The 135,518-nt window shown below is 44.5% G+C and overlaps 2 protein-coding genes across 2 annotated transcripts; both read left to right on the forward strand.

Annotated features, from left to right (window-relative positions):
* Positions 1 to 33,323: 33,323 nt before the first annotated feature.
* Positions 33,324 to 101,791, forward strand: ITPRID1 (ITPR interacting domain containing 1). Its single transcript, XM_083706440.1, has 15 exons — positions 33,324 to 33,701; positions 49,351 to 49,525; positions 50,211 to 50,259; positions 52,749 to 52,795; positions 55,090 to 55,132; positions 57,590 to 57,676; positions 61,962 to 62,164; positions 64,569 to 65,131; positions 68,068 to 68,122; positions 88,186 to 88,268; positions 91,219 to 92,607; positions 97,169 to 97,296; positions 97,938 to 98,049; positions 100,331 to 100,684; positions 100,976 to 101,791. The coding sequence occupies exons 2-15, from the start codon at positions 49,372 to 49,374 to the stop codon at positions 101,030 to 101,032; spliced, it is 3,324 nt and encodes a 1,107-aa protein (XP_083562566.1). The 5' UTR covers positions 33,324 to 33,701; positions 49,351 to 49,371; the 3' UTR covers positions 101,033 to 101,791.
* Positions 101,792 to 116,075: 14,284 nt separating this feature from the next.
* On the forward strand, positions 116,076 to 135,511 carry PPP1R17 (protein phosphatase 1 regulatory subunit 17). The gene is made up of 5 exons (XM_083706435.1): positions 116,076 to 116,574; positions 126,034 to 126,140; positions 126,930 to 127,082; positions 129,542 to 129,694; positions 135,042 to 135,511. Exons 2-5 carry the CDS (start codon positions 126,059 to 126,061, stop codon positions 135,119 to 135,121), a joined length of 468 nt encoding a protein of 155 aa, XP_083562561.1. The 5' UTR covers positions 116,076 to 116,574; positions 126,034 to 126,058; the 3' UTR covers positions 135,122 to 135,511.
* The last annotated feature ends 7 nt before the right edge of the window (positions 135,512 to 135,518 follow it).

Raw genomic sequence — 135,518 nt, forward strand, 5'->3', positions numbered from 1 at the left:
TTAATAGTAGTACACAGCACCCCATTCCCCACTTTTCCTTGATCCCTCCATACTTTAAAGTCAGCATGTACAAATATGAGGCCACACTGAAAGAGAGAACATGATAGCAAAGAATTTTAATTCTAAAATATGAAGTTGCACTAACTGGGATTTAAGGTGACTTTGGATGTTATACATCAAAGATGGCCATTTCCCTGAATTCTTCCCCCTCGATGCATACTGTTTAGGCACTCGTTCCGGTCTTGCGATGTTCTCACCCCCCCCTCTACATCATTGTCTGCTTCTTTATTTATTGCAATTTTTTTATCTCATCCTTCCTGTAAGGAGCTCAGGGTGTCCTACAAGTCCCCCCCCCCACACTTTATTCTCACAAAATCCTTATGATAGGCGGAATGACAGTGACTGGCCTAAAGACCACTCCATGAGCTTCCTGTCTGGGTGGTGGAATTTGATGTGTTGCCTCCTTGGGCCAACACGACACCACACTGATTCTTAGTGTAAAGGTAAAGGTAAAGGGACCCCTGACCATTAAGTCCAGTCACGAACGACTCTGGGGTTGCAGCGCTCATCTCGCTTTATTGGCCGAGGGAGCCGGCGTACAGCTTCCGGGTCATGTGGCCAGCATGACTAAGCCGCTTCTGGCGAACCACAGCAGTGCACGGAAACGCCGTTTACCTTCCTACTTGTGCTTTGACGTGCTTTCGAACTGCTAGGTTGGCAGGAGCAGGGACCGAGCAACAGGAGCTCACCCTGTCGCGGGGATTCAAACCGCCGACTTTCTGATCTGCAAGTCCTAGGCTCTGTGGTTTAGACCACAGCACCACCCACATCCCTTGACTCTTAGTGTAGGTGGTAGCAAACAATGGGATGGGGGTGGCACTTGCCTGACCTCTTGACAGGTGAGTCACTGCTGCTTACCAGACAAAAGAGGGGGAAGGACAACGTTGTGGGGAAGTTGGCAGTATGCAAACACATTTTGTACCATGCCAACCTTCCTGCCATCTGCTACTGAATATAGGGGAATGATGTGATTCGCCTAACAAAATATTACGGGGAGAGAGGGAGAATTTGACATGGGGGCTACCGTGTTTTCTAGGTCCCTCCTCTGTTTTCAGCTATTTAAATGAAGGAACTTTTGCTACCATCTTTGACATGTCACTTGTTGAGTTAAAAATAAGCCGATCGGTGTTCCAATTCACCTCGACGAGCCTTGCATTTGCTCTGCTGTGCTTCTGTAAAAGTATCGGTGTTCGTTATCTTGAAGACTGGAGCAAGGGGGGATTTGATCCTGCAGTTGTCCAAGCGAAGTGTAATCTCAGTTTCAGAGGCACAAGTTATATTTGTCTGAATGTGGTTCTGTTACTACCAAGGTATTGACACAGTGCATCTGCCCCCGTCTGTCTCCATCTGTTAACATAGTTTGATCAGTACACAAAGTGAGTGCAGACAAGCATTCTTATTCCATCTGTTAGCTGTGCAATTTGTACACACATTTTACCTGGGGGGTGGGGGGGAATCCTATTCTTTTGTTCCTTGCTAATAGTGTGATGGGGGGAAAAAACACCAGTGCCGTAATTTCCACTTCTTCTGGAGTACATTTTTGTCGTATGTCGACCCTAGTCCATCTTACTCTATTGAGAGGGCTTTTATAAGAAGGCATATCTCATTCTTGCTAACGTTTGAACTCATAGCAATAAGGGAGTGGACTGACAGGCCAGAGTTTCAGTTACCAATAATGAGCTTGTGTTAGCTGAAGCATGCAAGAGAGGTTGCTGGTCTTAGAATATGCACATACTGTAGGCATATTGTGACATCATGTGGTGAAACAGACCCACATACATTATTGCTGATTTATGAAGGTGCTTTTCATTGATAGGTACTGTTACTCCGTAAGAGATTAACATATCGTACGTGATTATGTCCACTTCCTCCATTTTAGTATTGATAATACGGTCTAGCATTTTAAGAATGTAAATGAAGGACCTATTTAGGCTGCAATCCTAAAGTAGGAAACACATAGCATTGAAATCAATTCATCAGATTTCCCCCTCTGCTACTGGAGCAATTTCTGTGGCTCTGACCTCAGTAGGGCTGAAAAGGGTGTGTGTTTGGTGCAGATGGGGAGAAGGAATGGATCGAGAGGGCCCATAACCCACGCAGTCCCCCCAAAACCACTCCCCAAACCAGTAGCTAAGCTACAGCAGTCCTGTGGCAAACAATACATCGAGCATTGTATTTTCTGCCAAGGAATCATGGACAGATTCTCTGTAGGAAATGATGTTCTTTCTTGGCGTCATTTCTGGCCCCCTGGATAGATCCCTGGAATCTTCCCGTCTTTGCTGAAGTTTCAGCTGGCTCCTGCTTCATCCCTCTTCACCAAAGTAGGGTTTTGCCTCCTTCAGTGCTGAGGGAGAAGAATGGGCGAACAGCTGGTGGAGAGCTTGCAATTGTCCTTTTTGTTGACGAATGTTTGGAGAACCACCTTGAGGCTTTCTAGTCATTTGGCTTTGGTGTTCAGCTGAGTGGGGCAAGGGCAGAGCTGCTCATCTGGTTCAGACCAACCACGTTATTGTGAGTCAAGCCCAAATTTCACCAAGGCAATGAGCCGGTCCTAGTACAATTGTGCCATGCCATCACAAATCGGGTCCTCCCTTAAAGAGGGCACGTGTTATGGTGAGACCTGGCAACCAAACCCTGTGTTGTGGGTGGGAATGATTGGATAGCCGCAACACCCAATTGGTAGGTCCCTTGATGCAGGGTTTAATCAGGCCAATGGGATGCAGGCTAAATGGATCAAGGGACCTATTTATGCCCATGCACATGACCCAGAGCTTCTTCTTTCGGCTTGTGCATTGGAACACCTGCCCACCTCTCCCTACTTTTAGGGCTGTGCACTTGAACTTGCTATGCCGTCATGTGTGTCGTTGGGACAGGGGCACGGCAGAAATTTTCCCCACTTGGCTGATTGGCTGTTGCCATTTGGGTTTTGCCTGTTGCATAGCAAATCGCCACAACTTGTAAGGTTGCGGATAGGCTCTGGTTCAGGTGATAGGGATGGGAGAATGCTCTTGCCATCCCTATGTGAAGGGTATTCCGTTAAAGGAATCCAGGGACTCAATGGTTTGGTCAACCCCTGTGAGGGGGTTGTGCCCATGCCTGAGTCCAGGGGGACATGTGGGTGGTGGACATAGCCTGTTCCCAGCTTTCCATCTTTCCAGGTGTTCACCCTAGGCTGACCTATGCTGGTGCCCTGGGTCAGCGCTACCTGCAACGGTGCAGGGAGCTAGTCGAACCAGAGCCTATGCAACCAGTCACTTTCTATAATCAATAAAGTTGTGGCCTAAATTCTGCCAAAAACCATACCAAAATTTGAGTCTTGTCTGAATTTATTTAAGGAGGAGGTTTAAAGGTCTGAACATGTGAACACTCATTGAGAGAGGGCCTCTGTGTGGGGCCTCTGTTATTATCAGGAATACTGAAATGGTACTGTTCCAGTCACAAGAATCTCTGGGACCAGCAGGTCCCCCGCCCAACATTGAGTATTCAGCAGGGATGTGAGGCAATCGAAATCAGGGATGGGGAAACTTTTTCACCCTGGGGGCTGCAATGCCGTCTGTAATTCACCTTCCAAGTGAAACATACCAGAGGAGCAGTGAGCCTATCCTCCACCCAGACAATTGAGGCATTAACAGAGTTCAAGAATATGTAACAGCCTGGCAAAAACAGGGTGAGAAGCAGGACCAGGGAGGGGTGAGGGGGTGTGATCTGGGAAGTTTGTTTGTTTGTTTGTTTGTTTTGTTTACACTATTTTTAGCCAGCTAAATGAAGTAATAATAATAATAATAATAATAATAATAATAATAATAATAATAATAATAATAATAATAATATTTATATTTTACATGGTTTTATTTTGTTATAAAATGTTCCGTGACTATTTGTGGTGTAGGATGGTATGGAAATCTCTCAAGGCAAACAAGTAGAGTATTGTTTTAGATTGGGGAGTGACCCCCATCAACTCTAGAATTATTTTTTAAAATATATATATATGAGTAGGATTTTGATTAATTGGGATATGGATGAAAGTATAAGCTGCAGAACTGTGCCAGAAAAGGAATCCGTGGGCTGGCTTATGCAAACCAGCCAGGTTGGCCTAGTGAAGAGCAAATTTGTTAAACATGACAAAAGGAGTTGATGGACCACCTGAGAGGAATCCTTTGACCTAGAGAGACAGATGTTGCCATGGTAACTGGCTGTGAGGTGACAGGAAAAGAGAGTTTTTAGCAGGGTGTTCTGGGAAGAAGAAGGAAGAAGAAAGACTGGGGTTCATCTTGGGCAGGTTGGCTGAAGGCTGGCTGCACTGCTTCTTGAAATGCCCATGCTGCAAGATCCTGGCTCAATCTCTCTCCATGTTTATAAAGTTTGAGTGAGGTACATATGAAACCATCATCTGAGCGAGTGCATGTGCAGGAAAGATATCGGAAACCCATCCAATTTTTGTACTGTTTAAGTTTTAAACTGCCCTTTTCTGATAAATTCTTTTTTATTGAGACCAAAAGTCTATGAACTAGAGTGGTCTAGAGTGGTCTAGAGACTAGGACCAAGGAGATCTGGATTCAAGTCCCCAGTAAGTTATCAAGCTCATTGAGGCTATAATTTGTACAGTCAAACCTGGGTGTGAGTCCTATTGAATTCTCTGGGACTTACGTCAGAGTAGATGTGCTTAGGATTGCACTGTGACTTGGGCTGGTCACCATTTTTTGGCCTAGCCTACCTCACATGTGAGGGTAGGGAGAATCTTGTGGAGGAAAAGTGGCGCTGAAAGTGATGACATTCAATAGTTCTGAATCATTTTGGTATATATAGACCATGCTTTAGCTTTGCTATATCCTAAAGCTCACATATTTAAACCAGCTTCTAGTCTAAAAAAATGTGGGTATCGTGACTCAGTGCCTGGTTCGAAATCGTCTGCAAAGGCGTATTGAAATACTGGTTTTGTAATGAAGCCTTAGGTATGAGGAATAAGACTCTGACACATTAAAGAGCTGCCTGGTGAATTATTTTGCTGCTTTGCAAGTTGCCATTACGCTGTAAACAAAAATAAAACTGCACTCGTAGAAGCTGTCATCATCAACAAATTCAACAACGAGGACAACAAAAACAACAGCAAAAAAATTGAATTGGAAGGGGAAAAATACTGCATGTTTTAGGCTAAATATAATAAGTGTTGTAACAGTATCACAATAATTTCAAAGTATGAGAAAACCAAATATTTCATAATGAATGCAGCATATAGCTTTTAAACAGGGCTAACATATGGGCCACTAATGTGAATGTGAATGCAAATGAGGTACTTTTGATTGCCTTGAAATAAAGTCAGCAAAATCGGAGCTTCAAAAAGCAAATTGTGCAGCTTTAACCACCTGAGTGCCACAAACGGAATCATGCTCTTGCAGCATTTCCCCGTGAAATGAAGGCAATAAACAATAACCAAGGCCATTTATTTCAGGAAACCTGTTCTAGATTATAGGAAGCCTGCCTTTGTCCTCCCTTTCGAAATGACCTTTCCAAACCATTCTTGTAAGCTGTGCCGGAGTTACATTGCTGGGTCGTAGGGCAAAAATGTGGCAATAGCAAGTTGCATCTGCCTGCCCATTCAGCCATCATTTTAAGGAGGCCATGAAGGGCACAGGGTGTTGGAGTATGAATTTCATACTCTACATTGGTATTCCGTTCACTGTTAGCTCCTCTAACTGGAGAACAATTTGGCAGATTTAGGGCCCAGTCCTCTTTTTTACTGGTACATAATGGCCTTCCATGAACACTGACTTGGGCTATACATTTAACAAATGCTAGCATATAAAGTTCACTGACATGGAATCGGATATGATGAATGGCAGGGATTTGTTAATTCTGTGGAGTGGTTATAGCACACATGGGGATAGTTGTGCCAAGGGTTTTGCTGGATGGATGGCAGTTAATGGATTGAGGTTGAATCCTGACAAGACAGAAGTACTGTTTCTGGCGGACAGAGGGCTGGTGGGTGTGGAGGACTCCCTGGTCCTGAATGGAGTAACTGTGCCCCTGAAAGACCAGGTGCGCAGACTGGGGGTCATTTTGGACTCACAGCTATCCATGGAAGCACAGGTGTATTCTGTGTCCAGGGCAGCTGTCTACCAGCTCCATCTGCTACGCCAGCCAAGACCCTGCCTGCCTGCGCCCTGTGTCACCAGAGTGGTACATGCTCTAGTTATCTCCTGCTTGGCCTACTGCAATGCGCTCTACATGAGGCTACCTTTGAAGGTGACTTGGAAACTACGACTAATCCAGAATGCAGCAGCTAGACTGGTGACTGGGACTGGCCGCTGGGACCATTTAACACCAGTCCTAAAGGATCTACATTGGCTCCCAGTATGTTGTAGCTCTGAGCACAATTCAAAGTGTTGGTGCTGACCTTTAAAGCCCTAAACAGCTTTGGCCCTGTATACATGAAGAAGTGTCTCCACCCCCATCATTCAGGTCCTTCTAGCAGTTCTCTCACTGCGAAAAGTGAAGTTACAGTACAGGGAACCATGCTAACGACGTTCTTGGTAAGTCACACCTTCTCTGTGGAATGCCATCCCATCAGATGTCAAGGGAATAAACAACTACCTGACTTTTAGAAGACATCTGTATAGGGAAGTTTTTAATGTTTGATGTCTTAGTGTGTTTTTGATATTCTGTTGGGAGCTGCCCAGAGTGGCTGGGGCAACCCAGTCAGAGATGCTGCATATAAATAAAAAAAATTACATTTTTAAAATTTATTATTTATTTTATTTATTAAATCTCTATACCACCCACCATCCAAGGATCACAGGGAGGTTTACAATATAAAAACACAAAAACACGTAACATAGTGCAGACTGTCATGTGGTCCATGAAGACCAGAGAATCCTGAAGTTTTATTGCTCTGTCTTTTGCGTGGACAAGCGGAGTCCCCAGATCCCAAGCGGCCCCCCCGTCATGTGGAATGTGCTATGGGATTAAATTGGCCACAACTTGATTAAATTTCAAATGTGGGTAGACCTTGGCTCAGGCATTGGGCATTCTCCCTCCCCAGTCCCCAGCCGGGGACCTAGGGAGCATCAGGGTTATCCAGTGTGTGCGGGGGGGGGGGGATGGGCCGGCTCTGGAGAACATATGTTTAAGCAGAGATAGCCGCCCCCGTTATGCCGCCACTGCAGGCGAGAGCAATGACGACCTTTCGGTATACAGTCAAAGCCTCCCTTCAGAAATCCCTTTAACGGGGAACCCTGGTATCGCCGCCGCAAAGAGGAAGATGGACAAAAGGATTCCGCCCAAGGCCTGATACCGCCAAAGTTGTGATGTTTTGCTACAGGAAAGGCGAAACCTGCCAATGCAGGGAAATTCCTTTCCGGCCCTTTAACAGCGACCTTAACGTAGCAGCGCCTGCATACCTGTGAAGAAAAGTTAACATGCAAAACCTGTGAAGAAAAGTTAACCTGCAAAACCTGTGAAGAAAAGTTAACCTGCAAAATAAGGCATTAACTGAGGGCAGGTAGGGTGGGAGAAGTTCTGGAGCCAAGTGAGGATTCCCAGGTAAGATCCTCCCTCTATTGTGTGGGCAGGTAATCCCTCCCCTACCTGGCCTGATCTCCTTGGCAGCGCTTCCCCCAGGTGGGATTGGACAACTGACTGAGGTAGGCCGAGACCTCCAGGATCCTACCTGAGGGAAGGCAAAGCCAAGCCTATGCTGATGGAGCCACTCCAGATCCAGGGGCTGTGCGCGTCCACACAAAGGCTGCCCCCCATTTTATGCAGGGAGCGGTCATTGGGGTTCACCCATTAACAGTCCTCATTCAATCATTAAGCATGTTCTGACAGACAAAGTGTGAGAACCGTAAAGAAGAATGACTTGAATATGGTCTGAAATGAAATATATCAAAGGGTCAGACCTGTATTATCAACATTTGTGGACAATAATATGGTGCGAGCCTTGCAGAATTGCCAAGCTGATGTGGATCAGTAGGTTGTGCAGACACATTCCATTGGCTCAGCTTTGAAAGCAAAACAACATGAAATATTTTGCACTGGAGCCACAGCCCACCCTGGAGAAATGCAGTATGTCATAAACAGGAGAAGAAAGCCCTTCTTCATCACTTTGTTGACTGCATGCAGCTACCTTTTGTTCAGTGAAAAGGCTCCAGCTTTAATTACCTTGCTGATATTTATACTATGTCAGTTGTCTGGTCCAGTAGATCCATATTTATTCCTGGCGTCAGATACTAAAATATGCTTGATTAGTCTTGTGGCTTAAAAGTGGTGGCGATCTTCCACCTTTTCACTCAACTTGAAACATGGGACCCTCTTTGTTTTATATGTCCATGTTGATAAATATGTACTATGTTGTTGTTGTTTAGTCGTTTAGTCGTGTCCGACTCTTCGTGACCCCATGGACCAGAGCACTCCAGGCACTCCTGTCTTCCACTGCCTCCCGCAGTTTGGTCAAACTCATGCTGGTAGCTTCAAGAACACTGTCCAACCATCTCGTCCTCTGTCGTCCCCTTCTCCTTGTGCCCTCCATCTTTCCCAACATCAGGGTCTTTTCCAGGGAGTCTTCTCTTCTCATAAGGTGGCCAAAGTATTGGAGTCTCAGCTTCAGGATCTGTCCTTCCAGTGAGCACTCAGAATAGAAAGATTTGGTCATCTTGCAGTCCATGGGACTCTCAAAAGTCTCCTCCAGCAACATGCACTATAGATGGTTTCTTTGGAGAAAAGAACCCTTGTGTTTAACTACCTTCATTGCATGGTGACTGCTGGGTGAAAAGGGCTATTACGGGTGTGCTGTGGCACCCTGGGGTGCCTTGAATGACTGTCAGGGCTGCCACGGGCAACACTGGCCTCTGTCACTCCTTTCCTCCCTCCCTCCTCTTGCATCTCTGCCTCCCAAAGGCTTGCACAGCTGTTTGTTGCAATAGCCCTTGCTACAAGCCTCCCAGGCAAACGGTGCCTCTGAGGCTGGCCAAGGCTTGCTTCCCAGGCCCCTGTGGGGCAGTGTGAGGAGGAACCTCTCTTTGGGGCAGCTCAGAGACCAGGGGCGGCGTCAGCAGCTGCCCAAAGGACTCCCGAGGAGAGGGGAGAGCTAGGGAAAATGGTATCAGGCTGAATGTCACTCTGCTTAAAGTGAAAGAGTGTGTATGTGTGTGTGTGTTTGTTTGCGTGCGGTGGAGAAGAAATGAGTCGTTTAACAGAACGTGCCATATTATATACGTTAAAGAAGATTTGCATACTTGAACTAACTTTGCCCAACTGAAAGCACCGAAGTGATGGCTGACAATTCTCAAACTCCCCATGGCTCATCCTTCCCTAATTTAAATGTCACACACCATGTCAAGTATAACTGGCTGTTTTTGTTGGTGAATACATTGCAATTAATTTACTCAGGTTCCCCCTGGTATGGCTGTTACAATTGGAAATCTGTCCAGGTGGAGAAAATTATGCACTCATAAGGAAGACCTAACCCGCTCTCCCACGAGAAAGAAGAGAGAATTATTGGCACATAATAACTTGATTTGTTGTGGCGGAAAGTCACCCTCGCCAATTCCACATCCTTTTATTTATTTATTTTGGCCTCTCAGAGCAAAGCCGGTTTGAATCATTTTTTTAAAATATTTTGCACCATCTAGTTCAGGCACACCCACTAAAATCAATCAGCTTCAATCCTATAAAAATTTTCCAAGTTTAAACCTCATTAAACTCACTAGGACTTAACCGCTCTGCAAACATACACAGGATTAGGTTGTTATAGTGTGATCCTATGCATATTTGACTATATATATATATCCATTTGTGCTCAGTGGGGCTTACACTCCAGTAGCAATGGTTTTAGGATTGCAGCCGAATAAAGCATTTAACTTAGTGACCAGAATTTCGTTGAGATGTCATGTGTTTATGACGATAAAAAATTAAGAAGTGAGATTCTTGGGGAGTAAGATTTTAACTGAAAAGGCAGACCTGCTAAATTCATTCCAGAAATGAACTAGGTTTTGAATTGCCAGTTAACTGGCAATTGCTTGGGAAAGTGAGAATTAGGTAGGCTCATCTCTAAACGTGAGCTGAAGTTCTCCCACATCCTTACTATAGACTGCCTTCAAATTAAACTGGTTTTGCTTGTTAATTGACTCTACAAACCTTCAGAACATATGGAGCATCTCCACCCCCATCATTTAACCCGGACATTGAGGTCCAGCTCTGAGGGCCTTCTGGTGGTTCCCTTACAGAGGGCCTTCTTGATCGTGGCCCCTGCCCTGTGGAACACCCTGTCAAGGAGATAAATAACTATACAACCTTGAACTATACACCTGAAGGCAGCCCTGAAGGCAGCTTTTAATGTTTGATGTTTCGTTGTATTCTTTTATTTCTGTTGGAAGCTGCCCAGTCAGATAGGCAAGGGACAATAAATTGATGATGATGATGATGATGATGATGATGAAGTCCTCTGCTGAATCAAACTGATTAAAGCCGTTCTCATCCAGCATTTTATTCTCAATGACAAGCCAGATGCCTATGTGAAGTCCACAAGTTGCATGTAAGTGTAAAAACACTCTCCCACTCAGGTGTGCCAGCTTGATCCCACGGCCATGGGTGCCCAGGGCTGTGGGTGCCATGCAGCATGCATGGCCTGGCACCTAAATTTTTTGCCCGGCCCCTTCATGGGGAATTTTGTGGGTGCTTGGGCACCCAGCGCTCCTGGGAGTTGGCATCTATGCTCCCACTCATGTTGAGCAACTAGTATTCAGAGGCATACAGCTGAGACTGGAGGTTATGTAAAAGGTAAAGGCAAAGGTACCCCTGCCCATACGGGCCAGTCGTGTCCGACTCTGGGGTTGCGCGCCCATCTCGCTTAAGAGGCTGGGGGCCAGCGCTGTCCGCAGACACTTCCGGGTCACGTGGCCAGCGTGACAAGCTGCATCTGGCGAGCCAGCGCAGCACACGGAAACGCCGTTTACCTTCCCGCTAGTAAGCGGTCCCTATTTATCTACTTGCACCCAGGGGTGCTTTTGAACTGCTAGGTTGGCAGGCGCTGGGACTGAGCAACGGGAGCGCACCCCGCCACGGGGATTCGAACCGCCGACCTGACAATTGGCAAGTCCTAGGCGCTGAGGTTTTACCCACAGCGCCACCCGCGTCCCGTGGAGGTTATGTAGCCATCATTAATAATAATAATAATAATAATAATAATAATAATAATAATAATAATAAATATATTTATACCCCACCCTTCCCGGTTCAAAACCAGGCTCAGGGCAGCTAACAACAAATTCAAAACACTTTTGAACACTTAATTATAAAAGCAGCATAAAATACAGTATAAAAACATGAATAACAATAAAATTCAAAAATCAATTAGATAACCCCCAGGGCTAGCTGGCTGAATTGGTCCTACTTGGGCCAGTGAGGAGGTCAGGGGAGAATTAGCTGTGAGGTCTCAGAGTGGGTGATCTTCATAAAAGGGGAGGGGGAGGGAAGAGAAGGGAAATAAATGATCAGGCTGAATTCAAATTAAAGGCCAGGCAGAATAGCTCTGTCTTACAGGCCCGGCAGAAGGAGGTTAAATCCTGCAGGGCTCTAGTCTCGTGGGACAGAGCATTCCACCAGGTCGGAGCCATCACTGAAAAGGCCCTGGCCCTGGTGGAGGATAGTCTGACTTCCTTAGGGCCCGGGACCTCTAGACTATGGTTATTCATGGACCTTAAGGTCCTCTGTGGGGCATACCAGGAGAGGCGGTCCCGTAGATACGAGGGCCCTAAGCCACAAAGGGTAAAGGTAAAGGGACCCCTGACAGTTAAGTCCAGTCGTGAATGACTCTAGGGTTGCGGCACTCATTTTGCTTTACAGGTCGAGGGAGCCGGCGTTTGTCTGCTCTACAGACCGTTTTTCCAGGTCATGTGGCCAACATGACTAAGCCGCTTCTGGCGCAACGGAACACTGACACCAGAGCAGCGCATGGAAACGTCGTTTACCTTCCTGCTGGAGTGGTACCTATTAATCTACTTGCACTGGGACTGAGCAATAGGAGCTCACCCCGTCGTGGGGATTCGAACCTCTGACCTTTTGATCAGCAAGCCCAAGGCTCAGTGGTTTAGAGCACAGTGCCACCATCATGAATAGCAGCCATTGATAACTTAATCATCCATGAATTTCTCAAATCAGCCTCGCTTTCTTTTAGTTCGGGAGCAAGAAGGAAAGTAACAACCTTGCCCATTGCTGTTCTGGGAACAGAAAGGAAGAAAAGTCCGAACAGTTTTGGGTGGTGTTTTCTGTGTTGTTTTTTTGTTTTGCTTTTTTTTTTACAACTCATATAAGCCACATCTCATTTTGTCACATCATAAAGGTAAAAGGTAAAGGGGCCTCTGACCATTAGGTCCAGTCATGACCGACTCTGGGGTTGCGGCGCTCATCTGGCTTTATTGGCCGAGGGAGACAGCATACAGCTTCCGGGTCATGTTGCCAGCAGGACTAAGCCGCTTCTGGCGAACCAGAGCAGCGCACGGAAACACCGTTTACCTTCCTGCTGGGAAAGCACTTTGAGGTGCTTTCGAATTGCTAGGTTGGCAGGAGCAGAGACCAAGCAACAGGAACTCACCCCATCGCGGGAATTCGAACCACCGACCTTCCGATCGTCAAGCCCTAGGCTCTGTGGTTTAACCCACAGCGCCACCCGCGTCCTTTGTCACATCATACAGTTATTTAATGCAATATACAATATGTTTATACGCAAACCTTTAGGTATGCATTATAACAAGACCAGATTTGGTAATCCTTACACTCTATCTGTGGAAAGTTTGCACACACTGTTTTTCTGTGTTACATTTAATGAGGAACACTGGCATTTGTTTTTATAGTTTATTCACATGTCACTGCTCCCGTCAACTCCTTGTGACAGGATCACCCTGTAGAATTAAATTTTCAGCATTAGGGGAATTTGGGTAGCTTTTTATAGTTGGATAATAATTTATCGGCTCCACTCCCATAGTCCTTTCCTGCCTGGCTGCTCAGAAAACACAGCCTACCAGAGAGTGGTGAACAGAAATATTTTTCAAGAGCAGATGGGATGTACCTTCAAAAACCAGGATTGTCCCAGTGAAACTGGGACATCTGGCAACCCTAAAAAAAATCAAACTAGATGAAATAAAAATTATGGGGTAGAGGAGCAGAAAAATATGTCTTTGCATTGATTAGTAGGCAATGTAATTAATCTTCTTCAACTCCCTTTTCAGCCCTTAGTGTAAAAATGAGGAGAAATTGGGATCTTGTTACCTTGCCAAGCATTAATTTGTGAACCATAATTTCAAAGTAGTACATTTTAATGAACTTAGAAGGAAGGATTCACTATTTTTTTCTTCCAAATACAATACAAACTAATTTAACGATACGGCCTGAGGGACTTTAAGATAATCAGAAGTTTGTCTATAGGAAGAATATTCAAATCCAGAAAAGTAAATGTTGGGATAACTGAGGCTTTCCATGCTCTTTAGTTTGAGGTACCAAAGGCAGCCAAGACTGACCCTCCTAACAGACAAGTTGAGGTAACCCAACTCAAGTAACAGATATTTATTTACTGATAAAGTGTAGTAAATGGTCAGTGATTTGGTTTATTATTTTTACCACCATGAGGAGGCACCATTTGGATATTCTGCCTCAGACATCAAAACATCTTGGCCTCTCCCTGCCTTGAGCAGCTGTGTAGAAAGGAAAAAGCAGAAACACACATTTTCTGTTGCGATTCTTTAGGTCATTGGGGTAGTTCTTACGACTAAGTTCTGACTGCTGTGCCGCCATTAAGGCTGCAGGGTTATGCACACTTTTGTTGTTGTTTAGTCGTTTAGTCATGTCCGACTCTTCGTGACCCCATGGACCAGAGCATGCCAGGCACTCCTGTCTTCCCCTGCCTCCCGCAGTTTGGTCAAACTCATGCTGGTAGCTTCGAGAACACTGTCCAACCATCTCGTCCTCTGTCATCCCCTTCTCCTTGTGCCCTCCATCTTTCCCAACATCAGGGTCTTTTCCAGGGAGTCTTCTCTTCTCATGAGGTGGCCAAAGTATTGGAGCCTCAGCTTCAGGATCTGTCCTTCCAGTGAGCACTCAGGGCTGATTTCCTTCAGAATGGAGAGGTTTGATCTTCTTGCTGTCCATGGGACTCTCAAGAGTCTCCTCCAGCACCATAATTCAAAAGCATCTTACAATGCAAACTTACCTGAGAGTAAACTCCACTGAATTCAGTGACACCAACATCAGAGTAAACCTGCTTAGGATGGTGCAGTAAAGTCAACAGCCATGAGGTAGAGTAGTCCCCTCGTACCTCCATGAAGGATCCACTGTTTTTCCAAGTTTTAACCCAATTTGATGTCCTAGGAGGATATCATGGCTGATGCTATCAAAAAATACTGTGAAGTTCAGAAGAACCAACACATCTAAGCAATGAGCGTCATATGATACTGGTGTCAATCCTTCTCTGATTATTTTTGGGTCCTTTTTAAAGTTGTAAATTCTTTTACAGGTGGCATAAGTAAAAATCCAAACTTTGTTGGAAGTGCAAGGAGATAGAGGGAACCATGATGCATGTTTGGTGGGGCTGTAGAAAAGTTAAAAATTCTGGGGATGTATCCATGAGGAGTTGAAAAAAATGTTTAAAATTTCTATAGAAAAAAACCCAGAGTCATATTTATTGGGCCTAATTGGAAAGGGTATTCCACAAGTTAAGAAAAGGTTATTTCTGTATACAACAGCTGCAGCCAGTCTTGTAGTTGCAAAGAATTGGAAAGGAAACACTATACCCACAAAAGAGGAATGGATTTGCAAATTATCTGAATTCATTGAAATGGCAAAACTAATATAAGGTATCAGACTAATCAGAAATTAAGGGCAGAATGGAAATGCTATGAAGAGAACATGACTAAACACTGGTCTAAGGACAACATGTTGGTATGTATGGATTAAGCTTGTAAAGGAAAATCAGAAAAATTTAATCGTATTAATAATATTAAGGATGAGATATATAAGATGCAATGTAAATAAGAACTTTAAGAGATGACGAGCTGTGGGAGAGGGAAGTCACAGGGGTGTATTATTTTTTGTTATTTTTATTTGTATTTTTGTATGTGAGTTTGTCAGATGTTTGTTTGTCTGTTTCTGGAGGGGGGGAGCTGTAAATTCTTGCCTTTTTCAGAAAACCCCCCAAACCAAACTGACAGAAAGGTAATGGAAACAGTTTCAACGAATTACCTTAAGAGGAATGAACAAGTTTTCAGAAATCTGATAAATATTCATTTGTGTGCATTTGAATGAACGCGAGTACAGGTGTGTCTGCATAAAGTGTAGGTGATGTCACTGAGGTGGAGCTGAGGGCAAAATCAATTCTTTGATGAGCAGCTTCACAGATTATTGTGGTGGAACGATTATTGGGAAAGGGCACGGAACAGATGGCTCACATTTAAGCAGCGCATTCATACTGAGATTGATAAATTTTAGTGTAGCACACTGACAAAGTTACTTCAGAGGGTGAAAAAATAATTCTCAGCAAAAATAATAATAATCAAATCACCCCCAGTTTGCCTGACAACACAATTACGCCATATGCACTCGCAACAAAGGAAGGAAAGTTGCTGACACTTCAGAACCTATACTGAACGTGGAATGCCTGGTGGGAACAGTTTTAAAGGTGCTGATTTATTTGTGGTTACTGCGGTTACTTATCTAACTTTAGTTCAGTATATTCAGTTTATTAATCTGTAACATGGCCTACTTATTCTGGGGTGAAAATGACCTCTGGTGGCAGAAAATAACATGTCTGTTCAGTGAATAAATTATCATCACCTCTTGCTCCAGTTTTCCCGGCAATATTTGCCTTCAAATTATGGATTTTTTTTACGGGGACCTTTTAAACCATTTTTGTTAGTGTGAACACACACACACACACACACACACAAATCTGTTCTGAGGTTCTTCAGGACCTCAGTTTCATTAGGGTTGCCATATTTCAAAAAGTTGATGAGAATGAAGTTTTGGAGCTATTTTAAAGGAATTTTGGCGATTTCTGCTCAGACACTGCTTCCAACTGCCGTTTTCCGGACATACAGCAACCCTACACAACATGCTATATGGTCATTTCATACCCACTAGCTGCCTATCAGTGTGTTAAATAGAGCTGAATAATTTCGAAAGGTGGCTATGCCATACGTAGTGCAACCAGAAACATAGTGATGCCAGGCATTTTATCGAATAGTCTTAGGAAATGCTTGTATCCAGTTAACTGAGGGCCACACCACATGGTGTCATGGCATTTAACCAAAAATGGGGAAATAGCATTTGGGAGCAGAGAAATGGCACAGGACTGGGGATTCATTCAGCCCCAGCTTAATACAGTGGTACCTCGGGTTAAGAACTTAATTCGTTCTGGAGGTCCATTCTTAACCGGAAACTGTTCTTAACCTGAGGTACCACTTTAGCTAATGGGGCCTCCCGCTGCCGCCACGCCGCCGGAACACGATTTCTGTTCTTATCCTGAAGCCGAGGTACTATTCCTGGGTTAGCGGAATCTGTAACTTGAAGCGTCTGTAGCCCGAGGTACCACAGTACCTTTTTGTGCCTGAAGAATTGAGTTTTAAATTGTGCTTTGCTTGTGCTTCAGAGATGCTGGCACATCGTGAGCCAGTGTGGTGTAACAGTTAGTGTGTTGGACTATGACCCGGAGACCTGGGTTTGAATCCCTACTCAGCCATGAAGTTCGCTGGGTGACCTTGGGCTAGTCACCATCTCCTCAAAATTGCTTTTCCTGCTCAAGAAATGCAACTGTTCTGCCATTGCATGTGTTTGCTTCTCTTGTGTAGCTTGGCCTAAACCTGTACTGTTTCAGGAGCCAGGGCAAGACAATCTTTGCAAAGGAATGCAATGAACAGCAAAGTCCCTTCAGCCAGTGGCGTAGCGTGGGGGGTGCAGGGGGGGCCAGCCGCACTGGGAGCAACATCTGGGGGTTAGGGTTAAAGGTAAAGGTAAAGGTAAAGGTAAAGGTACCCCTGCCCGTACGGGCCAGTCTTGACAGACTCTGGGGTTGTGCGCCCATCTCACTTAAGAGGCCAGGGGCCAGCGCTGTCCGGAGACACTTCCGGGTCACGTGGCCAGCGTGACAAGCTGCATCTGGCGAGCCAGTGCAGCACACGGAAACGCCGTTTACCTTCCCGCTAGTAAGCGGTCCCTATTTATCTACTTGCACCTGGGGGTGCTTTCGAACTGCTAGGTTGGCAGGCGCTGGGACCGAGCAACGGGAGCGCACCCCGCCGCGGGGATTCGAACTACCGACCTTTCGATCGGCAAGCCCTAGGCGCTGAGGCTTTAACCCACAGCGCCACCCGCGTTGTTAGGGGTTAGGGGGCGCAAATCCACGGGTTAGGGGGCGCAAATCCACGGGTTAGGGGGCGCAAATTACTTGCCTTGCCCCGGGTGCTGACAACCCACGCTACGCCACTGCCTTCAGCAAAGTGTAATGAGAGAGCCTTACCCCACCCCACCCCAAAGGAGATTACCTGGGCTGCAGGATGCTGTAAGAACACACAAGTGTCTTTATTTTCATTTGTATAACATCGGGAGGCCATAGCTTTATTTAGTGTGCCATTTTATTGTGCAGAATTGGTATTGTGAGCGGCTGCTCTGAATGTTTGGATCAGCAGTAAATGATGGTTTGTTTGGCTCATTTGCGTGCTGAGGTCCCCAAGACACCCCAAACCCAATAACTCAAACTTCACACATTATTTTTGTTTAAGGTTTTTGGCATAATTTTGGCCACAACTTTATTATCAATACAAATTGTGAGTGGTTGCTTAGGCATTGGTTAGACTATCTGTCCTCCCCGCCTTGGGGACAGCCCTGACTCCGTAGTCAGTGCGGAAGAGCAAGATCAGGGTCAACTGGAGCTGCGAAACAGACCCTCAGCTAATCCCCGCATGCTCCTTGGAACTTACACGGCCCGCACCCTGCACCAAGGGTTTGGACGAAGGGGATGGTAAGTTCCAGAATTCCTTTAACGGAATACCCGTGCAGCATTGGAGGGGCAGGCCCAGCCTATCCATACCCCTCCACCAACCAATTTTAACCAATGCCTAACCGCCAACCTTACAAGTTGTGACGATTTGCTACGCAGTAGGCAAAACCCAATTGGCACACACTAATCAGCCAAGAGGTAAATTCCTACTGGGCCCCCGCACCAAGGCGAACGACCCCATGACAGGCATAGCAAGGTCAAGCGAAGCCCAACAAGGGAGGGCGGGCGGGAGATCCGATGTCCACAGCAAAAGAGAAAGAGAAAGCTGTGGACCTTGCTTAAATAGCCACTGACCCCACCCCTAAGTTTGCAACATCAACTTTCCCCAGATAACCAGATCCTCCCATCTAAACAAGCCCTGGCTTTAACTTGCCTAGCAATCATGGGGTGCCTTGTATAGCCCCATCCGCAACCCGTGCTCTCCTTTTAGTGAGAACACGCTTTGCGTGCTGAGGTCCCCAAGACACCCCAAACCCAATAACTCAAACTTCACACATTATTTTTGTTTAAGGTTTTTGGCATAATTTTGGCCACAACTTTATTATCAATACAAATTGTGAGTGGTTGCTTAGGCATTGGTTAGACTATCTGTCCTCCCCGCCTTGGGGACAGCCCTGACTCCGTAGTCAGTGCGGAAGAGCAAGATCAGGGTCAACTGGAGCTGCGAAACAGACCCTCAGCTAATCCCCGCATGCTCCTTGGAACTTACACGGCCCGCACCCTGCACCAAGGGTTTGGACGAAGGGGATGGTAAGTTCCAGAATTCCTTTAACGGAATACCCGTGCAGCATTGGAGGGGCAGGCCCAGCCTATCCATACCCCTCCACCAACCAATTTTAACCAATGCCTAACCGCCACCCGAGCCCTTTACGCTCGCCGCCAACCACTCACAGACTAAACCACACCCTCAACTTGGACACCACTGCATCCAACCAGACATCATTCCCCAACGGGGAAAGATGCACCCCATCATCCCTGAATAATTCAGAGGCCTTGAACGAAATCAGAGGGTGAGGAATCACAAATCCGCCCAAACCAACCACCAATTTGCTTGCCGCGGAATTAATCCGCTTCCTAACTCTTTCGGTGGCCGCCGGGCAAGGGCTACCCCTCCAAATGCGGCGTTTCAGCAGCTGCGACCAAATTAGTGTGGTTGAAGGCACCAAGGCCGCCAAATCCCTCAAGTCCAGTAATATGGCAGCACGCAGCCCAAAGCAGGAAGAGGAAACCATATCATTCTCCCCCAGCTGCACCACTATCGCTGTAGGGGGGCCAGCGTGGAGGACCCGTCTGTGCATGAGAGGCAATAATTCTCTCCACTGCATCCCTCGTCTGGAAATCCAGGACACCTGCACGTGCTGCGGAAGGCCCAAGCCAGCTCCCAGACCAGATTGACGAGCTCTGACAGCGGCCCAGTGCACAATGCTGTGTCCCACTATCCAAATACGGATAGCGGCCAGACCTAGGGTTAAAACACAAAAATGTCAGTACACACACCACCATTATTTCCTCACATATACTTTGAATGCATCCGATCTCCAGCGACCCAGGTCCTTTATCCTCCTTGCAGACAAACCCCAATGGGCAGCTGTCGTTGCGGCACCAATACGGAAGGAGTGAGGAGCAAATTCCGATGCTTTGCGGCCGCAGGCCACTACCACCTTGCGCATCACCTTAGTGAACTGATGCCGGACTAAAGGGTGCCCATTTTCATGAATAAACAAAGGCCCCTCGCCTGCCGGCCGCAAGGACAAGTATCTCTTAAGATCCTTTACGGGGCAAGGACCCTTCTCTCCCGTTGCCGAGAGCCGAATGACGGCTCCCCTACCCACCTGGTCGGTCTTCGAATTCCTGATATGCACCCTCAGGTCCGACTGTGACATGCTCACGTCCTGCAACAGCAAACCCCTGGAACCTCCATCCCGTTTTTGCTCCAGGACCACCTCGCCTACCCTCAGTGCCCCAAAGAATGCCAAGGAAAAGGCTGCTGAAAATAGACGGGCCTCAAACTTGGACCAACAGATGCTCCGCAGTTTACTGCGCATCTGTATCAGCAACTCAAAAGTGATGGGACTTCCGGGAACAGTCCTCGATGGGGTGAGCCGTCCCCATCCCTCCAATGCCCGGCGCACCACAAACTTCCTACATGGGTCCTTGTCAAAAGTGGCCCTGCTAAAGAAAGAAATTGCTGCCGAGTGAAGTCGCAGGGTCCTAGCCGCCCGGCGCATCTGGAACAAATGTGCCAGATACTTAAGCACCTGGGCAGTAGAATGAGGGGTGATGACCGCCCCCGCCGATTGGCCATTAAAGGACAGAAAATCAGCCCAGGCCTTCTTATAGGACCTTAGCGTGGAAGGGGCGACTGATGCTGCTACTCCCTGTGAAACTAAGTGTTGCCAAGGTTCCAGAGATGATCCGGGAAAATCTCCGGACGGTCTCGAGCCTCTGGCGCCAATGACCTGAATCGTTCCATCTGAAAACGGGACAGAGCATCAGCAATCTCGTTAGAAATACCCGGAACGAAGCGAGCAGAAAATACAATATTAAAACGCAGACAGTGCAAAACAAACACCCGAAGCAAGGCCGAAACCCTATACGACCGGGATGACTGCTTAGCTAAAACAGTCACTACTGCCTGGTTATCGGACCAAAAACAAACCCGATGGTCCTTAAAATGCTCGACCCACAAGTGTACCGCAACAACTATGGGGAAAAACTCAAGAAATGTCAGGTCTCGAGTTATCGCTTCCCCACACCAAGCCTGGGGCCAAGGTTCAGCACACCACCTGCCGTCCCAAAACAAACCAAACCCCAGTGACCCTGCCGCGTCCGAATGCACTTGAAAATCATTGTGGAGGTTCAAAGTGTCCTGCCACAGTGATACGCCATTAAATTCTTCCAGGAATTCCAGCCACACACGGAGGTCGGCTTGCACTTGGGCGGACAAACGAACCCTATGATGCGGTGCCTGCAGCCCCGAGGTAAGTTTGGCCAGGCGAGAGCAGAACGGGCGCCCCGGCGCCACCACCCTGCAAGCAAAGTTTAAATGACCTAGCAACGACTGAAGCTGTCGCAAGGTAACCTTCCTCAATGGGAGCAGTTCTTCAATGACCTTCCTTAAAGCAACTAACTTATCTGGCGGCAAACTAGAGGTTTGGGCCACGGTATCCAACAAGATACCCAAATAGGTAAGTTGCGTAGTGGGACCCTCAGTTTTCTCTGCCGCTAATGGAACCCCCAGGTCTTCAGCCAGGGACGCAAAGGCACGCAGCAGAACCACGCAATTCCCCGTGTCCCTCGCGGAGGCCAGTAAAAAGTCATCCAAATAATGCGTAACCCCGCCCAAACCGGTTCTGTCGCGCAAGGCCCATTCCAGGAATGAGCTGAAACACTCAAAAGCCGCACAAGCTACCGAGCAGCCCATGGGCATAGCCTTATCAAAATAGAATCCCCCGTCAAACTGAAAACCCAGCAGCCAGAAATCCTCAGGATGAATTGGCAACAAACGAAAAGCCGACTCAATGTCGCACTTGGCCAATAGGGCACCAGGCCCAAACTTCCTTATCATCTTGATCGCATGATCAAGAGAGGCATACTTCACCGAACAGAGCTCCGGGGGAATTACGTCGTTAACCGACGTACCATTAGGATGAGAGAGGTTATGAATTAGGCGAAACTCCCCCGGGGCCTTCTTGGGAACTATTCCCAAGGGTGAAATGTGCAAATTAGGAAAGGGGGGGGTGGCGAAAGGACCAGCCATACGACGTAAAGCCAGCTCCTTTTCAATTTTCTTACGCGCCACACCAGGCATGTCCTTAACGGATTTCTGGTTCCTAGGATTCTGGGCTACAGGGGCCACGACCACTGGGATCCTAAATCCCAGCGAAAAACCATTACTCAAATACGACGCTGACTCTCTGTCTGGGTAAGATTCCAGTAACGCCAGTAACGGCTGTAGCCGAACCGGAGTATAGGCCAAAGAAAAGATATCACTTTCCTGCTCCGGGAACAGGAGGCTGGGCAGGGACCTTGGGGGGCTGCTGGGAGCCCCCTCCCCTGCAAAAGGGCCGCCTGGCCGCGGAGCAAGCAGAAGCCGAGTGGCTCCCAGAGCATTTGTCACAAAGGTGTGCGAATTTACAGGCTTGACGTTGGCAAATGCCCTTATTAAAGTCCCAGCAGAACCACTTGCGCCCAACTTTTTGGGTGGCAGGCTTGAATTTTTGCAACTCAGAAGCCTTCTTCTCAATACGTGGTGCCACATAAGTGGTCCACACATCCAAGTCCTTCCTGTCCCAGCGGGCCGTCGGTATCTTGGCCGCCCTACGCCTAAAGTTCTGGTCATATGATAATGCAGCAGTCTCGCCAGCCATCGTAAAAGCTGAACGGACAATAGACAGATAAACCCAGAGGTGCAGAGACCTCTTGGGATACGCTGCAGAAATCACACCAGCAAAAACCTGGAAACTATCCATCCAACGTTCAAAAGTCCTGTCAGCCTTTGCTACAATTGTCCGTCTTTTGGGAACGGAAAGGCCCTTGTCCAGCGGCTCCTGACCATCAAGCGGAGGAGCCAAGCTGAAAATATCCACGTAGCGGCCATCCAGAATCCTAGACCGCAATTTGGAAGACAAGTGGGCACCAGGAATAATATCCCTAGCAGAATTGGTGGAGACTCTTACGTCAGGCACCAGGACCCCTTCTCGACACTCCTGTACGGCGCCATACCTGGCCCTATGAGAATTTGCCCTACGCTCCCAAACCCACTTTGGCAGCCCCGACGACTCCCCGTAGCCCCAGTAAAGCTTAAGGGGGGCCCCCTCATCACTGCTAGAGCTGATGGAGGAAGTACCTGAAGTGGAGGACGATGTGTCCCTCCGTCTCTTCTTAGAGTGCCTCCTGGAGCCCCTTTTTCGGCGACGATGCCCACCGGAAGAGGACCTTGGAGGAAGAGGAAGACTGTCTTCAATCGAAGAATCTGACGCTTCACCCTGTTGCACTGCACCTGGGGCTGACTGAACAGAGACAACTTGTGAATGAACTGGATTAGAATGCCCCAGCGCTGGGGGCCGTACAGGTGAGCCCCGTACAGCGCGGCCCCGGGTCGATGCGCTTCTTCTGGCGCCGACCCTGGCACGACCACGGCCCCTAGGCACTGCATCCTGCGATACAGGCAGCACCGGAGGTTGGACCTGCGGAGCATCAGGTAAGCCAACTCCGGCTAACAGTGGCTCCCCTTCTTCACTAGATGATGATGCAGGAGAGGAAACATCCACCGGGGGAGGCGGGAATGCTGATGACGTTGACGGGGTCGAGCAACGGTGTAGCAGGCCATCCATCTCCGCCTCTACCCTTGCCAGTGTCACCGGGTCGCCAGACAAACTTGAAACCATAGCCTGGATGCGTTTCAAGGACTGACCTGGCTGCGGAGATCGCAAGGCCTGGGATGGGCCTTTTATAGGCCGCTTCGAGGAGCGGGCTGGAACAGGCCTTCCTGCTGCCTTCTTAGGAGCCATTCCTACTACTGGTGAGAAAAGAAAAGAAAATAAAATTAAGTAGAGAAAAAAACAAAAAAAAACAAAAACAAAAAGAAAAGAAAAGAAAAAAAAAACCCAACTAAGTTCTTTAAGACGCTAGAATCTGCAAGAAAATGAAGCAGAATGAATTAAATAGTTAATTAAAACTAAGACCTAGACTATAAAATGATGCACCAGTAGACAGGAGGCAACCACTTGCTTACAGATTATGCAACAGATCGGTAACCCAGGAGCAGCTGGGAAGAGCACCAGCCACCAAATCAGAAGCTGTCCAATACGGAAACAAACCACAACCTTGTGCTCTTTACCAGCACACACACCTACACTAGCCGTCCAGGCTGCGTGCAATTGAAGAAATTAATTGCCTGCAAACATATCAACTGCCACAAGAGGTCGCAGTAGTACCAATTATACTCAGCCTAGGATAAAGCAACCACCAGGCCCTGCAATTACTAGGCCTGAACGCTAGAGGCCGCCACGTGGCCGAGAGGAATCAAAATGGCGCTCCCGCCTAATGAGGCTGCAAAATGGAGGCCTCACAGCTCTCCGCTCAAATCAATGCACCTCTGGGGACAACCAGCGGCACCCAGCCCCCCAGCAACACCAGGCCGGCCTCCCAGTGCCTGCTACAGGGCAAGGTAAGCCACCCCTAGCCAGGCAGCCAACAGAAGCCTGTGGGGAAGGGAGAAGCAAGGACAAACTGAGAAGAAATGTTCCCTTGACTGGGGATCGACCCTGCAAGAGGGCAGGGGAATTGAGGGAAGCCCTCCCCACACGGCCCCTGGGCCCAGGCCGAGCACCCCCCCCCCGACTAAATTAAAGGGAATTAAAACAAACAGGAAAATTAAATAAAGTGGGGAAGGATCTTTCAGCAACAAATTAAAGAAAGAGGAGAAAATGGAGGAAGAAAAACAAAGGGAAAAGGTATACGACCCAAACTTCTGCTGTAGTCACTCAGAGATCCGATGAGATCCGATGTCCACAGCAAAAGAGAAAGAGAAAGCTGTGGACCTTGCTTAAATAGCCACTGACCCCACCCCTAAGTTTGCAACATCAACTTTCCCCAGATAACCAGATCCTCCCATCTAAACAAGCCCTGGCTTTAACTTGCCTAGCAATCATGGGGTGCCTTGTATAGCCCCATCCGCAACCCGTGCTCTCCTTTTAGTGAGAACACGCTTTGTTAGGATCTGAGAGTGTGAAACTGAGAGTTCCTTGAGGTTATGTTGTTGTTGTTTAGTTGTTTAGTCGTGTCCGACTCTTCGTGACCCCCTGGACCAAAGCACACCAGGCACTCCTGTCTTCCACTGCCTCCCACAGTTTGGTCAGACTCATGTTTGTAGCTTCGAGAACACTGTCCAACCATCTTGTCCTCTGTCATCCCCTTCTCCTTGTGCCCTCCATCTTTCCCAACATCAGGGTCTTTTCCAGGGAGTCTTCTCTTCTCACGAGGTGGCCAAAGTATTGGAGCCTCAGCTTCACGATCTGTCCTTCCAGTGAGCTCCTTGAGGTTATAGACTCTTACAAACGCCAATCCTTATTAATCCTTTTATTCTTAACGTTAGCTACGATTCTCAACATTTAGTCATAACTGCTAAGGCTAATGTCACGGATTTGTGAAAACGTGTGTGGATCGGTGCACCATACGTGATCAATGTTTGCACTTATAAATAAGACTTAAATGAAATCACTGCAGCTTTAACTAACTTGACATTCCCCTGGAAAAACATTTGCTACAACATACCTCCAGGAATGAGTTGTTACTCGCAATGCTTTAAAAACCGCCTCTCTTTTTTTGCATAGAGTTCCAGAAATAGCTCTGATGGGAATGTGTTTGCTTCAAAAAGCCAGGTCATCATCAACAGTACTTTGGTTTATTTGCATAGTAGGTGTACAATTCTGTGTTTATGTGAGCACATGCATTTATAGACCAAATTGTTTGCATTTCTTTCAGAGGTAATCGGGAGGCAGCGTGCTTTCACAGCAGCGGGCAAGCTTGTAAAAAAATAGGAATTCTTTCTTAAAAGAAAATATCCTGAAGCTGAGTGTGCAGAGTGAAGTGGGATTTGAGCAAAAAATGCAGAGGGCATCATGGCTCAGCTTATATCAATGGGCGTCTTTCTCACTGGCTTTCCAACGACGTCAGTTTGCCAACATATTTGTCTGGCAGAGTGCCACTGCCTTTAACAGTTGCGTAACAGGATGTAACAGGCTGACCGTGTCATAGAACTACAGTATTGACAGAAGCTGTATCTGGAAAAAAAAAATTTTTTTTACACCACTATCTATATTAGGAAAATGTTTGCAGTCTGCTGTTCAGTCTATCACTCCTGCTAAAAACGAACTTGGGAAGGGAGGTCCAACCAGACTAGGAGGCAGAATGGGGAGGCAGATTCGTTTGATCAGAGAAAACTTGATGATGAAATGACCTTTGGGGTGAATTGACGGAACAGCCAGGTTAAGCCTCAGGAGTATGGGAATACATAGCTTTTGGCCTAATTTTACCTAATTTTATTGCATTTTTTAATTTTTATTTTGCAGTTTTTAGATCAGTGCTTCTTCTTCTTCATTCAATAAAGTTGTGGCTATTTTAGTGCCCTGATCTCTTCATTGCCCTCACAACTGTGCAATGTGATAGCTAGCTATTTCTGATCTGCGTCTATGCCTGAGAATTATAGATTTGGTTGGTCCACTTTCAGATGCAGACTGAAGAACCTTCTTCTCCCCTCCTAGATTTGAATCCAGGTGTCAGAGGCAGACTACATTGGTACCTCGGGCTCCATACGCTTCAGGTTACAGACTCTGCTAACCTAGAAATAGTACCTTGGGTTAAGAACTTTGCTTCAGGATGAGAACAAAAATTGTGCTCCGGCGGCGCGGCAGCAGTAGGAGGCCCCATTAGCTAAAGTGGCGCTTCAGGTTAAGTACAGTTTCAGGTCAGGAACGGACCTCTGGAATGAATTAAGTACTTAACCTGAGGTACCGCTGTAAATCACACTTGCTCCAAAACTCCTGCCTTCAGCTGCCAACAGCACCTAGCATAGCATACATAAAAACCATGTTTTGGCTCTATGAAATATATACCACAGAAACCATCTATTCTAATCCCTCTGACCTTAATGACCTTAATCTTACATTGATGGTGACGGTATCTTGGCTCTACAACATACAATATAATAAATGAGCTGGCTTAGTCAAATGTCTGTTCTTTCTCCTTCCACACAAGATCTGTTTATATTTGGAGTGAATCCCTCCTCGATCTTGCTATTATCTAAATGATCCCAGATAAAATACCTTTGAAAAACAGGTTTTGCTTCAGACATGGAGCTGGGCGTGGATTATGAAAATGTCACTGCAGGATAGGCAAATGTTTGTCTTTCACCCTTTTGCTTGCTTCATTTAGGAGCAGCAAGACAAAAAGGCTTCAAGTATTTTAAAGGCTGCAAGAGATATCACTTCGACTTGGGAAACTTTACTGGCTGAATTTCTGTCTGTATAAAAGTCTTTGGAAATGTCACCCGGGCATCACACTCCAATAGGTAAAGGTCTTTATTTTGGATTCTGTGTTTTATTCCCCACCCCACACACTATGGGTGTGATTGTGTGAGTGAAGAACACTTGTAAAAACGATTGGGTCTCGATGTGATCTTTCACTTCTTGTCCGGCTTCAGAATTACCAACATCTCAAACTTAAATTAAAATTTGATGGACGGTAAAACTGGGGGAAGCAAGTGAAAGTTTAAATGTATGGGGATGACTGTTATCTTGGGTGTTGTATTACCTCTCTAAACAGTGAAAATTAGGACATCTATTATGTTGATCCTGTATCAAACAACCTTGGCTGAAGCACAGCGGAACTTTTTATTGGGGGTCATCCAATACTATTCTGTTCATTCAGGAGAAACTCCCATTGAAAACAGTAGGATTTACTTGGTTCAGGTCAGGCTGCAGGAGTCATTCGGATGCTCTTGTAATATCCTCTTTACCGGTTGTGTAATTGTGGTTCAAGAATGAAATTTCCACATAGCAGGTGGTAACCTCTCTCAGAAGAAGTGTGTGGATCATTGTTTGAGGTAGCTGGGAATGTTATTCCTTGTTCTCCAAGCAACTGTTCGTGTGCTGTTTTCTCTGCTTCCGGCATACAGTGGTACCTCGGGTTACAGACACTTCAGGTTACAGATGCTTCAGGTTACAGACTTCGCTAACCCAGAAATAGTACCTTGGGTTAAGAACTTTGCTTCAGGGTGAGAACAGAAATTGCACAGTGGCAGTGGGAGGCCCCATTAGCTAAAGTGGTACCTCAGGTTAAGAACAGTTTCAGGTTAAGAACGAACCTCCAGAACGAATTAAGTTCTTAACCCGAGGTACCACTGTACTCTAATTGTGATCATTTGGGGTGATCTTTTAATAATGATCAGGTATAAAAAGGTAAAGGGACCCCTGACCATTAGGTCCAGTCATGGACGACTCTGGGGTTGCGGCGCTCATCTCGCTTTATTGGCCGAGGGAGCCAGCGTACAGCTTCCGGGTCATGTGGCCAGCATGACTAAGCCGCTTCTGACGAACCAGAGCAGTGCATGGAAACGCCGTTTACCTTCCCGCCGGAGCGGTACCTATTTATCTACTTGCACTTTGACGTGCTTTCGAACTGCTAGGTTGGCAGGAGCAGGGACTGAGCAATGGGAGCTCACCCCGTCACGGGGATTCGAACCGCCAACCTTATGATTGGCATCCCTGGGCTCTGTGGTTTAACCCACAGCGCCACCCGTGTCCCATATCATGGCAGAGGGTTTTCCTATGTAACATTTTAGTCTTTAATGACCCTCTGGTTTGTTTGGTACACGTGTTTTGTGTACATGCAGGACAGGTGCAGCCCTCCATATGTTGCTGAACTACAGCTTCCATCAGTCCCAGCAACCATGGCTGATGGTCAGGGATGATGGGAGTTGTAGTGCAACAACACTTGGAGAGCCACATATTCCCCATGCCTGATGTGCTTTCTTGTGCGCATGCAGTGAGGAGGCACTCTGCCTGCTCCTCTCTTTCACTTCTAAAATGACTGACAACTGGCTGTTGGGCACTTGTGAAGTGCTGCCCACTGCTCTTTGACAGGTTAAAGTCACATGACATCATTATAGTGAATGATTGGCAGGTGGAGGTCCCACCCACCTGTCAAAGTTGGGTGAGTGAAGATAAAGATCTGGCCCACTAGGTCAGATTTTACGTTTTGTTTGCTGTAAACAGCTTCAATATATGTTTTATGAAACACCAGTGGCGTAGCGTGGGTTGTCAGCACCCAGGGCAAGGCAAGTAATTTGTGCCCCTAACCCGTGGATTTGCGCCCCCTAACCCTACCCCCCAGATGTTGCGCCTAGTGCGGCCAGCCCTCCCTGCACCCCCCATGCTACGCCACTGTGAAACACAGTTTTTTTGAATGAATAAAAGGTCTCCCTGCCCCTGTACTGTCACTCTGCTCATCCCAGATTTATTTTACCACGTTTTCAGAGCCATAGTAACAAAGAAACAGCTTGTGTTCCCTTGATCGCTTTATTGTCTTTTACCTTTTTTTAAATTTAAATTTTATTTGCATTTTTAATACAGAAACAAAGAACACACGTCCCACACCCCCTTCTCTCCACCCACCAGTTATACAACTTTCATACCAATCACGACATACAACTAAATCCCAAATGACTCCCCTTCTACCTTTTTTTCTGGTTTCTTTACTTTTCTACTAATTCATGTATTTCAAATTTTCAGTCTTCATATTTCTTCCTCTATTAGCTCCTGTTCTACTGGATTTATTCAAGACCTGTGAGATTAATTACTTATTTATACTGGTTCTTAAAATATCCAATAAACATTTTCCAATCCTCATTATATCCTCTTATCCTATTCGTTATACCTGCCAATTCAGCATCCCCAAGCATTTTAATATGGTCACCCTTCCTTGGCGGGTACCATATTTGTTTCTCACCTTTGTGCCAGTGAGATTCTAGCCACAGTGGTGGCATATAATAATAATTTCTTTTGTTTTTAGGGACTTCTGTTGTTACCATTCCGAAGAGGAATGTCTCAGACATATTTGGGAAGTTTTTTTTTTAAATATCCTTTTTAATTCATTGTAAATTGCTTCCCAGAATTCCCTGATTACCTTACTGGACCACCACATGTAGAAAAAAACCCCCTCTTTTCCAACATTTGCCTTTTTCTTTTTTAAACATTTTCGCTAGTTTGGCAGGTGTTAAGTACCATCTGTGGGTCATTTTCATCATATTTTCTTTTAATGCATAACACGCCATAAAATTCATATTTACTGTCCATAAATTCTCCCATAGCTCATAATTAATATTATAACCCACATCCTGTGCCTACTTAATCATACTTGATTTCACAATTCCTCTTTTGTTTCCCGCTCTAGCAGCAGTTTGTACATTTTTGAGAATACTTTTACTTTTGTATCTAATAAATCCCTTGAAAATTGGGATTTTTGTTCTGCAAATCCAATTTTTTAATCTATGTTAGTTTGTTAATCTGATGTATCTGTAACCAATCTATTAATATATATTTTTAATTCCTCAGGATTTTTCAACTTTAGTTCCTGTCCTGTAAGATCTAGAATTTCTTTATATGTTAACAATTGTTTATCCATATTTGTTCTTTCCCTTGCAGTGGCTTCAGTCAGGGATATCCACATTGGTGTCTTCTTTTCTAATAGTTTTTTGTACTTTTCCCATACTTTGTATATATTTTTTCTGATCACATGGTTTGTAAAGGTTTTATAAATTTTTGCCTTCCCATACCATAGGCAGGCATGCCACCCAAATTGTATATCATGTCCTTCCAAATTTAACACACTGATATTTTCCAACAATATCCAATATTCTATCCACCACAGACATGATACCCCAGAGTAGATCTGGAAGTTTGGTAGAGTGAAGCCTCTTCTTTTTTAATACGTCAATCATGACTTTGTGTTTTATTCTGGGCTTCCAGAATAAATGCCAGATAAACATTGATATATTTTTCTGCCACGCTTTGTAGCATCGAGTGTTGTTAATTATTGGGTTATTTTGAAATAAGAATAACATTTTTGAAAGGACATTCATTTTAATAGCCGAAATCCTGCCCAGTAACAATAATTTCATTCTTTTCCATATTCCTCTTTATCTCTTTTCAAACCTTTACGTAATTATCTTGGCAAATATTATAGCTGTTTGTTGTTAACCAGATCCCCAGATATTTAATTTTTTTCTCTACATTCCACCCACACATAGTTTCTAGATCCTTGTTTTGCTTGGTTGTCCATATTTGTAACCATCATCTTGGTTTTTCCTTTATTTAATCTGAAATAAGCCAGTCTTCCAAATCTATCTTTTCTATCACTTCCAGTATGCTCTATCTTGGCTGTTCTAAAAGTTAATATTAAGTCATCCGTGAATGCTTTTAATTTATAGTTATGCTGTCACACTTTTATTCCTTGTATTCTATTGTTTTTCTTGATATTTATATTAATATTAAAAGTACTGGTGGAAAATAACAGCAGAGACAATGGACAGCCCTACCTCATCCCTTTGTGCATCTTAGATTTTTCTGAAATATTATTTACTGTAATATTCAATGTTTAATCTTTATAAATTGATTTTATGCCCTTTAGAAAGGTTTCACCAAATCTCAGCTTTTCCAGTAACTTTGACATAGATAGCCACGAGACGTTATCAAAGGCCTTTTTGGCATCCACAAATATTATCGCCACCTGCTTTTCATTATGAACACAAAACATTTATGACGTTCCTAACATTTTCTTTCATTTGTCTCCCAGGAAGAAAACCCACCTGGTCTTCATGTATCAAATTTCTTAGAGTCATTTTCAATCTATTTGCCAATATCAACGTAAAAAGTTTATAATCGTTATTTAATAATGATATTGGTCTATAATCTTTAGGTTCCATTAGGTCTTTATCATATTATGGTATCACAGTAATATATGCTTCTTTCTAGGACTCTGGCATCCTTCCTGTCTCTAATAGCTCTGATTTGTTTTACCATGTTTTCAGCACCAGAGCAACAAAGAAACAGCTTGTGTTCCCTTGATCACTTTATTGTCATTTTATTTTAACCCCTTTGGCTCTGCTGTTCAAGTTGAAGTCAGAGTAGTGAAATCGCAGCTAAGAAGCTAAAATCATATATGACTGACACCCTTCTTTGGAAATTAAACCCATGTCCAGACTTTAACATTTCAAAACTTTACTTGCAGAAACATAATATTTACAGCCACATGCTCATCCAAGCATGGGCTTACAGTCTCTCCTTTAACTTCCAAACAACTGTATTTTCCTCCCTTTCCAATGTTCAGCACTTTCAGCCTTCGTATCTCAATCACAGCTCCTGAGAGAGATTTCTACTTTTACCTTCTTCTCCTGCAGCTTTGCTCTCTTTCTTTCAAGACGAGAAGAGGCACTCCAACACTCTATTCAACATAGCAGTGTTCACAGTGGATTATAAAACACAGTCATCTTGCTTCACATAAAATGGAGTCTCTACTTCACTAGATGCCTCCCATGTGACCAATGTTAGCCAATCACATGAGAACTACTAGAGAACTCTCTAGAACTGAATTACCAACCAATCATATTTCAACACATAGTAATGGATACAAGCATTTACAATTTCAGTGAATTAAATTACTATACTTAAAAGTCCACACCTAATCTCACAGGAATATTTTTACACCCAGCCTCCATTTTATTTATTTGAAATGTTTATGGCCTACTCTTCATTGGAATGCATTAATTTCCCAATTCACTGCTGCATGTCATCTTCTTCAGTCCCCTGCATTTTCCTTTGCTATTCTTTACAATTGCAGGACTGGAGACTATAAGGTTGTTTACAAATTCTATGGTGCACCATGATCTCCTGTGAAATCCACCCTCACACGAATGATTGTGCAATTTTAAGACTACAATGCACTGTGATCCTGAGAGAAAATGCAGACTAGGAATATAAACCCCACACGGTGCTGTCCAAATTTTGATTGGAATCGTGTCTTTTCTGTATAAATCTATTGGGGTGAGGCCAAAAAAGATTGGAAAACAATTCCTATGAAGATTTTGCATGTGCCTACACTCAAGGCCCTCAGCTGAAATTTGGCTTCAGAAAGGATGGAGAAGGGGCCAGATGACCCCTTCTTGAATTCTCTAGCCAATTTCTGCTTTGTAAAGAGAGGAGTTGCAAATAGATAGATGATAGACAGACACACCTGTAGAGACTGTACTTGTTTTATTCTAATCAAAATTAGGAGTGCCGTTTGTAGAACACAAGGACTCAAAATTGCGAGACTGGTAAGTCCTTCTCAAGTGCCACTATTTGTGCTGGTAGTTGCCAGCTCTCAAAATGGAAGTTCCACAGCCTGTCTGCATTCAGAATACCAAGTTGTGTGTCCTCTACTGCTCGCTGTTACTTTGCAATGCAAATTGGAGGGTTTTGTATCACTCAGCACCATATCCATGGCAACCGAAAGAGAAAAAAGAAGGGGTTTTTTTGGGGGGGGGGTGGATAAGTTTGCATTACTTCCTTAGTGGAGTTTAATCCTTCCCCTTTGTGCATGGGCCAACAGGTCAAACTGTTTTAAAGGGACATCAGTGTCTCGCTTTGGAATCGAAGCAGAGAGGAGTTCCTGTTTTAGAATCGGCTTCAATTCTCTCTCCCGTTCCCTCCTCCCGCCCCACTGCCCACATCACTAATACTTAGATGACTTGTTGTTCTCCTCTTCTTTTTGCTGAGAGGGCAAGCGAAGAATCATCCATCGTAGCTGTCGTCTCAGAACGCCAGCATTTGGCAAAAAGCCCCTTTTGGCCTTTCATGGAAGGCTTTTTAATTCAATGGGGTTTGGGAAGGCAGGCCAGGAGCGCAAGTTCCTGTACCTTGGCTTTTCAATCCAGGGATCTGTGGAAAAACACAAATATAGAAGCGCCAGACTAGCAAGGACCGTCCTATTGTATCCCTGCAGAAGCGGCAGAAACCAGGACAAATTGGACTTCGCCATCATCTAAGGACCCTTGTCTATCCTGGTAAACTTTGAGATTCCCTTCTTCATATAATTAATGTCTGGATTAAGTTCAGGGAAGGTTTTGCTTGTTCTTTGATATCTTGAAGTTGTGCTTGTCGCAGAGGTTTTTTGGCAAAGGCAGTGATATCTAATGTTTGAGTTCTGACAGACTGTAGTTTCCTTACAATTTGCAGAGGAACTTGCTTCCAAGTTATATGCACAGGACTAGAAACTTAAATACTTATTTGGGAAGAAACGTTAGTTGAAATCCTGGGGCAGGGGTGGGGATAATTATTATAGTACACGATAAAATAATTTTTCCTTTGGGTTCTGAGATTTAAGAGGCCAAAGCCGAATATCCCGAGCTCACTTCCTTTTTTATACTGAATCCTAACCAGTTTTGGGGCTGCTGCGATGTTTGTTTTTCTCTAGCACACTCTTGACTTCAAGCTGCACCTGATTTTCTGGATCTATAAATATATGTAGAACTCAAGAGAAATTATATCCCGAGCTTCTGCATGTATAAGAATTAGTAGTTTTCAGACTTGGGCTGGCATCCTCACATGGGAAGAAAAGATCTATGCTGTCAAGTTAGAAGTTAATGCAATTGAAAGTTACTGCTTGGCCCTGATCCTTTAAAAATGCAGATAGAAGTCAATCTTCTTATGGTCGACAGCTGACCATAGAAACCCAGGAAGGGAGGTACGTATGTACGGTAAGTACAGTGGTACCTCAGGTTAAGTATTTAATTCGTTCCGGAAGTCCGTTCTTAACCTGAAACTGTTCTTAACCTGAAGCACCACTTTAGCTAATGGGGCCTCCTGCTGCCGCCGCACCACCAGAGCACGATTTCTGTTCTTATCCTGAAGCAAAGTTCTTAACCTGAAGCGTATGTAACCTGAAGTGTATGTAATCTGAGGTACCACTGTATACCTTTTAAAGTTGCTTCCATGAACTCAAGAATGTGCTAAGGATCGCCAATCATATCTACCTGCTAAATTTGACGAATTTAAATGCTGTCTCTCTGCCAATGTCAACCTCGTTCCCCTCTTGGTGCAGAACATACAAATGACTGATTTTTTAAAACATACTTTTGCCTCTGACTTTGCTCATCTGAGGAGTCTCTGCCACTTTATGAAGAGAGTCCCATGCTGATGGCCCTCCATAGATTGCCAGTAAAGATATTTAAGATTTATTGGTGATACTGTCCAAGTCTAGGATCAGTTAGGACACTTCTGTTGATGTGTTTGTTAACGTGACTTGCGATTGTCTTTGTTTGCTTATCCGAAGCCTTATTTAAATCAGAAGTCTGAAGTTGTTTGCCTTGGTGCACTACTTAGACCAGTGATGGCCAAACTTGGCCCTCCAGCTGTTTTGGGGCTACAACTAACCGGACCCTAGCTAACCGGACCAGTGGTCAGGGATGATGGGAACTGTAGTCCCAAAACAGCTGGAGGGCCAAGTTTGGCCATCACTGACATAGACCTGCCATGCTATACACGTGAAAGATGCATGGGAATGACAGGGCTATGTCTAGCTGATGACGACCTGCAAAGCTTTGAAGGGCCCATGACTTCGTCACCAGGGAGATTTCAATATGGTGGCTGCAATTGAGTTAACAGGGTGCATCTTCCCTTAGAGCATGCTCTGATCTGTTACTCTGGCTGCATTATGTGTGGGGAGGGGTATGTGCCTGAGGGCACATGCCCTGCTACCATGTTGAGTGGAACAAATTTAAAGGGTCTCAGTATACACATAGGCCCTTGTATACAATTGGAGCAATTGCACAGGGGCCCTGTTCACACAGAATGCCTTTGCAAGCACAAGTTTGTGCATGTGCATGTACCTCTTTGAAGGTGTACTACTCAGTGCACACGTGTCAGATCAGAGCTGGTGGGCTGTTGGAGTGGCCCTCCTTAAAGGTAAAGGGACCCCTGACCATTAGGTCCAGTCGAAGACAACTCTGGGGTTGCGGTGCTCATCTCGCTTTATTGGCCAAGGGAGCCGGCGTACAGCTTTTGGGTCATGTATGACTAAGCCGCTTCTGGCAAACAAGAGCAGTGCACGGAAATGCTGTTTACCTTCCCGCCGGAGCGACCTATTTATCTACTTGCACTTGACATGCTTTCGAACTGCTAGGTGGGCAGGAGCAGGGACCGAGCAACGGGAGCTCACCCTGTTGCGGGGATTCGAACCGCTGACCTTCTGATCAGCAAGCCCTAGGCTCTGTGGTTTAGACCACAGCGCCACCCGCGTCCGTGCGTGCAAATAGACTACATGTGGAAGGCAATCACTGAGATGAGCATTTGTTGCCTGCACTTGTGGCCAATTAAGTGGTTGGCAGCCTCTGTCCTACTTTTCTTGCTCTGCTCCTTACATCTTATTTATTTATTTATTTATTTATTTATTTATTTATTTATTTATAAACAAAGTAATAATCATAAATAAAATAAAAAATGGGCACCCCTCCCCAAGACCATTCCATTGTAACTATCCAACCTCCCCAAATTTCAACACCTCTTGCAATGGTTTGACCCCTTTCCGTTTTAACAGTACAAATTCTACAAATACATTCCATATCTCCTCCAAGTCATTAATAGCTATATCCCACAACCCTTTATACCATTCTTCCATTTTATATTCTGCTTGCCCCTTCCACTTCCTAGCTATAATAATTTGTGCAGCTGTCAATAAATTTGCGAGCAAGTCCTTTATAGCCTGCGAACCTTCCACCCTATCGTAAATTGGCTTTCGGTTAGCTTTAACCCAGTGATTTCTGTTATTTGCTTAAACACCCTCCCCCCCCCCTCAAAATGTACATATTTACACCTCCACCACATGTGAACATAAGTCCCGGTTTCCTGGCATCCCCTCCAATTTAACACCGAATATTCCTTGTTTATTTGATTTAATCTTACTGGTGTACAGCTTTTTATCATTGTAATTATATTTAACGCAGCACAAGATTCAGGTTCAGACGCTGTCAAGGAAAAAGCTCATTCCAGTCCTTTAGCAATTTTGACAAACCTTTTTATCCACTTAGCTAATATTGCATAATTCATCCAGTAGTGTTTCATATGCAGTTTGCTGTATCATAGAGTTTATTTCATATAAATTATACACAGGTTTTACTAATGCACATTTAGTTCAGTCTTTGTTCCACCAATCTCTGTAGCCTTGAGTTCAAATGACAAATAGTTTAGTGGCACCTTAAATATTACCAGATTTATTGTTGCTTAAGTGTTCATAGACTAGAACCCACTTCACAATAAATCTGTTGCTGTAACAAACTAAGCATTTACCCTGCTGGAAGTCATCTCAATCTAGAGGCAGTAATTTCTGAATTGCAGTCATATTGATATGAGTCTCTGGCTGGCTATAACTGAGATCTCACTGTGCTATCAGATATAAATGTTAAAATTTGGCTTTTTAAAAACAGATTAAATGATGACACTTGCTCGATAGTTTTCTGACTGGTAGGCTTGTTCATCTCTTGTAGCAAAACCGATAAAGAGTTTTGTGGCTCCTTAAATATTAACCGGATTTGTTAAGGCATAAGGCATGGTGCTCTGCTTGTGTTGTGACCTAAAACTCCCATCTTCCCTTGTCATTGGCCATTTCTTGCTGGGGCTGATGGGAATTTGATTTCCCCCAGTCTGGCTTGAAAAGAGAGCTTTTAACTCTTTGCAAACACCAGCCACTTCAGTGATATCCAGCAGTTATACAGCATAACATTTTTTATATATTGTCTTGAATAAGCCACAAACTCCAGCATTTGCGTGTTCAGACCCAGAAACCTCCCCCTTAAATAAATTCACACATGACTCAAATTTTTGGTTTTGGTTTTTGGCAGAATTTAGGCCACAATTTTATTGATTACAGAAAGTGACTGGTTGCATAGGCTCTGGTTCGACTAGCTCCCTGCCATGCAGGTAGCACTGACCCAGGGCACCAGCATAGGTCAGCCAAGGGTGAACACCTGGATAAGCGGAAAGTCGGGAATGGGCTAACTCCGCCACCCACATGTCCCCCTGGACTCAGGCACGGGCACAACCCCCTCTCAGGGGTTGACCAAACCATTGAGTCTCTGGGTTCCTTTAATGGAATACCCTTCACATAGGGATGGCGAGAGCGTTCTCCCATCCCTATCACCTGAACCAGAGCCTATCCGCAACCTTACAAGTTGTGACGATTTGCTATGCGGCAGGCGAAACCCAAATGGCAACAGCCAATCAGCCAAGTGGGGGAAATTCCTGCCATGCCCCTCTCCCAATGACAGATGACACACGACGGCATAGCAAGGTCAAGCGCAAAGCCCTAAAAGTAGGGAGAGTGTTCCAAATGCACGCGCCAAAAGAGGAAGCTCTGTGTCACGTGCATGGGCATAAATAAGTTCCTCAAACCATTTGGACTTTGTCCCATTGGCCGGATTGTACCCAGCTTTGAGGGACCTACCAATCAGGTGTTGTGGCTGACCAATAGAACCCACCCACAACACAGGGTGTCGGTTATCCAGATCTCACCGCAATATGTGCCCTCTTTAAGGGAGGACCCAATTTGCAAACACCAGCCACTTCAGTGATATCCAGCAGCTATACAGCATAGTATTTTTTTATATATTGTCTTGAATAAGCCACAAGCTCCAGCATATTCAGGAACATTCTTTGCTGCTTCCCTCTTTGGGGCCTCTGAAGGTCTACAATGTTCTCTTACATATTGCCAAATTATACAGAAGGTGGGAACCATTTTACCAACTGAGAGATATCTCTAAATTTGTCTGGCAGGGCAAAAAGCCCAGAATTAAGTTTAAGATATTAACTGACGCGAAAGAAAGAGGGGGCTTCGCCCTGCCAGACTTAAAACTGTACTATGAAGCCGCAGCTTTCTGCTGGCTAAAAGACTGGCTACTTCTTGAAGACACTGATGTGTTGGACTTGGAAGGTTTTAACAATGCTTTTGGCTGGCATGCATACTTATGGTATGACAAAGTTAAGATCAATAAGGCCTTTAAGAACCATATTGTCAGGAAAGCAGTATTCAATGTCTGGACAAAATACAAAGACTTATTGGAAAACAAAACTCCGAGGTGGCTGTCCCCTCTGGAAGCCAAGGCCCGAAAAAGACCCAACATGGAGGCCAAATGGCCAAAATATTGGGAAATATTAGAAAAAGACGGTGACAATTGGAAATTGCAGAGTTTGGAGAAAATGGAGGGTAAAGTGCGAGACTGGTTACATTACGCCCAGATTAAAGAAGTTTTTAAAAATGACAAAAAACTAGGGTTCCAGGTGGAGAAATCGAAGTTAGAGACAGAATTGTTAGAACCAAAGACTAAGGTACTATCAAGAATGTATAACTTGCTGTTAAAATGGAACACACAAGACGAAATGGTTAAATCTGCTATGATAAAGTGGGCACAGGATATTGGGCATAACATCATGTTTGAGGACTGGGAAAGGTTGTGGACCACTGGGCTGAACTTCACTGCATGTAATGCTTTGAAGGAAAATGTAATGAAAATGATATATAGATGGTACATGACCCCAGTTAAACTTGCCAAAATATACCATTCGTCTGATAATAAATGTTGGAAATGTAAGGAAAATGAAGGAACATTCTTTCACCTCTGGTGGACCTGCCCTAAAGTGAAGGCCTTCTGGGAAATGATATATAATGAGTTGAAAAAGGTATTTAAGTATACCTTCACTAAGAAACCAGAGGCCTTCCTCCTGGGTATTGTCGGCCAGAAGGTGTTAAAGAAGGACCGAACATTTTTTATGTACGCAACAACAGCAGCAAGGATACTCATTACCAAGAAATGGAAGACTCAAGATCTACCCACACTGGAAGAATGGCAGATGCAGCTGATAGACTATATGCAACTGGCAGAGATGACCGGCAGAATCCGTGACCTGGGAGAAGAAAGGATTGAAGAAGACTGGAAGAAATTTAAAATTTATTTACAAAAATATTGCAATTTGATTGAATGTTAAGAAGGATGCTTGGTCATAAATAACTGGCCACCACTAAACTAGATTGGAATTTGATGATAAGTGAGATTAAGGAAAAGACAAACCCTTTGGGAGAACTATTAGATTATATTTAAACGAGTGGATATAAGATTGCAAACAAGATGATAATTTGCTTGAAAAAACTTCTTAACACTGTAAGTGGGAGCAGGAGACGTGAGGAAGTCTAAACAAGTTATGAAATTTTGTTATGATATAAGCAATGTTGTTTGTTACTTATGCTTTTCTTTTACAAAAATCTTAATAAATATTTATATTAAAAAAAACATTTTACCAACTGATTTTCTAGGCTGAATGTTGCTTTTGGAGACGAATTAAAAAGGAAAACCCAAATATGATGTGTGGAGCTCAATACCACACAAAAAAGTGTACTCATCTAAAAGGACACACTAACCTGAAAAACATGCATCCCGTCAAATCTGTTGTTAGAGGTTAATATATTTGAAATCTAAAATCAACATGCACAAATTCAGCAGTGATAATTTAGATTTAGGACTTCCGGGTTAGCGCCTCTGGCAATGGCGGAGTTCCTCTGATTGGGAGGAACTTGCTCCGTGGAATTTAGGGTCTGGCCGCCATGGCGAAGGCGGAGACCCACTAAAAATTGCAGGCGGGAGAAGCCTGTGAACGTGGGATTCAGCTGGCACCTTTTGCACCTCCCCTACTCGTGTGGAGACCCGGTTTCGGGTATCCGGAGCGATGTGGGATGGGCGGCGCGGTGCTGTTGAAGGAGAGCGCTGACTTTTTCCTGTGGACAATTTGATTCAAAACAACTACCCGTGAGTAGAACAGAAAATTGGATTTTTAAACGTCTTAATTTGGCACCGAAACGGGGAGGTTTCAAACAGGAAGTCCACCTTCCCCTTTTGTAAATAGATTGAAGCAAAGAATTTGCAAGCTAAAGTCTTGGAAAGTCCTATGTAAAGGATTAAACTTCCAACGGCTAAAATCATTAAACCCCCCTTGGAGGCAGGAGAAGAGGGGGGAAATTTTGGATCGCGTAAGCCTGCAAGAGAGAGTGAAGAAAGTTAAATTACCACTGCTCTGAACCTGGAAATGGACTGCTAGTAAGACTGACATTTTTGGGAAAGTTCATTGACTGTGACAGTTAGTTAAATAAGAGAAATACATTGTTTTCATTGTCTCCTTCTGTGTTTAAAAAGGAGTAAAAGTAGCTGAAAATTGAAACTAATTTTACTGCTTGAACTGTGCTTAAAAGGATTGATACAAACAGAAATTGTTTCCCTCTAGAGGGAGGCTTTGAAATTGTTACAAGAGTTGGGCTGGTGGAATCTCCAGCTGCAAGAGAAAACCATGAGATTGACCTTGGATTGCTTGAGAATGTCGACAGAAGAAGCCTTAGTGAGGACACACTAACCTGAAAAACATGCATCCCGTCAAATCTGTTGTTAGAGGTTAATATATTTGAAATCTAAAATCAACATGCACAAATTCAGCAGTGATAATTTAGATTTAGGACTTCCGGGTTAGCGCCTCTGGCAATGGCGGAGTTCCTCTGATTGGGAGGAACTTGCTCCGTGGAATTTAGGGTCTGGCCGCCATGGCGAAGGCGGAGACCCACTAAAAATTGCAGGCGGGAGAAGCCTGTGAACGTGGGATTCAGCTGGCACCTTTTGCACCTCCCCTACTCGTGTGGAGACCCGGTTTCGGGTATCCGGAGCGATGTGGGATGGGCGGCGCGGTGCTGTTGAAGGAGAGCGCTGACTTTTTCCTGTGGACAATTTGATTCAAAACAACTACCCGTGAGTAGAACAGAAAATTGGATTTTTAAACGTCTTAATTTGGCACCGAAACGGGGAGGTTTCAAACAGGAAGTCCACCTTCCCCTTTTGTAAATAGATTGAAGCAAAGAATTTGCAAGCTAAAGTCTTGGAAAGTCCTATGTAAAGGATTAAACTTCCAACGGCTAAAATCATTAAACCCCCCTTGGAGGCAGGAGAAGAGGGGGGAAATTTTGGATCGCGTAAGCCTGCAAGAGAGAGTGAAGAAAGTTAAATTACCACTGCTCTGAACCTGGAAATGGACTGCTAGTAAGACTGACATTTTTGGGAAAGTTCATTGACTGTGACAGTTAGTTAAATAAGAGAAATACATTGTTTTCATTGTCTCCTTCTGTGTTTAAAAAGGAGTAAAAGTAGCTGAAAATTGAAACTAATTTTACTGCTTGAACTGTGCTTAAAAGGATTGATACAAACAGAAATTGTTTCCCTCTAGAGGGAGGCTTTGAAATTGTTACAAGAGTTGGGCTGGTGGAATCTCCAGCTGCAAGAGAAAACCATGAGATTGACCTTGGATTGCTTGAGAATGTCGACAGAAGAAGCCTTAGTGAGGACACACTAACCTGAAAAACATGCATCCCGTCAAATCTGTTGTTAGAGGTTAATATATTTGAAATCTAAAATCAACATGCACAAATTCAGCAGTGATAATTTAGATTTAGGACTTCCGGGTTAGCGCCTCTGGCAATGGCGGAGTTCCTCTGATTGGGAGGAACTTGCTCCGTGGAATTTAGGGTCTGGCCGCCATGGCGAAGGCGGAGACCCACTAAAAATTGCAGGCGGGAGAAGCCTGTGAACGTGGGATTCAGCTGGCACCTTTTGCACCTCCCCTACTCGTGTGGAGACCCGGTTTCGGGTATCCGGAGCGATGTGGGATGGGCGGCGCGGTGCTGTTGAAGGAGAGCGCTGACTTTTTCCTGTGGACAATTTGATTCAAAACAACTACCCGTGAGTAGAACAGAAAATTGGATTTTTAAACGTCTTAATTTGGCACCGAAACGGGGAGGTTTCAAACAGGAAGTCCACCTTCCCCTTTTGTAAATAGATTGAAGCAAAGAATTTGCAAGCTAAAGTCTTGGAAAGTCCTATGTAAAGGATTAAACTTCCAACGGCTAAAATCATTAAACCCCCCTTGGAGGCAGGAGAAGAGGGGGGAAATTTTGGATCGCGTAAGCCTGCAAGAGAGAGTGAAGAAAGTTAAATTACCACTGCTCTGAACCTGGAAATGGACTGCTAGTAAGACTGACATTTTTGGGAAAGTTCATTGACTGTGACAGTTAGTTAAATAAGAGAAATACATTGTTTTCATTGTCTCCTTCTGTGTTTAAAAAGGAGTAAAAGTAGCTGAAAATTGAAACTAATTTTACTGCTTGAACTGTGCTTAAAAGGATTGATACAAACAGAAATTGTTTCCCTCTAGAGGGAGGCTTTGAAATTGTTACAAGAGTTGGGCTGGTGGAATCTCCAGCTGCAAGAGAAAACCATGAGATTGACCTTGGATTGCTTGAGAATGTCGACAGAAGAAGCCTTAGTGATTGCACTATGCAAGATAAGTGAGTCATTGGAACAGCTCCATAAAAAGATGGACGTGATGAATATTAAAATTGATATTTTGGGACAAAAAGTGACTAATTTGGGACAAAAGGTGAACATCTACACAGAAACTATTCAGGAACCGATACAGGAATCTACTTTGACATGCCAAATGGTGGAGAAAGCGAGGGAGAAAGTTGTGGTTGTTGAACCTAAAGTAATAAAAGTGGAGAGGGAGAGAGCCCCAGCCTTACAGAGGCAACTTGATGATTACAAGTTGTTGCCCTCTATGATTGAATTCAGAGAAAGTCAGATTGGAACCCTGCTTGGACTGGAGAAGGAAAGTTGGATAGATCACCTCATGCAGGGATTTACTGACCTTTGGGATCTGGACCTGGGTCAGGAGGAAATTGGAGTTGTGGGGACCTGCAGATTTGGAGAGACTTTGAAACATGTCCTGAAATATCTTTTGGATTTTAGTTTTAACCACGGAGATGTGGATGACATGTCGAGAAGGAATAAAAACATTGTTAGGTTGGAGCTCCCTCGAGACCTACTCTTCAGCATCAAAGAAAGGAAATTAAGAACAAGATCAGCAGAAGACAAAGTAAAGTCTATGTATAAATGTGAAGAAGACTTGCAGAAGGGACCTGGAAAAGCGTTAAGAGCCTCGGACAGAAGAGCACCAGGTTGATGGACTATATGGAATTGACGGAAATGACTGGCAGAATCCGAGACCAGGGAGAAGAGACGGTGGAAGAAGATTGGAAAAAGTTTAAAGTTTATTTATAGAAATATGGTAAAATTAATGAGTGTTAGAAAAATGTTGGAATGAAATTATATGGCCTTAGTAGAAGTGTTATAAGGAGTTAAGCATAAATAAGTATTATAGTATTAATGGAAAATAAGGTTAAAATAAGTTAAGATATTTATATGACAGAAAATAGTGAAAGATGGAAAGGATTTGCTGAAACAATTAATAGAAGTGGAATACAAAAAGGGAGGTGAGAGGAAGTCAATGAAACAAGGGAATGAAAGATAAGGCATTGAAATTGTATGATGTATGTTTTTAAACTGTTTTTGTTCTGTTTTGTTTAGTTTAATGCGTTAATGTTGTGTGGTGTATTGTTTATATATTGTATTGTATTGTTTTTTCTTTCTTTTGTTTTTTCTTCCTTTTTTTCTCCTTTTCTTTTTCTTCTTGTTTGTAAGGTTTAAAAGTAATAAATATTATTTATTTATTTATTTATTTAAAAGATAATTTAGATTTAGTATAGCTTTATTTGTTCTTTCAGGTGAACAAAAGTGGACTTAAAGTTGGGTTCAGTGAGTGGCATGCAAAAACAACAACCCATGTCCAAGGTTGTTGAGAGGATGAGCTGGAAAAAATCCTTGTACACTGCTGCAAACTCCTTAAATGAAGGGAGGAATATTAATGTGGCTATTTATTATTCTTATTATTTACTTGATTTCTTAGCTGTCCTTCACCTGAAGGCCCCAGACTGGGTTACAACAATTTAATGATTGAAGCAAGAAGAAATCGGTCATATAATTTTGGTATGGGTCTTGCTACTTCCCTTGCCTTTTACCTAATAGTCTATATTTTATACAGCTGTTTACAGCTATATTACATTCTATTAAGATATACATTTTCCTCATGAAATGGCTTCACCAGACTGATTTGCAGAGCCATGACGTTCTTCAGTTTTTCACCCCGACCTGAGTTGACTTTTTCAGTCAGCTTCAGTTGGGTATACATATTTTGCAGTGGAACTGTGTTGGGGTCAATTTGACCCCTTCACAGAATTGTAGCAACTCATGCAGGTCTATCCCAAGTCATTTTAGGTTGAATCCTTAAGTATCCTCAATCTGAACCCTTCTGTAGAGCCTTCTCTCCCTGTTTATGAATGGTTTCCTCAGTGTCATGTTACTCTCTTATCAAAAGAAGACCACTGGATTTCCATTTCATGTTCACCAGCCCTGATTTAGAGTTTTGTGGATATTTAATGTACCTACAAGGGTACTTGGGTGGCGCTGTGGTCTAAACCACTGAGTCTCTTGGGCTTGCCAATCAGAAGGTCAGCAGTTCGAATCCCCACCACGGGGTGAGCTCCTGTTGCTTGGTCCCAGCTCCTGCCAACCTAGCAGTTCGAAAGCACACAGAAAGTGCAAGTAGATAAATAGGTACCGCTCCGGCGGGAAGGTAAATGGTGTTTCCATGCACTGCTCTGGTTTCGGTAAATGGTGTTTCCATGCACTGCTGGCCACATGACCCGGAAAAACTGTCCGCAGACAAACACCAGCTCCCTTGGCCTGTGAGTGAGATACGCACCTCAACCCCAGAGTCATTTGTGACTGGACTTAACTGTCAGGGGTCCTTTACCTTTTAAAAAAATGTACCTACAGTAATATATGCAAGTATCTTCTCCATTCTTTTTAGTACAGGGGACAAGGAACTTGGTGGGCACACCAGAGCAGTCATCTTCAAGCTTTTAAGACACAGAACTCAAGCATGGTTTCTTTTAATTTCCTTTATCTCTCTCTTCCCAACTCTATGCACCCACTCACAATGCATTATCCAGAAGAACTGCTTTTGTAAAGCACTGGTGTGCAATACCACATATACCCACAACCCTGGGCAATGGTGATCTGGTGTAGCCGTTTGTATGTCCTTTCTTAAGGGTCAAGTGTTAGGGTTGAGCCATTTGTCTTTTAGATTATTCCATTATCAGCCTCCAGGATATTCTGCTCGTATTAAGATGAGCCAATAATCTCCAAGATTCTTTTGCTCTATGCATAGAGCCTTTATCAAATGAAGAGCACAGCAAACTGCTCCACACTCCTGGACTGAAATTGGGGCCTCTGGCAGTGCTTTCACAATTTTACCCTCTTGGAGCAATAAGTTGCTGGTTAAGTTAAATCTTTCCCCCCCCCCTCCAATTCCCAGATTTGCTTTTCTAGCTCCAGCTGCTCATATTTATATATTTTATGATTTTGGCTCATATATGATGATACGGCCTTTATAGCTTTATGTCCCTATATCTTATGCCTGCATATGCTGGGGTTTTCTTTTATATTGTTTTCCATGAGCACTGTCTATTATTTCCACAAAGCCCTTTTCTTTTCAGCAGCATAATGTTCTCTGATGTCCGACATCTGATTGTTATTGGGGATTTTGCTCTCGTAAATTAAGGTTCATGGTCTACTATGAGAACAAGTGTATAATAGTATCTTGGCAATAGGGATTTTGCTATTAACACTGGATCAAATCTAGTATACACAAGTGTTGTCTCAGAAAAGAGAGCCAATTTATTTTTATCCAGATGCAAATGCCTCCAAAATAGACCAACCTGTGCCACAACATTAAGATTCTTATACGGTTAGTATTATATCCAGGGCACAGTTTCTGTAACATTTACATTTCTTAGTACATGTCTTAATGTTTTTAGTTGTTCTAAAAATCTTTTTTGCTACTGCTTCTGATATGCTAAGATAACTCTTGTTGACACTACGTCAGCTTTTCTATGCTGATACAGTGGTACCTCAGGTTACATTCGCTTCAGGTTACAGACTACGCTAACCCAGAAATAGTACCTCGGGTTAAGAACTTTGCTTCAGGATGAGAACAGAAATCGTGTGGCGGCGGCGCAGCAGGAGCAAGAGGCCCCATTAACTAAAGTGGTCAAGACCAGTTTCAGGTTAATAACAGACCTCCAGAACGAATTAAGTACTTAACCCAAGGTACCACTGTAATTCCTAATACTATTAATGTAGTTCTGCTGTCACAGGATTGATTCACACAATCCTTTCTATGTACAGAAAAAGAACTTGGCAGGCAACGTGTAGATCAAATTTGCTTGTAAGGCAAGTGATTACCCAGGACTCTATAAACGTTTCAGTCAACATTTTGTTGCGTCATTGCCACAGAGGTTTCCAGTTATACCAGGGGTTGTCAACCTGGTCCGTACTGCCCACTAGTGGGCGTTTCAGGGTTCTAGGAAGGCGGCAGGGGGTTCTACAGCACAGCCTGAATCCTCCTTCCATCGAGCACTGGTGGGCGGTAAGGAAATTTGACCATCAGGAAAGATGCATTAGTGGGCGGTAGGTATAAAATGGTTGACTACCCCTGAGTTACACTAAGACAGTACACTATAGTTAAAAAAACAGGCAGTCAGAAAACATTGTAAGGACCCTCTGAATTCCACTTTAGATAGCTGGTTATTCAGGTTGATGACATTGTCCCATTTAGTTTTCTGATTCTCCACTTTTCTAGAACTTTCCTTGTACTAGCTGCTTTATTCACACTGTACATTTTTTCTTAAGACGTTTGCATCTCTTGTGCATCCTGGTTGAGGCCAAAATTCCCATTCCATACCCTCCAACATTTCTCCAATGGAAATAGGGGTGTCCTATTCAATTATTATTATTACTACAACTACTACAGTGGTACCTCGGCTTAAGTACTTAATTCGTTCCGGAGGTCTGTTCTTAACCTGAAACTGTTCTTAACCTAAAGCACCACTTTAGCTAATGGGGCCTCCTGCTGCTGCCGTGCCGCCGGAACACAATTTCTGTTCTTATCCTGAAGCAAAGTTCTTAACCTGAAGCACTATTTCTGGGTTAGCGGAGTCTGTAACCTGAAGTGTATGTAACCTGAAGCGTATGTAATCTGAGGTACCACTGTATTATCCTCCGACCATCTGAGTGGGGCAATCAGTTGCCCCAGTCACTCTGGGTGGCTTCCAACATGTATAAAAACATAATTAAACATTTAAAAACTTCCCTATTCAAGGCTGCCTTCAGATGTCTTCTAAAGGTTGTATACTTATCTCCTTGGCTTGGGTGGCATAACTCCATACCTTCCAACATCTCTCTGATGAAAATAGGGACGTCCTAAGGAAAAACGGGATGTTCCAGGATCAAATCAGAAACTAGGATGACATGTAAATCTGGGACTATCCCTGGAAAATAAGGACACTTGGAGGGTCTGTCATTCTTCCTTCCTTCCCACTTTGCAATTTTTTTGAGGCTGAGGTCTTCTTCTGTAGGCAATTGTCATTTCCAATGTATCATGAGGCTGATTCAGACACAGAATTAAACCTTTGCTTAGGTTACATTAATGAGCCTTCAAGGAGCCTCTATTCTTTCCTAGTTTTCAAAAACCCATAGTTTGCCGCTTCGTTCAAATCAATAAAGTGTGGTTTGTGCTTGCTTCGCAAACCCACCTTAGAAACCAGAATTTTACGTTGGTGAGTCTCAAACTGAGAAAGGAGGGAATTGGAGGGAGTCTGTGAGCCAAAGGCGGCATGAATCTTCATTCACAAAATATCAGATCAGTCTAGTGAATTGGCGTGGTTGTCCCATGGATACTACGAGCACTTTTTCCACTCACTGAGCCAAGTGGTGTAAGAGCTTTTTATCTCAGCCAGCTTTGGGCGGCTAACATGAAGTTGATGGGATGGGGATTCCGTATTTCTCCTGATTAGCCTCAAATCAAATCAAATTTATTTATTTACGGCTATTAGCCCATAAAATTGTACAAACCTAAAAGCACAGAAACATAAAAACCAATACATCTAACAACAGAAGGGGAACACCACGATGCAAGGGTGGGTCATTGAGCAGTGACAAATAACAGCTTGGGGCCCGGAAAGATCCAAGGGACGGTTCCCAGAAAAAGGAGAACTGGAGACGAGATCCGTCATGCACTCTCATCATAACTGTCCGATTAGTTTTTGTTGTTGATGTTGTTTTTTGGTGGTTTTTGTGTGTGAGATAACCGCATTCAGGAATCTCGCCACCTGATTAGCCTCAAGGCTGCCGTTTAGTGAGAGTGGGGCAGTTGACTTCCCCGTGTTTGTGACCACAGGAGATTGCTCTTCAGGAGCGTGTTACACATCTGGCAAAGCTCACTGGTTCTATGCTCCAAGTTAATTAACAATGAAACAATTGTTTAAACAATTAAATGGACCCAACTGCTAGGGTATGTACACCAGAGGGCACAAATACCTGTGCTTCAAAAAAGAAAGAAGGAGGGAAGGAAGGAAGGAATAGAAAATGAAAAAAGAGGGGGTTTCTGTTTGTTTTTTGTTGATAACTTTTCTATAGATTATATGACACATTAAAAAAGAAAATACATCATTTTTTCAGTGTATCCTTCAGTGTATCTTAAGAGCAAGCTCTGCTTTTTTACCCACAGCTCTGATGCTCAAGCAGATCTTACTCTGCACAACTTCTTCAGCTTCATCCAGGGTTGTCAATCATTCATTCATTATACTAAACTGATATTTGTTCCATCTTGTTTTTAAAGCCGTTTCATTTTTACACTGAGATGTTCTCGGAATCCCACCACCATGGAACCAATATTGACACTGAAAAGAAGAGAGGACTGCTTTCATCAACCCAAATGTCATGGATGCAACTGGGTGAAGATTTTCCAGCTCCAAAAGCTGTGGTAGACAAGCCTCTTTCTCCACCACAACTTGGTAAGAGGTTCTATGAGGTGTTTTAAGATCTTAGTATCTAAAGGTCCCTTATCTTCCTCTCTTGGGAGCCAATTTGATATGGAATGAAAATCAGAAGCATTGTGGTGGCCATCCTATTCATATTTAGCTGGGAGTAAGTCCCACTGGACTATATGGGGCTTACTCTAAGTAGACATGTATTGACTTGTACTCCGTATCATGTTGGTGGACTCCATGACATGATTCTTTTCCATACTCATGTTTTCCTAGTTTCTGGAAGGAGTGAGACTGCAGTGTGAAGGAACCTCCTTAGGGCCTGTAGATGTTCTCATTGTGCAATGATGTTCTTGTGCATTGTCTACAGACGAAGCCTTCAGACTCATATTTCAAACGATGCATAACAGTTATACAGTAGATAGTTGTGTTGTTTCATTGGCAGGGTGGGGAAAATCAAGCAGCCACAGTAGTTGTTTGGTCACATTCTAGCCAAATAGACATGAGAAGACACAGGTTCACATCCCCAGTAACTATGAAACTTTGTGGTTGGTCCTGGGCCGGATACAATCTGTTTGCCTAACCAACCTTGCAGATGTTGTGAGAATAAAATGGAGGGGAAGAAAGAACCACATATGCTGCTCTGAGCTCTTTTGAAGAAATCTGGGGTGGGTGAGAAAATAAGTAATATTCTGCTGTGTCTAATTTTTAGTGGACCACAAAGAAAAGAACCTTTGCAACTGGATGGACTCTGGTTTCTAGTAAGTATGAGCAGTCCTGAATAGCATGATCAATTTTTTAAAAAATAATCCTTGCAATTGTATGGATAAAGTTTCAATATAAAGAGCCAACTGTACATCTAATAATGAGATGGTTGGAGTGGAGAAAAATCTCATTCACACACACACACACACACACACAGAGAGAGAGAGAGAGAGAGAGAGAGAGGTTTTTTGTTGTTTTTTTTAAAGGAAATACTTTGTCTCTCTTAAGCAATAAGCTTCATAACAAATGATCTAGTTATAAACGTATTGGTACTAGACACATGGATATGTTCTATGTAGATGAAGAAACATGGATATTTTCCAAACATAGGCATTTCATTTCCATCCACACACTTTAGTCCAAGCATCCAGATTACGTCTCCCAGTAGCTTCGTTTATGGACACAGGGGACCAAATGGGATTCTGAAACACCCCACAGACCAAAGACCATAGAATAGGACATATGTCCTTCAGCATTCCTCAACACAAGTTATCCACCAATGTGGCCAAGGCCAGTTCTGTCCCCAAGCCGCATCAGATATCAGACAGGAATGCCTCCAAAAAAGCAGTATAATCCCCCAAACACCACCTTTTCCACTACCTTACTCAAGGGTGGAACATGAAATACTGGCCAATAGTAGTCCATAATGAGAGGATCCACATTTGTTTTCTGTTTTCTTAACAAGAGTCTCACAGCAGACTCTCATTTCCATCACCCAAATTGCTTGAAATCCCCCCATTTTGCTGATTGTCAGTGGGATAACAACATGAGGAAGCATCTTGGCTCAGCCTCATGAGAGAAAGACTCTCAGAAACAGTTCACTAGGGCAGTAGTCTAGTTGTATGAATGGGTCGCTGCCCCAACAGCCTGAATCTGTCCCCAGACAACTGCCACCTGCCTGCTTTCTAACAACCAATCCAGGAGTGAGTACTACCTTTTCATCTCCTCCCCCTTAGTCTCCGCGTGACTCTTCTTGTATTCAGCAGGGAGCACCTCTCACTGATTTAAGCTCCTCCTAGTGTGAATCTCTGTGCTTTCTGTGTTTCCAGTCCCCATGGACACCAGCCAGCACTGCACTGGGGGAAAAACATGTTTTATTCATCCTGGTCAATGCATCAGAAAGAACTTTTCAAAAACTACCCTTACCAGAGTTCATAAGAACAGGAGCATCTTAGAATGTGGAAGCAGGTTAAAAGCACCCTTCAACTTTGACCTTGAATGCTGTTTTAACTCCTACCACCTTAGCAGCTAAAGAAGGGAAGGGCAGGGCATTGGTGGAAATTATGGCTGCCCTGAATCTTTCTGAGCTAAAAGGGTTTATATGCTACTCATAATAAATTAGGGATTTCTGAAAGGAGGGAGGTAGTTTCCCAAGAGCGCACACATTTCCTAAGTAACCTGTATCCCTAATAACCAGCAGCCTTTATTTTTTATGAAACTTTTATTGGCATGTTGTCTTAAGATATGGTTACCAGATGTCCCCGTTTCCCGGGGACAGTCCCTGGATTTACAAATTTGTCCCTGGACAAAATCCGTCCCCGGATTTCATTTAATGTCCCCGGATTTATATTTTAAGTGTTGTAGATTTATTAGTAGGGAAAGAACGTTGCGTGATTGGTCCAACGGCACAAAACACATCATATGGGGACTTCTGGCGAGGCAAAATGGCGGGCACCATGGCAGCAAGCCGCTCCTGAAGCCAAACAGAGGGCTGCTGACTGTCGCTGCTGCTGCCACTGCCAAAGGGGAACTGGGGACGCCTGGCATGTCAACTAGGGGAACCGCTGACACCCCCCATACCTACCTACCCCCGTGACCCAAATCGAGCCGGGAGCGAGAGCACCCAGCCAACTGCCCAGCGGTGCTCCAGAGTCAGGAAAACCCCGAAGCTGATGCAGGGAGAAGGAGGAGAGGAGGAGGAGAAGGAGAAGGAAGAGAGAGAAAGAGGAAGGAGAGAAAAGGGGAGCTACTGAGAAGGAGAGGCAGGAGAGCACCAGGAGGGCAAGGACATGTGGCTGAGCCCAGCCCTGGCCCAGCCCGCACCTACTCCATGGCAGCTAGCACTCCAAGAGAGCAGGCTGGGGCGCAGAGGAAGGCCGTGTGACAGAGGAGACCACAGAAGAGATTACTTCTTAAAATAACAATAATAATAATAATAATAACTTTTTTTCTCTTTTCAAAAAAAAAAAAGTGTCCCCGGATTCTTTGAAAAAAATCTGGTAACCTTACCTTAATAGGCAAACTTCCTAGATTAATGGTCACCCAGGAACTAGGAATATAAAAAATAATAATGTTAAACTAGCAAGCAGAATAATATAGAGAAACTCCATCAGACTGGCAAACTTCCTAAGCAGTCGCAAAGAATCTCTTCTGTTAGAAAGGATCCTTGCCACAACTGCTTTGTAAATAAGTGGATCAGAGTTCTGGATATTTTATCTTCCCTCTTGAATGGCAACAACCAGTTTCCCCACCTTTCTTTTAACAGCTTATCTGAAAGCGAAGATCTGCAAGAAAGCCAAGGCAAAGCAGGAGGTAAGGCAACGCTTGGACTTTATTTGACAATAATGTGGTACAGGAAGGGTGCCTAAAGTAGGTCATTAGAAATCCTTCGTGAAACATTGCACCATTCATTTAATCATGATTCAGAGCAAACATTTGCTTAATCAGACTAACACTGACTCTTTAGAAATACATGTAGAAAGAGCAGAGGCCAAAGCCATGGGGCAAATCTGAGCAAACAAAGACAGTGTATTACATCAATGACTTGCTAACTAGTTTTCTGTCCCATTTCTAACTGAGCTCACAATGTTTTCAAACGATTTCTTTCACATTCCATGTTCCTTTTTCTGCTGTTTTTGAGTTTTGGGTCCTGCCTTACATTGTACCACTTTTAAACTGCAAATTGATAACCGCGGAGACAATTAACTTCATGTCAGTGAAAAAGTGTTCAGTAATTCAAGTTGCTAGTCACGTTGTGTTTTTCACAGTAACGTTGTCACTATATTCATATACTGAACTGTTTTATAGAGTTATTACTTCAAATCCAATGTATCACCCGAAGTGCTTAAACAGCCAGATGTAGTCACACTCAGCTTCTGTAATTCTGTCCGAAAATCAACTTATTCAGCTTCAGGGATTCCAGCTGTAAAGCTGCATGGTCTGGAATACATTTACAATGCTCCACATGTCATCCAAGTGTGCAAGAAGTTTCAGGGCGTGTGGTCTGGAATTTGGTTTTGTAGAACCAAAATAACTCTTTCAACTAGGCTAGATCTAATCTGGAGGTTGCAAGGGCCAGTGCAGCATGGGATCTTGGTGGACTGATGGCTGGTGCGCTTCCTGAAAATATATCAGTCATCTGCGCACCTAGTAGAATGTGTTTCAATGGCCAGACTTACTTTTTATAATGCCCAACCTCTTATATAATTGGCTGACCCTACCATTAGGCAGAGTGAATCAGCCACCTTGAGCAACCTGCTTTTAGGTGCCACGAAAGGCCAGCACTTTGTTATTTAAATTATGATGCTTTCATTTTCACTGCCATTTAGGGGAAGAGGTGTCTGTGTGATTTTCTGCCTCTGGCACCAAAATAATTTAGATAGCCATGGGTGCTATTCACTTGACTTGGAGGATTGGACATCTTTTGCTCCTGTGCTTCCGGAAGCAAAATGCATTGGGCTGGCCCTATCCCAAATAATTCTGGGAACTGTAGTTTGTTAAGAGTGTTAAGAATTGTTGCTGTGCAAGGGAAAACTACAGTTCCCAGGATTCTTTGGGGGAAGCCATGTGCTTTCAATGTGCTTTGAATGTTCTTTAAATGTATGGACCTTCCCAAAAATATTGGGGGGGGGGAGTCTTCTTAGAATCATAGAATCATTGTATTGTATAGCTGGAAGAGACCCTGAGAGTCATCCTAGACCAGTGGTGGCCAAACCTGGCCCTCCAGCTGTTTTTAGATTATAACTCCCATCATCCCAAGCTAACAGGACCAGTGGTCAGGGATGATGGGCACTGTCGTCCCAAAACAGCTGGAGGGCCGAGTTTGGCCATCACTGTCCTAGACCAACCCTCTACAATGCAGGAATCTCAACTAGATCACACATGACAGATGGCCATCCAAACTCTGCTTAAAAACCTCCAAGGAAGGAGAGTCCACGACCTCCAGAGGGAGACTGTTCCACTGTCAAACAGCTTTTACTGTCTTCCTGATGTTTAGCTGCAATCTCCTTTCTTGTAACTTGACTCCATTGGTTCGAATCCTACCCTCCGGTGCAGGAGAAAACAAGCTTGCTCCATCTTCCATGTGACGGCCTTTAAGATAGTTGAAGATGACCATCATATCTCCTCTCAGTTCCTTCTTTTCCAGGTTGAACATACCCAACTCCCTCAACAGGTCCTCATCAGGCTTGGTTGCCCTCCCCTGCATATGCTCCCGCTTGTCAATATCCATCTTAAATTATGGTGCCCAGAACTGGACACAGTACTCCAGATGAGGTCTAAGAGTGGTACTATTACTTCAATTGACTTGGACACTATACATCGGCCTAGAAAAGCATTAGCTATTCTTCATATTACAATACTATTGTTACACATTTTATTTGTGGCAATACATACTACCAACACACAAATATATTTACAGCCGAAAAAGACATTTCCCATATCTCAGTTTCTTTGTTTCTATGGATGAATAACTTTTGTCTTCCCTTTATCTGCTTTGCAAAAAATATATACCTGGTCATGCAGTGAAGTTCAAATCTTGATTTTAAAAATCCTGCCTGTTGGACTTAAGGAAAAAATAAATATCAATGAATTCTATTTCTTTGCAGCTCCCTCAGGAATGGCCCAAATGACCGTGCAAAATTACATGCGGTAGGTTCATGTATGGTGTTTGGGTGCATGTTGTGCGCTATTCACTTCTGTGCTTCAAAATTCAAAATTAAGTGAAGGCAGTGCAATTAATTGTGTAGGCAAGCTTCCGATGTCTGAACTGTAAGGTGGCAGGAAGAATATTTGTTAGCTTAATGATGACATCTACATTTTCCTAGTATTACGCTAAATGTGATATGTATAATTAGCCAGAATTGTATGTGGGTGTAAATGCAAAATATTCATGCAAAATTTGGAGCAATCTTTCATGCTAACAAAAGCAAGTAACAAGGAGTGGAAGAGACGTCTGCACTCTGATGTGTAGATCTCTCCAACAGGATGTGAGTAACAACAGGGTTGAGGCGCACAGTCAGATGTTCTTACATGTAAACAACCCATTGTGCAACGGTTACATGAGGGAGCAGTCGGACGAACCTGGCTGTACACATAGACAGCTGGCAGCCCTTTCTCTAATTCTAGTAGAAAAAGACAGTCACTGAAACCGAAAACTAAACAAAACAAATGAAATACCGTGAAAATCCCTGAAATGAGAAGTAATCAATTAGAAATATTATCTTATAGAATCAAACTAAATAACAAAAATCACAAAGTTTAAGGAAAAAATTAGAACAACCTAGAATTGAACAAAGCCTTAATGGGATGCTGGATACAAACCTCGTTTCACTGAACTATTCAGTTTGCACCTGTTTATCAGCTCCATCTGGTATGCAGGCTGAGACCCTACCTGCCTGCAGACTGTCTTGCCAGAGTGGTGCATGCTCTAGTTATCTCCCGCTTGGACTACAGCAATGCGCTCTACGTGGGGCTACCTTTGAAGGTGACCTAGAAACTGCAATTAATCCAGAATGTGGCAGCTAGACTGGTGACTGGGAGCAGCTGCCAAGACTACATAACACCAGTCTAGAAAGACCTACACTGGCTCCCAGTACGTTTCTGAGCACAATTCAAAGTGTTGGTGCTGACCTTTAAAGCCCTAAATGACCTAGGCCCAGTATACCTGAAGGAGCGTCTCCGCCCCCATCATTCTGCCCAGACACTGAGGTCCAGCGCTGAGGACCTTCTGGTGGTTCCATCATTGCGAGAAGCAAAGCTACAGGGAACCAGGCAGGCAGGGGTCTTCTCGGTAGTGGCACCTGCCCTGTGGAATGCCCTCCCACCAGATGTCAAAGAGAACAACAACTACCAGACTTTTAGGAGACACCTGAAGGCAGCCCTGTTTAGGGAAGCTTTTAATGTTTAACAAACTATTGCATTTTAATATTTTGTTGGAAGCCGCCCAGAGTGGTTGGGGAAACCCAGCCAGATGGGCGGGGTATAAATAATAATAATAATAATAATAATTATTATTATTATTATTATTATTATTATTACTGTACCATTCTCTAATTCTATATAATCCGGCAGTGCTCTGCCCACTGTGCCAAGCTCCCAGCTACCTTGTCCCCTCCCCTCGGTAACTGAAGTGACATGTGCCATTGGGAAGCCGGGTCAGCAACACACATGGTCTGTGCCACCCTACTACTGCTTCCAGGGACTTCTCTGTGGCAGCCCCCAAATTGTGGAACTCCTTTACAGCGGTGCGCCTGGCCCCATCATTATTCAGCTTCTACCAAATGCTGAAGACAAACCTGTTTTCCCTTTGACAGTTAAGGTATTTTTGTGGGACCAACCTGTGCCTCTTTGTTTAACCTATACTAGTTTTGCTTGGGTTTTTTCTTCTTTTTATAATGGCGCAAACCATTTTACCTGTTTTGAATTGTATGGCTGTATGGTAAAGGGCTGTTTTAAAAGATTCTATCAACAGACAAAACTAAACAAAGCAAGGAAATGCAGGTAGCCAAGTTCTTATTAATTCTGTTATCTTTTTATGAATTACCTTTTACTTATGTTTCCAGGTGATCTAGAAAAACGGACTTCTGGGGTGGAGGGCATTTGAGGCGGGTGTTGAGGAGAGTGCAGCTCACACTTTCATAATCCATTGCAGACAGCAAATTAGTTAACAAGTCGCAGCTAGAAATCTTGACAAAATAAAGATGTGAGGGTGTTCCTTCTGGTATTGCTCATTGCATGTTACAGAGATAGAGCTTTATTAAAAGCAGTTATATCTTTCTAGAAAGTAGGTGGTTAGAGAACTTGTGCTCCCCAAAGATTTCCAAAGCTACGCCATCTGTCAAAAGCGAAGAAGCGCTGCCACCTTTATAATTAGCATTTACCGGTACCTAACACCTACATTCTAACACCTCCTGTAACATACTGTTCCTGAGAACAAATGTGTTTGCCACAGTATCATACATGCTCTTCTCCTGAAGAGCTCCAGCAAAGTAACATTTTGAACTAAAAGAAAGATGCAAATGTTTACTCCAGAAAGAAATTATAATGACATCCCAGAGGACCTTGAGTGTAAACAAATTTCATTGTTGCTTTCTCCCACTACTATAGATCCCTGCATCAGTTTTCAGAAATGCCGGTCCTTTCGCGATGGAATAGTGCTGGCTCATCGCATTCTCTTCCCAGTGCCCCCAGAAGGTCAGTGTCAACTAGATTTCAATGTTTGCGGCTTTCACGGTGCAAGGCACACGCCTCAAATTCGGCTATGCGGGGTGGGACGTTTTTTCTGGTGCTTTGTTTTTCTGCGGAAAAATTTCTGTTTCACAAGTTCATTCGTAGCAACGAACGGCTGCCAATTGCAAATAAATATTGGGCATACTTGGCAGTTTTGAAGTGTTTGGCTTTGTTTACTCAATCCGAGTAAAATAAACATGCTAAATTACATCACTCTCAAGGGCAACAGAAAATGTTCTGATGCAAACTGGAAAAAAATCTGATGCAAATTGCCCTCCTTTCCAACTCAGAATTTCCCAGAAAGACCACATTGGTGCTCAAAGAAAATATTTGTTTGTTTGTTAATTTCATATAATTTACATGCCGCTTGATTGTAAAAACAAGGTAAAAGGTAAAGGGAACCCTGAACATTAGGTCCAGTTGTGGCCAACTCTGGGGTTGTGGCGCTCATCTCGCTTTATTGGCCGAGGGAGCCGGCATACAGCTTCTGGGTCATGTGGCCAGCATGACTAAGCCACTTCTGGCGAACCAGAGCAGCGCACAGAAATGTCGTTTACCTTCCTGCCAGAGTGGTACCTATTTATCTACTTGCACTTTGACGTGCTTTTGAACTGCTAGGTTGGCAGGAGCAGGGACCGAGCAACGGGAGCTCACCCCATTGCGGGGATTCGAATCGCCGACCTTCTGATCGGCAAGCCCTAGGCTCTGTGGTTTAACCCACAGCGCCACCCAGACCCACCCAAAAACGGAAAGTGGTTGGACCTAAATAGATATGCATGTTTTGTAGATGATGCAGATGCCACCTACATGGCCCTTTCCAGATCTATGTGCATATGTGCAATTCAATTGCTTCATCTTCCAGCATCAGTGTGATCTGCCATGGTAACTGACAGTGGTCAAAGCTAGTGAGGATGTGTGCTTGAGCATTTTCCTTTTCAGTGGCTTCACAGCACATGCCAGATTCTCATGGCTCAGTTGCCCCCAAATTCCTCTGAGCTTCAGACCCTGGTTTAGTTATGATTCGCAATGTTCAGAATGTTCTCTGGTTCTCTCCAGGAACACATTTTTGAAACTTGTAATGCTCACCTTAAATAGGTAAAAAAAAGGTAATGGTAAAGGACCCCTGGACGGTTAATTCCAGTCAAAGCTGACTCTGGTGTTGCGGCACTCATCTTGCTTTCAGGCCGAGGGAGCTGGTGTTTGTCCACAGACAGCTTTCTGGGTCATGTGGCCAGCATGACTAAACAGCTTCTGGCGCAACAGAACACCATGAAGAAAACCAGAGCGCATGGAAATGTCATTTACCTTCCCACCGGAGCAGTACCTATTTATCTACTTGCACTGGTGTGCTTTTGAACTGCTAGGTTGTTCAACTGCTAGGTTGTTCAACTGCTAGGTTGGAACAGAGCAACCGGAGCTCACCCCCTTGCAGGGAATCGAACTCCTGACCTTCTGATCTGCAAGCCCAAGAGGCTCAGTGATTTAGACCAAAGTGCCACCCGAATCCCTCAACTTAAATACAAGGGGAGCAGACCACCACAGACCAGTTCTCCTGGATAGATTCCAATTTGAGCTAGAGAAAAATTAAAGTCTTCTTTCCCTGCCACCCAGCTCCAAACCCTACCCTCATCTGAGCCACTTTCCTTTCCTCCTGCTTCAGCAGAATGGAGAAGGGGGTATTTTTCTCTCCTCCACTCCTGTTGGCACTTAGCGCCCTGCTGAGGCTGCATGCAAGATGCCAGAAAGTGTCATTTCCCCAAGTGTTACAGCTGCACTGAAACTATATATCCCAGCAGTCCTGGTTCCTGCTCACAGCTGTAGTAGTATGCCGGGTGCCAGAGACGGGCATGACAGTGACAGAGACTTCCCTCCCTTTCTCTGTTCTACTGCTGTTGTTGCAGTAGATTGAGGTCCAGCGCCAAGGGCCTTCCAGCGGTTCCCTCTCTGCTAGAAGTGAGGTTACAGGGAACCAGGCAGAGGGCCTTCTCGGTAGTGGCACCTGCCCTGTGGAACACCCTCCCAGCAGATGTCAAGGCAACAAACAACTATTTTACTTTTAAAAGACAACTGAAGGCGGCCCTGTTTAGGGAAGTTTTTAATGTCTGACGCTGTATTGAGTTTAATATTTGGTTGGAAGCCGCCCAGAGTGGCTGAGGAAACCCAGCCCAGATGGGCGGGGTATAAATAATAAATTATTATTATTATTAGCCAGTAAGCAAGTTGGGAGAAGGGATGGGATTAGGCAGGAGGAAGGCAAGTAGATGGGTGAGAGGAAAGTATCTGAACTCTCACCAGGCAACGTTGAAAGAGATATCCCAATCACATAACCAGGGATGCAACAGGACCTGAGGTGGTTTGACCAATTCCAACTGAAGATGAGGTTGAGTTGACCAGCAATCCAGAAAATTGGATTGAGTTGCATGAAAGAGAAGAAGAGAAGAAGAAGAGTTTGGATTTGATATCCCGCCTTTCACTCCCTTTAAGGAGTCTCAAAAGGAGTCAAAGGGCCCTATGGATGCCTTCCCTCTTAATAGGAGAAGTCTCCCCCACTCTGAAATCATTTGGGATCTTCTCTCTATTCACTTCCATTAGGGTGTATTGTGTTGAGATTTCCATTCCACCTTAAGGAACAGATGTGTGTCACATGTCTGTTTACATTCCAGCGCAGTATGCTAGGAACTTCTGTTGTGTATAGCTTTTCCTTTGCCCATTCTCTCTGAGATGACATGAGAGAGAGACATGTTTCTTTGTCCTGATTTATGATTAATAAATCTGTAGTTGTAGTATGCTTCCACAAGTCTCACGCCTATTCTGTGTGCGCAGTTCTCTCGCTGATACCGTGCCCTGGCTTTGAAGCCCGGGTCGCTGATTTACGTCGGAGCATGGGCCTATGGAAGGAGATGGCACAGCTGGGGTTTGCCAGCTGGCCTCCCGGCCCTCTGCATGTCGGCCCATGTGTTAGTTTTCTCCGTGTGGTTAGAAGCCGAATTCTGTGGAGGGTTTGGCTCATGCACTGGCCATGAGGCAAAGTCTTCCTGGAGTTGCAGTTCCAGTGCCCTTGAATGTGACCAGTATTAAACTGAAGGAGCTGCGCATGGACCATTGTCTACATTACACCCACTGATTGACTGTGTTTCCAGTTTGATTAATTTCAGGGATGAAAACTTAATACATATTGAAACTCCAAAACATTCCTAGGAATCTTCATGGCATGAAAGAGAGTTGTACTTAAGTGAGCGTTGGATGGGTGACAAGCAAAATTATTGCCAGAAACTCTTGACATGAGTAATGGTTATTGAAAAGGACATGTGCATTGTTACCTGGCTTGAGTCATTGGGATGAGGTGAGCTATAAGCCCAAATAAATAAATAAATAAATAAATAAATAAATAAATAAATGTAAACAAATTACTCTTGTAAAGCGTAGTTTATTTATCTGGGAACAAATTAAAAGTTTACAATGTCAATTTAGATTTGTTGGGTGGTAGCTTCTCATAGGCCATTTTGTACTTGTCTAGCTCAGAGATAATGGGACGCAGGTGGCGCTGTGGTCCAAACCACAGAGCCTAGGACTTGCCGATCAGAAGGTCGGCTGTTCGAATCTCTGCAACGGGGTGAGCTCCCGTTGTTCGGTCCCTGCTGCTGCCAACGTAGCAGTTCAAAAGCACATCAAAGTGCAAGTAGATAAACAGGTACCACTCCGGTGGGAAAGTAAACGGCGTTTCTGTGCACTGCTCTGGTTTTTACAGAGGCAGCTTAGTCATGCTGGCCACATGACCCGTAAAAACTGTCTGCAGACAAACACTGGCTCCCTCGGCTTATAGAGCAAGATGAGAGTGCAACCCTAGAGTCATCCGTGACTGGACCTAATGGTCAGGGGTACCTTTACCTTTACCTAGTTCAGAGATAGCCAATGTCATTACATCCAGATTTTGTTGGGCTCCAGCTCCCATCAGGCCAAGCCAGCATGGCCAGTGGTCAGAGATGATGGTAGATGTAGTACAGCAACGTGTAAAGAGTACCACATTGATCACTGCTCATCTAGCTCTACAATACGGACATGAGCTAGGAAGAGGAAGAAGGAAGAATGATATCCAGTTAAATCGTGCTCAGAGTAGGTCCATTGAAATCAGCAGAGTTACGTGCATTGATTTGACTGAGTATGATTTATTCTGGATATATTTTAGCTTAGTGAAATGAAATAACATATCAAGCCAGCAGCATAATTTATGTGGTTGTTTTCTCTATAGTGTCACTGAATGGTTAGATTTCTCAGAAAAGGATCCAGTTGAGATTCTGCTGGATTTGGGGTTTGGTACAGATGAGCCGGATATCTGCACTAAAATCCCTTCCCGGTTCATCAGTTGTGCTTCCATAGCTAAAGGAATCAACATCCGGGTCTTCATTGAAGCTCAAAGAAAGCGAATGGATATAGAAAGCCCCAATTTATGTGGTAAGTAAATGAAAATAATAGATTTTCTTGTGTTGTGGGGAGCGAGGAAATGTTTTGGAGAGATGAGCTCATTCTCATAAGCAGAAGGTTTTGCTGAGGGGGGAAAGATCAGGAGAATAAATCTTATTATAACCATCAAGCACTTTAAGAGGTTAGTCCAGTGGACTATTCATTGAAATCAATTGAGGTATCTGCACTTAATAAATATGGCAAGGTATTTTTGGACAGCAGCCAGCTTTGAGTGTCTGAAAGGGTTTTCATTATGGCCGCCTCTGATTCAGAATTGCTTTCTATGTAAGCCCATTCAATCAAATTATAGCAGAAAATAATACTCTGCTTCGATAATGAAAGGAGAATCTGACCCACTATATCTATACTGTATAGTATACTGAATTTGTAGTAGTTCCTGTGAGGTTTCGAACACTCATTGGCTGAGCTAGGATGGTGTCAAAAAATGTTCAATCAGAGAAAGAAGCTGTTAGAATGTTTGAAATCTAGTTTCTGTAAGAGAATAAGAAGTTGTCAGTATGGCTTGCGCTAATATGAAGTTCAATTTGTCAGGCTATTTAGTTTAGGGCCAAGTTGAAATGCAAGAATACAATCTAATGCTGGAATTAAGAAGAATAGAAGATGGAGAATTCACTGCTTATCCTCCTTAAGAGGTCAATTACAATAGATTAACAAACACAACAGGTCAAAAAATGTTACTTTAGCCATGTGGAAAATTTGCTTTTCTGTTACTAGCAAATTTGTATAGTAGCTGCTGTTTAAATGGCACAACCACTCAGACAAGGACTGATCGTGTGTGCCTTGACCAAAAGCTGAAGTGGTTGGGCCATTTATATGTTATCCCTTTCTACATAGGAGCAGCTCTCAGAAGACCAACTCTTTGGTAGCTTCTAAAAAGGCTTTTTAATATGAGGTGCTTTGTTAGCTTTTAGTTTGTAGAATGTGTGTGGGAGGTAGGAATGGGGAGAAATTTGATTCAGTTCTCACTTAAAGGCAGATCTATCAAATTCATACTTTTGGAAATAAATGAGAACCAAAGCACAGCCATTCTTCAAAATTCACACTTGTTCAAATTTTGAGATACAGTTCTCCAACCAAGCAATGTTTACCAAAAAATAAATAAATCATCTGTTAGGGAAAGGCATGCATTAAAATTAATATACAAAAATGCATTGTATAAGGGAAAGTTGATTGAAAAGTGTATACAGCAGTCAAAGCTGCATACAAACATTCAGAGATATATTCACTAAATGTTGATGAATTTTCATGAGGATTATGTGTGCGTGCAAAAACCCCACAAATTGCTGCAGAAATGTGGACGACTGAATTTATTATGGGGGGAAAATGAGAAACTGAAAGAACTGAAATCAGCACATCCTTCCATCTCTGGGGCAGGTAAAAAATCCTCCCTAGGTGATAATAATATGACTTTGCCCATTTCTGATTTTCAAAGAGCCCCTTTTTCTTTTATTCTAAATACCCTAAAATTGACACACAGGTTTAATGTAAATGTGATAAGTGTTAAAGAAAACCTGAAGTGGTTCAGGGTTTTATTGCTGAGTGAAGCATGGTTAATGAAAAGTCCAAGTCTCTGATTCACCTCTGCAAATACCCAGATTAGACTCAATTAATAGTTCTCCCCGAGATATCTTTATCATGGCAAAGGTTCTCTCCTGAGGCCATTTCCCTCGTTGCAATCCATAAATGGTTGGACCATGGGAGTCCTTTTAATAACAGCATGTTTCCCTCTGTCAGGGTTGCTGATGCATGTGTTTTAAGGTTACACATGATTAGGAGTGAATGAATCTGCCAATTCTGGTTTCTTACAGTTTCATACAGTTCTTCATTTTTCCATTTTTAAGTTTAGTTCACTCCATTTCTACATCAGTCTATATTTTTAAGAAGTCTGCACAAAAAAATCATATGCATTTTATTCACAGTTTTCCTAAAACGTGCAATTTCATAAGCCATTTATCCCAATCGAATGTATTCATTAATATATAACACATCATCATTAATTTATTTATTTCGTATGCATTTTGGGACCAATTTTCCCCAAACGCACATAGTTTTTGTACACATTTTTGGGGTTGAGAACTGCATCACAAAATTCAAAGAAGGGCAAATTTCAAAGGAATTTCAGTTCTGATTCATAAAATAGAGCTGCCAAACGTTTATCCTACATATAATAGACATATAACTATGTAGAACATGTGTGACAGCCACAAAGCTCTGCGGCAGCAATCACATTGCAGTGTTAACAATACGATCTGAGTTTAGAGATTTAGCGTTGTCTGTCTTCAGCTTGTTGTATGAAGCCTGGAAGCTTTCTAGGTTTGGTCTGCAACTAAACAAACAAATGCAAAAGTTTTGTTTTATCTGTCTCAAACGCTAGGACGTTTTCGGCAATTGGAAGTCCTGGATCATGTGACTAGCGCCTTTTCTTCTTTGCTGAATGACATCAACACCCTGCATCATAAGTCGGAAGAGAGAACCGGAGAGAATTGTGCAGTGGGCTCTCCGAAGCGGAATCTTGTGGTCACACAGGCAAAGAGGAGGAGAATAGGTCAGCTCCTGAGAAAAGTGTCCAGGCAGACAACAATGCATAGCCCTCAAGTGTACCGAAATGCCGGCACATGCCAGGCCAAAGAAGACAATTCTTCTGTTGATGTGGACATGCACATGGCAATGCAGATTGGCTTGTCTGAAAATCCTGCCTTGGTCCCTCTGAAAGAAGAACCATTTCCAAGTGAGAAGGAGGCAAAGACTCCACAATCCATAGCAAGTAAACCTCGGGTGTTGCCTCACCTTCCAGTGAAACTGCCTCATCTTCCTTCCACCTCTGAGATGCTCATTAAAGACAGACCACGCAAAGAACCCAATATCCTTTTGACCCATACGCTCAGGAGAGTGTCTAGCTTGAACTGCAAGCCTTCAGATTCCTTTGAAATGGAGGAGGTAAGGCAGATTGCAGTGTGTTGTGCATAGAGAGGTGATGGAGGCACAGAGGAAAGTTGGTTTTGGTGTACATCTTATTTTAAAATAGTTCTATGCCACTTTCCAGTCAATGCTTGCCGAAAGTGGCTTATGGCAGTAAGAAAAATAAAGTCAACCATAAAATAGATCATTGTTACAAAATATATGGGTTAAACCACAGAGCCTAGGACTTGCTGATCAGAAAGTTGGCGGTTCGAACAGGTGAGCCCCGTTGCTCGGTCCCTGCTCCTGCCAACCTAGCAGTTTGAAAGCACGTCAAGTGCAAGTAGATAAATAGGTACCGCTCTGGCGGGAAGGTAAACGGCGTTTCCGTGCGCTGCTCTGGTTTGCCAGAAGTGGCTTAGTCATGCTGGCCACATGACCCAGAAGCTGTACACCAGCTCCCTTGGCCAATAAAGCGAGATGAGCTCTGCAACCCCAGAGTCGTCCACGACTGGACCTAATGGTCAGGGGTCCCTTTACCTTTAACTTTATATAAAAGAATAAAACTCATCCAATAAATTAGAAATCCATATGCCATGAAACATAACTCTAGACCCAGCCCATCCAGTGTCAATTTTATTTTACCATAATAATAATAATTTATTATTTATACCCCGCCCATCTGGCTGGGCTTCCCCAGCCACTCTGGGCGGCTTCCCCAAAAATATTGAAATACTGTAATACATTAAACATTAAAGCTTCCCTAAACAGGGCTGCCTTCAGATGTCTTCTAAAAATCTGGTAGTTGTTGTTCTCTTTGACATTTGGTGGGAGGGCGTCCCACAGGGAGGGCGCCACTACCGAGAAGGCCCTCTGCTTGGTTCCCTGTAACTTGGCTTCTCGCAGTGAGGGAACCGCCAGAAGGCCCTCGGAGCTGGACCTCAGTGTCCGGGTAGAGCGATGGGGGTGGAGACGCTCCTTCAGATATACTGGAGCAAGGCCATTTAGAGCTTTAAAGGTCAGCACCAACACTTTGAATTGTGCTCGGAAACATACTACCAGTCTTCAGTTCATCACATTTCTGTATCAATTTGTGATTTTGTCAGGAAGTCCTGAAACAATTCTCCTTTTTGTAAGTATTTTCTCCTAACATGATGAATGCTTATGCTGTTTTCACCAATATATGCACACATAGGCACATTCCTCACCCCCCAATATACCAATTTTTGTACACAATTTTTTTGTTTGTTGAAGTGTGTACATTTCAAATAATAGGTGAGTTTTGGTTCTGGGAAGGGCAGGTCAGGAAGATAGGAAACCATATTTCTCCATTCAGTAGTGGAGAGTGGTGACTGGAAGATTGGAAGTTGGTTACTAGTCTTGCCAGCTTGTTCACTAAGCAGAAGTTTAGAAATAGCATGTCATTTGGGAATTGATGTGATACTAGCAACATCCTTGTTTTTAGATGCTAACCTGTGAGCGTTATAGTATGACATAATCACTGAACGATTATTTCCTATCATTAGCTATGCATGCTAATTTTGGGTCGTTATGGGTTCGGGTGTTTATGAGAGATGTGTTTATGATATAAAGTGTGAAGAGGGCAATATTTTCAAGCAGTTTGAGAAGAAGACACCCTCCCAAAAAAACCCTCAATATACCACCCCAATATTTCATTCACTTTATTGTGCTCAATTCTAAAGGTGCTTGCAGAAATATTTAAGATTCTTCATCAGAAGGTTGGCGGTTCAAATCCCCATGAAGGGGTGAGCTCCCGTTGCTCGGTCCCTGCTCCTGCCAACCTAGCAGTTCAAAAGCACGTCAAAGTGCAAGTAGATAAATAGGTACCGCTCAGGCGGGAAGGTAAACGGCGTTTCCGTGCGCTGCTCTGGTTCGCCAAAAGCAGCTTAGTCATGCTGGCTACATGACCCAGAAGCTGTACGCCGGCTCCCTTGGCCAATAAAGCGAGATGAGCGCCACAACCCCAGAGTTGTCCGCGACTGGACCTAATGGTCAGGGGTACCTTTACCTTTACCTTGAGACTGAACCAAGAAAAGACTGAGAAAGGACATCTCTGCATCAAACTAAGTCGTCTGCCTCCCTGTCACCTGCTTGTGGGACATGAAGGTGACAGAGATGACCAGGGCATAATTTGATATGGAGATGTTTCAACAGAAAATGAGAGGGGCCCCTCAACTGTAGCAATTGCCTTCTCTGCAGTGCATTGTTCATAGTCTCCACTCTGGGTAATGTCCTGGGGCAGAATGAAAGCCATAAAGTCCTGACCATTCATATTCACAATATGAACCATGATTAATTTTTCTCAGCCCTCATTGGGCTGTTTTGGGGAAGGAGGGGGTTGCCCTTAGGGTTTTTTTTAATGCACTTGTGCTCATCCCTCCTTCTTGTTTCTCAGTGTTTTGCATTCTGGCAGCACTTACCCATGGAGGCCAATCCATTTGGGTGAATAAGGCCAGTCACCACCTGCATTCTTACTTACAACTAGTCCAGAGAGTGGCCCTGTCAGCTTCCTCCTCCTTATTCCCAGTTTCGTAAATGTAGAACTCAACAGAGAAGAGGATGGAGACAAATCTAGAATTAATTGGCTCCACATATCCTTGGCTCTGGCATCCAACAATTGCAGGTCTCCCACCTTGCCAGTCTCAATGGGCACCAGCCTACCATTGGCACTCAACACTTGATTTTTCTATTTGAGAGAAATTTCCAGTAGGCAAAAATGTGCTTTGACCTTGCAATAGTATCACGTGGAACAGATCTGTGTTATAAACTCTAACTTACAGCCCCAAACCCAAGTTCTATTTTCAAAGGCACATCAACAACAGAAGAACACTCAGCGTTGCTTTGTTCAGTGTTGTTTTAATTTGAAATCCTAATGTCAAAGTGAAGAAATATACTTTTAATAGTGAACAAAAACGAGCTGCTTTAAGGAGTGTTTTCCCCCTCTCCTGTCGCAGATCCAGAGCTTTGAGGATGAATCTTCCTGGGGAAATCCTCTTGAAAGCACTTCAGGTGGGTATTAGCAACCATAATTGCTCTATAACTTTTTGCAAATTTGCCGTATGTGAGAGGCTTGGAAATGGAAATGCCAGAGATATGGACTGAGTGGTCAACCAATAACATTCCCTCACAACCTGATGTCTTTATTCAACATATAAACCCTCTCTGTTTTGAAGGAGAGTTTCATATGGATGGATGGATGGGATTCTAGTAAGAGACAAGTTGTAAATGGGTAGGAGAGTGGGATGGAAGTAAACAAAAGAGATTGCAGGAAGTATCTTCTTTTCAGTAGACTTTGATTGTTGGCGTTCCTAAGATGCGTTTTCTGAGTAATTCTTATTTGCTAGAAGGTAGGCAGTACAGCCTGAGATTTCATGGTTGAGTTACACCAGAGATAGGTGGCTTGCTGTTTGCACCATTAGCCAGTCCGCTCTGCTACTAGCTCTGCATTGTTTTTTGTTCTATATAAGCAATGTTGTCATCATATTGGTCAACCGTTTAAATCTGCTCTTAGTTGTGTGCTGTGCAAGGTTTCAACTGCATCCAAAGTCTCACGGAAATCTATGCGTGAATTGTGGTAGAACTGGGACCTACATTAGGTACCTTGTGGAGGTGTCAAATGCAACTGCCTAGACAGCCTTCAGGTAGCATCATAAAATACCACCAGGTAATAATGTATGGACATGGGTGGCGCTGTGGTCTAAACCACAGAGCCTAAGACTTGCTGATCAGAAGGTCGGCGGTTCAAATCCCCATGACGGGGTGAGCTCCTGTTGCTCGGTCCCTGCTCCTGCCAACCTAGCAGTTCGAAAGCACGTCAAAGTGCAAGTAGATAAGTAGGTACCACTCCGGCGGGAAGGTAAATGGTGTTTCCATGCTCTGGTTTCGCCAGAAGAGGCTTAGTCATGCTGGCCACATGACTCGGAAGCTGTCTGTGGACAAACGCCGGCTCCCTTGGCCTATAGAGTGAGATGAGTGCCGCAACCCCAGAGTCATCCGCGATTGGACCTAACAGTCAGGGGTACCTTTACCTTTAATAATGTATGGATTTCATATGTGTTAGTTACAGCAATCGGGGCTGGCCTGCCTGCCTGCCCATAAGGTGAGGGGAAACTGTCACCTGGGGGGGCAGAATCTGAAAAGGTGATACCTGTACAGGAACCCTGCCCAGTCTGCTACTTCTGGTGACCGAGAAGTGGCACTGGTTTTTAGCCAAATCTCTTGAGATCTTACAGAAATCTTTGAGATCTGGGCACCATTGTTGCAGGTAGGGGGAAGGAAGGGAAACTTTGGTGGCCCAGCAGCATGGTGGTGTAGTGGCAGGTGGCTGTTTCACCTCAGGTAGTGAATAATAATAATAATAATAATAATAATAATAATAATAATAATAATTTATTATTTATACCCTACCCATCTGGCTGTTTCCCCAGCCACTCTGGGCAGCTCCCAATAGAGTGTTAAAAACAATACACCATTAAATATTAAAAACTTCCCTAAACAGGGCTGCCTTCAGATGTCTTCTAAAAGTCTGGTAGTTGTTTCTCTCTTTGACATCTGATGGGAGGGCGTTCCACAGGGTGGGCGCTACTACCGAGAAGGCTCTCTGCCTGGTTCCCTGTAACCTCACTTCTCGCAATGAGGAAACCGCCAGAAGGCCTTCAGCGCTGGATCTCAGTATCCGGGCTGAACGATGGGGGTGGAGACGCTCCTTCAGGTATACTGGACCAAGGCCGTTTAGGGGTTTAAAGGTCAGCACCAACACTTTGAATTGTGATCAGAAACGTACTGGGAGCCAATGCAGATCTCTCAGGACCGGTGTTATGTGGTCTCGGCGGCTACTCCCAGTCACCAGTCTAGCTGCCGCATTCTGGATTAATTGCAGTTTCTGAGTCACCTTCAAAGGTAGTCCCACGTAGAGTGCGTTGCAGTAGTCCAAGTGGGAGATAACTAGAGCATACACCACTCTGGTGAAATGGGACACACTGTCCCTAACAGCAGTGATCAGATAGAGAAATGCTGTGGTTCAGGGAAAGAGGTACAGCTGACATTGCTTGGCCTTCCTATATGGCCTTCCTATATTGCTTGGGCTGAAAGTTAGGGTAAGAAAATGGCCCATGGAAGTGATGATGACTCCATCACTTCCGTTTGTGTTGTGCGAATGAATATGCTATAACCAAAGATGATGTTGCGACTCACAATAAACATTGACTAGAACCCACATTTTGCGAGACATACTTCAGCATATATAATATTTGCACGGCCGCAGCGTGGTGTGCTTGTTCGTTATGACTAATTCTAGGAAGCCCCAGCGTGCAACTTCACGGGCTGGCTTATTTAAAAGGCAAGGTGAGCGTTGGATGAAACATACGTGCTGGATGGCAGAAATTCAAAAGGTGGCATTTCCCATATTAGGCAGGTGAAGTTTGAACATAGTGATTAACTGAGCTTGGGAGCAGTCGGTCAAGCAGATAAGTGAGGGAAGAATGAGAGCAGCTGAGCCTGTGCTGGAATGACCAGTTGCTCAAACTTAAACATCATGTGACCCTAACTGAATGGATAACTGCAGGACCAAACTCTTGCCATCTGGTGGTGCTGCCAGAATTCCTTGGTGTTTGTTGTGTAGCATGGCAGACCCAGCCCTGTGGAAATTCCTGCAAGCTGAGGTTCAGCAGGAATATCTGTCTTCTTTTAGACATCTCCTAAAAACTTATTCAGATGTGGCTTTGCAGTATCTTTTTTTTTGGTACTAATCAGTATTTAGGGACGCAGTTGGTGCTGTGGGTTAAACCACAGAGCCTAGGACTTGCCAATTGGAAGGTCGGTGGTTCAGATCCCCGCGGCGGGGTGGGCTCCCATTGCTCGGTCTCTGCTCCTGCCAACCTAGCAGTTCGAAAGCACATCAAAATGCAGGTAGATAAATAGGTACCGCTCCAGCGGGAAGGTAAATGGCGTTTCCGTGCGCTGCTCTGGTTCGCCAGAAGCGGCTTAGTCATGCTGGCCACATGACCCGGAAGCTGTGCGCCGGCTCCCTCGGCCAATAAAGCGAGATGAGCGTCGCAACCCCAGAGTCGGTCACGACTGGACCTAATGTTCAGGGGTCCCTTTACCTTTACTTTTTAAGGTGCTACTGGAAGGATTTTTTTTGTTGTTGTTGTTACAGATAGGTAGCCATGTTGGTCTGCCATAGTCAAAACAAAAAAAATTCCTTCCAGTAGCACCTTAAAGACCAACTAAGTTAGTTCTTGGTATGAGCTTTCGTGTGCATGCACACTTCTTCAGATACACTGAAACAGAAGTTTCCAGACCCTTCTATATAGTGAGAAGGTGGGGAGGGATATTACTCAGAAGGGTGGTGGGAATGGGTGATTGGCAGATAGCTGTGATGAGTCTGTTGACGACTCTTAACAACTGTAATAGGTCTTACAGGAAAAAGCAAGGGGTGAGAAGGTGAAAAATGGCTTTGTCATGTATAATGAGATAAGAATCCAAGGTCTTTGTTCAGACCAGGTGTCTCCATGGTTTTAAGTTTGGTGATAAGTTGCAATTCAGCAGCTTCTCTTTCCAGTCTATTTCTGAAATTCCTTTGTAGTAAAACAGCTACTTTGAGATCTTGTATAGAATGTCCTGGGAGATTGAAGTGTTCTCCTACTGGTTTCTCTGTCTTGTGATTCCTGATGTCCGCTTTATGTCCGTTTATTCTTTGGCGTAAGGTCTGGCCTGTTTGTCCAATATGGAGAGCTGAAGGACACTGTTGGCATTTGATGGCATACACAATGTTAGACGATGAGCAATTAAATAGTCCTGAGATGGTATGTGTGATGTTGTTGGGGCCAGTAATGGTGTTGTCCGGGTGTATGTGGCAGCAAAGTTGGCATCTGGGTTTATTGCAGGCTCTGGTGCCAGTGTCCGTGTTAGGTCTGGTTGTAGCATTATTGTGGGTTAGGAGTTGTTTAAGATTGGGTGGCTGTCTGGAGGCAATGAAAGGTTTTCCTCCCAGAGCTTGAGAAAGAGAACTGTCATTGTCCAGGAGAGGTTGTAGATCTCTGATGATGTGTTGTACTGTTTTAACTTGGGAGCTGTATGTGATGACTTAAACAACTCCTAACCCACAATAATACTACAACCAGACCTAACACGGACACTGGCACCAGAGCCTGCAATAAACCCAGATGCCAACTTTGCTGCCACATACACCCGGACAACACCATTACTGGCCCCAACAACATCACACATACCATCTCAGGACTATTTAATTGCTCATCGTCTAACATTGTGTATGCCATCAAATGCCAACAGTGTCCTTTTTCCTGTAAGACCTATTGCAGTCGTTAAGAGTCGTCAACAGGCTCATCACAGCTATCTGCCAATCACCCATTCCCACCACCCTTCTGAGTAATACCCCTCCCCACCTTCTCACTATATAGAAGGGTCTGGAAACTTCTGTTTCAGTGTATCTGAAGAAGTGTGCATGCACACGAAAGCTCATACCAAGAACTAACTTAGTTGGTCTTTAAGGTGCTACTGGAAGGAATTTTTTTTGTTTTGTTGTTGTTGTTTCCATCATTTAAAAAAAAAAGTCTCATTTCAAAACAGAGCTTTGAAATGAGATTTTTTTTGTCCGGAGACTTCAGATATGGGATGAGTTAATTATTCCAAACAATCAAGTACCCTCCTCCCCGCTCTAATTCATGTACTTTAAATCTGGCCATATTTATAAGAGTTTCTTAGGGGCACAGACTACGCTGTATGGTAGATCTAACTGGGCATGAAAAAGGAAGATACAGACCAAGTATTTTAGTTACGAAGACATGATGAAAATACTTTCCAATGTACCTGGGTCCCTTAGCTCTAGGACCAGGCCTCCATCCTCGTCCAGTTGCTCAAAATTTTGCACAACACACACACACACACACACACACATCTCATGCAGTGAAATACCATTTCTTGGCTGCTGTGAGCTGTTTCTCTTAGCTGTTCCCTTTGCCAGGCATCCTGATGCTCCTTTCGTCTTTCCTTCCCCTTGAGCCGAATGTAGAGACTTAATTCTGAAAGACACTCAAACCCCAAGCATCTCTAGATAACTTCCAAGGAATACCGGAGTGTTTTCGAGCAATGTGTGTGTGTGTGTGTGTGTGTGTGTGTGTGTGTGTGTGTGTGTTCTACACAAAATATTACAATTTTTATTAGGCAATTTTATCATTGTTATAAATAAGTAATTGTACTGGGGAGAAGGGATAATCCTTATTTAATTAAATTCATCTATACTCCCAGGTTGGCAGCAACCAGACATATGTGAGACTAATACCCACAGCCTGCCTTATATGCATGTGCAATTAAAAATTCACTCTACAGTAGCACTGGCAGTTTAGTGTTGCTTTTGGCATTTACAAATTCTTTTATTTTGTGACTTTTTTCCCACCATACACATATGCTGGAGCAGATGTTGCTTATTTGTTGTTTATTCAAATCTGTAAGCTCTGGCAGCAAACGCCATTGTTCTGTAATGAAGCTTTGCTCACTGTCCTGTATTAGGGAGGCCCAGCAAATGTCTGACGGGCACTTAGCTCCCAGCAGGAGGATGTACGCATTTTACCAGCAATTTATACATCCATTTGAGGATCCTGGCTGCGGGGCACAGAGCATAGGGAAGATCAGGGCAGCCTGGTCGTAGGGGCCTTGTCTTTTATTTTCACCCGAACTTACGTGGTGTGCAGATTCGCTGTTCAGCACCTGGGAACAGAGTTGTTATTGCACACCAGTGCTTTCCCCTTTTCAGCTGGCTTTTGGGGAAGACGTGAAGGTGACTAAGATAGCATGTGGCTGAAAATTCAGCAGCAGCAGCAGCAGCAACCCTTAATTGTAACAGGTATGGCATTTGTGCGTGTTGGTGTCCATCAACACCAACGCCAGTGTGGTGTAGTGGTTATTAGAAGTAGACTCGTAATCTGGTGAACCGGGTTCGCGTCTCCGCTCCTTCACATGCAGCTGCTGGGTGACTTTGGGCCAGTCACACTTCTCTGAAGTCTCTCAGCCCCACTCACCTCACAGAGTGTTTGTTGTGGGGGAGGTAGGGAAAGGAGAATGTTAGTCGCTTTGAGACTCCTTCAGGTAGTGATAAAGCGGGATATCAAATCCAAACTCTTCTTCTTTGGGCTTGTCCCCCTGCCTTTTTCCCCCTCCAAGGGGGCCCTGACCAAAGAAGGAACTGCTGATCCCCAAACCGGCTCTGCTCATGCAACAGCATCCGTTGGCTGAAAAGCCCCCTTAGCAGCCCAAGAGGCAATCAATCAGAGAAAGTAACCACCTCCATCTGGCACACGGTAGCCTGGATACTCACTTCCGCAGCCTTTTGCGATTCATCTTGTCCCAACAAGTGGTGCCAGGGACCAAACCGCACTCGAGTCTTTCCAGCAGCTGGGTACGTTTACCTCCCCAGCCTGCTGAGCTGACATATTAGCTCCCCTGACTTATTGAGTGGCAATGCTTTTAATTATCACACCTTCCCTTCCTGCTCCTCCTCCTCCTCCTTGCGATCTCTTTCACGTACAGTTTGGCACCATGGGAATATCTGCAGAAGGCAATCGGCATTTTTCTTAATTGACTGTGTTCCAATAGTGTGAATCCTGTTTATTATCCTCCCGTAAAGTACATATGGGAACGATTGCTTGATGGCGAGAAAGAGTGCCACAATCATTTTCCCTGTTTCTGATGGCGGCGGGCAAGTTGTGTTGGTTTTCACAGATGGTAGCTGCTTGCCAAAAGCTAACGATGGGAGCAAAAGGTATTATGTATGCACTTATTATTTAAAATCTCTCTTCCCCTCCCCCCAGTCACATTTCTTCAAATCACATCTCTTAAATTTCCTATGAAGTCCTATGGTTCGCATAGTTTATCTGAAAATTTCTGCACGTTGACGAATAATGGGCAGGAATAAATAGAATGATGTTTAATGCACGGCCCTTACCATTTGATAGGATCGACTGTTGATTTTTCTTTTTAAAAATCTGGTATAAGAGAGAGCACCACAACATTTCATAGTTCTCTGTCTTTCTCATTCCCAGTCGTTACGACTTGTCCACTTACACCCTTGCCTAATATTTTTGAGCTGTAACATAACCTCATAGAATTATGGGATATAACTGCATTGGCAGATGCAATTGCAATAGGCTGACGCTAAACGTCTGAGAGGTTGAGTATCCCAGGTCACCATCAAACATCTGGAAATAGCAGAGGGGTGCCAATTTGCAGTGATTTCCTCATAAGCCTGCCTCCCACCTAGAGCCAGGGTTCCAGATGTTTATTTGCCACATCTCTGGGAAGACTGACACGGAAGAAGGAGAATGCTCCAGCAGGATAGAAGCAATGAGTGAGAAGAGGGATAAGCATAGCCCTCTTGCCTGCATCTTCTCCTCAAGAAATGGGCCCATGTCCTCCTTTCCACCAAGAACCTCAAGGTGGTGGTCATGGTTCTCCTCCCCATTTTGTTCTAGCAAAAACCCAGGTCAGGCTAACTGGTTCAAGATCACCTAGAGCAGCCTTTCTCAACCTGTGGGTCCCCAGATGTTGTTGAACTACAACTCCCATCACCCCTAGCTAGCAAGGCCAGAGCTCAGGGATGATGGGAGTTGTAATCCAACAACATCTGGGGACCCACAGGTTGAGAATCGCTGACCTAGAGAGTTTCATGATTGAGTGGGGATGAGAACCTTGGTCTCCTAGGTCCTAGTCTGTCACTATGACCACTTCACTGATCCCCAGTGAGAGGGTCACAACATAGTTCTCCCTGTGGTTTTTATGGCATGCTCTCGTCACTTGTAGTGGTACCATCTGCAAGGTAGCAATGTCAAACATCGATGTAGGGCAGAACCCAATGACTTTTACTCAGGGTAGACCCACTGAGATTAATGAACATGCTAGCTCTATTCATTGCACTAGGACTACTTTGAGTAAAACATCATTGAACACCATCCACATTTCCTCATCTATGGCCGTCCAATGCCAGAGTCATCCAGACCATTGGGTGAGGAGGGATAGTGAATGACTGCCGCCAGAGCAAGTCTTACAAACTTATCAAAGGTTCTCTCCCAGTCCTACCTGCAGGTGCCAGGGAGGGATTCATAGAATCATAGAATCTTAGAACTGGGAGGGACCCAAGGGTCATCTAGTCCAACCCCCTGCCATGCAGGAATCTCAGCTAAAGCACCCATGACAGATGGCCATCCAACATCTGCTTAAAAACCGACAAGGAAGGAGAGTCCACCACCTCTAGTGGGAGTCTGTTCCACTGCCAAACAGCTCTTACTGTCAGAAAATTTTTCCGAATGGTTAATTGGAATCTCCTATCTTGTAACTTGGAGCCATTGCCTCGAGTCCTACCCTCCAGAGCAGGAGAAAACAAGCATGCTCCCTCTTTCATGTGACAGCCCTTAAGATATTTGAAGATGGCTATCATGTCTCCTCTCAGTTCCCTCTTTTCCAGGCTAAACATACCCAGCTCCTTCATGCACTCCTCGTAAGGCTTAGTTTCCAGACCCTTGATCATTTGGGTTGCCCTCCTCTGCACACACTCCAGCTTGTCAGCATCCTTCTTAAATTGTGGTGCCCAGAATTGGATGCAGTGTGGTCTGACCAAAGCAGAATAGAGTGGTACTACAGTGGACGCGGGTGGCACTGTGGGTAAAAGCCTCAGTGCCTAGGACTTGTCGATCGAAAGGTCAGCGGTTCGAATACCCGCGGCGGGGTGTGCTCCCGTTGCTCGGTCCCAGCGCCTGCCAACCTAGCAGTTCGAAAGCACCCCCGGGTGCAAGTAGATAAATAGGGACCGCTTTATAGCGGGAAGGTAAACAGCGTTTTCGTGTGCTGCGCTGGTCTGGCTCGCCAGATGCAGCTTCTTCACGCTGGCCACGTGACCCGGAAGTGTCTGCGGACAGCGCTGGCCCCCGGCCTCTTGAGTGAGATGGGCGCACAACCCTAGAGTCAGACACGACTGGCCCGTACGGGCAGGGGTACCTTTACCTTTACCTTACAGTGGACGCTCGAGTTGCGAACATGATCCTGTACGGGAGGTACGTTCGCAACCCACAGCATTCACAACCTGCAGCGCTGCGTCTGTGTGGATTGCGATTCGGCACTTCAGCGCATGCGCAAAGTGCGATTTAGCGCTTCTGTGCCTGCGTGACCACCGAAACCCGGAAGTAACCTGTTCCAGTACTTCCGGTTTTCAGCGTGTCCGTAACCCGAGAAAACGCAACCTGAAGCGTCTGTAACCCAAGGTATGACTGTATTTCTTCCCTTGGTCTTGACACCTTACTGCTGTTGATGAACCCGGGACCTTCTGCATGCAAAGTAGCTCTACCACTGAACCATACCCTTTCCTTAAGTTTGCAGCTTCAGCGACCGCTATTTAATGCCAGCTGTTCCTTCCTACTATCCACTGCTCCTCTGAAACAATCTTCCTTTTTTCTCGTGTTTCATTTACATTACAGTGGTGCCCCGCAAGACGAATGCCTCGCAAGACGAAAAACCCGCTAGACGAAAGGGTTTTCAGTTTTTCGAGGCGCTTCGCAAGACGAATTTCCCTATGGGCTTGCTTTGCAAGATGAAAATGTCTTGCGAGTCTTGCGAGTTTTTTCGCTCCCCCCTTTTTCTAAGCCACTAAGCCGCTAATAGCCGCTAAGCCGCTAAGCCGCTAATAGCCGCTAAGCCGCTGATAGGGTTGCTTCGCAAGACAAAAAAACCACAAGACGAAGAGACTCGCGGAACGGATTCTTTTCGTCTTGCGAGGCACCACTGTACAGCATTCAGGACCTTTTCACTCTGTTCTCCAAATACTCTTCATGTTACAGTCTTCAACACGATCATCAAGTGACGGCATTAGAAGGAAACAAATGTGTATGCCATCTCTCTTTGTGTATGAAAATGTCTACCGCCTAAGCTAGGCAGAGAGGTTAACTGCATCGCTGAGCATCGTAACAAAGATTTAGGTGTTACAATGCACTGGGAATTTACCAGCCTTAAGTCTGACATGGAAAAGGTCTTCATCCTGTCCAAATGTATTCATGTGTGACTCTCCTAATGTCACCAGCAGCCTGCCATGAGTCCCAGGGTCCCTCCACCACATTACCATGCTGTTTTGCTCGCGAGTCAAAATGAGCATGTCACATTGTCACTCAATGATACTGAGCTTCCAACTTTGCCTTCCCCTCTCCTCGCCTGCAAATAATCCCTGGCCGCCTCGCTACGATCCCGGTTGCCTCATGTTGGGAATGTGAGGGGAAAGATGTGGCCGTGGATGCTCACAAAATCCTTGAAGTGCTTTGGGGAAAGCCTCAAGCTAATCCCAGACGTTGCTTTTCCTCTGCGGCAGGAGATTGACGTATCAGCCTCTTTGCAGAGCTCAATTGAGGTCTGGCTTAGATGAAATCAAGATAAAAGGAACCGCCGTCTCAAATATTAATCACCTTCCTTGTCTAAGAACATAAGAAGAGGCCCACTGGATCAGACAAGCAGTCTGTCTGGTCCAACATCCAGTTTCCATAGTGGCCAACTGGCCAGGCTAGAAGATCTCTGGTCTTCAGTCTCTGGTCTTCAGTGGCATGTGGCCCCTGAATCCTAAAGGCTGCATATGGCCGTCCTGGCTGATAGCCAATGATAGGCTTATTCTGTGCAGCAAAGGGACATGGGTGGCGCTGTGGGTTAAACCACAGAGCCTAGGACTTCCTGATCAAAAGGTCGGTGGTTTGAATCCCCGCGACCGGGTGAGCTCCCATTGCTCGTTCACTGCTCCTGCCAACCTAGCAGTTTGAAAGCACGTCAAAGTGCAAGTAGATAAATAGGTACCACTCCAGCGGGAAGGTAAACGGCGTTTCCATGTGCTGCTGCTCTGGTTCTCCAGAAGCAGCTTAGTCATGCTGGCCACATGACCCGGAAGCTGTCTGCGGACAAACACCGGCTCCCTCAGCCAATAAAGCGAGATGAGCGCCGCAACCCCAGAGTCGGTCACGACTGGACCTAATGGTCAGGGGTCCCTTTACCTTTACCTATGCAACAGGAGTGGGGAATATGTAGCCCACCAAATGTTCCTGGGCTGCATTTCCCATCAGCCCCAGCCAGCAGAAGCAGTAGGGGTGGTGTGTGGTAGTCACAGCTTAGCCACCCATCATCATCATCATTAGTTAAATTTATATACTGACCTTCACAGACCTGTGGGTCTCAGGGCAGTTCAAAATTCCAATATCAAAGCACAAAATGTCTGATAAAAATGAGAACAAGAACTGAAGAAACCTGCCCACTCTCCCTTCCCACAAGCACATTTAAAAGGGCATTGGAGGTCAACCAGCCAAAGGCCTGGTTGAAGAAGAACGTTTTTGCCTGTCGCCTAAAGGTGTATAATGTAGGCGCCAGAACCTCCCAAATCACAAATGGGGAGCCACAACAGAAAAGGCCCTTTCTTGTGTTTACACCCTCCCGACCTCATGTGGAGGAGGCACATGAAGAAGAGCCTCTGATGATTCTTGCAGAGTCTGGGACGGTTTATATGGGCAAAGGTGGTCCTTGTGGTATTGTGGTTCTGAGCCATTTAAGGCTTTATAGGTCAAAACCAGTGCTTTGAATTGGGCCCAGAAACTAATAGGCAGCCTACACAGTCAGGCCAGGATCATACCAAATCAAACCATTGTTCTAATTGGTTCAATCCTGTGTGCCCCGACTGGTAGGAATTCTTTGGGGTTTCAGGCAGGAGTCCTTACCTCCCTGCTTGGAAATCCCATGGATTGAAGTTGGGACAAGGCATATATTCTGTCTCTGAGCTGTGGCTCTGGCACAGCAGTTTACTTGTGTGTAAAAAGTGAAAGCAACACATGAACTGACTTTTATGTTTCTCTGGAGCTCAATGAAAGGACAGCAGATTGCATTGCCTCTCCATGACAAAAGCCAACCATCCCTGCTTAAGAGTCTTGAATTGTGCAATGCTGTAGCACCCGTGGCTTACTGTGGCCACACCAAACTTTCTTGTGTTCATTCTCACATGCACATTGGACGTATAGAAGTGGATGCATGGACTCAGATTCCTCCTCAGCTATCTCCTGTCTCTTCACTCATTGAATGATCAGCCTGATGACTGGGGAGTGGCGATTTGCATTGCCTAACCCAGTACCGTGTCTACTTTACAATTTGTTTATTTATTTTGCTGCTATTGCCCAAATGGGGAGGATGGAGAAATTTGCTGGTGGGGGAAAATTAGACTCCCCCCCCAAAAAAACCCCCTGGGGTTAGCCACCTGGGCTGTAACATAATGTTGCTTTGCCCCATCTTCTCTACAGTTGACAGTGAATAGTCTCTTCCTTCCATAAAGACTTTTCAGTTGTGGAATCCCCAACAATCCCAGTTCTCCCAAAACCATTTTTATCTTGCTTCCATCTCTTGGAAGCTGCGGGGGGTGAAGGTCTGCCGCAGCACCAATGGCATTTCTGCACTTCCAAACGCTCACAGCTTTGTGTCTCATTTCATTAGAACTCGACACAGATGTCAGCCGGCTTTTTCACTGTTTGGCAGGGATTAGGAACTGGACTAAAGCCAGTTAGTGAGATGAAGATAATATGAACAACTGGGAAGGCAGGACACTGTGAGAAACTGACAAAGATGCATTACATACAGGAAATGGTCCAAAGTCATCTTTTAAGGTGGTTTGGCAACTTGGGGTTCTGTGGATAACCTCCCCATTATATTGGCAAAAATATGTTAAGATGCTTCCAATCCTTCTAAAATGGGCTTTAATATTATGCTTTTGCCTCTGAGATAATAATAATAATAATTTATTATTTGTACCCCGCCCATCTGGCTGGGTTTCCCCAGCCACTCTGGGCGGCTTCCATAGAAACCAAAAATACAGTAAAATATCACAGATTAAAAACTTCCCTGAATGTCAGGTAGTTCTTTATCGCTTTGACATCTGATGGGAGGGCGTTCCACAGGGCGGGTGCCACTACCGAGAAGGCCCTCTGCCTGGTTCCCTGTAGCTTTGCTTCTCGCAATGAGGGAACTGCCAGAAGGCCCTCGGCGCTGGACCTCAGCGTCCGGGCAGAACGATGGGGGTGGAGACGCTCCTTCAGGTATACTGGGCCGAGGCCGTTCAGGGCTTTAAAGGTCAACACCAGCACTTTGAATTGTGCTCGGAAATGTACTGGGAGCCAATGTAGGTCTTTGAAGACCGGTGTTATGTGGTCTCGGCGGCTGCCCCCAGTCACCAGTCTAGCTGCCGCATTCTGGATTAGTTGTAGTTTCCGAGTCACCTTCAAAGGTAGCCCCACGTAGAGCGCATTGCAGTAGTCCCTCGGAGATAACTAGAGCATGCACCACTCTGGCGAGACAGTCCGCGGGCAGGTAGGGTCTCAGCCTACGTACCAGGTGGAGTTGGTAGACAGCTGCCCTGGATACAGAATTGACCAGCGCCTCCATGGACAGCTGTGAGTCCAAAATGACTCCCAGGCTGCGCACCTGGTCGTTCAGGGGCACAGAATCCAAACTGGTCAAGGTCACCACAGATGCTTTTTGAAAGACCCTCGATTCCTCCCACCCTGAACTATACTTATCCTAGCCCTGCACCAGCACTGTAGCATCGTATCAAATCTGCACAAGACGGTGGGGAGAGAGATAGAAAGCATTGCAGTGGGGGTCATAGTTATTTCTTTTGCTGCTGTTGTTGCTATGTATTACCCACCCTTTACTCTAAGGTCCCAGCATGGGTTGCAACGTTAAGACACAGCATTATTAATATAACAATATAATTTTATAATGGGACGTGTGTGGCGCTGTGGGTTAAACCACAGAGCCTAGGACTTGCCGATCAGAAGGTCAGCAGTTCGAATCCCCGCGATGGGGTGAGCTCCCGTTGCTCGGTCCCTGCTCCTGCCAACCTAGCAGTTCAAAAGCACCTCAAAGTGCAAGTAAATAAATAGGTACCGCTCCGGCGGGAAGGTAAACGGCGTTTCCGTGCGCTGCTCTGGTTCGCCAGAAGCGGCTTAGTCATGCTGGCCACATGACCCGGAAGCTGTACACCGGCTCCCTCGGCCAATAAAGCGAGATGAGCGCCGCAACCCCAGAGTTGGCCACAACTGGACCTAACGGTCAGGGGTCCCTTTACCTATAATTTTATAAGAATAATTACACATACTTTATGTGTATATGTACATATACATATGTTATAATATATTATATAATTATATAGTTGTTAACTCTTTATTGTCAAAAGAGGACACTCGCAGTAGTTTCTACGGCTCTGAACCCCGACAAACACCAGTCCAGCATCCAGGCAGCTGTACTCTAGGCAGCAGTTGCAGCAATCACTGAATAAATGAACGACTCTTTATTTGCATCAGCCATCGGTCATAGCAATAAAACAACAATACGATATACAAAGGATAGAAATAAAAAGTCAGTTATATAAAATACATTTTAGGGTTTTGAATCAATAGTAAAATAGTGGCTCTGATTGCCCCAACTAAAAACCTTGCAACCTTTGCTGTCACCTGCTGATCTTGATCTGCCAAGAGAAAGGACATTGTGGCAGTGGTTGGGCGACTTTCCGTTTGGTCACTTTCCTCTTCCAGCTTTCAGTTTTTCTTTCCTCTGACTACTGGAGTGTTTGTGGGAGAGATTCCCCCATGAATTCATAATATAGGGTATGTATCTGCCCCTCTGCAAATTTTGGGCTTTCCTTCAGCATTCTGATACTTCTCTCTTGTTTTTCAGTTGGCTCTGTTCAGACTCCATTTCTATCAGCCCTCACACACCTGAGTTTGCCGTTAGATGGAGTGATATTTTTGCTAGCCACCATTTGTCAATACTTGGCTGCAGATGTACAACGGCAATTATATTTGACATCCGTCTTGTGATGCAATTGTATTAACAACTCATTCCTTGAGCCAGTTTAATTTCTAATTTTTTTTCCAGAATTCCAATGCTGAATTTTTAGATTGGATCTCAGTTTTGACATTGGGAAGTTCCACATATTTCGAGCTTTGCAAAATGTCATTTTGGCATTATTACAAAGAATAGTAGTAAAGAAACAAAACTTGAGCAGTTGGATGTAAAATCCCCTGGGCTTCATTAATTTGATGTTAGTTGGTCTAAGCCACTTGAATGCCTAGGTTGAGGGGAAGTTCTGTTTTGTTCACATTTTAATGCAAAGCTACTTAATCCACACTTCCAAACCAGATTTTCAAAATTCACACATCTCTGAATTTTGCGAGGCAATTCTCCGAGCAAACAATTTGTGCAAACATGCATATGTTAGGAAAATAGTTGCATTAAAATTCATATATTAGAAAATACTATTAAAAAATGCATTATATCAGGGGAAATTGCTCACAAAGATTATTAGCCAAACCTGCATACAAAACTATGCTTGCAAGCAGAAATTTGCACAAGAACGCTGACAAATTTCCAAAAGAAAATTTGCAAATTATTGTGAACTAAATTCAAGATTGGAAAGGGGAGAAAATGAGAGAAGCAAAATTGACGAATCTTTCCATGCTAAAGTGTTTAATTTAACACCGCACTATCTGCTGTAGTGCATCAGTTCCTCCACCAGTCCATGAGTACATTGTACACACTGAGTACATTGTCTTCCACCTTAATATATTTTGCAATTTAGTGGCATATAAATACTTTTATAAATAAAGAAATAAAATGTGCAGTTTTCTCAGATGTGAACCCAGCCAGGTTCAGTTGGTTTTGCTCTTAAATTTGCATGCATCTGATTGCAGCCTTAGTCTTTAATTTTTTGGTTCCATTGCTATTCCTACATTCAAAAGGAACAGAGGCGTTGTAAAAGAGTTTATCTGAGTGTTCACTTCAAGTTTTACACTGGAGGTTTGTCTGCTGCTGCCACCTACTGGTCATTTTAAGGTTTGAAGTTAAGGTTTTTAAATTGCTCTGTTACGTTGATTTCCTTGGTCTGTTGCATTTAGTAGACTAGCATGGCTTAAATTAGTTTTGTAGCTTTTATATGTCAGAGAAATTCTGCTGACCTTTTTGGGAGTATGATTTTGCTGAGGAAAAGCAAACTCTGTAAGGCTTAAAATCTTAAGCATCTCGTCAGAAGCAAGGTGTTTATTAAATTCAAAAAATAGGTTTATATCTGAATATAACCAGGTAGGGCAATTTTCTACCAGGATTACTAATTTCCCAAAGAGACTGCAATGTGTGGCACAACTGCATGTGCACCTACTCAGAAGTAAGTCCCTCAGAATTCAGTGAGGCTACTCTCATGTAAATCTGCATAGCCCAAAAGTTTCCTTGATTAAAGAATGTCTGTTGTTCGAAACACCTTGGGCCCTATTTTTCCAGTAAATTTTATTTCTACACCATCTCTGTGATCGGTTGCCTTTGTTTTTAAAGTGAAGATCTGTGTCCTCCTTTGGTCTTTGCTTTAGCTTTGCTTTAGCAGCAGCAGCAGTTAAAATTAGCAGGTAATTTATTAGCGTTACTATCGTGATCTTTGCTTTTACAGCCTTCCTTATGCCCTGTAACAAAAAAAAGTTACGTAATTGTATTTACCTTTGCTGCTGTGGCCTTTGGACATCTGGAATTAATAATAAACCTGAAACAGATCCACAGAGTACGACAGCAGAATGACTTCTTAGCAAGATCAATGTGCGACTTTTTAAAAATGTAAAGCTTCAAATGGAACGTCACACTTGAAGAAGAGTCAGCGGTGGTAAATAGCTAGAGTTTAGCATGTGTGGGTCCCATGCACATCCACCTCCTCATTTATGGGATGGTCTAGGGTTGCCCGGCTTCAGTCTAGTGATGGCACCTACTGTTTAAAAGCTGCAGGGCACTGTGTGTTTGTGAAGCCTATTCTGGTCTGGCAGAAGTGTCCATTATGAATACAGCGGCAGTCAGGGTACCACTCTTCTTTGGAATTGTGTTCTTAATGTTGTGCGCCACCCTGGGATCTTTGGATCAAGAGTGGTGTACAAATCGAAGAAATATAAATAAATAAATTCCGCATTTTTTGCTCCATAAGACACAATATTTTCCTCCTAAAAGGTAAGGGGGAATGTTTGGTGTCTTAGGGAGCGAATGTGGTCGATCGCTGGCTCCCTTTCCGGCCCTTTGCCCAGGCCTCCATTGTTGAATGTTCTGCAGACTGAGGCCGTTTGTTTCCCCAGCAACATGTGACTGGCTGATTAGATTATCTGTCTAGAAACTGTAGAAACAGCTCCCTCTCCTTTCCTAAAGAAGCTGCAGAACTGTGAGTTGAACCCCATAAAAACAGGATTTTCCCTTTTTGCAAAAGAAGCTGCACAACTGTGAGCTGATCCTCAAAAAAATGGGGCTTTCCCCCTTTGCAAAAGAAGCTGCACAGCTGTGAGCTGATCCCCCCCCCCAAAACAGGGCTTTCCCCCCTTCCTCCTCTAAAAACTAGGTGCATCATATGGTCAGGTGTATCTTATGGAGCGAAAAATATGGTAAATAAATAAAGGCTCAGCACCTACTTGGATGAGGCCAATCTGACTAGGCAATGACACAGGATCAGCAACTGGAAGGTAAGGAGGCACTGTGGATAACAGGTCTCACCCATGTGAAGTTGGACTTTTAATAATAAATAATAATAATAATAATAATAATAATAATAATAATAATAATAATAATACATTTTATTTATACCCCTCCCCAGCCAGAGCCAGGCTCAGGGCGGCTAACAACAGTAAAATTACAGTAAAAACATAATGGGGGGGCCAATTTAAAATACAGGTTAAAATGCAGTTTAAAATGCAGCCTCATCAAAACCATAAGGGGAGGGAAACATAAGGTTCAGACTGAGTCCAAACCAAAGGCCAGGCGGAACAACTCTGTCTTGCAGGCCCTGTGGAAAGATGTCAAGTCCTGCAGGGCCCTAGTCTCTTGTGACAGAGCATTCCACCAAGTCGGGGCCAGTACTGAAAAGGCCCTGGCCCTAGTTGAAACCAATCTAACCTCCTTGAGGCTCGGGACCTCCAAAATGTTGTCATTTGTGGACCCTTAAAGTCTTCCGCGGGGCATACCAGGAGAGGCGGCCCCATAGGTATGTGGGTCCTAGGCCGCATAGGGCTTTAGTGGTCAAAACCAGCACCATTGTAGCAGCATCATGGGATGAATCTGCAGAAATGTGGCTCCTCTGGCACCTCTGGAATAATACATGCCCACATGAGCTGCCTTCCTCCTACATGCATAGCCATTGGAAGAGTCTGGTTGCATACAAACTGCATATTCATAAGCACTGTGCATGCCTGTGGCGTTTGCCTGTTCATTTAGAAAATGTTTGAACAGGGGGGAGAGATAGGGTTAAAAATGTAGACCAATAGGAAAGCTGGGGGCGGAGCCTACCTGTGTATAAAAGGGCTTAGCCCGAGGTTTGAGTTAGTTGCTGTTGGGAGTTGTTGGTGGGCAGTTGGTTGGGAAAGGCAGTTGGAGAAGCAGTTGGCTGGCAGTTGGAAATAGAGAGACAGTTAGGGCAGTGGGTTCTTGAGTGAGGGGAGGTAGAAGAGATAGAGAGGGGAAAATAAGACTAAGAAAGTAAAGAGCAACAACGTTTGTAATGCCGGACAGGTTTGTTTGTGTCTGAAATAAAACACACTCTTCTTTATTAATTGAGAACCTGACTGAGGCTGAAGTGATTTTACTGGGGAGGACCTGGTTGGTGGCAGCGGATTAGTGGTGTACGGGTCAATAGTCCGTGAGACGACTGGGGGCTCCATACGAATGACACAATGCCCCACTCCCTTTTGGCAGTATCCCTGATTGCTTGGACAGAGCCTAGGCACAAACAGTTTGTACTTAGGTATAGGCTTTTTCCCAAGCTATGCATTGAGGGCAAGGCCCAGTCCTCCTTCCCTTATTATCTCCCTCTTTCTTCAGGCTGGCCCTCCTCCGTTCTTATCTGGTGCTAGGGACAAACAAAGGAACACCCTCTAGTGATTGCCCATGGACATACCCAAGATAATATGCTCCAACTTTAGAACAGTGGACCAACACCAGCTGATGACATGGTTCCCCAAATCTCTTTTCTGATGAGAGCAGCATTTGCATCTCATTTGGAAACCAAGGACCCAGAGTCTGGAGGAAGAATGGGGAGGCACACAATGCCAGATGCTTGAAGTCCAGTGTGAAGTTTCCACAGTCTGTGTTGATTTGGGGAGCCATGTCATCAGCTGGTGTTGGTCCACTGTGCTCCATTAAGTGCAGGGTCAACACAGCCATCTACCAACAGATTTTGGAGCACTTCATGCTTCCTTCTGCAGATGAGCTTTATGGGGATGCTGACTTCATTTTCCAGCAGGACTTTGGCACCTGCCCACACCACCAAAAGTACCAAAACCTGGTTCAATGCCCATGGGATTACTGTGCTTGATTGGCCAGCAAACTCATCTGACCTGAACCCCATAGAGAATCTATGGGGCATTGCCAAGAGACAGATGAGAGACATGAGACCGAGCAATGTAGAAGAGCTGAAGGCTGCTATTGAAGCTTCCTAGTCTTCCATAACACCTCAGCAGTGCCACAGGCTGATAGCATCCATGCCACACCGCATTGAGGCAGCGATTGATGCAAAAGGAGCCCAAACCAAGTACTGAGTACATATGCATGCTTCTACTTCTCAGAGGTCCAATATTGCTCTATTTGCAATCCTTGTTTTGCTGATTTCATTTAATATTCTAATTTTCTGAGATTGTTAATTTGGGGTTTTCATCAGCTGTATGCCTTGATCATCACAATTATAACAAATAAAGGCTTGACATATCTCGCTTTGCATGTCATGAGTCTATCTCATGTATTAGTTTCACCTATCAAGTTGAATTACTGAAATAAATGAACTTTTTCACGATACTCTAATTTTCCAAGTTTCACCTGTAAAATAAATAACATGGAACTGGAAAACCTCTCTCTCTCTCTCTCTCTCTCTCTCTCTCTCTCTCGCTTGGCTGTCATGAGTAGCAGATGCTGAAACCACCCGAAATAAAGGCTGAAATAAAACTCTCCAGTTGTCATTTCAATTCCTTTCCTTCTCACCTTTATTTTTCTAATTATAGATGTGATAGTGACAAGAACAAACAGTTGCCAGTCTGACAGCAGTGGATTTCTGGAAGATCCTTCAGAACCCTTACCTCTCCAGGTGAGTAGGGACCGAGAAGCCTAAACCTAAAAAAACTAAATCAAACTGTAATTTGGAACATAGGTGTTCTGCTGATCATGAGGTGGGCTTCCTTGTTGACATGCTAAATTCAGTTTTGGATGTCCATGCAAAATATATCACTTCTTGGTTGCAGGAATTTTCAGCGGCTATTTTCTGACTGATAAAAGTGCCTGCCTGGATGTTTTCCCTTCTATACTGAGAAGTTCTAAGGCATGAGTAGGCAAACTAAGGCCCGGGGGCCGGATCTGGCCCAATCGTCTTCTAAATCCGGCCCACGGACGGTCTGGGAATCAGCGTGTTTTTACATGAGTAGAATGTGTTCTTTTATTTAAAATGCATCTCTGGGTTATTTGTGGGGCCTGCCTGGTGTTTTTACATGAGTAGAATGTGTGCTTTTATTCAAAATGCATCTCTGGGTTATTTGTGGGGCCTGCCTGGTGTTTTTACATGAGTAGAATGTGTGCTTTTATTTAAAATGAATCTCTGGGTTATTTGTGGGGCCTGCCTGGTGTTTTTACATGAGCAGAATGTGTGCTTTTGTGCTCCGAGCCCCAAAACCCATCCCCATGGAAATAAAGACACAGTGGAGGCAGAATTTAGTTTAAAGGTTAACGGGCAAATTTTGGCCACAACTTTATTGAATACACAAATGTGACTGGTATTGGCTTAGGCATTAGTATCAAGATATAGCTGGCTCCTGCCCACCCTGCAGGAAGCCTGGAAAGGTAAACAACCAGCAGGGGGAGCTCCATCAATGTACGGTGGTACCTCGGGTTACAGACGCTTCAGGTTACAGACGCTTCAGGTTACAGACTCTGCTAACCCAGAAATAGTACCTCGGATTAAGAACTTTGCTTCAGGATGAGAACAGAACTTGTGTGGCGGCAGCGGGGCAGCAGCGGGAGGCCCCATTAGCTAAAGTGGTACCTCAGGTTAAGAACAGTTTTAGTTTAAGAATGGACCTCCAGAATGAATTAAGTTCTTAACCTTAGGTACCACTACATATTGACTGGTGCTCACCCCTGGGGTTCCCGGAGGTCCTGGCATGGTCCTAGCCCCTCTCCGGGCTTCGGACGAGATCCAGACCCCCGGATTCCTTTAACAGAATATCCTATTAACTGGAGGGGCAACTGATGGCCGCACCTCCCCTCCCCACATTCCCCTAAACCAATGCCTAACCACCAAACCTTACAAAGTTGTGACGATTGCTAAGAGGTAGGCAAAAACCAAGTGGCCAAAGCCAATCTGCCACATTGGGGGAAATTCCTACCCGGCCCCTGGTCCAAAACAGGCGATCAACCAAAGTCCAAAGCAAGGCCAGACACGACTAATGAGCGGGTGGGTGTTCGGCAGCGCGAAGCAAGAGAGGGTCCTCACGTTGTGCTGCCAAATAAATACCCCCAACCTTGCCGATTGGCTAAAGGCCAGTGGCATAATTGTGGCACTACCAGCTGGAGCAGGGCAAAGCCCCAGGCACAAACCAGTTGCGGAAGAGTTCCAGAGCCATGCACAACATGGACCCTCTGTTAGAAGGATCCACCTTATTGAAAATGCATCTCTGGGTTGTGGGGCATAGGAATTTGTTCAATTTTTTTTTCTTTCAAAATATAGTCCGGCCCACCACAAGGTCTGAGGACCCCCTGCTGAAAAAGCTTGCTGACCCTTGTTCTAAGCCTAAATTTCAGGTGTGTTGGTGGTGCCCATGCTAATCTTCCGAGTGAGATTCGTCTTCGCAGCTGCAGAAGGCATGTGCCAACTGCAACACACACAGCACAATCCTCATGTTTACTCAGAAGTCAGTCCATAAGCTCAATGGGACCCACTGCATTCCTGCAGGATCCCTCCAGCTGCATGATTCTATGATTCTACATGGACTCAGAAATAAGCCTAACTGATTTCAGTGGAGGTTACTTCCAGGCTGGAGTCCTAAACACCCTAGGACAGGGGTCTGCAACCCGCGGCTCCGGAGCCGCATGTGGCTCTTTTACACCTTTGCCGTGGCTCCAGGGCGGATACTAGCGAGGGGAGGAGGCGCATTGTGCACCCCTACACTCCCCACTGTGGCGGGCGCTGTACTGGCTGTGACGTTGCATGGGGGCGGTGCGTGCGTTAGTCATGCACCGTCCTGACGTCACCTTCCCGCCCGCTGTCAGATCGCGGCTCCGGAGATATATTTGTTTTAAATGTCTAAATGGTTTTGCGGCTCCCAGCTTTTTTTTCCTTCGGAAACGGGTCCAAGTGGCTCTTTTTGTCTTAAAGGTTGCAGACCCCTGCCCTAGGAGGTATGCCCCATTAAACACAGTGGAGCTTACTTCTGAATAAGCAGGTATGGGGTTGTGTGATTAGAAGAATAGGCCAAAGCCTTCCAGTTCCACTGGCCGTCTACTGTTTGCGAGAGGCTGGGAGTAGGGATGCGTGAATCTGTCAATTTATTTCCCATTTCCCCAATTTTAAGTTCAATTTACCAACATTCTCATATCGGGATGTGAATTTTTTAAAAAATCAACAGAATTTTAGTACGTATTTCTCTTGACAGACACACATAGTTGTTTGCAGTTTTGCCTACTATATACAGTTCCCCCAAACAATTTCCCCTAATATTCCCCTAACATTTTGTATGTTGTTTTCATATATGCATTTTTGTACACACTCCCCTCATACAATTTTGTACCTTTTCATACGCTTAAATAAAAAGAACTTGCAAAAAGCTAAAGCAAGCAATTGTGCTGAAAAAAATGGGTTGGATTCAGACTAAACAGCCGAATCCTACATATGTCTCCTCAGAAGAACACTGAGTTGAGGTGAGGATTACTCCGAAGTAAGTGGATATAGAATTGCCATCAAATTGAACTTGGCTCTCTTCTCTTCATCTGACCTTACACCAGATTCACTCCATAGTAATGTTAAAGTGATATTATTTTTCTTCCAGGGCTTGCCTCTGCCTGGTAACTTGAGACTTAGCTGCAGTTCCAAGGACTGTCAAGCATTCCTGCGACAGAGGAAAGATTCTGCTCTGACTAGCCAGGATCTTCTGCCCAGTGCTAGCGTATCGAGAGCAGATGGTAGCAATGCTATCTTCTTGCCCAGCCTCAGCAGAGAACACACTTTTCAGGGAGAGGAGATATTTTATTCCATAAATGAAGAAGATGATATGTGTGAGACTTGCAGTGGTCTGTTTGAAAGCGCAGCTGAAGAAACCTTACAGGATATGGATAAGGAGGAGTTGCAAGGACAACAGAAGAGAGAAGATAGTGGTGTACAAGGCTGCAGTTCACGACCTTGTCATACTGATAATAGCCCTTTAGATAGGAACGACCTCTCCTCCTCTAGTAAAAGGCACCAAAGTGTAAGTTCTGCTCTCACAGAGGGAAGCAGTGGCCACCAAATCAGTAAAGATACAAGAGGAAGTGAAGAATGTTTGACTGAAGGGGAGGAAACGAGAGACGGGTGTGAAGAAGGTGTTCCTGAAAGCATTGCAGAATGTGTGGAAGGAAAGTACTCTGTGAAGGGTTGTAGAAAGTTGGACTTCCTTGTTGTGGACGATGTTGCAAGTGGATGTCAGGAGACTGGTATAAATGGGGCGGTTAGATCTTTGGATATATCTGGAGCACCCAAAACTGAGCGTGACATGGTGGCTTCACAACCAGAGATCAATGCCATCTTGAGAAGCCCTCTTCATGATTCTAGCCTTTCCCTTCACTGCTTCGAAGAGGGGGACATTAGAGCCTCGGACACATTGTCAACAGGTGCAGAACTGGGAGAAGAAGGAACTGGTGCAAAAACAAATACTAGCCTTTCAAAATCTGTCACTGTTCAGATGCCTTCAAGACTTATGTCAACGATGCGGAGCTTCTCACTGGGTGAAGCTGCTGTAAAAGGTCAATATCTGGATTTCACATCCAAGGATGAGCCTCAAATTGCATCAGTACCAGGTATGCCCAAAGAGGACGAGAAGCGAGTGAGAGAAGCTTCTATTCAGACTGAAAGGAGCCACAGAAAGAAAGCAGCTCTCCCTCTGTCTCACAGTCTCCCTTCGTTTCATGGGCATGGACCTCTTGTGAAGTCTGCATCTCTGGATACAGGGCTTTATGGGAAATACAGATCTTACAGCCCGGAGCCTTTCAATGCCTGGTGTGCCCAGCATAGCGGTTCCTGCTACCCTTTGTGCTCCCATCACTGCTGTTTGCTGTGGCCTTTTCCTTTAGCTCCTTCATGCAGACATCCAGTGGCCTGCTTCTCATCTCATGTCACCATCGAACTGCAGCTTCTGAAAACTCTCAAGCTATTGCAGGACACAGCAATGAGAAATATTTCCTCGGTGAGTATATAACTCAGTGGGCTACCCAGCAAGTCTTCTGCTTGCTTCAGCCCATGAAACCTGGGTTCAAGTAAAATCTGCTATATATTTTGGAAAGTTGTTCATCTGCTTGCCATGCATTTGGACACCTGGATCATAACCAAATTTGGCAAGATGGTTCTTGAGACCAAACAGTAGGTTTTCATCTATGTTTGTGTATAATTGGGTGCCATTTTGAATCAAGATGGCAGACTGAACCTTTCAAAACTGCCTTGATTTTAATCAGTGGTTTCAAAACAGCACTGATATTTTGCTTCCATAAAATCCCTGAGCTATGTTGGGTATGAGGTTGCTATTAATCAACACAGGGGTTTTAAACAGCAGATTAGGAAGCTGTCTTACACAAGGACAGACAATATGCCTAGCTAGTCCAAGAATGTAAACTCTGACCATCTCCAAGGGAAAAACACTGATATTTCACATCACTTCCTACCTGACATTTTAACTTGAGATTCTTACCTGGCTTCACTTGCCCTTCCGATACTTCTAATGAGGGAATCTGAGTGGCAAGTCTAATCACAATGTCTGTGGCCCTATTCAGACACAGATTTTATATATACAAAATGTGGGGAGACAGAACCAGGATCTCAACCCACTTGGCCAAACCTCTGAACACCTCGGTTCTTTTCAGAGATTTGGCCGAACACTCAGAGGCTGGCAGTGGAGGCACCATGTGTGATCCTGTTCCCCTTTCTGTACATGCAACAAACACAGAATAGCCATCTGAATAGGGCCAGGGCCTCCAGGAAAAGGCATGCATAAAAGGCATGCATTCCTACATAAAGAAAGGAGACCCATTTACATGGCATTTTGCCAGTGCTGCCTGTTCCATATTTCATATAATGCTTCAAGGAGGGTCTAAATCAGGGGTCAGCAAACGTTTTCAGCAGGGGGCTGGTCCACTGTCCCTTATACCTTGTGGGGGGGCGGACTATATTTTGGGGGGGAAATATGAATGAATTCCTATGCCCCACAAATAAACCAGAGATGTGTTTTAAATAAAAGGGCACATTCTACTCATGTAAAAACAACAGGCAGGCCCCACAAATAAACCAGAGATGTGTTTTAAATATTTGGCCTACATTGATTTCTTTGTATTTGAAACACAATGTTGTAGCAGTTTCCCAGGGAGAGAGTCAGATGGGGCTGGATTTAACAGGAGAGATAGGATTTGGTCGTGAGATATGGCTAAGATTCAGGTTAAGAGAGAGGGTTTGATTGGAGTTGGGAGTTAAGGAGTGAGATAAGGAGAACTGGTTCTGAGTGGAGTTAAACACCCACACTGGGACTGAGCCTTGCAGCTTGGATAGAGAGACCAGGTTGAGGGTCTGGGGGAGGTATACAGGCAGGAGGGTCCTGGGACAGCTGAGTCTGAGCCAGGAGAGTGAGATCCTGTGGGAATTCAGGCTACCTGGGTCTCAGTCTAGCCAGGAGGGGAGAGGTCTTCTAGGTACTGAAGACTCCCAACCCAGTCACAAGGTCAGGGTTTGTTATACCATTTGGAATACCTCAGTTGTGGGAAGGTTAAGAGAGTGGGCAACTGAGGAGAAGTGCCCCTCGCTCATGAACCAAAGTATTAAGCTGCGAAGGAAGTGGTATAGTGTTGAAAATATTTAACTGTAATATCTAAGCGACAGAAACAGAGTTGAGCATTTGGCCATCAATTCTGGACACCTGAACATCTACCACCTGAAGTGTAACACCTGGTTTTTAGTACAGTAACTGAAGTTTAAGAGGAACTGTGCCTATGCAGTGGTACCTCAGGTTACATATGCTTCAGGTTACTTGCGCTTCAGGTTACAGACTCCGCTAACCCAGAAATAGTATCTTGGGTTAAGAACTTTGCTTCAGGATGAGAACAGAAATTGCGCGGCAGCAGCAGGAGGCCCCATTAGCTAAAGTGGTGCTTCAGATTAAAAACAGTTTCAGGTTAAGAACGGACCTCCGGAACAAATTAAGTACTTAACCTGAGGTACCACTGTAGTAGTGTGTTTAAGTCTGAAACATCTTAGTTAAAGTAAACAAGTTAACCTCCACCTGAAAGAACTCACTTCCTGACCCACTTTGTTTCATAAACCAATTTTGTTTAATAAAACTTTTTATTGTTTGTTTGATTATTTTCTGCCTCTCTAATCAAGTCCCTCGTACAAGTCCCCCACTAGATAAGCTGTGGTAAATTGTAGAAACTCATGTAATTGATGTACCGTGAGGTGGGTGCACTATAATTAATTGGGGGCAATTAGCGGGAGTGGATCCGCCGTATTATTAATGGGTGGTATTAATTGGGTGGATTCGCTACTGGGGCCTTAACCCCTAGTGGTTTGAATGTGAACAATAACTATCAGTGAGGAGGAAATGGGGTTCACATGCCATTTTTTTATGCCTTTTGTGACATCTCTCTTCCCCCCCCCCCCCCAATGTCACAATTTTTCTGGAATATTCCGGCACTTGCAAATGCCCACTAGATGGCAATGTTTCATTAACTCGCTCACAACTGGCTAAGCCCTTTCGAAGTGCATGGACAGTATCTGTTTTTTTCTTTCTTGTGAGGACTGATAGAAAATGTTTTCCCCTCAGGAAACCTAAATGATAATGGAGTGGCCTGATAAGGCAGCACTGCACCACTGTACTTGGAGCAAAAGAGGAAAAATAGATCAGATTAAATAGCTCTGTTGGTAAAAAGGTGCCCCTGCCCGTACGGGCCAGTCCTTTCCGACTCTAGGGTTGTGCGCCCATCTCACTTAAGAGGCTGGGGGTCAGCGCTGTCCGGAGACACTTCCGGGTCACGTGGCCAGCGTGACGGAGCTGCTCTGGCGAGCCGGCACCAGCGCAGCACATGGAAACACCGTTTACCTTCCCGCTATAAAGCGGTACCTATTTATCTACTTGCACTTAGGGGTGCTTTCGAACTGCTAGGTTGGCAGGCGCTGGGACCGAGCAACGGGAGCTCACCCCGCCGCGGGGATTCAAACCGCCGACCATACGATCAGCAAGTCCTAGGCACTGAGGTTTTACCCACAGCGCCACCCGCGTCCCCTAAGCTCTGTTGGTAGAGACTCTTAATTTCAGGGCCGTGGGTTTAACCCCCACATTGCAGGGGATTGGACTAGCCGATCCTTGTGGTCCCTTGCAACTTAATGCTTCTATGATTCTACTCCTGTTTCACACTTCATTCTATTAAATCATTATCTTATATGGCTTAAAAACAAAACCAGAAAGAGGTTACTCTGTCCATATGTTCCTAACTTTGAGATGTGATCATGCAATCTCAGGATCTTATGTTCCCTTGACCAGGGCCGGATTTAGGTTTGTTGAGGCCCTAAGCTACTGAAGGTAATGGAGCCCTTTATATGTGATATTTTAGGGAGCAGGCCAGCAGGTGGGGCCCATTCATAGCTGTCAACTTACAGATTTGAAAATAAGGGACCAGCAGCCTCAAAAATAAGGGATCAGCAGCCAAAATAAGGGATTTTAGTCAACCAGCAGCCAAACGAAGCCTCAAGTGGTGCTTCCCATAGTGCAGCAACCCGGCAAAGGGGATGCAGCAAGGAAAACCACCGTCCCCTCTCCGCTGGGAAGCGCTGAGCAAAGGCGAGTCCCCAGGCAACGCGGCCAATTTGATCAGCACAAGGCATGCAAGCTCCACCCCCCAGTCATTCTTAAACTCCTTATTGGGTGAGCAACACAGCCAAGCAACACAGTTGGAGCCTCCCTCCTCCCTGGCCGGCAGGGAGGGAGGGAGGGAGAGGAGCTGTTTCCTTTGAAACCCTGGAAATTTAAGGGACATCATCAATAAGGGACAGCAGCAGGACATGGCACTGGGATAAGGGACTGTCCTGCCAAATAAGGGACGGTTGACAGCTATGGGCCCATTATAGGAGCCTACACAACACAAAACACTGTTGCTGTATGTAGGTTTTATTTTATTTGTTTTTTATCTTATATTTTGGAAATGTACATCCAGGTGTTTTTTCCCTTTAAATTTTTTTGGGGCCCCAAGAGAGTGGGGCCCTAAGCTATAGCTTGTTTAGCTTATGCTGTACGTAAATCCACCACTGCGTTTGACACATGTACCAGAGAAGCAGTATGGTGAAAGGTGGCCTTTGGTAAAACTGGTGAATGTCTATGAAGAGACACAGATATCTGTTTAGGTTTATATAAGGTTACATGTGTATGTGTAGAAATCTGAATGTCTACCTATAACAGCTGTGGCTATATGTTGAATTTGTTATGTACTGAAGTTCTCACCCTGGGCCAGCAGGGGGATACTGTAGATAGTTTTCAGTCAGGTCCACATATGCAAATAAGGGATTGAAAGTGACCTTCAGCGATTGGATAGTTACAGAAAATGGTTACTGTTGCGTTCTAGTGGAGCTCTATATAAGCAGGCTGGCTGAACCCTTCAGTTCAGTGCTGTTCTGGCCTGTGAATAAACAAGAGCTGTTTGAAGAATCGCTGTGTCGTCTGATATGTTCACCCACAACTTAACAGAATTGTTGCCTCTTCTTGATCTTATGTTTAGTGCACAGTCCATGAAATCGAAGTCATGAGGAATTCGTGCCAGAAGTTTCGAGAACGGCTGGATGAGATTGAGCAGCACATGACGGAGCAAGAGGCTCTCTTTTCCAGTGCAATGTCAACGGAGGGGCGGTAATGTGCCTTCATTTCACACCCCAGCCCTGCATTTGTGGCACCGTCATGTGCACCACAAAAGCACACAGACACACACAATGCATCTTATTATACACAGAAGGGCTTCTCTTAAAAATGGCGCAGTACATGGTATCAAAACTTCAGAGTGCTCTCCAAACAAAACAATCATGACAATGGCATAAATTGCATGCAGGGTGGTTTTTCTCCCACCTGCCAGACATGTCATCGCATTTCCTACAGCTGTGCAACATCTGCAGTGTCTTTAGGGCGGCGTGAGGGAAATCTAACAATTACCCTTGGTGCCATGGCAAATAGGCTGTGGTTATATAATAAGCATGAATTAATGCACCAGCTTGATCTTAAAAGACTAGCAGAGAGAGAGAGAGAGAACTGAATCCCATGGTTATGAATTTAATTTACTCAGATTATCGTGTTCCAGCTTTAATTCAGTCCTATGAACAAGAGTATTGACCCACTCTGTTGCCAAGTATAGGAAATGAATTGTGTCCAGGTGTGAATGTAATTAAACTTGGACACGATTGTCTTTGTAATATCTTTTGATGATATTAAGGGAAGCAGAGGCCTCACTGAGGGTCGCCTTTCTGTCTTTTGTCTTGTCCCCCTGCCGTCTACCACAGAGAGGAAAGAAGACAGTTGCAGGTCTTGCGGCAAGCTGTTCGCCGAGAGGTCGCTGAACTGGAAGGGCAGCTGCAGGATCGGGCTCGCCAGGTTAGGGAGGGAATTCTAATGGTACGTAACCAGAGCTCTTCAGCATCTGCCCTCGCCTCCTGGACACAAATCACAGGCCTCTTTTCCTAAAGGACTTAAGAACACGTAACTCAAGAGGTCAAGCATTTTGGTCAGACAAGGGACTAGCAACCAACTAGGCCTCATGAACCCTGTTGTGTGAGGGAAATTGGGATTTGCCTGGTGTAGGAGCATCACATATAAACATGGTAGAAAGCAGGGCTTTTTTTCGGCTGGAACTCACCAGAACTCAGTTCCGGCACCTCTCAGGTGGGCGCCATTGCCATTGTAAGAGAAGGTAAAGGTAAAAAGGTAAAGGTTCAGTCAAAGGCAACTGGGGTTGTGGTGTTCATCTCGCTTTCCAGCCAAGGGAGCCAGCGTTTGTCCACAGGAAGCTTTCTGGGTCATGTGGCCAGCAGGACTAAACCGTTTCTGGTGCAACAGAACACCATGACGCGAACCAGAGTGCACAGAAACGTCATTTACCTTCCCGCCACAGTGGTGCCTATTTATCTACTTGAACTGGTGTGCTTTCGAACTGCTAGGTTGTCAGGAGCTGGCTCAGAGCAACGGGAGCTCACCCTGTTGCGGGGATTCGAACCACCGACCTTCTGATCGGCAAGCCCAAGAGGCTCAGTGGTTTAGACCACAGCGCCACCCACACCCCTATTGTAAGAGAATGAGGGAGGTGTTCATGGTGAGTTCCGGCACCTCTTTTTCTGGAAAAATAGCTCTGGTAGAAAGCAAACAACAGCTCAGCAGTTAGTAGCAGCTGGTGTGGTGGGACAGAGTCACCCCTTCTGACATGAGCAAACTGGTTCAGCCAATCTGGCATTCTAGCTGGTGCATCAGCAGGACCCTAACATCGCTTCCACCCTGCCCCAGTGACTCTGCAGTGGCAAAGGTGTAAAGTTGTTGTTGTTGTTATATTTTATTTATACCCTGCCCATCTGGCTGGGTTTCCCTAACCACTCTGGAGAAGGTGGTGACTCTGTGGTTCCAACACAACAGCTGCTACTCTGAGTAGTTCTGTTGGTTCTTTGCAGATTAGTTGCGCTGCAGAAAGCGTGCTGTGGAGACCACATATTTAAGAAACGCAAAATAACTTTTGCTAGGTTTTAAAAACAAAAAGTCCTTTTACACTAAATTACAATATCCATCCATCAGAGTACTACATGCTGCTCTTTATATTCCATACCCAACAGCTTACTTACCGCAACTTAACAGCACCTGCTATACTGCTTCACAGCTGAAAGCTAGGTCACATTATTTGCTCTGGCCTTTAAAGAAATACACATCTTGTGAAACAATAATGAACCTTAAAATTTAAAGAGACCATTCAGCAAGTTCATGGATGCTGCAAGTTATCAGGCAGTACCTGAACACCCGAAGCAATAGGGCTTAGCAGAAACAAAATCCAGGAGCTATTCTATACCAGTTGTTACACAGAAGGACTTCTGCTTTAGCTTTGAACTTATGCATTCTCCCTCCTCCTCCTCCTCCTCCTCCTCCTCCTCCATGGGTTTGGAAACTATGTAATCTATAACTTCTCATTTTCTCCAAACCAGAGAATCGTACTAACTATGGTTAGTCTAAACAAACCCGCTTCAAAAACCATGGTTTGTAGTACACTTCCTTTGAAACAGACCATAGTTACTGTTAATTCCTATAGACAAATAACCCTGAGGCTCATTCATGTAGCGCTAAACCATGGACTCAGCTAGACTGGCAAAGAAAAAGTGATTTATATGTGTTGTATATGCGATATATCATTGTGCCACCAAGATGGTGATGTGGAGCCCCATTTTTCTCTACCTGTTTTCCCTGTTTAAATTTACAATGCTTTAAACTGAAACGCTTCTTTGATGTGTCTGGATCCAGTCCTTGTTTAACTAGGGTTGCCATATTCCAGACAAAAGAGTTGTTGACCTTTTTTCAGAGGGTGGGGAAATCTAAAAAAAGAAAATATTTTTTTCAGCTAGAAGAAAATAGGGGGTTTTTTTGGCTAGTTTTAAGAAAATCAGCAAAAATAGCCCCACTTACAACATGGGTTGCCATTCACCCAGGTTTTCCTAGACATTTAAAGCGGACATTAAACATTCTGCCAGGACACCATTTTGGGGATCAAAATCCTGGCAAAGGCCAGGATTTTCCGGACGTATGGCAGCCCTAGTTTAACGTTATATCTGAACTTTGTCGTTGTTGTTTACTAATGAGTGGTCCACCTCTCTCTCTTTTAAATCAATATATCTCTGTGTAGCACACATCTCTGTTTCCTTTGCAGCAGCTGAATCAGCTATTAGGCGAACAGTCCAACCTGTGCTCAGAACTTGGAATTCCCGATCGGACGGAAGAAAGAGAGCCTAAAAACGGGCACGCTCGCAGTACTATTCCAGATGCTGCTGACGATTTCTTCTCCAGAGCTGGGTATTCCAATAATCTCCACCACAGGCCTCCGAGTAGGAGTGCAACAGTCCCCTCAAGCCCCTCCAGCTCTTTAGTCAGACAAACGGAGCTGAAGGCATCAACTGCTCTCGCAAGCGGCAAGGCCAATTCTGCGTCGGACTCCAAGGAACTTCACACCAGTAAAAAAGAAGTCAAAAGTCAAAAGATAGACTTCAAGGCCTTCATACAGAATGTAAGAATCAAGTTGCATTCTGGTTCCTACCAGGGGTGGAACCTCTATTCTCCAGGGTGGGCAGAGGAAGCACTCAAGTCATAGCTGTCTACTTTTCCCTTTTCTTGCGAGGAATCCTATTCGGAATAAGGGAATTTCCCTTAAAAAAGGGGAATGTTGACAGCTATGACTGAAGTTCCTTGTCGAGTGGGAACCATCTTGAATGGTGCTGCACAGCTTTCAGTGTATAGGCTACATTTTTGTGGTTGGTTCACTCTTAACTCTTCTTATTTCTCTCGTTTTCTCCATCAGCTGAAGAAATCTTTCCGAAATTCTTTCAGCAACGACGCAGCAGAAGGAAAAGACTGAGGCGGGGCAATTCCCCCTGACCTGCTACCCCGCAATGTTTTCTTGCAAGAGGATCTTTCGAACCACCTCACAGGATTGGAGAGGATTTCCCATAAATGTTCACAATGCTTTTTTTGTGAGAGAGCATATCAAATAGAGATGTTTACTGGGGGAAGTCCTGGAGGACCAGTGTCGAGAGGCGAGTGCCGAAGAAGTCGCTGTTAGAAATTTATTGAAGGCAATATCTAGATGGCTGTTTTGCTACTGAAGATTTTGTGGTCTTTAATAAGGCCCGTCTAGTCCAGCGTCCTGTTCCCACATTGCCCAACCAGGTGCCTTAACCCTCTTTCTTCTAGGACCAGTGCCAGGAACAAAGGGAACCTGGATAGTTAGCCATTTTGTGTTTCCTCCAATAAGGAAGGCTATCTCTGAACATTTGATTTCCAGCTACGAAGCACCACCTATTGGTAGGGATTTAAAATAGCAGAGACAAGAACTCTTCTCACAGCTATGACACCAGAAATCTTCTTCTTAATGAGGGCTGTATTTCTCCAGTATATGCTTGGAATATTAATTTTTGTTTTACTCCAGGAATGTGTTTTGTGGGTTCTTCAGGAAAAAAAAGTCTAGATTTGGCCTTTTTTTAGTTTAACATTTTGAAAGTTTCCTGGCCTAATAATCAAACCCAGTAAAAAAAGACAGAAAAAGAGATACATGACCCTGCCTAAATCTCTGTGTGCTTTAATTTGGAACTAATATATATTCTGCTTTTTCAAAATATTTTTTTCCAGGCATCTTTATTGAAAGTTTAAAAGTACATAATTATATGTGCACTAAACATGGTGAGATTGTATAAATCTTTCGCCTTTTATTTTCTCAAAATCTTGAGACTCCCTTTCTGCTTCCTATGGACTAATCCTCTCTTTTAGAAAAAATTGAAATCAAATGTGTCGGCCTTTGTTTGCAGTTTCCCAATATCTTATATAGTGGAATCTCGGTTTTCAAACGTAATCCATTCCGGAAGACCATTTGACTTCCGAAACGTTTGAAAACCGAAAACTCAGTAAGGAAGCCTCAAAACGGAAAAATTAATACAGAGAACTCAATACAGAAGCCGCCTCGGAAGTTTGACTTCTGAGGCGTGTTCGAAAGTGGAAGCTTTTACTTCTGGGTTTCTGGCGTTCAAGTTCCGAAACGTTTGTCAACAGAGTCGTTTGGAAACCTAGGTATGTTGAACTACATAGCTAGGGATGAACACAAGAATAAAATCTGCCTTGGGCTGGTTTCTCACTGGATATCCTACCTGACAAATCCAGATATGTCTTTGAAAAGCTGCACATATTTTTATTTTTTTGACATAAATTTTAGGAAGAAAAATCAATAGAGGGGGAACACTTGCAAGATGGTCTGAGTGCTTCTGAGGCAGCCTGGGGGCTGCCTGTCTGCCTTCTGTTGCTGTTTTTAAAAAGTCATTTTGTCTGCCTAAGAGTGACTAGCTAGTGGGCAGAGAGCTTTCTGCCACACATGTTGAAATCAATGTAGCAATGCCCCCTGGGAGCGACGAGTCTTTGATATGCTGCTGCCCTCACAGGGAATTTTTACGGATACGGCGTTCAATTTTATGTGTTTTTATGTTCAAGGGGACTGAATACAACATGAAATGTATATAAAATCTGTAAAATGTAGCAAGCTAGCCACTCTTAGGCAGCTGAAATCACCGTATTTTTTGCTCTATAAGACGCACCAGACCATAAGACGCACCTAGTTTTGGGAGGAGGAAAACAAGAAAAAAAATATTCTGAATCTCAGAAGCCAGAACAGCAAGAGGGATTGCTGCGCAGTGAAAGCAGCAATTCCTCTCGCTGTTCTGGCTTCTGGGATAGCTGTGCAGCCTGCATTCGCTTCATAAGACACACACACATTTCTCCTTACTTTTTAGGAGGGAAAAAGTGAGTCTTATAGAGCCAAAAATACGGTACTTTGTAAGACAGCCCTCAAACTGCAGCATATGCAACACCGCAAAAGAGTACGAATCTGGCAATGAACAGATCCCACAATCCCAAATCGCTGAATTGGTCTGGACACGTGTCCACTTCAGAATCACAGCTTGTCCACTTCTTTCCCCATCCTCATAATCAGCATTGTGCTTGCTGTGATTTAACAACACATACATTATTATTATTATTATTATTATTATTATTATTATTATTATTATTTGAACTTCTTCTTCTTCTTCTTCTTCTTCTTCTTCTTCTTCTTCTTCTTCTTCTTCGTCTTCTTCTTCTTCTTCTTCTTCCGATCACTTGTAGCTGAGTAAGATTGTCTTCCATAAACACGGTTTTAACAACGAGTCCGTAAGTGACTGTGGAGGCCAATTCTGGACCCACACATCCTTCCACAGTGGGGACATTGGTTTCCAGGCAGGAGCTGATCATGGTGTGGATTTGCCAAGCGTGCCTTCCTCTTAGCACGTTTCTCCCTTGCGTCCTGAGTTCAAGTGTCTTCAAAGCCCATGATACCTTTGGTAAAGTGCTGGAGTGCTCACAGGCCAGTGTTTCCCAATTGTTGGTGTTTATACTACATTTTTTAAGATTTGCCTTGAGACAGTCTTTAAACCTCTTTTGTTGACCACCAGCATTACGCTTTCCATTTTTAAGTTTGGAATAGAGTAGTTGCTTTGGAAGACAAGAATTAGGCATCTGCACAACATGACCAGTCCAACGAAGTTGATGTTGAAGAATCATTGCTCCAACACTGGTGATCTTTGCTTCTTCCAGTACACTGATATTAGTACACTTGTCTTCCCAAGTGATACCCAGAGGTCTCAGGGCAGTTCACAGAACTGGCTTTTGTTTCCTGGTTTCCACTTCGGATTAACACCAGGGTCACTTCTTCCCAGATCAGTTATATGACCAACTAATTTGCACAGTAATTTAGTATATTGCCTATGCACACAATCTGGAGCAGGGGTCAGCAAACTTTTTCTGCAGGGGGCCGGTTCACTGTCCCTCAGAACTTGTGGCACACACACATGCCTTCCCTCCCTCCTTCCATCGGAGACAGAGCGGCTGAGATACCTCCACTCACCGCGTTCAGACGGAGTGGGCTGGGCTGGGCTGGGGAGGGGGCTCCCCGCTGGCACTGGGTCTCGGCTTGCGCGGAGGGGCTGCAGCCACCCCACCAGGAAGGGCCCCTATCCCGGGGTGTCCATGACCGTTGCTAATGTGCCACCACCGAGCAGCACAGAAGAGTCCTCTTCTTCCTCCCTCCTCGCATGCTGGGAGATGTAGTCGGGGGGGGGGGTTCCACAAAAAAATGGCGCCCAGATTTTTTTTGGGTGGGAATGGCAATTGCGCCAACCCAAGCTGCGATTGCAGAACCGTTTGCGGGCCTTTGGGCCAGATCCGAGCAAATGGGCTGGATCTGGCCCACAGGCTGTAGTTTGCTGACCCCTGATCCGGAGGGTCTCCCTCCCCTCCCCTTCTCTCTGCACCAGGATCTGAGTTAATGGCTGATTATATATCAAAACAACTTGCTTGAGTACTGTACTTCAGAATGCAGGCTTTGACTACAACTAATCCAGAATGCGGCAGCTAGACTGGTGACTGGGGGCGGCCGCCGAGACCATATAACACCGGTCTTGAAAGACCTACATTGGCTCCCAGTATGTTTCCGAGCACAATTCAAAGTGTTGGTGCTGACCTTTAAAGCCCTAAACGGCCTCGGTTCAGTATACCTGAAGGAGCGTCTCCACCCCCATCATTCTGCCCGGACGCTGAGGTCCAGCGCCGAGGGCCTTCTGGCGGTTCCCTCATTGCGAGAAGCAAAGCTACAGGGAACCAGGCAGAGGGCCTTCTTGGTAGTGGCGCCCACCCTGTGGAACGCCCTTCCAGCAGATGTCAAAGCGATAAACAACTACCTGACATTCAGAAGACATCTTAAGGCAGCCCTGTTCAAGGAAGTTTTTAACGTTTGATATTTTACTGTATTTTTGGTTTCTATGGAAGCCGCCCAGAGTGGCTGGGGAGACCCAGCCAGATGGGCGGAGTATAAATAATAATAATAATAATAATAATAATAATAATAATAATAATAATAATAATAATAATAATTTGACTAATGAATGCTTCTGATAAAAATAATTGCGAGGAAGCAAAGGAAACAAAATGGTGCTAATATTTTGCATACATCTCTAGGCAGAAGGGTACTTTGTATATGTTCCCTCTGTTTCTCTCTCAGACGCCACCCACAGCAGGTTCCTGTGGAGAAAAATGTATTTGCCAGAGACCTGTCATTGGATCGGGGCAATTTGGCTGTTAATTCCACAAAATATCAAGCATAGTTACGTTGGTAGCTAATCTACTGGCCTAAGACTGGTCTACCTTGTGGCAAATTTCACTCACAGTAAAGGAGAGCAGAGCACTTGAAGTCAAACACCAATATGATAGCGCTGAGTCGGGTCCTGTAATTTAACGAAAGGCAGAAGGCCATGCAATGCTCTGTGGTGAGTGACAAGGTTCCATCAGCAGTAATGAAGTATGAAGATTCAACAGTCAATCCAGCCTGTTCCTGTATGAGGAATTTGAGGTGGGGACACCAGATTGTCCTTTGCCTCAGGCAGCAAAATATCTTGGGCTGCCCATCACTCTGATACAGAAAGTCAAAGAGGTGTGGGGCGGAAAATGATGTATCGATGGTATCTCACCCCAACCAAGTTGGCAAAAATGTACAGGATTAGAAGTAAAAAATGCTGGAAATGTTTAGAGAAGGATGACGATTTTTACCACATGTGGTGGCTGTGTAAAAAAAGGCATTTTGGGACAATATATACAATGAACTAAAAAAAAAGTTTAGATATACCTTCCCTAAAAGGCTGGAGGCATTTCTTTTAGGAATGGTTGGGGATGAGATAGCAAAAGAAGATGAAAAACTATATCTGTATGTGTCAACGGCGGCCAGAGTTTTGATAGCTCAAGGATGGAAACATCAAGATCTGCCAACTATCGAGGATTGGCAAACAAAGATGGTAGAGTACACAGAATTAGCCAGGCTGATGGGACAAATTTGTGAGCAGGATGACCAGACGTTCCAAAAAGACTGGAAGAAATTTATAACTTACCTTGAGAAACACTGTTTACATATAAGAACACTGGCAGATCTGAGATAAACCTTACAACATATACCGTATTTTTCGCTCTATAAGATGCACCAGACCACAAGACGCACCTAGTTTTTGGAGGAGGAAAACAATAAAAAAAATATTCTGAATCTCAGAAGCCAGAACAGCAAGAGGGATCGCTGTGCTTTGAAAGCAGCAATCCCTTTTGCTGTTCTGGCTTCTGTGATAGCTGTGCAGCCTGCATTCGCTCCGTAAGAAGCACACCCATTTCCCCTTACTTTTTAGGAGGGAAAAAGTGAGTCTTATAGAGCAAAAAATATGGTAATTGATGGAGCATTCTATATGAGATTATAGAAAGAACCATTTATAGATATGAACAGTATGCTCATATAAATCAATGTATAAATATTATAGCATAGCATATATAGCATATAAACAAGAAAAGCAGAAGAGGGGTAGAGAAAAGTGGTAATCCTGAGAGATTTAGGTTACTAATATTGTAAGAATGTATAAATATATAATATGAAAATCAATTTAAAAAATTGCAGAAAAGAGGTGCAGGGCGGACGAAACAGAGCTAAGATTGGAACAAGAAGAATTGTGGATGAAAGAACTCTGATTGGAGTGAGCAGAGCTCTGAACATTTTTGGGTCACCCTGAAGCCTACAGTCACCTTTGGATTGCATACAAATAATATTAGAGAAGTTCTGGATTGCCTTAACTTTGCAACCTACAGCATAAGCAGATGGATGTGTTAGAAAATCTAGTCATGCTCTTCTTAAAGTCCTCTAAATATTCTTTCTTCCTCTAAACAAAAACCCATAATAATGACAAGCATTTCTACTTGTTACATGCTTCCTTTGAAGAAGGGACACTGTCTGCTTATCCTATAAACTCCAAGGTGTAAGCTCCATATCTTATCATTTCCACAGCTTGCATTTCCCCTAGTCTTCAGTTTTTATTAGACTAAGCTGAAAGACACACAGGAATAGCTTATATTTAATATCACTTCATATCTGTTATGTTGTAGATCATACTTTGTTAAAACAAATGGAAACAGATGTGTAACCGCTGATTAAATTAAACATCATGGGAAGTGAGCTGTGTATAAAAACTTAAGTTGTGGCCATTTCCAAGGACAACATACTAAAAGCTCCAAGGATGTGGAAAATCAATAACCTCCTCATGTTGTCACCAAGTCAACATCGAGAGGATGTCAGATTTCATCTTCACACTATGATTATAAACAGGGAGACAAAAAATAAAAAGAGTTTGTGTTGGCCCATATTATCATTCTATTTTAGATATTCTGATAAGTGAGAGAAAAGGAAAAAATCCAGGTGTTTGAAATAAGATTCATTTCGTCCGTCAATGTGCTTCCTAGTCATTAAGCTGTCTCCTGACATTGATTATTGCACCTTCTGTTGATTGCAATCTTAGGAACTAAGCTTTAGTGTATATAATCAAAACAAATACACATTATTTCCCTATTTCCCCCTGCCTGCATCACCAACCACTTCCCATGTCGTCTGCCCTGTGCTGAATTTTGGACTGAGATTGGATGGCAGCTTCTGTCAGGTACTCTGTCATTCTTAGGCACCAGTGATAAATCCACAGATGAAACTGATTATTATTGCAATCCTGGAGAGAGAGGTAAACAACCCAAAAGGACTGTTAAAGCCCCACATAAATCCATAGAGTTACTATCAAGTGTATGATGCAAAGACTATGGGATGGAAAGGAAGCCCCAAGGCTTGCCAAGTCTCACCGGTGATTATTCTGCAGAGTACGAGAAAAGCACTGTTTCATCTTAGATGAGCAGCTGAACTTTAAAGGAACAGCATCTGGACACTTCATAGTGAGAAACATTAATACTGGATTCACGGTGTTGCTTTCTGAATCTGCCTCTCCCTGGGGGTTGCTCTTTCAGATTTCGTTCTCTGCGTTGGCCTTGAGGGCATTGTAACCCCAGCATCCTGCTTTGTGGCCAGCATATCCATGTCACCTGTTCATTTGCATGCCCCAAAGCCACATTTTAAAGGGAAACGTGGTATACTGTATATATAAATATATTTCAGCAGGTACTAAGAAGCGATTTTGTACCAGTGAAAAGCAGCAGAACTGGCTCCCATTTGTGTGGGTGCCATTAAACAGCAGCTTCAGACAATCCTGAGAAGAAGCAGGGCCACATGCATTGGAAGGGAAGGTTGTTGTTGTCATGATGGCAATTTCCCCTCTGAAGCTGCTATTTGCGTGTATTCCTCCATCAGTGCCAATAGTAGCTGCTTTTTACTTAAGAAAAGAAAAAAGCACATTCAGGGCCAGATTTAGGTTTGATGAGGCCCTAAGGTAATGGGGCCCTTTATATGTCCAGCTGTCCTTTGTCAACAACAAATTGTCGCTGTTTTTTGTGTTGAATATATGCTATATGGTAATTTATGGACCTAATAGGTATCTAAAGCCATTTGCACATAACAAAATATGTATTTTATCAAAGTACACTGGTACCTCTGGATGCGAACGGGATCCACTCCGGAGCCCCGTTCACATCATGAAGCGAATGCAACCCACGTCTGCGCATGCGCGGGTCGCGATTGGCCACTTCCACACATGCGCATGACGTCATTTTGAGCGTCTGCGCATGCGCGAGCAGCGAAACCCAGAAGTAACACACTCCGTTACTTCCGGGTTGCTGCAGAGCGCAACCCGAAAATGCTTAACCTGAAGCTACTTCAACCCAAGGTATTTCTGTAATTGTTGAACTGAAATACAATTAAGAAGTATATTAATAGTGAAATACAGGTTGGGTCCATTACTTACATCATAGGAGCATACACAACACAAAACACTGTTGCTGTATGCAGATTTTATTTTATTTTTGGTTTTTATCTTATATTTTGGAAATATACATCCAGTTTTTCCCCCCTTTAATTTTTTGGGGGGCCTCTAAGAGATTGGGGCCCTAAGCTATAGCTTGTTTAGCTTATACGTAAATCCGACACTGAGCACACTAATGCCATTCATGCAATCTCACACCACATCTCATTTGGCCTGTACTTATCACAAACCTCCCTTTTCGTGTGAGTGTGGTTGCTCTAGAGGAAGGGTCTGTTGAGCAAAAAAGAATGCACACAAACAATTCCTGCATTGTTTGCCTCTCTTTCAACACTACAGTCCTGTGACTCTATATTAGCCTTAATACGCACAAGATGGGGGTGGGACCAGCACACTTTATTAATTTTCCTTCCCCTTTGGTTCATGTGGCTGTGTCACAGGGCAGGGCCTGCGACACTAAAGGCCTGGTCCTTAAATGTCACTCCTACTCCTCCTTGTAATACTCACACAGGCTGACCAAAGCTCAGAGACGTGAGGAACCACAAGATGTTTCTCATCAGTGGACCTCAATGAGCCTCAAGATGGCACATAGAAGATCAGACCTGTCCTTGTCGCTCCTAGATTGCATCCAGGATTTATGCACTCTGTGTGAAGCTACATTTGAAGGTGACCCGGAAACTACAACTAATCCAGAATGCGGCAGCTAGACTGGTGACTGGGAGCGGCCACCAAGACCATATAACCCCGGTCTTGAAAGATCTACATGGGCTCCCAGTACGTTTCTGAGCACAATTCCAAGTGTTGGTACTGACCTTTAAAGCCCTAAACAGCCTCGGCCCAGTATACCTGAAGGAGCGTCTCCACCCCCATCATACTGCCCAGACACTGAGGTCCAGCTCCGAGGGCCTTCTGGCGGTTCCCTCACTGCGAGAAGCCAAGTTACAGGGAACCAGGCAGAGGGCCTTCTCAGTAGTGGCATCCCCTCTGTGGAACGCCCTCCCGCCAGATGTCAAAGAGAGAAACAACTACCAGACTTTTAGAAGACATCTGAAGGCAGCCCTGTTCAAGGAAGCTTTTAATGTTTAACAGACCACTGTATTTTAATATTTTGTTGGAAGGCACCCAGAGTGGCTGGGGAAACCAGAACTATCACAGAACTTTTAAAGAACTGCCTATGCTGGTTCATAGGGACGCAGGTGGTGCTGTGGGTTAAACCACAGAGCCTAGGACTTGCCAATCAGAAGGTTGGTGGTTCAAATCCCCGCGACGGGGTGAGCTCCCGTTGCTCGGTCCCTGCTCCTGCCAACCTAGCACTTCGAAAGCACATCAAAAGTGCAAGTAGATAAATAGGAACCGCTCTGGTGGGAAGATAAACAGCGTTTCCGTGTGCTGCTCTGGTTCACCAGAGTCATGCTGGCCACATGACCTGGAAGCTGTACGCCGGCTCCCTCGGCCAGTAAAGCGAGATGAGCGCCGCAACCCCAGTCGGTCACGACTGGACCTAATGATTCAGGGGTCCCTTTACTCTTTACTTATGCTGGTTCATATCTAGATCAGCACTCTCTTTCCTTCAGCAGGCCCAACAAGCAGAGCAAAGTGGAGATAGTCATCTCTCATCGCTTATCTCCAGCATACGGAAATCAGGTAGCCTTCTTCTAAATATGGAAGTTTAATTAAGCCTATCCGGCTTTGTCTGATTGTTATGTAATGAAAACAGAGCTCTTCACTATTTCCCTTTCTATAGCCTCTTGCCCATATGTGGTAAGAGTAGGGAGCAGGGAGCAGGGACAGGACTCAACACTCAATAGCCTCCTTTGATTTGATATTTTTTAAAAAAATGTTACCAAGCAAAATGCCAGTTTTCAAAGGGCTTTGTGAAACCTCTGGCTACGAAATCATGACCATTGTTCTCCACCCAGCTTCTTGATGTGTCGATGAATGTACATTTAATTAAAACCGCAGGCGAGAGAGGCTCTCGAGGCAGCAATACAATTTGGGAGTCTTCTTGAAATATTATAATGGCAATTTAACCTGGAATTTTCACAAGACACATCGGCACCCCTCTCCATAGAATTACCTTTGTGCAGCACAATGCTTACGCCTGTATTAAGACAACAGCTTCCCTGCAGCTTTGCATTATGTTCAGCAGAAGTGGTGTCATCCTGCAAAGGACCACTTCAAGGCAGCATCTGGCATGTGGATACAGAAATAAAAACACCACGGACTTGAATAGTGCATATGCACATCTGAGCTCGCTGTGGAGCTAAACAGAGTTCATTCATTCATATTCATCCACCTCCAAAGGCTGGGAGTGCAGAGCAACATAGTTCAAGAAGATAGTTCAAGAAGAGTTATCTCCCGCTTGGACTACTGCAATGCGCTCTACGTGGGGCTACCTTTGAAGGTGACCCGGAAACTACAACTAATCCAGAATGCAGCAGCTAGACTGGTGACTGGCAGCGGCCGCTGAGACCACATAACACCGGTCTTGAAAGATCTACACTGGCTCCCAGTACGTTTCCGAGCACAATTCAAAGGCCTCTCTTTGGAAAGTTAAGTAGCCATGTAAGCACACAGCGTTCTCACTGGTTATGGCTTAGCTTCACGAGAGAAGTGCTCTCCAAACGTGAAATGAGATCCCAGAAATCTCTGGTGCAAGAAAGAGGTGAAGGATGATGGGAAATCTGGTGTAAGCCACTTCTAGCCTGCTGGCTGCATGTTGGCTGTCTCAGTCATAAAGGTTGATATATTTCTGTAGACATTCTTTTGGAAGACATGAGGTTCAAATCGTGAGTGTGCCTCATTAAGCAAGCTACCGTCAATCAGTCAGCCTCAGTTTTCCAGTCTGCAAAGTGATAGTTTCTCCTGAAAATTATGACCTTGGGAAATGTCAGGGAACTGCCATCGAAGCCAGAGGAGGAGGGAGGGCTCCAGAGGGATGCCGGAGAGCGTCCCAGGAGGGAGAGAGGCAGCCCATCTGCGGGGGAAGGAACTCAGCGTAACACCAGTGGAAAAGGGGGGCAGATGGGGGAATCGGAGAGGAGGCTCCAGGACTCCTCGCCGGAGACCAGCGGGGAGAGCACGGGTCCTCCGCTGCCCACACCCTCCCTGCACAGAAGGCTTCCACGCAGGGAGAGTAGGCGGAGACTTGGCGTCAAAGAACTTCTTTGCTGGAAGAAGATCAAGAAACACCCACTGACGGATTCTGCCAGCGATTGAGACAGCCACGGATGGGTGGCTGTCCGGACAGAAAGGGTTCACCCAGGTGACTCAGCCATGTGTGGCGGCGACTTACGCACGAGCAAGCCCTAAAACCATTACAGGAAAGGAAAGTCAAGACAAGCAGGAGGATTGTAGGGCCATGGGACATGAAATGGGAAAATTTAATAATAATAATAATAATAATAATAATAATAATAATAATAATAATAATTTCTATATGGTTGCCCCAGCCACTCTGGGTGGCTTCCAATAAAATATCAAACATTAATAGTAACAATCTGATCCAATATAAAAAGATCACAATAACTTTAAAATAAACAACTTTAATAATAATAATAATAATAATAATAATAATAATAATAATAATAATAATTTATTTATACCCCGCCCATCTGGCTGGGTTTCCCCAGCCACTCTGGGCGGCTTCCAACAAAACACTAAAATACAATAACCTATTAAACATTAAAAGCTTCCCTAAACTTATATCACATAAACTTATATAAGTTTACACTTATCTAGTACAATAAAGAATTACCAATCTATAATCAATAAAAACAGCAAACCACAATGCATAAAATACCACTAAACATACAAAACAGTGTAAAAAGATCTAATTTTAAAAAAGGACACACAACGTATAATTTTTTTTAAAAAAATATTCCTGAAAGTCCCAGCTGCTTCTGCTGTTCCCAAAGTCATGGTCTGGGAGAGGCTCCCAGGGCTGGAGGGGGTTGGGCAAGGCAGATGGAAAAAGCCATTGCCTGGTGACCAGCAAAAAGTTTCTCTCCCCTCAGAAGAGACAATAGAAGCATTATATCAGCCAGATCAACATTACCCAAATGGACTTGGACCTAAAAGAAAGCTCTATACAAAGCGGATAAAACCATGCATGCTGCAAGAGTTTAGCTTCCCTTATTGTCACAGCAATCCCCAATGCCCAGAAGCCAAAGTGCCAAAGGCCACACACTTTCTTTTCTTGATGGAAGAGGGTGCCCAGAAACAGGTCTGATCCCCAACTGGAATGGGCCAAATAGTTGGTTTCATGCAAGAGCACTTGGAACTGTCACCGCATAACTCTTCCAGTCCCCTTCCCCAGAGAAGAGGTAATTGCAACTAAGCAGTACAGTGGTACCTCGGTTTTCAAACGTACAGTCATACCTTGGTTGTTGAACACCTTGGTCCTTATACGTTTCAGCTCCCGATAGAATCCCAGAAGTGAGTGTTCTGGTTTTCGAACATTTTTTGGAAGCCGGACGTCTGATGCAGCTTCCGCTATTGTTTCCAGTGCGCCTGCGCAATCGGAAGCCATGCCTTTGGTTTCCAAATGTTTTGGAAGCCAAGCGGACTTCTGGAACACATTCTGTTCAGAAACCAAGGTACAGCTGTAATCTGTTCTAGAAGACTTCCGAAAACCGATGCATTTACTTCCGGAAGCATTTGCTTATGGAAAACTCAAAACGGAAGCCGTGTGGCCCGTTCGACTTCTGAAAAGCATTTGAAAACCGAAGCAGTTACAGTGGTACCTCGGGTTAAGTACTTAATTCATTCCGGAGGCCCGTACGTAACCTGAAACTGTTCTTAACCTGAAGCACCACTTTAGCTAATGGGGCATCCTGCTGCTGCCACCACACGATTTCTGTTCTCATCCTGAAGCAAAGTTCTAAACCTGAAGCCCTATTTCTGGGTTAGCGGAGTCTGTAACCTGAAACGTATGTAACCCGAGGTACCACTGTACTTCTGGGTTTTCAGTGTTTGAAAAATGTTCAGCTTCCAAGACGTTAAAAAACCAAGGAACCGCTGTAGTTGTCATAGAATGATGGATCCGTAGTGGGCTTCTTAGGTAAAGGTAAAGGTAAAGGTACCCCTGCCCGTACGGGCCAGTCTTGCCAGACTCTGGGGTTGTGCGCCCATCTCACTCAAGAGGCCAGGGGCCAGCGCTGTCCGGAGACACTTCCGGGTCACGTGGCCAGCGTGACATCGCTGCTCTGGCGAGCCAGAGCCGCACACGGAAACGCCGTTTACCTTCCCGCTGGTAAGCGGTCCCTATTTATCTACTTGCACCCGGAGGTGCTTTCGAACTGCTAGGTTGGCAGGCGCTGGGACCGAGCAGCGGGAGCGCACCCCGCCGCAGGGATTCGAACCGCCGACCTTTCGATCGGCAAGTCCTAGGCGCTGAGGCTTTAACCCACAGCGCCACCTGCGTCCCTAGTGGGCTTCTTAGGGGTGGTCAAATCACCACTTCTTTCAAGACTGCAGGGATCGTTCCTTCTTTCAAGGACTCATTGGCCACACCCTGGACATACCCCTTCAGGCAAGCTTAAACGAGCCAAGAGGGGAGAGGGAGCATGTGATTCACATCATCACAAGCACCTTGCCTGTGTTACCAGGCAGAAGCATCTGAAACTGATCCTGTGCTGTTGCGTGTCGAGGTCCCCAAGCCACCTCCCAATAATTCACACATCACACATCAATTTTTGTTTAGGTTTTTGGCATGATTTTGGCCACAACTTTATTTAAATACACACACGTGAGTGGTTGCTTAGGCATTGGTTCCGACTATCTGTCCTTGCCCCGGGGACAAAACTGACTTCCGGATTCCAGCGGAAGCCAGTCAGGGAAACAATTTTGGGGAGAAATGAAGCTGGGCATCAGTCCCTCACTTCTCACCCTCATGCTCCTGGTGGCTTGCAAGGCCCAAGTCCGATGCCAGGGACAAGGACGAAAAGAATGGCAAGCCCCTGGATTCCTTTAACGGAATTCCCTTTCCGCACCACCATTGGAGGGGTAGGCACTTACCCCTCCACCAACCAATTTTAACCAATGCCTAACTGCCAACCTTACAAGTTGTGACGATTTGCTACGCAGTAGGCAAAAACCAAATGGCACCAATCAGCCAAATGGACAAAATTCCTACCAGGCCCCTGCCTCAAGGCAGACGACCCCATGACAGGCATAGCAAGGTCAAGTGAACAACTCCCCAATACAGGGAGGGCGGGCGGGTGATCCGGTGCAAGCAGCCAAGAGGACGCCCAAAGCTGGGCGTCCAGCATTTAAAACCTCTGACCCCTCCTTCAAAATTGGCAACAGACAAAATTGGCAACAGGATCTGGGGCAGGAATGGGGAGTGTGCTGGGAGGAGAGTCCATATACAGTAGTGCCTCGCAAGACGAAATTAATTCGTTCCACGAGTCTCTTCGTCTTGCGGTTTTTTCGTCTTGCGAAGCACGGCTATTAGCGGCTTAGCAGATTAGCAGCTATTAGCGGCTTAGCGGCTAAGAAAAAGGGGGGGGAAGGAAAAAAACTCGCAAGAACTCGCAAGACGTTCTTTCGTCTAGCGAGTTTTTCGTCTTGCGAGGCATTCGTCTTGCAGGGCACCACTATAGCCCCATTGCACTAGGGTGCTGCCTTTCACTAGCAAAACTGGGTAGTCGAACCCGGCCCTATGGCTCTGTGGCTCTTTCAAACAGAAAGAGCAAAGAAAACGGAGACAATGAGCCTCCGCCAATTCTGGCGCTGCTAAATCTCTGAGAGGAAATGGCCCAGGTCGAAGGCCTTTCCCTGTGAATGGTTAAAGGGCTCCAATTCATAGCGCTGCACAACAGGCAGAAAGTTTCCTCTGGCTTCCCAGAGGCCCAACCTGTTTGTATGCCTTTCCCCCGTTCCAAACAAAACCTCCCTCTCAAGTGATGGGCGAAAATAGCCAATTCTGCTCACCACTGGCATGTACACAGGAGCCACAGAAGACTCCCCGCCCGGGTCCCTAAATGGCAGCAGTGTGCCAAGTTTGTGTAACAAACCAATCCGTAAACATACTCAACCACCACAGTCGTCAGAGAAACCTCATTCCTAGACACGGTGTACCTTTGCTCTGACTGTTTAGGTGCTCTTTCCAGACTCTGCATCCTTCATTGCTCTGTATTTTGATCGGTGATCAACTAGCTCCCGAACTTCTGGGAAAGGCACAGCTTGGATCTGCTGGACGCCAAAGTTTTAGCTGTCTAAAGCCCATGCACATAACTTATTTTCTTCATCCCTCAGTGTCACCCTTGGGCAGTTTCTGCCGTCAGACTGTGGCAGGAGGTCTCGCCGTTTCGCGACTAATATTTTCCCTGCTGGAAATTTTTATCTGTGCATTTTCTCTCCTCCTGGCGACGCTAATTTGAGAAGCGGCAAGCCCCACTTCATTCAAATCTGCTAGTACGCAGGCTAAAGGTTACTCTTCGTTCCCTTTCTGGGGTACTTTGGGAAACAAAGCGTCGCCATAGCAACTGCTGCTGCTGCTCCCTAGATAAGGGCAGTGCAGGAGCACTCCATGCGAGCAGAGAAGACAATTCCTGCTCCAGTGAACACTGACTCCATATCACACCTAGCCCAGCTTCCCTGCTTGGTAAGTTCTTCAGCACTTTTGCCGGGGTGGGAGCGGGGCGTTCTTTCTCCAAAGGGAACCAAAAAAAATCTGCCTGCGATGTGATAGTAATAAAAAGTCACAGATCAATTCCTCTGCGAAGCAGAAGATGGCTAGCAGATTATTCTATCTGGGAAGGCTTGGAAATGGTTATTGAGCTGTAAATCGAGAGAAAAAACTGGTGCCAGAAAAGAGAGGGGTGGAAATATTACAATTTTGTTTGAGCTGCACCTTTATGGCACGAAGGTATTTGGAAGTTGGACAGTTCAGTTGAATCCTAAACACATTTATGTGCAACTCTTATCTCAAGCTCTTAAATGAACAAATGTTTCCAAGTTTGTGTGGGCTCACTGGTCTGATCCTATGCATGTTTACTTGGAAGTAAGTCCTACTGAGTTCCTTGGGGCTTAATTCGAGGTAAATATATCTAATTGCAAAAGTGTACACACCTTGGAGTAAGTCCCATTGAAATCAGTGATACTTCTGAGTAAACATGTTTAGGATCTGGTTGTTAGCCTTGCGGTGTAAATCAGCTTAAAAATAAAGTGCTTTTGATTAATTGAATGTATTTTTTCTGCTGGAAAAAGGAGAGGACAACCTACAATCCAGTTAAGCTTAATGGATTCAGACAGCTGTAGATTTATAGTACAATCCTAAATAGTTCCAACGATGCCCTTATGTTCTATTTAAAAACATTTACCATTGGGGTACTGTTTAAATTCTAAATCCATGGCGTTAAATCAGTTTAATGCTAAGAATTTCACTTTAACGTTATGAATCATGTGTCTAAAAATCATTTAGAACAACTTCCAAAGGGGGAATCTTTTGTTTGAAATTAGACAAGTAGGGAAGAGAGAGATAAAATCACACGTGCTCCTGATCTGTAGCCTTCTGTGGTGGCGTCATGGCTTTTTAGTTGCCATTCTTTAAATCCTTTCTGGAAAGTGTTTCTTTCAAATCTTTTCTTTCTTTCTTTCTTTTTGTTCATGGTGCGGACAAACTAATATTTTCTGTTTGTGATCTGGAAAACAGACATTTGTATTCCATATCTTGCAAAATCCTATTCTTCCACAGCAACTGAAACAAGATGTGTTTGTGTAGTCTTTAGTTTTATTGCAGTTTGTAGAGTTTAGGTCTAAATAAAATAGTGTTGCTTTTGGAGAAACTTTTGAAAAAGACTACCCTATATTATTTAAAACATCTAAAAATTTGTTCTAGGAATGTTGCCACAATCCTAACAGATTATATAGCTAAACACCAGATATTTAAATGCTTCCCTTGGGAATGCACTATTAGCATATATTTGTGTGTGAGCTTAAATCAAAACCAAAAATTACATCCCATTCTTAAAATGCATTACGAGCAAGTAAGTTCCAGTGAAATTTGGGATAAACTTATTTAGAATCAGGGTGTCAGTAGTGGGTGACACAGAATAGCATCTCAAGATATAGAAGTCATCTTCTCAACTAATCTAACGGCCTTGCTTATCTCAACTTGAGATAAGCCCTTTAGCATGCTGGATCTAAGCCTCAAATCTTTCTCTCTTGGACCCAATCTAGCACCTCATTTTCTATACCGTCAGCTGGACCCACTGTGGTAACTGCCACAGCGCAGGGAAACTGCTGTCATAGGCATGGGAAATCAATAATAATAATAATAATAATAATAATAATAATAATAATAATAATAATTTATTTATACCCCGCTCATCTGTCTGGCTGGATTTCTCCAGCCACTCTGGGTGGCTTCCATTGGAATAGTAAAATACAATAACCTATTAAACATTAAAAGCTTCCCTGAACAGGGCTGCCTTCAGATATCTTCTAAAAGCCTGGTACTTGTTTTTCTCATCTGGTGGTGGTGGCACAGGGTGGGTGCCACTACCGAGAAGGCCCTCTGCCTGATTCCCTTGGCTTCTCGCAGCGAGGGAGCCACCAGAAGGCTCTCGGTGCTAGACCTCAGTGTCCGGGCAGAACGATGGAGTTGGAGACGCTCCTTCAGGTATACTGGACCGAGGCCGTTAAGGGCTTTAAAAGTCAGCACCAACACTTTGAATTATGCTCGGAAACGTACTGGGAGCCAGTGTAGGTCTTTCAAGACCAGTGTTATGTGGTCTCGGCGGCCGCTCCCAGTCACCAATCAAGAAATTACCACAGCACAACACAGCAACCAAACCTGGATGACTGTTTAGGATGAGTGAGAAAGGAAACGTCTATGTTGGCTTCCGTGTAAGAGAAGTTCCTGATGAACCGTTACAAAAAGTTTTGAAGTATTCTATTCTGAATAACTGGGGTTTTTACGGCTTTGCTGGATAGTTCTGTGGCTGTGGAAAGAGGGGCATTGATAAGAGCTGGGCAGTAAGGGGTACAGAGAGGAATATGGCAAGGGATGGAAGAAGACACCCACATGAGACCCTGAGGCAATTGTAAAGGGACCCTGCAATGCAGATATCTTTTGCCCAACAGGGGCTCAAACCCATGACCATCCATGAGATTAAAAGTCTCACACTTTATCGACTGAGCTGAGGTTGTATTTCCATTTATAGTGAAGAGTAGAAACTTTCATATTTTTTTTTTAAAAAAGAGTTGAATCCAAATTCTATAGCATAGACAGTCTAGGCATGTGTAGCCTTACCTTTTGGCTAGTGAGTCATAGAATCATAGAGCTGGAAGGGTTCATCTAGTCCAACCCCCCTCCCAATGTAGGACTGTGCAGCTGTCCCATACGGGGATCGAACCTGCAACCATGGCATCATCAGCACCAGACTCTAACCAACTGAGCTATTCAGGCTCCCATCTCATGGATCACTGGCAATGCATGCAGCATTGTGCCTAGAAGCCTTGGCTCCCATGAGTCCATGAACAAGAAGATCATCCATTCTAACTGGTGAGATGCTGAATTACAACTCTTTAACAGGTGGTTAAATAGGGATGTGGGTGGCGCTGTGGTCTAAGCCACTGAGCCTCTGGGCTTGCCGATTGGAAGGTTGGCAGTTCGAACCCCTGTGACAGGGTGAGCTCCCATTGTTCGGTCCCAGCTCCCGCCAACCTAGCAGTTCAAAAGCATGCCAGCGCAAGTAGATAAATAGGTACCATTGTGGCGGGAAGGTAAACAGTGTTTCCATGCGTTGCACTGCTTCACCAGAAGCAGCTTAGTCATGCTGGCCACATGGAAAAACTGTCTGTGGACAAATGTTGGCTCCCTCAGCCAGTAAAGCGAGATGAGCGCCGCAACCCCAGAGTCATTCGTGACTGGACTTAACTGTCAGGGGTTCTTTACCTTTACCTTTTTAACAGGTGGTAGGTCCAGCAATATTTATTTGCTACCTCATGACATGGGCCATCAAGGCTGGGATAAGCAACAATAACCATCTCTCAGACTCGCTGATGTGGTCCAAAGGAAAGCAGAGCAATACATTTGGCACTAGCCTGGCTGTAGAAGCTGCCGGAAAGAAGGCGCACCCAACCATCTTAGGGACTCCCCTCCAGATTTGTATAGGGTTGACTCTTGAAAATATCCCACAAGGCAATGGTGGTTTAGGACCAGAGTTTTCCTTCTCTTAGATGAGCTACTTTCCTAAGCTGACAGGCCTCATCTATACATCTCACATCCCTGTACAGCCCGTGCAGAAACTGCCTTCTTGGCCACTGGACCCACAATTGCTCTCATTCGCTCAATCTGCCAGAGCTTGTCTTTGCATGCAGGTGAAGTCCCTAACTCACCAAGGGGTTGGGACCCATTGGCTACCGTCACCCGGTTTAGCTGGCCAATTCAAGCCATTCGTCAGCAATTTATAGGCAACACAATGACTATGTACATATGCAATAAACAATCTTTAATAGAATTCCTTCAAACCATGACAAGTCCAAAATGAAATCTTTAGTATTAAAGTCGCTGAAAATCTTTAAATGAAGCGAGGTACCAGACTTTGTACGATGAAAGACAAGCTGTGAAGCTTTGTGTATTCAGCAAATATGATGTCCAACACTGAACAGTGATTCCGGATATAGACTACTGTTTCGTAGAATTCTTCGTCAGTGTGGTGGGAGGATATAGAATTGCTTCATAAACCCATCTTATTTTGAAATGAAATGAAATGAAAATATCAAATGCTGTGGAACAGTGCTCATGTAATAATGTGGTCACATGAGCAATGACTAAACTTTAAGACTAAAGATTTCATTATGGTTTGAAGGAATTCTATAAAAGATTGTTTATTGCGTATGTACATGGTCATTGTGTTGCCTATACATGGCTGACATTCTCTTTGCAACACAGGGGTTGGTTTGGTTACTTACTGTTGTACCAATTCAAGCCGTTCCCAGGGTGTGGCCACTGTCGCATTCTGACAGCTTCTAGGAGCCATTGGTGAGAGTTGAGTGCAAGGTGAGGAACAAAGGTGGACAAGGTACCCCAGAAGAAGCAGTCCCCCACCTGAGATACTACCCCTCTCTAACACCCCTTACGCACCTGTTGTGATGAGAATTGTAATCCATAAATATCTGGAGGGCACCATGTTGGCTATCCCTGCTTAGTGGTTTACAGTATGAAATGGAGTAGAATCCCTTTCCATGGAGGCGCAAGTTACAGCAACAGCCGAGGCGACATTTTGCCACCTTTGCCACATCAAGCCGTTGGTCCCTTACCTCTCTTGCCCTGATCTGGCCACAGTGATCCACGCGACGGTCACCTCCAGGCTTGACTACTGTAATTCGCTCTACGTGGAGCTGCCCTTGAAACTGTCCCAGAAACTCTAGCGGGTGCAGAATGCTGCAGCGAGGCTCCTCACGGGGTCTCTGCCATGGGAGTATGGTGAATACCCAGTGCTTTTCCAGCTGCACTGGCTCCCAGTGGAGTATAGGGTCAGGTTCAAGGTGCTGGTTTTCGCCTTTTGTGGCTTAAGGCCCTCGTATTTACGGGACCGCCTCTCCTGGTATAATAATAATAATAATAATAATAATAATAATAATAATAATAATAATATTTATATCCCACTCTCCTCAGCCAAAGCCGGGCTCAGAGCGGCTAACAACAGTAAAACGATACAACATTCTAAAATCATTTCATTATAAAATCAGTATGCCCCACAGAGGACTTTAAGGTCCATGAATAACCATAATTTAGAGGTCCCAGGCCCTAAGGAAGTCAGACTATCCTCCACCAGGGCCAGGGCCTTCTCAGTGATGGCTCTGACCTGGTGGAATGCTCTGTCCCATGAGACTAGGGCCCTGCAGGATTTAATCTCCTTCCTCTGGGCCTGTAAGACAGAGCTATTCCGCCTGGCTTTCAATTTGAATTTAGCCTGATATTTTATTCCCCTCTCTTCCCTCCCCTCCCCTTTAATGAAGATTACCCGCTCTGGGACCCCACAGCTAATTCTCCCCGGCCTCCTCGCTGGCCCAAATATGACTAATTTAGCCAGCTAGCCCTGGTGGCCATTTTTGTGGCCACCAGGGCTAGCTGGCGGCCAGAAGCGGCTTAGTCATGCTGGCCACATGACCTGGAAGCTGTACGCCGGCTCCCTTGGCCAATAAAGCGAGATGAGAGCCACAACCCCAGAGTCGTGGATGACTGGACCTGATGGTCAGGGGTCTCTTTACCTTTACTTTTAGCCAGCTAGCCCTGGTGACCATCTAATGTTCGTTGGATGGATTTCCCCCAAAATTGATTTTTGAACTTTGAATTTATTGTTATTCACGCTTTTATATTGTATTTTATGCTTTTTTTGTTGAATCACAATTAAGTGTTTTAAATTTGTTGTCAGCCGCCCTGGGCCCGGTTTTCTGAACCGGGAAGGGCAGGATATAAATAATAAAATATTATTATTATTATTATTATTATTATTATTATTATTATTATTATTATTAGCTGAAATAGGCCTTAATGGCTTTGCAAGACAGTTGGCCATTTTTGTCTGTCGTCAACACACACAAATACAGACACATCCACTCCCCACATTGCTTTAAAGAGGTGAGGAATTCACAGAAAAGTCATACCATTACAAGATACATGTGGATGTGAGCACACATCATTTTCTTCTCTAGGAAACTTTAGTGGAAGTTTTATGTTCCTAAAAGTTGTTGGGAACATAAAGGAAGAAATAGCCAGTGTTGACATAAAGACAAGCTTGGCTAATATCACAGCCTGTCCATTGCCCTGCTCCAGACACACCCTGCTGCTCCCCCCCCCCCCCAAGACGGCTGTAGGATTATAACTCTGATTTTAGCTTGCGCATATGTACAGCAGGCCACGAACTCTATAAAATATGCATAGCGCCATTTATGAAGCTCTGGCACACCAGCAGCAGGAAGCAGGTGTTTGTCACAGTCATACACAAGTCCATGGATGCCTTGCCGTAGTTGTAGTGTTAATTCCTAGATCACTCACTAAGGACAAGGTGCTTTATCACCGTACTTTACTGGTGGGAAACAGATAATGCCAAATATCAGTATAATAACGCAGGTAAATCCCGTTTCAGCTACTTTATTGCAGTTAACTACAGGCATCACAGTCCTGGGAAATGGTCAACTTGTTATCAAAATCTTTGCTGATAAGCAAATAGACAGGATGAAAGAGGAAACTCGCGGCAAGTTCCACAGCTGCAGCGTTTGCTCAGCTCACTCCCAGATGTATAGCTGAAATGACAGATTTACATGCCAGCAAATTAAATGCATGTATGTTCATCTTTTCGTTTGTCATATGGAAATTTCTTTTCAAGTGCTCTAAAGATCGGAGGGGGGAGTTTCTTGATGTCATGGGCACTAGCCAAGCAGTGCTATGAAGCACTCGCTTCTGTTGGACATCTGCAAAACCTCTGGGTTTTTCCCTCCAGAGTTCTACCCTGAAATGGAAAGGTATGTTTGGACTCAATACAGCAAGGCAATGTACATATTGCATCTGTATGCCGCTTTTCCACAAAAGAGCTCAAGGCAAGAGCTTCCAAGCAGCTGTTAAAATCATACACACACACACACACACACACACACACACACACACCATTTCCAACAATCATTTAACATATTTTCTTATCTTATACAATGTTTTAGACTTCCATCTGCCACATCTGAAGATTTTTTAATCACCCTTAACTAATAATTCTCTTCAGAGTCTTCCTTGCAATATTTCATATAATCCTCCTTACAAAACTTCTTGCAGTCCTACTAGCATAATCTGTTTATTACAATTGCTTTTCAAATAGTTCAAATATTTACTCCAGTCCTCCAAGACTCTCTGGTCCTTCAGGTTTCGGATCCTTCCTGTCATCTTATCTAATTCTGGATAGTCCATTAATTTCATTTGCCACTGTTATTTCATCGGTAATTCTTCTTGTTTACATTTCTGTGCCAACAATATTCTTGCTGTCATTGTTGTGTATAAAAACAATTTATTATCCTGTCTATAAATATCCTCCCCTACAATGCCAAGTAAAAATGCTTCTGATTTTTTAAATAAATGTATATTTCAACATCTTTTTCATCTCATTATATATTATTTCCCAGAAGCTTTTCACTTTTCTTACGTTCCCACGACATATGATAAAATGATCCTTCTTTTTCTGTTAAAATCTTATGTTGGTTTGTATTTATTATTTATTATCTGTTAAAATCTTATGTTGGTTTGTACTTATTATCTGACAGACCCACGTAAAGGTTGCAGTGCTACATTTCTCAGAAAGGGTTAATGAAAAGTGGCGAGACTTTCACAATCATAGTATCAATCCTCTGGTTGTAAGCAACACTTTGATCTGGACTTTGTTTTAGTGTCTCAACTGATACTATTAAGCCATTAACAATTATTTTGTTCAGTGATTGCTTATAAATGAAGAATGATGCCAAATATTAGACTGTGCCAGGGTCCAAAAGTCCACAAAATCACACACACAGTTTTTCCAAATTTGTCGTTTGTAGCAGAGAGAAGAAGGCTTATACCCGAGGTCCCCTTGCAGAAATCTTAGCACAAACCATTCACTGCAGAGTGGAAATGTTTTAACTTCATAATGCCAACACTGCATTTGAGATGAAAAATAATATGACTAGCTAAATGTGAAAGTCTGGCCTAAGATCCTCAACCCTAAAGTCACATTCATCGAAGGGTGCAGAATAAACAACAGGGGAGTTTCTGTACTGTTGCTATTTTGGAGTGGGATTCAGTCATACACTGGCCAATTCAGGTTGCATTCTTACAGCTGATTTTGTGCTCTTGCACAAACCCAATCTCAAAGTTTCCCCCACAAGGAATGTGATGGGAAATGCACTGGAAAGTTTAAGACAACACTTGCAAACAAATAAAAACGAGTGCTCAGTTCATAGCTGAGGCTCTCTAATACAAACACACAAAATTAGGATGAAGGTGCAATGAACAAGATGCCTGGAAGCAACCTAGGTGGCATAACCACAATCGCACACATTGGAGAAATTTCTGTTTTGCCATTTAGCTCTTAAACTGACAAACCCCTTCCAGACAAAGGAGATGACCGCAGAGCTGATCCCCCAGATGCATAGCCAAACACACTGGGGTGGAAAACACCCACCCATTGGCAGCAGGGGTGCCAACGTGAATAAAATATTGGGGGGTAAGCCCTGCCCACTCCACAGAAATATTTTACTAGAGGGGACCGAAGGGACCCCAGCTCCTAGGAGTTGGTTCCTATGAGTGACAGTCTTCAAGCTGACAACAGTGAAGAAGCCACTTGAATCCTGGATGATAGGTTCTTAGGCGATTATTATTCCTGCCAACCTAGCAGTTTGAAAGCACGTCAAAGTGCAAGTAGATAAATAGGTACCACTCCAGCGGGAAGGTAAATGGCGTTTCCGTGCGCTGCTCTGGTTTCGGCAGAAGCGGCTTAGTCATGCTGGCCACATGACCTGGAAAAACTGCCGACAAACATCGGCTCCCTCGGCCAGTAAAATGAGATGAGCGCCGCAACCCCAGAATCGTTCGCGACTGGACCTAACTGTCAGGGGTCCTTTACCTTTAAGACAGAGTTAGGCGAAATCTGTAGGGCAGGTCTGCATGGCCCATTAGAGACTGGAGACGCCTCCTGTTTTTCTGATGGTTTGGGCCCGCCAAAAGGGGCACTGCCAAGAACCTGACAGGCTATAAAACATGACTAGTGTTTACTTTCTGGGGCCACACACTGCGCTCCATCACCCGATGTCAGAGAATGCCTTGAAAGTGTTAGTGGTTCATGAAGCATTCCCGACATGGCCAAAGGACCCCATACATGACTGAACCATCCCTTGTGTCAAAATTGTCGCCTCTTGTTTACTGAGATGGATATTTTTGTACAGAATTCTATTTTACAGTTGTGTTGACTCAAAAACATTTCTCTCTCTTTTTTTCTCCAGAAGAAAAGTAACACTTTCTAGATTAAAGCAAAAGAAAAGTACATTGACATGCAGCATGCGTAATGTGTCTATGTTTCCCCCCCTCCCCTTACAGGTTCTAACGAAAAGCCTCTTCAGTGATGTCAACTGAATATGTGCAAGCATCACATGATATCTCAGAAGACAGATTGGATGGGCGAGATACTCACTGTAACCACTTAGGTCAGTCTTCTCAGGGTGATGTCAGTGCTTGCTGTGTAGCGAAAAGGTCTACTTTGCATCATTAAGCGCTGTCCATTGCCATCCCCTCCCCCTTCTCCCCACCCCCTCCATGGAACAACTGCTGCTCTTGAAACCTGATAGACGGTGCCTTCTGGTGACGCATCTCATGCCAGATGGAGTGGCAATGGGTGGGAATGGGGGTTTGGTCGTTTCTCTCCCCCCCCCTTTTCTTTCTGCTGGGTTCAGTATAGAAATATTAGCCAAAGCTCTAGAGACAAGTTAATTAAAGACGAAGAAGAAGAAAGGAGAGAAGGAACGCCGAAGCTTTCATCTCGTCTCCTTTCATATTTCTGTGCACATGTTCCACAAAAGCAGGGAAGTGTGCCAACGCAGGATTTTATGCCTCGGGAGTTTAAACTTTCCTGCAAATCTGTTGTCCTCTTTTGAAAATATGTGCTATAGACAACCGCATAGGGACTGGGAAGTTTGCATTTAAAGTGATCACACCTAGTTCGTGCTTTTCAAAGCAATGCAGGAACCAAAACACAGTCAGAATTCCATATCCATGTTTCTTTAAAATTTTCAGCGCAAACCCCCAGCCCCATTAGTTGCACAAAAATGCATATACTAGGGTAAAGTGTCATATGAATCTTGGCTGTCCCCCCCGCCACACACACCTTAAGCTGTAGTTTCAGGGAAGTGCAAAGCTGGTGAGAAAGTAGCTGTTCAAGGCTGAACGTTGTCTGATTATTTTGATAATAGATGTATACTTTGCTTTGTTTGATGCAGATAACCTTTCCGAACAGTTGCTCAAAAGCTGTGAACTCAAAAAGATACCGAGGAAGGGCAAAGTTCTTCAGGTCTCTCAGAAAAGTGAGCTTGAACAGAAAAAACCGAAGAGGAAAGATACGCCAGCAATTCACACACCTCCACCAATAGTTGGTGAGCATTCCTGAAATTGCCACTTGAGCTACTGCTAAACCACTTATACCTACATGGATCACAAGCGGAGTAATAATGTGTCTTCTGCTACTGCTTCCAAAACCTCTCTGTAGTGCAGGGATGAGAGGCCCTCAGATATTGTTGCTCCAACTCCCATGACCAATAGCAGAGGTGGATTTAGGGCAGTGCCAGCAGATTGGCCACAATGGGCACCATCTCAAAGACTGGTAAGCACTTGCCTGACTTCAGGAAAGAGGTGTGAGGACTGTCAGGGCCCTAAAGTCCTCCTTCCTCCTTCCTGAAGCCAAGCAAGAGCCACTGTGGTGTAGTGGTTAAGAGCAATAGACTCGTAATCTGGGGAACCAGGTTTGCTCCTCCGCTCCTCCACATGCAGCTGCTGGGTGACCTTGGGCCAGTCACACTTCTCTGAAGTCTCTCAGCCCCACTCACCTCACAGAGTGTTTGTTGTGGGGGAGGAAGGGAAAGGAGAATGTTAGCCACTTTGAGACTGCTTCGGGTAGCGATAAAGCGGGATATCAAATCCAAACTCTTCTTCTTACCGGGCTTTGGGGAGGTAGGTGGACTCTAGGACCCCACCAGAGCTTTGTGCCTCCTTCTCAAAGCCCGGCTGGGGGGAGGGCATCAAATGTTGACCTCGCACAGGGCAGCATATTACCAAGGCCAGTGCCGGATTAATGTATAAGCAAAACAAGCTATAGCTTTTGCCCCCCCCCCAAAAAAAAATTAAAGGGGAAAAACCTGGATGTACATTTCCAAAATATAAGTTAAAAAACAAATAAATAAAACCTACATACAGCCACAGGGTTTCACTATTCATATACTTCTTCTTAACTGTATTTCAGTTCAACAATTCCTTCGATAAAATACATATTTTGTTATGTGCAATTGGCTTTAGATACCTATTAAGTCCATAAATTACCATAAAGCATATATCCAACACAAAAAACAGCGACAATTTGTTGCTGACAAAGGACAGCTGGATATATAAAGGGCCCCATTACCTTCAGGAGCTTAGGGCCTCATCAAGTCTAAATCTGACCCTGACCAAGGCCGGCCCCTGTCAATGGACAGGGATGATGGGAATTGTAATCACAGAGCATCAGAGAGGGCACAGATTCCCCATCCCATATATCATGCTATAAGATGTAGGGTGCAGTTGATGCCCCAATATTTTTTTCTGCCTGTGTTGGGGAAGCAAATGGTGTCCTGTCTGCACATCCCAGTGCATAATGCGCCAGGCTGTCCATGTTAATTGGGCACCTGAGGAAGAAAATCCCTCAAAGCGCAAGGATAGGTTTCAGAGCATTCCTAACTCCTGATCCAACATGCCTGGGGGATTAGGATGTGGCAAGGCTCATTGCCTGACTCTGTTCAGGTCTTTCACTGGAGATGGTGGGCCTATGCTGCTGTAAAGGTCCCCACTGTGTCTGAGCACTGGTGGCGCTGTGGTCTAAACCACTGAGCCTCTTGGGCTTGCTGATCAGAAGGTCAGCGGTTCAAATCCACTCAACGGTGGTAAGTTCTCATTGCTCTGTCCCTGCTCCTGCCAACCTAGCAGTTTGAAAGCACACCAGTGCAAGTAGATAAATAGATACCGCTGTGGTGGGAAGGTAAATGGCATTTCCATGCGCTCTGGCTTCTGTCACAGTGTCCTGTTGCACCAGGAGCAGTTTAGTCCTGCTGGCCACATGACCCAGAAAGCTGTCTGTGGACAAACGCTGGCTTCCTTGGCCTGAAAAGCAAGATGAGTGCCACAACCCCATAGTTGGTTTTGACTGGACTTAACCATCCAGATGTCCTTTACCATTACCTTTACAAATGGGTGGAAGCCATCCCTGCGTGTGTGTAGTGTAAAAACTACACACACACAAAGCACATGAGGCATTTCAAAGGCAGGAAAGGGGATGGAGTTGAGCTGGCCAAGGCTCCTTCTCGGCAGTGGTGCCCTCCCAACAGATGTCAAGGAGATAAAGAACTACACAACTTTTAGAAGGCATCTGAAGTCAGCCCTGTATTGGGAGGTTTTTAATGTTTGACATTTTATTACATCGTTAACTGTGTTGGAAGCCATCCAGAGTGGCTGGAACAACCCAGCCAGATGGACGGATATTATTATTATTATTATTATTATTATTATTATTAAGCCAGTCCAGCTACAGCAGTAGACCCAAGCCAGGGTTTCTGCTGCGACAACCTAGACCTGGTGCAGCAGAGATTACAGCTTTTACTGGCCTCCCATGCTCCACCCTGGTCACTGTGAGCAGCAGGGCTATGGGGTAGTGTTAGTGGCTCTGTGACTCTTGACCCATCCAATTGTAGGAGCTGATGTCATGTGGGGGGGGGGGCTTATTTCCCAAGCGGGGTTTTTGCTAGTGAAAACGGAGAAGACCATTATGGTTTGCAAAGGCTAACGTCCAGTCCTAATGGCGTTTCTGCAGGCATTCTTTCAGACCACTTAATTAGGAGGTGTGACTTCTCTGAGAAACCTCCGAAGGGTAATGGCAGCCCAGCCCTTCAGAAAATGGAAGAGGAACAGAGAAAACCCAGAAGGAAAAACACGCCAGCGATCAATACACCCCCTCTACTTGCAGGTAAGGGAAATGCAAATGCAAGATGTGTCTCAGCGATAGTCTCTGTATTTAAATATCTATTTTGGAAAAATGGCAGGGGCCGCATCTGCATGAGCACTGTGTAACTTCAGGTTTGCTAGGCTTGTAGAAACAGAGACTTTTAATTGTTAGAGGAGATGCTCGCATATTATGTTTTCACTTTTCTATCTTTCCACTTTTCCTGGACCCACAGTGAGCGTTTCCCCTTTCTACTGACTATTCTCTTCCTTTACAATTCTGTATCTATATGTTCACTGGAATACTCATCCCCACCCCCAATCCAGTGAACAAAGGTGTGGCTTGTTAATGGCCTTTCAAGACAAAAAATCGGGCCAATTTTCTTACATCGAAACCCTGCACTGGGAAAATTTTGACCCTCTGAAATGATAATGGACTATAGCTGTCATCATCCCTGACCATTGGTCATGCGGGTTGGGACTGATGGAAGATGAAATCCAACATCATCTGAAGGGCCACAGGCCCCCAGGCCTGCTAATGCGCCAACGGTAGCCAATATGGCATCCTCCAGATGTTGTGGACTACAACTCCCATCATCCCTGACCATTGGCTGGGGTTGGTGGGAGTTGGAGTTCCTCAACAGTTCTCTATACCTGCTAGGCACACTGACTTGGGAATAAATCAAGAGTTCTAAGGAATTCCTTAAAACTCCACCTTGAAACATATACTAGAAACAGTCTGAGCACCTTGCCATCATTTGTCTTGAATTAACATAGAGCAAGTCACCCCGGGACGCGCCACTACCAGGAAAAACTGTACAGAAAAAACATGGCTGACCCCATGCAAACAACTGTCTGATTCCTTAGAGAAGCAGCTTTTTTGTGTACAATATTAATTGCACAACCTGAATTTGGCAGCATGCGCTGGGAGCCCAACCTGAAAATAGCAACAGTCTGGGAGCACCCTGAGAGGACATTTTTATTTCCTTTCAGCGCTGTCGAATGATGGTTGGTGTTGGAATCTATCACCTACTAAAACATATGTTCTCTTAACCACTAATTCATCGCAAAGAAATTACATCCCTTTCATGTTTCGACTTTAATCCAATCTAGTCATTTCATGCAGCATTTTCCTTGGTTAATACCAGGAAAGGGTTCTCCTTTGACTGGAGCACAGAAGTGAACAAAGCCATTCTGTGTGGCGTGGCTTCTTTTTCTCCATCTTTGGACTTCATGAAGTGCTTCATTATTTGAAAGATTTTTCATAGCAGAAAAGACGGGAAATGGCAAGGCCTAATTGAATCAACACAGCCAGCCACCAAACCCAAAAAGCCCACTGACAGAAATCTGCAGGAGGCTGATTTATTAGTGAAACTCGCTTGGCCTCAGACTGTGATGTCCCTCTATATGACTCACTAACTTTTGACAAGCAACGAAGAATGTACAGGGTGTTTGTTTTGTTTTCCAATGGAAGTCAGTAAACTCACAAAAATGGCAATTATTGCCCCCCCCCCCGCCGCCATCTTTCTCACAACAATCTTGTAAGTTGGTTAGCAAGAAGAAGAAACTTAGGTAGCTTTCAATTACATTCTGCTTACAAATTTGATTCATACTCATTTGACAAAGAACAATAGATGTAACGCTTTGTGACTGAAAATCGAAAGATTTCTGCAGCCTAGCATTCTGGCTGCAAGCTCACCTGGAGTAAGTTGTGCTGCTTAAACCTGTTGTGGAACACAGTTCTTATTCCTATTCACTCAGAAGTAAATCCATATGTGTTCAATGGGGTTTACTCTTAGGAAAGTGTGCATAGTAGGATTGCAGCCAAGAGCAAAGGATTTTGGTGTGTTGGATCTTCTTGCCTTCAAAAGCAGTTAGGGAATCTCACAACCCAAACGTATAATAGAATAGTTTGTTTTTAAGGCAAGCAATCTGTCAGAGATGCCAATCTTAATATTACTTATAATATTAAACAAAAGAACATGAAGAGAGGACATTTCCATCTTCCTTATAATTGGCAGGTGGGCCATGAATGCTCTCTCTTTTATTGAGACTTGCATTTTAGAAATTGTTGGGCACAGACAACCATGAGGAAGTTAAGGCGAGTCCCCCAAAAACTCAATGGAAAATTTTAATTATAGCCTGCAAGTGCACAGCTACAATTTTCAGATTCTGTAACAAACCAGAAGATATTTATGGGAACGTTTTGATACACCTTCTATGTTGCTAGGAGGTTAAACCAGGACACAGGGAGGACATTCTGGAGGTTTCTAGAATGAGCCACATGGCTTGGGTGTGGTTTCCAGGGCTTGGATCAATGTGGGACATCCTTTAGACTCGCAGAGCTTTGCCACCCAAATATGTTAAAACCCCAGTATTTGAGGAGGAAATCCACAAGCAGGATGAACTGCCACTGCTGAACACAACCATCTCAAAGAACTTTAATTCTTAATAGACAAAGATGGGGAAACAACCAGTGTATGAACATCTATTCACAAATGACAAAATGAGGTGATGTGTCGTGCATCCCACCCAAATCCCAAACATCATACTCGTTGCTGGGTTAGCCAAGCAGTTGTTGGTTTTGTGTAATCAAATCAGCTGAAATTGCTAACTATTCCTAAAGCTTAGGAGAATCGATATAATTTTAAAAGCATAGCTGTGCATATATAAAATACCCAGCTGAAACAGGTAGTCATATATACCTTCTTTTGACAGGCATAAGTACCGTATTTTTCGCTCTATAAGACGCACCAGACCACAAGACGCACCCAGTTTTTGGAGGAGGAAAACAAAAAAAAAAATATTCTGAATCTCCGAAGCCAGAACAGCAAGAGGGATCGCTGCGCAGTGAAAGCAGCAATCCCTCCTGCTGTTCTGGCTTCTGGGATAGCTGCGCAGCCTGCATTCGCTCCATAAGACGCACACACATTTCCCCTTACTTTTTATGAGGGAAAAAGTGGGTCTTACAGAGCAAAAAATATGGTATTTATTGCGGCAATGCTGAATTTTGTACAGAGCACTCTTCACAGGGCAAAAAGAGGTTTAGAGCAACTCAGTAATGAAAAAGGCCAATTTTACAAAACCAGCTCAAATACTTTTCTTAGTTTTGAAATATTAGCAGCCTTATGCTATTCTGGCTAGAAACACTTTTTCTGATATGTTGCCCCCCCCCCCCCTTGCATGGAGTTAGTTAGTTAGTTAGATTTATTATGGCCATTGGCCCATATCTAAAACAATACAATTTAAACAGTTCCAAGTTAAAACACCCATATAAAACCAATTTTACTTCAATTAAGTAAACACTATACACAATAAGCTCCCTCTATGTCAACCGCGATTCGAATCCCTCAGATTTTGGGGGATATGCGTCTTAGTTCTGGCACTTATTTATGGTTCTTAAGTTTGGCTAAGCTGTCAGAGTCATACAGTGATCCATTTCTCCTCTTATGAAATAAGACATTACTCAGGTATCTAGCGACTGCAAGGGATCTACTTGAGTCTTCGTCGTTTAATAAGTATATCTTTGCATGGAGTTTTCCAGGTGAAGCATTGGTACCCACCTACCACCTGCAGTTTAAAGTGGTACTAACCACGCTACCATCTCAGCATTCGATCACCTCACAAAACAGAGTCTCCTAAAGTCATGTTTAATTCCTCTGCCATCATTCAGAGCTGTTCTGCCTGGCCCTTGGTTTGGACTCGGTCTGACCCTTATGTTTCCCTCCCCTTATGGTCTTGATTTATCAGCTACTTTAAAATGAGGCTGCATTTTAAATTGCATTTTAACCTGTATTTTAAATCCCCCCCTCTTTCCCCCCCCTATTATGTTTTTGCTGTGATTTTATTGGTGTTAGCCGCCCTGAGCCCGGGGAGGGCGGGGTATAAATAAAAACTATTATTATTATTATTATTATTATTATTATTATTATTACAATACCTTTATTAGGACAACCAAAATGTCACAGAATATTGCGTAAGGTTTTCAGAAGCCTTTGCAAGGCTAGATCATCAAAAGTTAGGCTGTTGGCCAAGCTAGCTGAGGTTGAAGGGAGCTGAAGGCCAAGAACATCGGGATCAAGTGCACCAGCTCCTAGGGTCTTTGGCCCCTTCAATATTGGTCTCGATGTTGAGGGGTCGGTAGAGGCCGAGCATGGTGCAGTTCAACGGCTGAATTCTCCTGAGCACAACAGAGGAAGCTGCGCTGTGTATGGCTCCTCTCTTGGCCTCCTCCCAACAATGCGCAGGAGTGTGACAGTGCCTCTGATCAGTAGGGTGGGTACACAACGATTCTACATCAGTCTCCACCCCCGTCATTCAGCCCAGACACTGAGGTCTAGCGCTGAGGCCCTTCTGGCAGTTTCCTCGCTGCGAGAAGTGAGGTTACAGGGAACCAGGCAGAGGGCCTTCTCAGTGGTGGCACCCGCCCTGTGGAATGCCCTCCCAGCAGATGTCAAGGAAATAAGCAACTGTCTTACTTGTATAAGACATCTGAAGACAGCCCTGTTTAGGGAAGTTTTTAATGTCTGCTGCTGTATTGTTTTTAATATTCAGTTGGAAGCCGCCCAGAGTGGCTGGGGTATAAATAAATTATTATTATTATTATTATTATTATTATTATTATTATTATTATTATTTGGGAGGGGGCAGCAGACAGCCAAATGAAGCTCTTTTAAGTGTTCTGCCCTCTTATCCTGGATCTCCCATGTTACATCTTCTTTGGACCTGAAGGTTCTTGTAAGGGAACTGCCATCAGTGCCGGAGGGAGAGAGCAAAAGCCAGAGGGATTCCAGAGAGCGTCCAGGTTGGGAGAAGCAGCCCATCTTCTGGGGAAGAGAATCAGCGTAGCACCAGTGGAGAAGGGGGGCAGGTGGGGGAAGCGGCAAGGCGGTCCCATGACTCCTTGCCTGGGACCAGCGGGGAGAGTAGGGGTCCTCCGCTGCCTACGCCCTCCTTGCGCAGAAGGCTTCCGCGCAGAGAGGGTAGGCGGAGACTAGGCGTCAAGGAGCTTCTTTGCTGGAAGAAGTTTAAGAAACGCCCACTGACGGATTCTGCCAGCGACTGAGTCAGCCACGGGTGAGTGGCGTCCGGACAGATAAAGTTTACTTAGGCGGCCCAGCCAGGTGTTTGCACCCAGCCGGGGAGATAGTTGCCTGCTTACGCACGAGCAACCCCTTAGAAACCTTTACAGTTCTGAAGCTGCAAATCTGATTTCAGTGAAATTTCTGCACATACACAAGTCACTAGTCATCAGATCTCTTTCTGTCACCATGGGTAACCTAGCAAGTTTAATGCCCAGAGAGTGATTGGCCCGAGGTAAATGGTCCACAGAGATATTTAATCTAAGCTTCCTCTTTTTTTGCTTGTTTCAGGTATTAAACTACTTAAAGAAGATCAGCAGACTGTGATTGTTGAAGATGAAGAAAAGGAGGGAGAAACTTCAGCTTTTTAGATTCTTGCCATATTCTCTCGTGTGTGTGTTTTGTAAATAATTTTGTGCAATTGAGTAGTATTAGTATTTTTCCAGTTGTTTTTTTAAATCAGAAATATAACCATGCTGCCTTCAGACATGCTTGCTCAGACATGTGTAATTAAATATAGATTACATGGACCATTTTCTTCCTATATTATGAAGTACTAAAAATACAAAGTTTATATACAGTGCTTTAAGAGGCTGGTGCAACTAATCGAAGAAAAGACAACATTTAAAGGCCAGGGCAGTGACACTCGTCTTATGAGCTTTTCCTCTGGGCACTGCTAGATCAACCCACGAAAAAGATCAGTATCAATTTTTTTTCTGCTGAGTCCTTTGTATAAACACAGTCCTTTCACATGGCTTTTGTTGTTGT

Source organism: Podarcis gaigeae, assembly GCF_964106915.1.
Source record: "Podarcis gaigeae genome assembly, chromosome: 12".
Taxonomy (NCBI): domain Eukaryota; kingdom Metazoa; phylum Chordata; class Lepidosauria; order Squamata; family Lacertidae; genus Podarcis; species Podarcis gaigeae.

Bases quoted from the DNA above. Each gene is read 5' to 3' on its own strand.
- ITPRID1 (XM_083706440.1), top strand. From the start codon at position 49,372: ATGTTCTCGGAATCCCACCACCATGGAACCAATATTGACACTGAAAAG. The intron at 97,297-97,937 runs GTAATGTGCCTT...CGTCTACCACAG, and splicing joins GCAATGTCAACGGAGGGGCG to AGAGGAAAGAAGACAGTTGC. The intron at 100,685-100,975 runs GTAAGAATCAAG...TTTCTCCATCAG, and splicing joins TCAAGGCCTTCATACAGAAT to CTGAAGAAATCTTTCCGAAA.
- PPP1R17 (XM_083706435.1), top strand. From the start codon at position 126,059: ATGTCAACTGAATATGTGCAAGCATCACATGATATCTCAGAAGACAGA. The intron at 126,141-126,929 runs GTCAGTCTTCTC...TGTTTGATGCAG, and splicing joins TACTCACTGTAACCACTTAG to ATAACCTTTCCGAACAGTTG. The intron at 127,083-129,541 runs GTGAGCATTCCT...GCGTTTCTGCAG, and splicing joins CACACCTCCACCAATAGTTG to GCATTCTTTCAGACCACTTA.